General features: G+C 43.1%; 1 protein-coding gene across 2 annotated transcripts; it reads right to left on the minus strand.

Annotated features, from left to right (window-relative positions):
- Positions 1 to 35967: 35967 nt before the first annotated feature.
- Positions 35968 to 115553, minus strand: LOC111148324 (synuclein alpha interacting protein). 2 transcript variants are annotated; one of them, XM_022504827.1, is made up of 12 exons: positions 115444 to 115500; positions 105432 to 105575; positions 102384 to 102456; positions 73879 to 74747; positions 72043 to 72222; positions 66368 to 66481; positions 58741 to 58866; positions 55036 to 55205; positions 49445 to 49531; positions 47966 to 49034; positions 46602 to 46672; positions 35968 to 36225 (listed from the first exon to the last, which is right to left on the minus strand). In XM_022504827.1, the coding sequence occupies exons 1-12, from the start codon at positions 115498 to 115500 to the stop codon at positions 36141 to 36143; spliced, it is 3045 nt and encodes a 1014-aa protein (XP_022360535.1). In that variant the 3' UTR covers positions 35968 to 36140. The 2 variants fall into 2 exon arrangements, with proteins under 2 accessions (XP_022360535.1, XP_022360536.1); XM_022504828.1 differs by lacking the exon at positions 105432 to 105575 and having other exon boundaries at positions 115444 to 115553.
- Between the last annotated feature and the right edge of the window lie 19415 nt (positions 115554 to 134968).

Genomic DNA, 134968 nt, shown 5'->3' on the forward strand with positions numbered 1-134968 from the left:
AGAGACAGAGGCTTCCCATCCATCCACCACTTGTGGGGGGGTGGGGTCAGTGGCTACCCGGAATCATTGTTATCTTTTTGCATGACTTGAGAAAAATCAATCAGAGCCCAATAAACTCAAGAAATAAATACTAATTTAACTTCTCTCATTCAACTTAGTGTGTTCAGAAGATTTTAATTGGTAAAGGACTTTTGTAATACTGTCTCGAGCAGGACGTCTTGCCTAAGACAAAAAATGATTCACCATGGGATAACTTACAAAGGAGGGCCTACAAATATCAACGGAGTTGTGGACACACGAGCACTTTCTCAACTTTGGCTCAAAGCACAACCCCATGGCCATGCCTACAGAAATTTTACTACCCTTCCATCCAAAGTCTTAAGGTATACCTTCCGTTTCTTACGTGACCTCTGAAGGAGGAAGCCACCAGCTTACAAACTGGAAAACTAAACCACCACAGCTGTTTTCTTAATCTGGGGCAGCGATGGCAAATAAACGACTCACTCATGGCACACCACTGTGAATCAGTCATGGAGCTCACTTCTGTTAGGTTTGGGCAGAACTCAGACTCATTTTCAATACAGCTAAGTACAGCTACACTATTTGGTGGCATGTCGGAAAGTAAGTACTTGCCATCCCCAAGGACACAGGGCCAATGCTAGTTGTGACCACAGAAAGACTGTTCTATAGGTATCTTAGCAATGGGGACCTGCAGATTTGTAGGCAATGCTCAGGGAGCTTATCAACAGACCAAGCTCCTGTAGCAAGTGGAAGAAAGGCCGAGTGTATATGGGACGCGTAACCTGAAGTTCTTCAACAGTATTGGGTGGCTTCTCTTTTCACCTCGATATTGCATTCCATGTGCCTAAAGGAGAACATCTGGGAGAGACAAACAGAGCTAAAATCTCAATGTTTTTCTTGATTATACATTGCCCTTCTCTAACCTCTTGGCCCAGTTATGGTTAGACAACCATTACTCTTCCTCGAAACTCCTTGCTGTCTCATGTACTCCCCACTTATATACGCCCCACTCTTGACCGGTGCTACTTTCTCAGCTATGGATCTGCGGAAGTGTTTTCATCATGAAACTTTTCTTTTTTTTAAAAGGTTTATTATTTGTTTATTTGTGAGAGAGAGAGAGTAGGAGGGGGAGGGAGAGAGGAAGAGAGAGAGAATCTCAAGTAGGACTCTGAGATCATGACCTGAGCCAAAATCAAGAGTCAGAAGCTTAACCCACCGAGCCACTCAGGTGCCCCCATCATGAAGTCTTTCATAATAAGCTTTAGACTCCTACTGAATATATCCCCCAAATATGAAGGCTTAAAATCAAGAAGTAACATGTGAATCAAGAAATACTTTTGGAAATAGTTTAAAATGTAGTCAGAGCCCTAGTAGTTTTATAGGAGAGATCATATCAAATATGTATTTGAAAAGCCATTCCAGAGCAAAAGAAAAATGGAGAGCTTCTCACCTCATTCTGTGAGGCAAGACAAAGTTCCTGCTACCAAAATGAAGACAGCAAAACATGCAAGCAAGCAAACAAGCAAAAACAGGAAAACCAAAACCAACCGTAGATGAGCCTGCTTCCTGGTCTACTTGGAGGACTGTGGGGAGGGAAAGGGAACCAGAGCTTGGATGTCATCTCTGACCAACAAGTACAATGAGTTTCTGATTTATTTATTTATTTATTTTAATTTTATTTATTTGAGAGCGAGAGAGAGCGCAAGAGTGAGCACACGCATGGTGGGAGGGGCAGAGGGAGGGGGAAAAACAGACTCTCCACTGAGCAGGGAGCCCAATGTGGGGCTCGATCCCAGGACCCTGAAGATCATGACCTGAGCAAAAGGCAGATGCTTGACTAACTGAGCCACCCAGGCACCCCAATGAGTTACTGTTTTAATGGGGGCATTGTCTCTGTCAGAAAAATAATTCAGTTGCTGATACAGAAGACCCCTTCTCCCCAAGAGGAATGAGCTCAAGACACCAAATAAATATTTTACATAGCAAGACCTGCATTTATTTCCACCAAGACCAAGTTTTACTTCAGGCTAAGGAGAACTTTGTCTTTTTAGCAAGTTGACCACCAGAAGGTCACATTAGATTTGTGGGTGAGCGGTAAGAACGTTAAGCAGGAGACATCAGGGGCCCTGGTTGGAGTCCTAACTACATCCCTTACCAGCTCTCAGAGCTTTGGGGGGTCATCTGATGGCTGGGATTTCATCTGTTTATCTGTTAGCAGGAGGTGACTCTCATGGAATACTGAGGATCAAAGAAGATAATAGGAAAGGACCTGAGAATTTATAATATACTATTAAAGAGGACTGTCTGGGGAGGGGAAACTTCAAAAGACAGAGATAAAATATACTCTGATTCCATTATTTATTAAGGCACTGATTAGCTTACGGCCTTGGCATGTTATTTAACCCATCTGGGACTCAGTATCCTCATCAAGGCTATTGTAAGGATTAAGTTAGTACTTTTTATTTATTTTTTAAAAAGTATTCCTTTTAGGGGCGCCTGGGTGGCTCAGTGGGTTAAGGCCGCTGCCTTCGGCTCAGTTCGTGGTCCCGGGATCCTGGGATTGAGCCCCGTGTCGGGCTCTCTGCTCAGCAGGGAGCCTGCTTCCCTTCCTCTCTCTCTCTGCCTACCTCTCTGCCTACTTGTGATCTCTGTCAAATAAATAAATAAATAAATAATAAAATAAAATAAAATCTTTAAAAAAAAGATCTTTTAAAAAGTATTCCTTTTAAAAAATATATTTTATTTATTTATTTGAGAGAGAGAGAGAGAGAGCGCTAGTGGGGAAAAGAGCACAGGGAAAGGAAGAAGCAGACTCCCTGCTAAGTGCAGAGCCTGAAGTGGAATTTGATCTCATGACCCTGAGATCTTGACCTGAGCTGAAATCAAGAGTCAGACGCTTAACTAACTGAGCCACCGAGGTGCCCCAAGTTGGTGCTTTTTACAGTGCTTAGAAATATAAGTATTTATTAAATATTTGTTAAGTAAAATAAAAATCAGATTTAATGAGGTGTTCCAAAAGTTGTTTCCCATAAAACTGTGGCTTATATGATAAACTAAACAATGAAACAAGATTTTATGCAAATTATAGCTCATCATTTTTGATGATTTTAACCCAGTTTGTGGCAGTCATTTTAATTTTGGCGTAGTCCCTTACCCTTGCATTTGGTGATAAATGGCTTGCAAAAGCCTGTCTTGCAAAGCCATCCACACAGCAATGTGGCCACAGGTCACAAACCACTGGCATAAGGCTTGGATTATAAGATGGACTGCAGAAATTTGGCCTTTATTCTATTCCTGAATATTCATTTGTGCCAAATTTCCAGTGATCTAGGAGTATGCCGTGAGATTTGTGTGTTCTTACGTTGATCAGGTAAGATGACAAAGCTTTAGGATTCCTATGTGCTTGAGCTCTTTTGAAATTCACTGTAGCTTCTGCGGTACACCAGGGAGTAGAGGTACACCAGGGAGAAGAGGTCTGAAACCCTTCAGTGTCAACCAAATATCTCCCTTCACTTTGAACCTGAAGCCATCTCGATGAACCACTGCCAAAGTGGTTGTCTTCAACCACCCCTTGGCCTTCAACTTCTCCCATCTTAAAACTGTTGCTTTCTCATTCAAGACTTTTCCCATCTCCCAGAAGAAAGGCACACATTCTGAAATTGTAATTTTTTGATCATACATTCTGGATACTGCAGAAATGAAGAACACACACAGATACATGGTCATGGGCAACTTGAAACGTGCCTCAAGATGGTACCAGATGTGTTGGTAAGCAGTTGGGAGTTTCACATGGCGAAATTACCATCAGCCAAATCATGTTTATAGGAAATGATTTTGAGCCATATTTAATAATTATAAATACAGGGGTCTTCACTGGAGACAGTCACTGAAACTTTTCCTTCAGTGTTTTAATCCTGTTCCATCGAGGTGGACCAAACCGGAGTGAAGGATGTGGTCGCTCTGAGGTCCTTCAAACAGCAGCCATCTACCAAGAAGAGGCTTAGTGCACTGTAGGCTGTCTTTAAGAACGTGGAGGTGCTGGCTGCTAAATGGGTAGTAGGGGAAGTGATCTCATTCCTTTGGCCAGAGCTTTCTAGATCCAAGGTTAACACCTGACCCAACCTGGGCTAGACTCTGTTGGGGGAAAATGGAACTGGGACTCATGGAACTGGGACTCAGTGACAGTCAGGACACTGAGTTCAGAGGTCATACTGGGTTGTCTGGGCAGCCATTTTTCTACCTATACAGAGGAAGAGACAAAACCAATCCATGGAAAAGAAGCAAACAGATGTGCAGGGAGAAGGAGATAGGTCTTCTGGCAAGACAGTGAAGAGCATGGGGAGACTGAGGTCGCTTTGGTCCCTCACTACTCTTCTGTCCTTATTCCTAGGTCTTGCAGAAGGCTGAGCTGCTTTCTGCCCTTATGATCTGTGAAATATTCTTAAGTTCTTCCAGGATCACGTCTTTCCTCCCCTTTAGCCTATGTTAAGTGAGTTTGTTATTTTTGCCAAATAATCCCTGACTAGGTCAAGCGGGTAGGCAGAACCCCGTGAGGGGAGGAACCAGGGGACCCACTACTGGGTATGCCTGGGTCCTGTTCTCCAAACTTGTTCTCTCAGATGGGCTACCTGGTGGTGTGGCAGAATAGACCTTTCTTTGTAGGTGTGGGTTCTGTACTGAGGAAAGGTAATCGCAGATTTGTCATTAATCAATAACTACCTATCTTTCTCATGCCAACACACTCAAGAGGCACCAGAGAAGTCTAGATTAATAATGTCAAGTTTCCCCTCTTAGTAGCTCGGTGTTAGGGGACTAAATGTCTTCTTCAATCAGGTCTGCTGTGAATCAAGAGAAAATTGTATTTTAACTCCATCAGTAATACTTTCCCCTCCCATGGTGTGGCACATATTCTAAGGAGAAGCCTGAAGAAAGTTTAAAATCCAGAAATTAGACATTGGTTCTTTAAAAAGTGAGACCAGATGGTATCAGTGTAGCTTCTGGATCTGTTCCTTACACGGAATATTCTGGTATTTATGAATCTAACTTCCAGTTTTCAGGCAAACAGTCCTACAGATGAATCCCAATTGAACTCTCCTTTGCCTTGGCCGTGTCCATTTTCTTCCTTCAAAAAAAATTTGTATCTAGTGTTACTCTTGCAGCTCTGTCAAGAACCCCAGGATCTGACTGTGGAAACTCCAGGGCACCAGGGTCTTGATGGCTTGGGCTGCAGGTGCTGATGCTCAGGGCACAGGGTGGAGGTGGTTCCCCCCACCCCACCCCGGAGCCTCCTTGGGTGCCATGCTCCTACAGCTGCTCCCTACTGGTTAGAAACACACCAGGCAAGGGGAGGGTAGACCAGGAGGAGGAAGGGGTGGAGGAAAGGAAAACAACCGCAGTAGAGGAAGAAATGGAACCAAAACACAGAATTTCAGCCCTGGCTGGTCTCTTCCAGCTTCTCTGCACTTGGCCAATTGTGGCTAAAGCAGGCAGGCCTGCTGATGTCACGAGCTCTGTCTCCCTCTTGTGACCACTCTTAACCATCTCCTGCCTGCGACAGCTTCTCTAACCATCCCTGCTTTTTTAGAAGCTGGAGCTTGCATGGATTAAAAAATGTTCACTCTTTCCCTCCTGAGACTCGAATGGGAGCTTGGGTTGGGGTACCGGGTAATGGCGGGGGGGGGGGGGGGGGGGGGCAGCTCTGCCACCTGCTAGGAAGCATGGGGCCCATCCTGGAAGCTCTCTACATCTCTTTCCTCATCTGTCGAGTCAGGGTGTGAGCTGCAGGACCCAGAGACTGCAGGGATAACTGAGCAAGACACCGCCATCAGCACTTGCACAGCACCCGGCAGAGGGAGCACACATTGCTCTGACTCTGGGAACCCTGAAACTGGGATGGATGAAGACACACTTGTCTTTGGGAAGCATGGCTTTTCCAGCAAGACGGAAGCATTTGCAAAGGAAGCATGAGCCATGGTGGTGGGGGCAGGGGTTTTGTGTATTAGGAGTCTGTTTCCTTGTGGGAATTCCCAGTATTTTCAAATCACATTATAGGTGGTAAAAAAAAAACATACGAAAAACGTCTTAAAAACCCCCAGATCCTGGTCACCGGAAGAATTTAGAAATTTCTGTCTCAGAGCCTGACTCGTGGGGGTCAAATCCTGATCCCACCACTTTTTAGCCTGTTTGACTTTGGGCAAGCGATTTGGCTTTTCTGAGCCTTAGCTTCTTCCTCCCTAAAATGGGAGTAAGATTGCGCCCCACCCCCACAGTGTTCTTGGGAGGGTTCACTGAGACCATCCGCAGGAAGCATCTAGGATATGTTTGTGCAGAGGAAGCCCCCAACATATGGTACATATTATCAACTTCAGTGCAAGCTGAGCTTTTCACTCTCCAAGGAAGATTGAACCCAGCCTCAAGGGAGAAAGCTTGCTAACCATACAGTAATTTGGGAAGCAATGGATTTAGCAGGAAGCAAGCCTGCGTTTCTTCCCCCCCCCCCCCCCCCAAAAAAGGTGGTATTCAGAATTAGCTGCATGTTGGAATTGCTTGGAGAGCTTGAAAAAATGTCTGAACACGGGTTCCACCCTCTGAGGTTCTGATGAAACTGGTCTAGGGTGTGGCCTGCCATTGAGATTTATAAACGCTCCCTAGATGATGAAAATATGCACTCAAGGTTGGGAACCCACTGCCTTAAAAGTACCTTTTCATATACCTGCATGATGTTAGGTTTTTTTAAAAAATGTTTTATTAAGAGAACACTTTTTTTTTCACCTTTATGCAAAATCAGCTAACGTGTACAAGCTAAAAAGCAATTTTACTTTAAAGAATTTATTTATTTATTTATTTGTTTGTTGGGGGGCAAGTGGGGAAGGGAGAGGGACAAGCAGACTTTGCACCGAGGGTAGAGCCCAGGTGCTGGGCTCCATCTCAGGACCCTGAGATCATGACCTGAGCTGAAATCAAGGATTGGATGCTCAACCAACAGAGCCACGCAGCTGCCCGTAAAAAGCAATTTTTAAGAACAGAGTATTTTTGAAATGAGGTCGGCTTGACTGGCTGTCAAGGATCAGGTGAAACAATGGGAACAGACACAAAAGTCGCACCAAGTATTTTTGGATATTGTGAGGCTCTTTAGGGCCATAAACATGTCCCGTTCTCTCTGAAGTCCCCCTCACTGACAGAGAGGGCTGAAGTCCACTGCTGTCCCTCAGGGAGCTTAAACCTGGGGGGAGGGGGGGTCACTTGTATGCGCATGCGCACATGTGAACCTCGGTCAACACCCAACACCGAGGAACACTGTAAACGGAAGGGGTGGGATGGGGATCAGTGGGAAGAATGTGCCTTTACGTCTGCAGCACAGGACTGAGAGTTCTACATGCTTCAGGCCCAGAGCCACTCTGGGAAGAGCTTAGGGTCAGGCAGCAGCCACCAGCCAGCCCTCAGGGATGAGCGTCTCAGGGGAGTGGCATTTTAGGGTGGCAGGGAAAGTACAGCTTTCCACCTGAGTGGGTACAACCATGTGGAAAGAAACCCACCCTGGGGGGCAGAGGGACACATAACTAGTGGGTCTGGGGATTGCAATGAGCAGTCAGATGGAGAGAAGCCTTTGAAGCTTCCCAGAGTTTGAATCGCAGTTTTGCCACTGACTCTGTTACCCCAGCATGCTGCTTCACCTCACAAGGCCTCAGTTTTCCCCTCTGTAAAATGGCAACAATTAGAGCACTCACCTCAGAGAGGTGTTGGGTGGGGGGAGTCATCCACGTGATGTGCTTTGAGTGGTATTTAGGACATGCTGAGGGACATACTAAGTGTTAGTATTTTTATGATTTCTATTTCAGCTCTGAAGAAACATTTCTTAAGTCTTCCAAAAGGAAATCTAATGAAAACACAGGTGACTGCCATGGGAGGGGGTGTACAAAAAAAAATAGTGTTTTTAGTTGGTTTGTGGAGAATTTTTATACCCCTGCAACAAGGATCCTTCCTTAGCGTTGGCAAGCAGACATGTCAGGAGGGCAGCACAGCTGGAACCCAGCTAGTAAGAGAAGGCCGGTCAGGCCAGAGGCAGCTGCTGTCCTCTGAAGTGACAGCCAGAGATGGGAAAACACAGGCAGAGCTGCAAACTTTTCACCTCAGGCAGAACTTCATGTTCTGAAGGAGAATGGCCCAGCTACTCTGGGAAGCAGGGAGAGGAATTTGTTTCCACGCTTTGTTGTAGGGGTGACTAAAAATGACTGTCTCTGTTGGAAGTCTTGTAGCCCCTTTCCCACAAAGGTGGGCGTCAGTTACTGACCAGATGGTTGCCAGCTGTTCCCTGAAGCATGAGGCCTGTTAAATCTGGAGGCAGAGAGACTCCTCACACTATACCATCCTTGGGGGCCATTGTGCCCCAGCAAAGTTCCAGAGCAACCGCAGAGGTCTTGGGAACTGTCTGAATGTGAGATGGGATGCAACCCACAAGGAGAATCCCGGGCCCTCATCCTTGGTGGTGACAAACCCACAGACTCTAAGACTTTTCTCAGGTTCCTCTGAAGTGAGCGGGCAGGTTGCCAGAGATCACCAGAGTTCAACAGGCCAGTCAGGTATTTGATCAAAGATGTTGGAGTGACCAATTCCGTACCTACTTAAGCAGTGATTTAAGGGTTAACGAATTCCCCCAAACAGCTGTAGTCCAGAGAAGAGTCTAGAAAAGGTGTAAGTTAGATTCAAAAGGTAGCATGATAAAAGAAAAAAACTCTGTGAGGGTCTCTGTGAATGAGGCCCTCATGTAAAGTTTTCACAGAGAAGGTTTTTCAAGAGGACTCAGAGTTTTTCAAATTAATTAACATTTTACATTCAGCATCCCATGAGTTTCACATCTGCCACTGATTTTCTGACTAATTAGTAAAGCTGTTGGTGGAAGAACTGTTAGATGTTTGCACAGTACAAATTAGGGCATAATTACAAGGCAGGGTGTATGTTAATGAGAAGCAAGGCTGACAGACCAGTGTTTACACCAACGGAAGAGTCTTCCTTCTTGTGGTTCTTTGAGCTCATTTCTGATAGAATCCTGTCTGAGTATAGGTACAAATCCCTTTTGATAATTAGGTGGGAGTTGTTTGAAACCATTTAACTTTCAGAGGAGGACCTGCCCTCAAAATCCCATGGACGATATTGCATTTGTACACTACGTGTTCCCAGATGGTATCTGGTGAGACCTAAGACTTCTTGTATTTCTGCCTAGTAGTTACTTTGGAATATTTCTAGATATGCATCTTAAAGAGTTCTCTTTGTGGAACTCCAGCTTAGCAGGGGCCAAAGAGGTCCCGGTTCTCATGGAGAGCCAAGGAAGGCCAAGCTTCCTTGTTCCATGGCCCCAGCCTTATTTCTGCCATTACTGCTCTGCCACTTTGTCTTCATGTCTTTACTCCTGCACAAAAGACAGACTGCTGATTCAAGTCAGAAAAAATAAGGAGCATGAGCCATTCCACTAATACACAGTAGTTTGACATAGGTGGTAACAGGTGAAACGCAAGGCATTTCACCCGCGCACAAGTAGCTGTCTTACTGAAGAAATAAAACATACGCTGAAAGTTAACAGCAGATAGGATATGAGTGGTTGTCCAAATGAGGCCTCTATGAAGGTTTCTGAGGCCAGAACCTCAGCCTCAGAGGACAGCAGTGACCCTGGTGAGAACCTTCACCCCATGAATCATGGAGAACTCTTAAGGGATCCCTGCTATTCTGTGGTTCCATAGAAGGAAATGTTTTAGAAGGAAACTGCCAAGGCAGAGCCTGTCAAAGGTCGTGACTTGGCCCCAGATGATAACACCATGTTGCTGATACAAGCTATTTTCTCCTCTTGGGGAATCCCTGTCCACTGTGAGCCAGACCCTCCTACAAGCCATCTGTAACTCCTATAGACATGTCCTGATTCGCTCAGCCTGGGCGCCTTCCCTGTAGCTTCACGGCTTTGGCCATACTCACAGCCAGGATCTTTGATCCAGTACCAGTGAGCATGGCCTCAGCAACCACCCTAGCCTACTTACCTACGTCCAGCAGGTCTGCACCAAGGTCACCTACACCTGGCCAAGCCCTGGGGCTGAGCTGCATATTCAAAGTCCACAGAGGCCCGAGAAGTCCCCCACAGGACTGGAGAGACACTGGCCAGCCAGAAGGCATCTGCTCTTTCTATGAAAGTAGCTGTCCCTTGGCTTCAGCCACACAGGAACGTGGACTGAGCGTTACCCAATCCTTCTGATCCCTCAAGAGAACGGAGAACACTGGATTTGTACAAGAAAATTGACCAGTTTTGGAAATGTGAACATATTCAAAACTTTATAAAACTACAAGTCAAACAAAATAACATGCACACACAAAACTCCCACTGTGTTCATTGTACACGTGGCCTCAATAGAATCTGCCTTAGGCTGATGATCTCAGTCTCAGCAAATACCAACAGAAAGTGCCAGCAGAATCCAGAGGTCAGGGATTTAGGCAGAAGCTGCAAGAGTCACGGAAGACCATGAGAAGGACGGTGACAATTCGGTCATTTTGTACTAAAGATACAATCTTTGGCACCCTGTTTATTATTCCTTTCTCCCATTCTAAAGCACTTTTTCCCCTAAATCATGGAATATTTTTAATTTCAAAAATATTCTGTCAATGCAGTGCCAGATTAAGTGTCTGTGTCCCTAGAAAGCTGTTTCCAGCAATTCATGTATCTACTTTATGATGCAATATGTTAGGACATAAATAAATCAATCCTTCAGGCAAAATGCAATTTTTACAACTCAGGAGTTTTAATACACAGCATTTAAAGAATCTAGTCAAGTTACATTCTACTTAAAGAACACCTACTCTCTAAAGACATATTTGTAGCTGAATATTGCCTTCAGGAACTGGAAATGCCTCATTTTCACCAAGAGACCGTGTATGAAGTAAGACTTTGCTGATATTCGAAAGACAGCTGTGAAATATTCCTTTTTATATGCCAGTCAAGTGCTCCTTTTGTGGTAACTGGCATCTTTTTCTGCTGTCACGTTTTTAAGAGAGAGAATTGCTTTTAAATTTTATACTGGTCACCTGTTAAAGGGATTTAAATGGACCGGGGATTCCCTGGTCCATTTCTTACATTCTTTCTCATTAAAAAAATTAATTTAATACATGGCAAAAATCCATTCCCTTTTGTGCACGGTTTTGTGGGTTTTATCAAACACAGAAGTTGTGGTATCTCTGGTCCCTGGTTTTGACCCCGGAAATCCAATATAGAGACACTCTCAAACCCAGATTCATCAGTGGCTTCATTTTACTCTTTTGTGCTCAGGGAACTGTTTTAGCTTCTATTACACACCAGGCACTGGGAGCACAAAGGAGCAAAGACATGGCCCCAGCTCTCAAGGAGCTTTCCATTCTGTAGACCAGCCAGGCATGTGAAAGTGACAACACACCATGATGACTACTTCAAAGGACATGTGCCCAGATACAACCCCCCTTGCAATCAGATGAAGCCGTGAGGACCAGATCCTCTGCCGCTGAGGGTGACAGTAGATGACGGAGCAGGGAACAAACTCACAGGCCAGCCAGGAGCCCTAGACACACAGAGAGGGATGGTTCTGCTGGAGAATGACAAGAGCCCTGGGCCCTGCACAAAGCCCCATCTTGCCCTGGGAGTGGAGGGGAAGGGTGCCGAGCAAGACGTGAGACTCTTCTGGAACTCCCTAGGCAATTCCTCCAACATAGCCCAATTCTAGAAAGGGATGAATAAATCTACACGGAAAGGTACAGAAGTTGCAGAGCGGATTGATTTATGACTGGTTAATGGTGAAGAAAATGCGAGACAGAGCATCTACACTCAACTACAACCCAAGAAAGCTTCTGCTTTTCATGCTCCAAGCAGGCATAGAAAAATGGCGGCCTTGTTGACAGATCCCCTGATCCCTGCATTGGCGGCCCTGCGAATACCATTTATTAGTAGATGGTGGACAGAGAATGGGCTTGGGTATCTGGGACCAGCCGCCTTGCCTGGCTCCCCAACTCCTCCAGCTCCAGGAGCTGATAGTCAGAGTCTGGGCCATGGTAAAGCAGACATTGGCAGGGCTCATTCTCAGACAGCTATGGTGCCTAGGTAAGCTGGCCTAACGAGCTGCCTTGGTTACTCTATCAATCTCAAGGCAAGCAGATCATGTCAGGAGGCAGCCACAGTTGTGGTTCTCCAGACTGGAATGCTTGGTTTTGTCCAGATCCGTTGGCTCATCTTCTGTATCATCCACCATGGCTGGCTGCTGTTCATCAGCCAACAAAGGGGACAGTTCATTTAAATGATGGGCAATTCTTTTCCCTGCTTACTTCCTCTGCCTCCATTACCAATGAGTGGAAATGTCCACCTCAAGGCAGTGTCTTCCCTTCATCCTCTTTGGCTCTCACCCACAGTCTCACAGTCCCATCTGCATTTCTCTGTGTATTCAGATGCCAAGCAAAAAGTCAGCCTTAGAATCAGGGAGATAAGGATTTCTGAGGACTACTGACATTTGGGGCTGGATCCTATGTGACAGGGGCTGTCCTGTGCACGGCAGGATATCTAGCACCATCCCTCTGCCCAGGAAATTCCATGAGCTATGTCAACCACATACATCTCCAGCCATTATCAAACATTCCCTAGGGGGCAAAAGTGCTCCTTGTTGAGAAACGCTGAGAGAGGGCCTGGGCTCTACATGGTTCTGTTGCTTATGGTTACTTAGCTTCTCTGAGTCCCAATATCCTTGTCCATAAAATATTTCCTACGGTCATTATAAGACTTAGAAAAATGTACAGTTGGTTAATTACAGTGTGGTAGGTCTTCAAAGGACAACCATTATTACCATGTCAGGACTCTGTGAATTTTCCTAGATAATTTTTGTTGTTATAGTAATGTCAGATTTGTGGTGACCAAAGAGTTCAAGAAGTAGAACTGACAGAAATGTCCTTGGCTCTGTCTCTGGCCACGTAAGGAAGCTTGGCTTGGATTGCATCACCTAAAAGTATAGAGTGGGGTCTCTCTCCGGGAAAGCTGGTGTTTTCAACATTCCTGTAGAATGGGATCAGCAGCCCCATGAGCTTAGGGATTTTGGCCTTCTTATTGCCCATCTTATAAGGTTTGAACAGACCCTTTCACTTCTCATTATGAATGTGTAGGTCACTGATGGTTTCTGAAGCCAAGGTTTGAATCCCTAGACTTTGGGATTCAGGGCTTAGACCTGATCCAAACTGATTTAGTAGTAGAGTTTTTAAAGAGTTTATAAAGAGGGAACTAGTTCTTGGAAATTTATAATTTTGAGAAAATGGACTTTTTAGGGTTGCTGATCAGAGTTTATGGAATGTTCCCTCTTTTCCTCTACCACCTCCAACACATACATTCTTGGAAATGTGAACATTTTTATATAATTACATAGAAAAGCATTCTTCAAGAAATTAATCATCTTCTCTGGGCTGATTTTAAGAATACAGAAGGGGAAGAGTATATAAAGAGGACATTTATTTTGCAGTTTATCAAAGTGTGAGGTATCATGTCAGTCCTCCAATATCCTCTCCCTCTTCCTCCCTCCTTTCCTTCTTCCTTCCTTGTTTCCATAAAAATCTTTTGTTTTAGGGCCAGCCGTGCATTGATGATATTTACAGACCCAAGACATAGTAACTGAACTGATGAAGAATGGAAAATTCTTTTTTTAGTTATACTGGAATAAGAGACACGTCAAACTCAAGTAGACTCTAGTACACAGATTGTGGTCAATTATTCTTACTATTTTGGATAAATAAGAGTCTTGGGAACTTAGGATCCAAAGAGCAGTAAGACAGTATCTACACCCAATTGGGAGAGATTAGATAATAGAATTGTTGAGAGGATTATATTAGAAAATCAACCAAAAAGAGATGAGACCAGTCTTACAAAATAAGGAGTCAATAAATTTTAGGAGAAGGAGAAGTGGAAGGAAAAGGGGAGGGAGGGAAGGTAGAAAGGAGGGACAAAGAAAGGGAGTCTGCTTCTCCCTCTCCCTCTGTGCTCTCTCTCTCAAGCAAATAAATAAAATATTTTTTAAAAAATTGACTCTACCTTCAGTAGGAAAACCTATTTAAAAAATGATAAAGATAATTCCATGAGGACCCTATCAAATCTTTCATGGTTTGAAAAATCCCAGTTATATCTCTCAACATGTACCTTTCCATTCAAATTGGGTTAGTCCTCATATTCCTTTCAGGGATGGCTCATCCTGTTCTCAAAGGAAGGGAGGGAGGAACTAAGGGAGAGGGAGGGAGGAAGGGAGGGAGGATCTTATAAAAAAGCATATATTAAATGACAAATGAGGGGCACAGATAGTTCTTTAGGAATTTAGAGAAGATTCCAGGCCGTGGGCTAGTCTGAGAAAACTCCTGAATCATGTGGACAGGCACAGGACATGTCAAATACTTGAACAAAACCAGAGGTCTCCGTTTAGCCAACAACAAAATTTCTAAGAGATAAACACTTCTCAGGCAACAATCTACAAAATATGAATTCTTCTGAATTGCTAGACTTTTCTGAGTTCCTTGAAGTATCAAGGTAATTTAAGACCCTAAAAACCATTGCCTCTTGGTGTCTTAAACCATATATCCTTACAACATAAGCCTAAGATCTGCCTGTGTAGTGGGTGCTCTGTGCCTGAAGGAGACACTAAGGCATGCCCAGAAAAGGGGCTCAGCTGACCTCCTCATGGAACGGAAGACAGAGAGACACGCCTTGTTTACCTCCTCTAAGCTGGGGCTTCCATGAGGACCCTATCAAATCTTTCACTTCTCTCCATGCAGGGGTGTAAGTTCTTGAACTAGCGGCTATATAAGTAGCAATTTCTTAGATGAGTCCTAACTTCACCTTTTTTGGATGCTCATGTTCATATCTGAATCCCTCAATATTCCAGGTCCCATATGAGGAAAAACATCTCCAACTCTAAGTCTTCCATTTACCTATTGGCCGGCACTGTTGGTTCTTGTCCAAATACGTTTTCAGGATCAAGTGGGATCAAATATTCATTTCCATTTAGGGCAAGAGAGGGGAAGGCATTCCTAGATCTCATCACATTTGAGAAAATAAGATGATAGTGAAGCTGGACCTGGAAATATGAGGCCCCATGGAAGGTATATCATTTGGTACCCCTTCAGATGAATACAGGCTTTGTGTATCTGTTTAATCTTTATGTAACAGGGGTGAGGAGATACTGGTTTTTTGTTAATAAAAGCCGTACCTCTCTTTCTTAGTGCTCCATTAAGACTCGATTACATGTGAAGTACACAAAATTACTTCTTTTCCTTTTTTACTTATTCCTAACAGTCTAGGAATTTTCCCATTCTGGACTAATTTCTTGGGAAGCATATTAAATTATCTAAGCTTCAGATTAAAAAAATAATAATCACTTATTCTCAGGGAGCAGCACTCTTGGGCAGCGGTCCTGGGCAGGCAAACCTTCAGGAGGAGGGGCTTTGAAAGTTCACTTGAGAAGCGGTCTACTTTGTGGAAAAAAACAGGACCTATTTATATTTTATTAGTATGAACTGCAATCTGGATAGCGACCCATGTTAAGGCGTGCCAAGTTTACTAGTTCATTCTGCCCAGCTGGCTTGCCATGGGACCCCCGCCTCTCTGCCTACTTGTGATCTCTCTCTGTCAAATAAATAAATAAAATCTTAAAAAAAAAAAAAAAAAAACAGTTATCTTTGGTCCAGTAGAGGCAGGACAAATCGTACCTTTGCCCTTGGAAAACCACTTGTTATCCCCCTGTTGCCTTCCAGGCCCTACACCTGCATGTTATCCGTCCTCTTTTTTCTCTGACGTCACCTCCTATCTGCCTCATTCACTCTCTGGCTCTAGGGAGTATCTTGCTGTTTCTTCAATATGCCCAACTCATTCGCACCTCAGAGTTTTTTGGGGCCTGGAATACTGGTCCCAGATTTCCATGGGGTTCATTCTCTTAGTTCACCTATGTGTCTATTCAAGTGTCACCAAAATGGGGAGGTTTTTTCTATCCCCTCCTTCTAAGCACACTGCCAGCCTCTCAATCATGATCCTCTGATTTTTCTTCTTTTATCATCAGTTTCTGATGTGATAGCATGTGTATATTTAGTTTTGTTGACTGTTTTATCCACTAGAATATAAACTCACTTAGGGCAGGATGTTCGTCTGTATGACTGTATGCCTAGGACCTATCTCTAGAGTCCAAAGCAGATGAACTGAGGAACAGTGCAAGGAATTAAGATAAGGAATACAGCACGCAGTTACCTAAAGGACTTATAGCCCCACATTAAGGGCAATTCAGAGCCACCAGTTAGAGGGGGTAAACAAGGGACATGGAGGTATTTGAGGGCAAGTCTCAGGCTCTTTCTGGTTCCCGGCTCCATAGTAGGGGGGATAGCAATCTATATTTTTGCATAAAGAACTAAATGCCTCAAATTAAGAGTTGGGATTACAAAATTTCCAATATCCTCTCTAGTTCTAAAATTGTATGGGTCTATAAAAATCCTACAAGCGTCATCAATTTGGTAGAACAGGATCCCTTGGGGATTCCTAGAAGATCCTAACCTAGGGGGAATTCTGTCAAGAGCCTACCGACAAGACAGAATGTTTAGCAAAGGGGTAGTCTTGTCTCTTTTTTCTTTTCCACTGGAAAGAATCAGAAAAACATAATAAGGAGTCAGAATGTTTCAATAGTGGAAACTAGGAGAAATCACGGAAGGTGTGCTCCGTACTTTCCAAAGCGCCCTTGTTGGCAAGCGTGTAGAGAAGTTGGAGAGTGAAGAGCTGTCACCAGGGCCCCAGGCAAAGCTGCAGAGAAGGTCAAGCCTGCATTCTGCATTCCAACCCACCCCTTCCTTTCTGAGTCTACTTTTCACCCCAGTTATTGGACTCTAGCTATTGAGTTTCCTTGTGTTGCCATTTGCCTTCTGAATCATCCCTCTCCTTGACCGCTCTATTGCTCTGCACAGAGATTTGTCTTGTTGCCTTGTCATCCAGCTAGAGTTCCCATCTCCTGGGTGCTGATGGCAGCCCAAATGATGAAAAACACTTCTAGTACAGTGACCACGAGGCCTACAGAACATCTACAGTTTGAAACAAATGGTCCAGTGTCTTCTTCTTACATGGTCTTCTAGGACCTGAAATGGAGGGATTAAAAACTGTGGTCTCAGACACGTTCTTCTGTGTACACATACGCACCTGCATGCACACTGCCCCCCCCAACTCACACAAACCCTATTTCTCTGTCAGGTTACCCTGGAGGCTAGGAGACAGCAAACAAAACCTCGTTTTGGTAGAAATCCCAAGTGAGCAGCCTCATGCAGGCCTATCTCAATACCCATGGGTTTGTAGGTACAATCTTCGAGACTTTTCTAATCAGACCAGACTAGCAAATAAAGGTTTTCAGATGAAGCAATTTTCTAACTGGGGTCTTACGGCACAGACTGCAGAAAAACGTCCTCTGATTTAACACAACAGTTGAATAGTAAGACTCCCTTAGGGTCACCTTGACATGGAGCCAGAGCAGAGACCTTCATTTTCACTGCGCTATTAAAGGATTTTATCCTTAATCTAGGATCTCAGGGGGAAGTGTGAGTTCCCAATGTCCTGACAAGCAGTTGCTGATGATTCCTGTGCCCATGTAAGCGCCTACCCTGGAGAGTTTTGGGGTTACTGAGGGGTGAGGACCCTATGAAAAAAACTGAGCTGTTAATTTGTCTCAGAGCCCTCATAATTTGCTGTATAAATGATCAGAATGACATCATTTTGTCCCCTAAGATGGTGAAGTTTGAGAGGGGCTGTTATTAAAAAGTGAGGCCAATGTCCAGTAGGGCCAGCCCGGACACAAGGGGGAACTGAGTTTCCGCAGAGCCTGCAGCAGCGACTCAAATCTAGTGCAACTGGGAGCATGAACAGTGAACACAGGACAGCACATTATCATTTGTCTTGGATTTAAAGTAGACCTATGGTCAGACTTTGCAGGGATAGGACCCAGGAACTTGCATTTTTTTTTAATGGATACCCCAGGTGACTGTGAGACCCAGGCAGGCAGACCTGAGATCACTTCCTATATAAAGGCCTACTCGAGGGGAGTAGACAAGGGCTGGAGGATATATGTGCTGATCCCTAGAAAACAGGGAAAATCTCTCCAGGAGGTCTGCAGGTGGGAGACTGCCAGATGCAAGAGGTCTTGACCAGCTGTGGGGCAGGAGTGGGACAGTCTTAAGTGAATTTTTTTTTTTAAGATTTTATGTATTTATTTGAGAGAGAGCACAAGCGGAAGAGTGGGAAAGAGGGAGAAGGAGAGAGAGAATCTCAAGCAGACCCTGGGCTGAAAAGAGAGTCTGATGTGAGGCTTGATCACAGGACCCTGGGATCATGACCTGAGCCACAGGCAGATGCTTAACCGACTGAGCCACCCAGACATCCCTATATTTTGAAATCAATATGTAATTTCTGAAAATCTAAACTCCTTTCAGACATTTCATTGGGATTGTATAGAAACAATAGGCCAATTTGGGACAACAGATATGTTAGCAATATTGAATTTTTTAATCTGTAAACAAAGTTTATTCCTGTGTTTTTAGGTTTTCAATTTCTCTCAGCAATGTTTTGTAGTTTTCAGTGTAAAAGTCTTACATGCATTTTGTTCAATTTTTTCTAAGTAGTCTCTTGTTTTTGATGCTATTATAAAATATTTTTAAAATTTTACTTTGCAATTATTCACTGCTAAGACATAGAAATGCAATTTATTTTTGTGTTTTGACCTTACATACTAAGACCGTGCAAAATTCACTGATTTAAGCTTGAAATCAGGCAACATGATGCCCCAAGCTTTGTTTTTCTTTTTCAACATTTCCTTAGCAATTCAGGGTCTCTTCTGGTTCCATACACATTTTAGGATTGTTTGCTCCAGCACTTTGAAAAATGCCGGGGGAATTTCGATCGGGATGGCACTGAAAGTATAGATTGCTCTAGGCAGTACAGACATTTTAACAATGTTTATTCTTCTGATCCATGAGCATTGAATGCTCTTCCATCTTTTTGTGACTTCTTCAGTTTCTTTCATGAGTGTTCTATAGTTCCTCGAGTACAGATCCTTTACCTCTTTCGTTAGGTTTATTCCCAGGTATCTTATGGTTCTTGGTGCTATAGTAAGTGGAATAAATTCTCCAATTTCCCTTTCTGTATTTTCATTGTTAGTGTATAAGAAAGCAACTGATTTCTGCACATTGAGTTTGTATCCTGACATATTACTGAATTGCTGTATGAGTTCTAGTAGTTTGGGGTGGAATCTTTGGGTTTTCCATATAAAGTATCATGTCATCTGTGAAGAAAGAAAGTTTGACTTCTTCTTTGCCAATCTGAACACCTTTTATTTCTCTTTGTTGTCTGATTGCTGTTGCTAGGACTTCTAATACTATGTTGAATAAGAGTGGTGAGAGTGGGCATCCTTGTCATGTTCCTGATCTCAAAGGGAAGGTGGTCAGCTTTTCCCCATTGAGGATAATATTCACTGTGGGTTTTTCATAGATAGATTTTATGAAGTTAAGGAATGTTCCCTCTACCCCTATACTCTGAAGACTTTTACTCAGGAACGGATGCTGTATTTTGTCAAATGCTTTTTCTGTATCAACTGAGAGACCATGTGGTTCTTCTCTCTTCTCCTGTTGATTTGTTCTATCATGATTGATTTGTGAATGTTGAACCACCCTTGCATCCCAGGGATAAATCCCACCGGTCATGGTGGATAATCTTTTTAATGCACTATTGGATCCTATTAGCTAGGATCTTATTGAGAATCTTGGCATCCATATTCATCAGGGATATTAGTCTGAAATTCTCCTTTTTGATGAGGTCTTTGGGTTTGGGGATAAGGGTAATGCTGGCTTTACTACAAAGCTGTGATCACCAAGACAGCATAGTACTGGCACAAAAACAGACACACAGACCAGTGGAACAGAGAGTCCAGATATGGACCCTCAACTCTATGGTCAAATAATCTTCGACAAAGTAGGAAAAAATATCCAATGGAAAAACAACAGTCTCTTCAATAAACAGTGCTGGGAAAACTGGACAGCTATGTATAGGAGAATGAAACTCAACCATTCTCTTAACCCATACACAAAGATAAACTCGAAATGGAAGACCTCAATGTGAGGCAGGAAACTATCAAAATCCTAGAGAATATAGGCAGTAACCTCTTCGATATCAACCACAGCAACTTCTTTTCAAGACATGTCTCCAACAGCAAAGGAAATAAAAGCAAAAATGAACTACTGGGACTTCATCAAGATAACAGCTTCTGCACAGCAAAGGAAATAGTCCACAAAACAAAGAGGCAACCCACAGAATGCGAGAACATATTTGCAAATGGCACTATAGACAATGGGCTGATATCCAAGATATATGAAGAATTCCTCAAACTCAACACCCAAAAAACAGATAATCACATCAAAAAATGGGCAGAAGATATGAACAGACACTCCTCCAAAGAAGACATACAAATGGCTAATAGACACATGAAAAAATGTTCATCATCATTAGCCATCAGGAAAATTCAAATCAAAACCTCACTGAGATATGACCTTGCACCAGTTAGAATGGCCAAAATTAACAGGACAGGAAACAAGTGTTGGAGAGGATGTGGAGAAAGGGGAACCCTCTTCCACTGTTGGTTGGGAATGCAAATTGGTGCAGCCACTTTGGAAAACAATGTGGAGATTCCTTAAGAAATTAAAAATAGAGCTACCCTATGACCCTGCAATTGCACTACTGGGTATTTACCCCAAAGATACAGATGTAGGGAAAAGAAGGGCCATCTGTACCCCAATGTTCATAGCAGCAATGGCCACAATCACCAAACTGTGGAAAGAGCCAAGATGCCCTTCAACAGACGAATGGATAAAGAAGATATGATATGGTCCATATATACAATGGAGTATTATGCCTCCATTAGAAAGGATGAATAACTGACTTTTGTATCAACATGGATGGGACTGGAGGAGATTATGCTGAGTGAAGTAAGTCAAGCAGAGAAAGTCAATTATCATATGGTTTCACTTACTTGTGGAGCATAACAAGTAGAATAACACGAAGGACATGGGGAGATGGAGCGGAGAAGTGAGTTGGGGGAAATTGGGAGGGGGAGACAAACCATGAAAAACTGTGAACTCTTAGAAACAAACTGAGGGTTTTGGAGGGGAGGGGGTGAGGTGTTGGGTGAACCTGGTGGTGGGTATTATGGAGGGCACGAATTGCATGGATTCTGGGTGTGGTGCATAAACAATGAATCTCAGAACACTGTAAAAATTAAATAAAATTAATTTTTAAAAATTTACTGATTAATTCTAGTAGGTTACTTTGTAGATGCTTTAGGATTTTCTTTGTAAATCATCATGTCATCTCTGAATAATGACAACTTTATTCTTTTCCAAGTTGCAGGCACTTTATTGTTCTTCCTTGCATTAATACACTGGCTAGGAATTCCATTACAATTTAAATTATAGTGATTAGATGGCACATCCTTGCTTTATTCCTCATCTTAATCTCAAGGAAAACAGTAAAAATTTTTGCCATTATGTAGAATGTAGGCTTTTCTAACATGCTTATCCGGTTAAAAATGTTTCTTTTTGCCTCGATGGTTAAAAGTTTTACTCACGAATGGATATTAAGTTTTGGCAAATGCTTTCACTGTATGTTAACATAATCATATGCTTTTCTATTTTATTGTCTTATTGTGGTATATCCTATTGAATGATTTTAAAATTATAAAAATCAACCCTGTGGCCCTGAAATAAACCCCACTTGGTAAGTATGTATTATTCTCTGTAGTGCCAACTTCAGTTTGCTAAATTTTTATTAAAGATTTTTGGCTTCTATTTTCACAAGGAATATTTACCTATAGTTTTTTTTTTAATGTATTTATCTGGTTTTAAAACCAGGGAAGTAAAATAAATTAGGAAATATTCTCTCCACCTTGATTTTCTGAGTTTCTATGAAATCAGCATCATTTCTTAAATGTGTGATAGAGTTAACCAGTGAAGCTATTTTTATCTGAAGTTCACCTAAAGTTTTTAAAAAATCACTAATTCAATTTATATATTAGATATAGAATTCTATGATATAAATATGGTTATTCAGATCTTCTGTTTCTTATTGTGTTGATTTTGGCAATTTATGTCTTCTAAGAAATGTGTTCATTTTTTGTAAAGTTGTCAAATTTATTGTCATAGAATTCTTCACAGTATTCTATTATCATTTTAATTGGCCATAGGATTTATAGCAAAAATGACTATTTCATTGCTGATAAAGATTTTTTTTTAAATTTTTTCTTGATCAGCCTGGCATTTACCAATTTTACAAATCTCTTCCAATATCTAGTTTTTCCCTCCCATATATTTTTCTCTATGGTTTATTTTTTCATTGATTTCTGGTCTTTTTTAAAAATTTCAAATACATTTTTATTGATATAACTATATTTGTATTTTTTATTTTAAAAATATTTATTAGATTTCTGTTCTTATTCATTATTTTACTCATTCAATTTACCTCAGGTTTAAATGCTTCTCTTTTTATAGCTTCTTAATGTGTTAACTTATATAAATGACTTTAAACTTCTTTTCTAATATAAGCATTAAAATCTAAACGTTTGTCACTTGGTATTGTTGTTGCTGCATTCCACAGATGCTGATATACTGTGTTTTCACTGTTTTTCTTTTCTTTTCTTTTTAAAGATTTTATTTATTTGAGAACAAGCCAGCACAAGCAGTTGGTGTGGCAGGCAGAGGGAGAAGCAGGCTCCCCACTGAGCAGGGAGCCCAATGCGGGGCTAGGTCCCAGGACCCTGAGATCATGACCTGAGCTGATGGCAGACACTTAACCAACTGAGCCACCCAGACACCCCTCACTTTAAAAGGAAAAAATAAAGCTTTTTTCTCATTCCCTTTGTAACTTCTTTAAACACACAAACATATAAGAATAAAAAGAAATGGCATTATATTCTATCTGTAACCTGCTTTCAGACTTAACAGTAAATCAAGAACACCTTTCTGATAATTTTCTGCAACATCATTTTTCATGCAATTTAGTACATTACAGATATATTGTACAAAATTTATTTAAACTAGGCCTCTATTGTTGGATAACTTAGTTGTTTTCATTTTTTTCAGTTACATATTGTTGTGATAAATATCCTCATATAGTAGCTTTTGTGTAACTAAGAGATTTTTTCATTGTATAGTTTTCTAAAAGTGGAATTGATATATATGGGGATCCACTTTCAAGGCACTTTCCCATTTTGATACTGACTTCTTGGACCTGAGCCTATATTTTTTGCATGGTTCATTTTTTCCTGCAGAGTTGATGTGGTCTGTGGGCTGCATCAGCCCTCAGGCACGGCAATTTGGCATTCACAAAGGTGAAAAATAGTCAACTGCCAACATCCAAGATTGCAGGGGAAAGGTCTTATATCCAGCATCTGGATTTTCAGGTTCTCCTGGATAAGTGGGAATCTGGCAACACTAAGCCAACATTCCTACATGATAAGAATTAGTGGGAAAGGAGTAATTACTTTAGATAGGGCAGTCTCTTTCCATGTTGTCATAGTTCTTAGTCTGTACCTCTTGATTGACATGGTTTGACTCTTAGAGGATTTGGGTTCACCATTCCTGATCACAAGGATAGAACCTACGAGAAAGCTAACGCCAGTCACATACAGGCAAACCCTGGCTTACCAAACCGTGTGACACCTCCTTGCACTTCATTCTCTAAGAAATTCTAGACCTCCACCTGGTAACCTATCAGATTTGTCCTTCCGAAACAAAAATCTATTCTTTGGAGTTAGAGAACAGAGATCGTCTTCTCTGTGCTTTAATACACGAGTTTTTCTAGGCAAACATTATCTCTAATACTATGCAAATGTAATGTACCCACATCACGGCTCTCAGATTTTCTGGGTCTTGGTTTTAAGGATATACTGAAGATACAGCCCTCCCCTACCAGCAGTTTTTAACTCATGGCAGTTATGTTAGGATTAAATTTTGAATGTGGGATGACTGCTGTCTCTTCCCCTCCCCTAGCCAGCCAAAGAGAATTCTCTAATTACCAGATCAATCTCCTGATTATTTTTCTTCCTACAAAGAGGAATTTTTTTTTTCTGCTACAAGAGAGGTAAGGTTCATATACATGCGGAAGCAATACAGAAAATAGTGAGGACAGACAGAGGAGAATGATGTGTTGAGAGCAGTTTTGGGGAATTGTGAATGGAAGGGCTCTGGACTGGCACCCAATGTGAGGGAGACAGGAAGAAGAAGAAAAGAGATTTGAATACATATTGTTATGATCTTTGAATCTGGATTCCCTTCATGGTTCCCAGGGAACCTAAGGAAAGGGTTTGAGTTATTGAAATTACTTTTGGTTGTGGGAAGCTGTTTTCTTGACTACAGTTCTGTTCTGAGACCAAACGGTCTCTGGCCCGGGTTTATAAGGTTACACAGGCTTGTGGATACATTTTCCTTGCTCATATCCTTCTTACACTGTGCTATGGTTATATTAATTTGCTCTTCGTGAGACACCAAGTACTGGACACCTGTTTAAACAGATTTAAGATTGTTCCTTCTGGCTGGAAGTTTTGTTGTGTACCCTCTTCAAAAAAAAAAAAAAAAAAAAAAAAGGTCCAAAACGGAGACAATTGAGACATAGATTTCTGTTCTCCTTTTCTGTTTAGATTTCTGATTCTACAGTTTTCCTGAGGTAGGGAGTCCACATTAAAGGTCATAATGCTTCTGGCTCTAGGGTTGGATTTCTTAAACACATCCCCAGGTCAGCTGGAGGGCTAGAGTTTATTACTTTTTAAAAACCAAACCCCTGCCAAGTGAAAGGAGAGAAGGGCATGTTTAGATTAAAGTGCTTGATGTTCAAATTCTGTCGTTTGTTGACATTTTATTGCTCAATGCAGTTTTTTCCTATCCTTCAGGGCATTTTGCTTAATGGTTTCCCAGGAACACTGTGATGAGGCTTCAAAGCAAACCCTAGGTTTTAGCAACAATGCTCTTATTCCAGTTTATGTGAGTCACATGCCCAAAGCCTTGTATGCATCTCGAGTTTTTCCCATAAACACTCATGCCCAGAAAATATGGGAAACCATGGTAACAAGCCATACTCAATGTCGCACACTAATATGCAAACAAACCAGGTAATTCCAGTGTAATAGATTTTTGTGTAACTGGGAGGCGGAGGGGTGTACCTACACTAGATGCTAGCTCTCCTAACGTCCTTCAAGAGGATCTGTCACCAGGGGTCTGACAGAGCCGGCTGTTGGGTACAAATCTGTCAGTAGGAATTGGCTAGGTAGCTGTGATGCCTTCAACATTCAATTATCACAAACACACCAACAAAATGATGTACAACCCCAAGAAGTCTGTCCTTCACGATTATTTATTGCCTGGGTCAAGAGGAATATGAGCCATTTATTACCTTTAAAGTGGTTCTCATCTGACTGAACCCCATACATGCTAGCAAAACATGGCTTCCCGAGGGGATATATTTTAGTACTTTTATGGTTGAAAAATGAACTGCTGATGCTTAGACCTGGCACTTAAAGTGGTGTCTAATTTCTCTCTTCCAATTATCTCCTTCCAGAGCTGATTCTTTCTCCCTCTTTCTCTGTTTGCACTATATTGGGTGCCTGTCATGGCCAACCAGGTCAGTCTGAATGGGAGCTTTTCTCAGAAGGCAGCCCCACTCAAATGAGTAGAAAAAAGGAGAAGAGATGACTGCCATTCACTTAACTCTGAAAAGTTCCCTAGAGGTATGGTGGGCTCTCCTTCTCTGTACAGTTAAGAAACATAGTGACCCTTCTCACAAATGCTGGCAAGTGGCTGACCTCTCCTCGGAGTACCATGCTTTTCCTTTCCAGGTGTTTAGTACTAAAAAGCAGAGGAAATGGTGCTCTTACCTTCCAGTAAGAAGATTTAATCACAGGTCATGTTGGCAAAGCCACTTCTGTGGTGATGGTTTCTACGGGCACAATCTTCCAGGAATGAACATTAGCCAGACCTGCAACATTTAAGGAGACTGTGGGGTTTGAATTTGTGTTTTGGAAAACGCTAGTCCATGTCTGAAACTTCATCTGACAGGGCTTTCTGCACTATACATTGTGCAAGAGAGGACATTTGCAGCCCTGGTTTTTAATTTTCTTCTCTTTTGTGGGCAGAGAGACGGACCTCAATGTTATTTTAACTTTGTTTGCTCCGGGCAAGGAGATTTATTTAATTAGGTAGCCAATCCAGAAATTCTGCTGCTGCACATTTTATATCATACAGGCTGTGGTGTGTCTGGAAAACAGAAGGGGCATGGGAGAGGAAGCTCAGCCTTTGAAACTTGTCTAGAAGGAGGCTGAAGGATATTCAAATAAAGTATTTTTAAAGGTTCAGTGGGCTAAGATGAATTCTAGCAAAATGGCGCTAGAAATCAGAGGTGTGATTTTTCCTAGTCGTCATGATGTCAGTGTGGGAAGAAACCATGGTTCAGAATTCCCTTGGAAAGCTGCTTTTGTAGATGCAAGCAGAAAGAAGGGCTTTCCATCCTCTCCTGACCACTCTGAAACTTCAGGATAAATGGCTTCTGCTGGAGACTTATCATGACAATCCAGCAAGGGTTGGGAATGTGACATCACAAGGTTTTTTTCACAGACGTGTGTGCAAATCCAGATAAACCTGGAAGTCTGTAGCCAGGATGCCAGGCATCTATTCAGATAAGGCACAAACAGAATGGAGCTTTTCTCCTTGCAGTCTCTATAGGTTTTGGAAACCGGCTGGGACTATACATCTTGCATGTGGGTTGGGAGAGGCAACCTCCATCAGTAACATAAGTAACAACTTTGCAATTCTACCGAATATTTACTCCCTGTACCTGCAGTTTACTGCCTGTAGCAAGTTTATGAAAATTTTAAATATGTTTATGTTTAAAAATACAAGTCTTTCAATAGAGATGAATGCAAGGGAAATAAATCCTAGAGTGATGAGTAATTTTAGTTATTTGCTTATGTGTTCTTGGTGCTAATTAACCTACATAGGGAGACAGATGATGTGAAGGAGAAACCGGAGGTGAGGGAAGGGAGCGTGAGTTAGTCACCTGTGAAAACAAGATTTTTTTTAAAAAGGGTTTATTTATTTATTTATTTCAGAGAAGGAGAGAGAGAGAGTGTGTGTGTGTGACCATGCGAGTGAGCAGGGGGAGAAGTCGAGACTGAAGGGGAGTGAGAATCTTAAGCAAACTCCATGCCCAGAGCTCAGAGCTTGATCTTAGGACCACATGATCATGACCTGAGCTGAAATCACGAGTCAGACATTGAACCAACTGAGCCACCCAGGTGCCTCTGAAAAGCAAGATTCTTTGAGCAACAAGCAATAGATGTGAAAAGAACAACCAAAAATCACTGGGGAGGGGAGCTTTATGTAAAACAGAAGTTCTCTTCACCTCTCATAAACTCTAATTTTCTTCAAACTCAGATATCACGCTCTACCTGTGTAGTAGGATGAGTTTTCCTCCATCATATACCACCTCTCTCTGCCCCACTGGCCCCACTCTTTCTCCCACCTAGCCAAGACCTTGTCCTTCTGTCTGGAGCTTATGGGGCCTAAAAGAACAGAATATGGCTTTTTGTGATGTAACTCAAGTTATGGAAGGAAATCAGGATGTAAGTTACGGGCAACATCCATAGTAGCACCAAGTTCATCTTTGCTATGAGAAGACCTGTTGCCCTACCTACCTCCACCTGTAAGGTCCTAGGCCCCATCCTCACCTCCCCCTGCCTAGTGGAGCAAAGAGAGGAGGACAGCCCATGCTGAGTGCCACAGCCAAGAGGAAACTGAACTTGGAATGGAGTGCAAGGGGAAGTAAAAGGAGGAAGACATAGGAGGAAGGTCAAGGAGTTTGTCTCTTAAGGTCATCTGAGAAGCAGCCACCAAAATGGGATTAGATGTGCAAGAGGTTCCTTGAGGGACATGACTCTCTGAAAAATAAAGGGGGAGGGGCAGGAGGTGGCAGGGAGAGCCTTCAGACTGGGGTGCAGGGCTGACACAGGGGAAGGAAAGAGGGAAGGGCAGAGGGGAATCATACAGGAAGACTCTCAGACTATACCATATTGTGGAGAAAATGGTACCAAGATAAAGGGGAGTCCCAGGCTACCACCATCCCTTCGAAGAGTCCCCCAGCTAATACCCCTGCTGTGCTCATTGTCCAAGAAAACCTGGGGAGAAGTGTGGCCCTGGGGTGAGCACCACAATGAAGCGGGAGGGGCGTCCCATAGAAGCTTCTCCTGAAGATAGCTCAGCAAGACTAACTTCACAGCCACCACAAGGAAGGACACATGGTGCTGACACAGGCAAGGTCACAGTGAAGGTTCTAAGGGTCTAGGACTATGGCCCCGCATCTGGGCTAGCAAGAAGACAAGTGGGATTATACAGAGGACTCACTTCTCAATCTCTGCTCACTTGCCTATGGGTGAGAAAACCTTGCTCGGTCAAGTTCAGGGCAGACTGAACATTATACGAGATTCTCAGAGTTGGACCAGTCCAACTACTACCAGTTGTAGGCTACCAATTCTGTGGATACATGATGTTGTGTGCAGATCTGGGAGGCTCCTTTTGATAATAGCATTACCTGGGGACTGGGGTAGCCAATCACTGTACCTGAGTTCATTTGACTGCCTTTATTAAATGCAGACCTTACAGGACACCTGCCTGGCCTCAGCCAAAGTCAAAGGGATTCCTCCCTCCTCTCAACAACATTGTCTCCTAAGCCCCCACCCCCCCATATTACTTCTGTCTTGCACTTTACAGATGTGTCTCTATGACTTGTCCCATCCTTGAAAGATAACGCACAATTTGAAGCTAACCATTGTCTTATACTTTGAATCAGTATTCTTTTGCATACATAGTTGTTTTGGGTTTTCACATCAGGTAAATAAAGGGAATGAGCAGCCAGGGGGGTAAGGTGGGGGGAAAAAAACCCAAAGAAACATATGTATTTCAGCCTATTTACTTTTCAGGATTAGCAGTCACTTATAATAGAAGACTCAGATGTATTTCAACCAAGAAAAAGGATCAATATATACAAGGTTGTCAATTTATATGATGCTATCTGTCAAATATATTTAAAAAAACAAAGTATGAGGAAATAAGGACAAAGAAAGGGGGTGAAGTTGGCCTGGGTACAGCTACAAAAAAATGAAGCTAAGGATTGCTACTGAGATTGAATACAAACCTTACTCTTGACCTTTTCCTGGCAGGCAAGACAAAAAGGAAAATACAAGTTATATAAGGTTCTTATTAGCTAGTAAATAGAAGCATGCCAGCTTTTCTGTACAAGCAGATTATTCCCCCGCCCCCCAGCACTAATTTTAAGAATTTCTTTTATGGTCCCTTATAAAGACATTGACTTTTAAAATATATGATGGTTTCAATTTTATAAAAAAAAACTTAAAAAATAATAGAAACTTCTTTTTTCTGTATGGTCACTTCTTACATTGATTTTTGATAAATGTCATATTTCAGAGATGACATTTCTTTGGGGATTTAGGATGGAGTTCAGCCCCCAGCAGGGAAATGAGGTTGAAGGATGATGTCTGGGCCTGTAGCCTGTGGAAGGGACCCTGGGAAAGGTGGGATCCGGTTTGTAATGCCCACGGGCTAAGTAGCAATATGAGATTATTAGCAAACAAACGAAGTTGTATTAAAAGAGAATATAACCTTGGCTGTATTCTTTTTTAATTTGGCCCAACAGCTGGGTCCCAACACATAGATCTCAATTTGACACTGGGCCTTTATCATAATAAATTCCATATACGTACAATGATCTAAAATTGACCCTGCTAAGACCCAAACAAGCGTTCCCAAGGAAAAATCCTCTGGTTTACTCATCCACTGAAGCACCAGACACAATGAAAGGAGCTGCTATTGTATTCTGAGATTCCCGGAGACTAGCCTAGGCTAATGTGCTCTCACAGCTCCTTGGGGAGACAAACCTGACTGGAGATTAGTGTGTAGGAAGGTTACTACAGAGGGCTCCCGGGGTCGGTTCCTCAGGAAGACAAGAGGAGGGGAGCAGAGCAGAAGGGAGGCAGAGGAGGGGCGCAAGACAAAGTGGAGGAGGAAGTGAAGTGAAAGCCAGCGGGGACACTGGACCGGGGGTGCCTTTCTGGAGGTGCCTCTCGTTGGGGGAGGGGCTGGGACCCTACACCCCACCACTCACTGGATCCAAGCTGTCCTTCCGAGGCGATGTCCTCAGGGCGATTCCCTGAGGAAGCTACCACCTCAGGGCTCTGGGCCAGCAGCCGCCAATGAGGGGGGCTAAGTCCCAGACTTTTGAAGGTGGTCCCTCACAACGAATCGGGGATTTTTCTAGGCCCCATGTCTCGAACTAGCAGAACATACTTTACTCCTGAAGCACGGCTAAAATAATCTCCCAGACCTCCCGGTCTTTGTGACATGCGGCTTTATTCCCAGAGCCTGGATGGATGCTCTTTATTCTGTAGGATGAGCACCCCCGTTCGGTTTTCTATTCGGCTGCTCCTACCCGAGGGCGGCTACAAGGGACCTAGTCGGTGAAGAGCTTATCTGACTCACTTCCGGAATTTGGAGGGACGGTCCATAAGCCTGCGCAGCCGCTCATGGAGCCGGGTTCTTTCTCTTCTAGTCCCTTTTTGGCACGTCACTTCCGTGCTCAAGGCTGCAGGAGTCACCGCTGTGTCCCAGAGCGGAAAGCAAGAGCAGCAAACCAGGAAGGCCAGGCACGCTTCCTCTTCCCCAACACTTCCGGAAGCGCGGTAAGAGCGCTACCGGCTTCCCATTGGCCAGAGCCGAGTCACGTGACTGTACCTAGTTTCCGGGGCTCCTGGGAAAGTCGTTTTATCTGAGAACATTTAGCTGGCTGCACTTAATTGGGAATAAAGAGAGAAAGGCTATTGACTGATAAGACAACCAGCACGGCCGAGCACAAGTCATAGAAATGAAATCCTTCCTCCCTTGCTCCTCATGGGCTGAAGGACGGCATGAAACAGATGCCATGGAAAGAAAACAAATAGTTATAAAATATTCATGCGACTAGGGGCGCAGCATCATAGCAGAGAGCTCTGCTTTCCAGATTTCTCCTGTTGAACTCAGACTCTCCACATTTCATCAAGAGCAATATGCATTCATTACCCCAGATTTATGCTTGCCTTTCTGCCCTTTGGGATAGAGCTGTGCACGTGGTAGTCATTCGCGGGGTGTGTGTTCGTGTGTGTCTATGTGTGTGTGTTGTGTAAACAAAGGAGCGTCTTTGGCGTACAATATAGCACTGTACTGTGTCCTCACATCATAAAATCATGAAGTCGTGTGTCCTGGTGGCATATATGGGAAGCCCCGCAGTGGTGGTTGAGGAGTGGTTCTGGGAAGGGTTTCAGTCTTTGCTTGGCTGTGCTTTTGTCTTCCTTATGCCCCTGCCAGATGGGTAGCTTTCTGATGATTTGATTTCATACATCCAGATTTTAGAGAACTTTGAAAACAATGGAAAAGCTACCCCCAGTATGATTTAAAAAGTGCAATGGCCCAATCCTTTCTTGAAAAATTATGATTTCTTCTACCCCTCCCATCCAGAATAGAAGCCTCAGTTTCTGTAATTATATGATTTTGAACTTTCTGCATATGAAATTATAGTATGGAATAGGATTTCCATATATACACAAACTTATGGATACTGCTTAGCGAAACAGAAGAGTGTGACGCTGCCAGTGATATTTCCTGAAAACACTTAATACCCTCTTTATATCCAGACCTACATGTAGGGGCTCATCATACTTCCCCTTTCTTTGAGGAAGGGTCTTTTCTGTCAAACTGTCTTCTCAAATATTGTTCTGATAGACAGTTCACAGCCTCACAAAATTAGAAATAGGGCCCACGGTGAATGTCACATGATTCTGAGTTTCTGATATGCTCCCAGCTGATGCCCATACAGTTCTCTGGTCACACTTTCATGATTGGAATTGTGGGAGAAGTTTTTACAAATACTTCTGTCTGGGTTCTACCCAGAGAGTTAGATTTTTTATAGGGTTGGTGTGGGCATCAGATTTTTTATTTTTTTTAGCGGGGGGGAAAGGCAAAGGAAGAGGGAAAATCCCAATCGGACTCTGCACTGAACACAGAGCCCAATGTGGGGCTTGACCCCATGATCAGGAGATGACGCCTGAGCTGAAATTAAGAGTCAGATGTTTAACTGAGAGAGCCACCCAGATGCCCCTGGACATCAGATTTTTAAAAGCTCCCCCAGATGATTCTAATGTATAGCAATATTTGAGAACCATAAGCTCTGAACCAATTACTTTCCCCCATGTGTCCATGTGTCCCTTACATATCCTTGTGCGCCCCCACCATGGTTAATACCAACTTCTGGGGGGGTTTTATTCCAAGACAGTGCCTAGCATGGGACCCCATTCTTGGTATGGGCTCAATCAGAGTCTGATGACCACATCAGCACATAGAAAGATGCCGTTCTATTCACATGCTGTGGCAAGAAGGGAGAGAGGATTTACTTTTCATTGTAAATATGGATTCAGCACACTTCACACTCACTGCAGTTCCTTTGCCAGGCTTCTTCCAAGGAAAGCCCATAAAAGGGGTTTTCCAGATCTTGGGAACCTAGGCAGACAAAGGGGAAAAATGGGGAGCAGAGATGTCAGCAGAGGAAAGAGAGGAAGGGAAGGAAGGAGAGAGAGAAAAAGAGGAGGAGGAAGAAGGGATGGAAGAAGAATGGGGAAGAAAGAAGAAGAAACTAAGATTGATATAAGGATAGCAGAAGTTGAAAAACACTGACAAAAATTGCTGGTAGATATTTACTAAACACCATCTCTGAGAGACGTCAGAGGTTCTTGTGGAGCTCAAAGAATGTAGGATCTCATTAGGAGACAGGAATCAGGCACTCAACACTGAACTATGCAATGAAGAATAAAGGGAAATAAAACTGGAGATAACACGGGACTTATAGAGAGACCCATCAACAAATGAGAGTTTCAAGGCAATAGATAAGATGAACTCCATTTTCATGTGGGGAAATGGTATTAACTCTGTTGCTATGGATTCCTTATTCTTACTTGGCTTTATTAGCTTAACTCAGATTATGTACATAGGTGGCTCCTGGAGAGATAACATTTAACCCATTTCATTATCAGGGGGTCTTTCAGGGTATTATTTAAATATTTTGTAGTTATTTCCTCAAGCCTATACCATCCAGTATGTTGCCTGCAAATATTCTGAAAAAAAAATTAATTTCAATATTTACTTGAAGATAGATACCTTTGAGAGTCCTCATCCCACTCCTAACCCCACGATGCCCATCTAGAAGTTTCTTCTTAGAGTTGAGGTCATGGTACTAATGTTTTATGAGACTACAGAATGGGCATTCAATCCATTCAAAGTGGTGAAGGTTTGGTATCTTGTTATCTTTTCTAAGAAATGTTCTTAATTTGATGGGTTGAACTTTGGCAAAATGAGTCCCTTTAGTGACATAAAAGCAGCCAGTCTTTAATAAAAGACGCTGACAGATGCTGAGAGAGTTTTTTACAGTGGGGCTGAGTTTCCAGCTCTGCTGCATGTAATTAGGCAGGCAGATAGAGCTTCACTCATTTTACTAGCCCAGTGGGAGGGAGAGGGGGCAGGGGGCCCCAAAGTTCCGCTAACTTCAAGGAAACACACTCTCTCTTTCTTTAACATGTGTGTCTCCATTTCTGTGAAGAAATAAGTCTGTGTTTCATTTTATAAATTCTGCACACAACTGAGCTTGTGGTAAGGAACACATCATTTCTATTTATTTCAGGCAAGCGTAATTTATCCATTTCATAAAGAACTTGGATGGTAAAGATGGTATACATGTGTGATTTAAGGATCAGCATTTTTAGTGTGCTAACAACATCAATAAACACAGAATGCATTGTGTCAGCAGTCTGGCTCATCTGAATCTACTGGATTTTCCTATTTTGCCTTTTTTTTTTTTTAAATCTTTGGTCTTCAGGGTTTAATACTCTGGTGTCTGAAGTGCTTGTGTCCAAAAACAATTGAATTGCCAGTTTTCTTGGTCAAGGTAGCATCTCTTTTTTTCAAACTCTTGGTTTTCTCTGCTACATTTAATTGGGAACTCTGTGTCTGGCTCATAAAAATCTCTACAGAATGCTCCCCCTTCAACTTTTAAGTTTAAAAACCCAATCTGTCTAAGAACAAAGCTGGGGCTTCTGGGGAACAGAAAGAGAACTCTCTGGGTCCCTTTCCCTTGCAAGCCCCATTCTAGAACTAAATCCAAAACTTGGCTCATGTGTACCAAGCAGAAATCACGAGAATCTCCACATGTGCTGGCCATATATTCTATATTAGAATCGCAACCCTAGGACCCCGCAATAAAATGTGAAGAAGCAGAGAGGATCCCTGAGGACAAGGGGCCAAAACCAGAATAGGGACTCTCATTTGAGGAAAAAAACCACATGAGCAACTCAGAGCTATGAAGGGCACCAGGCTGTAACGACAGGAACTCAGAGGACCCAAACAACGACAGAACTATTTGGTTGAATTCCTAGACATGTTGCTCTGTAGGTCGAAAGGAACTTACCTCCTAGATGTGCATGTAGGCCAGTCTTGCCCTTTTCCAGGTTGATTGAGGAGGCAGTGTTTCTTCCCCAAGACCCATCCAGAAGTAGAGCCAACACAACTCAGGATCCCTGTGTACTAGTCCAGTGGGAATAATGAGCAAAGCTGGGCCAGAGCCAAGTCTGCTGTTTACAAGTTGTATTACTTTGGACATAGGACTTAAAGCTTTCTGAAGTTTAATTTGCTAAGCTATAAAATGGTTGTAGTAATATCACTACATAAGTGTGACTGGTACATAAAAGATCCTTCTTCTATACCTCATTGCATCTTGTCAAGCCCAAGTTTGTCAGGCCAGGTTTGTCACCCATATATCTAAGATTACCTCCTAACTTAGTAATTTGGCCTCTTGTGTCAACCAAGATACAGAATGGCCCATATTTGATGGCTGGAACACTGCTCGTAACTGTGAGTAACATATAGGGCTCCCTCCTACTGGGAAGAACACACTCAACTTCCAAACTAAAATTTGACAGGCCTCTTATGGGCCATGCCAACACTTTGAAAATAAAACTCTTGAAGTTGCAGCAGAAATATATTTTTACATGATAGGACGAAACCATCTGGAACTTACTGCTTACATGGACTGAAAGAGCTGTATCAACAATAGGGTTGTTATAAACTCAGGCTCCACACTGTCTCCTAAAGGGATTAGACAGGTCTCATAATGTGTTCTAGACAGAAAAAGTGACCCAAGCAGGGGCTGAATCCTTAGCTGTCATTAGTATTTTCCCATGTCAATGCTGGGATTTGAGAAGACAGAAGGAATTGACTTACTTTATATACTTGTCTGATCCTTTAGTACTTAATGAAAACTAGAATGTTTTTTTTCACCCCTATGGGAAAATAGCTAAAACAGGCAGTTTGTTCCTGAAATAAAATATCAGCAATCAAAATACTCTCGAGGTCCCTTAGAAAGCAGAACATCACAGGCTGATTACAAAGTAGGTGCCCCAAGCTTCTAGGTGCTGTTAACATTGTTTTATTTCCTTTATACAAAAAGTAGAAATGACAGAAAAAAACACCCTTGACAGAAAACAATACCACTGACCTGGTCTCATTGAGGAGCTGAGCCCTCAATGAGAGCAACTGCCCATTACCAAACTGCCCATTTTACTAGGAAAGGAAAGTTCAGTCAACATTAGCAAACACTCATGCAACTGATGAAAGACAAGATGGTGCCAGTGGCTTGGTGGATGTACCAATCCAATCTTAAAAAAACATACATTGGCCCAATCATGCTTTTAAATGGCATCTCTTTAGAAACACGTTATATATACAAATATCACCCCAAAATGTGTATTATATAGTCTACCACTATAAATTTAAGGCATCCTGATATTGTTCTTCTGCTGGTGAGGCATTGTTCTCATGATTCTATTTCCACAGTGGATAGTCCAGAAATTTCCAATGGTGTCCAAAGGGCAGCAATGAGAGATAAGAAAAAAAATGATTTACAAGAAGAGTTCTTTTGACTCTGGCTCAGCATTGTGCTTTATGCTGTAGGATTTCTTCATTTTTCTATTGATGTCATTATGCCTAAGCAGAAGAAAAACCATAAAGGCCAGAATTAGATAAAACTATGGTCAAGTTACAACACCACTAAACAACTTACCAAAAATGGAAATTATCCTCATACAAACCACACTGAAGAACACTTTATTCTACTAGGCAAATTATTCTTTCATATAAACCACTCTTTAAACAATAAAAACTACAGTCATGTAATAACACACACTTAGCAAACACTTTTTAATTTGGTTCTGGAAGTTATTTCTCAATCATGCTGACTGGAATCCAGGCAAGATTCTAGTCAAGTGAATTTTATAAAATTCGTCAAAGTCATGTCAAATCAGATAGTAAGTATAGTAATGCTGGTTGAGTGGAAATGAGATGTTTATATTTTACTGACACAGATTCATTGGTGACCTCTTTAATGTCCAATAAGCTTGAGTCCTAATTATTCAAAGAAGCTGCTTATTTGGTGGTGTGATTATTGCTGGAAGACAATAAGTAGGAAAGTCTAGGGGAAAAAGAAAAAAAAACTGAGAAAAAGTAATGCCGTTCTCCACCCCACCCCACTCCACCCCCCATATTTGATACTTAGTAAGCCTATGGAAAGAAACACAACCTTAAGCCTTGGAACAGTCATGTTTTGTAAGTGAATTTCCTTCTAGGTGGATGCATTTGTTCACATTCTGGGTATACAAATCTTCAGAGAGGAGTCACCTTCTGAAGGTGGGTGAGCCTACATATTAATAAATTCCTTCTTGTTGCTACATTAGACACAAACAAAGTGTTTCCAGTAATGCTACTTGCTAACATGAGGACATATTTGGATGGGGAGCTTCAAGTGGAGTGTAATGGCCTCAAAATCATGCTTGCTTGCAAAGACTGTGTAGACTATTTTCAGTGTTCCAGGAAGTATTTGATCCTCATCAACACCTGAAAGTTCTAATTCTTACTTTATTTATTCCTCTGAAAAGAACTTTATTAATTTTTTTTAAAGATTTTACTTTTAAGTAATCTCTACACCCAACGTGGGGCTCGAGCTTACAACCCTGAGATCAAGAGTTGCAAGCTTTACTGACCAAGCCAGCCAAGTGCCCCTGAGTAGAACTTTAGAGATTGTCTATGGGCAAGAAAGGGAAGAAAGGGAAAGAAAAACCTGATTGGTAAAAAGATGCTCTAAGGACTTCCAATTAAACATGGTGGATTAAATACACACACTCATCACCCCATTCTCACAAAACAACACTAAAAGGAAAGTAAAGAAATAAGAAAGGAATAAACCTAAACAAATAAGGGAAGTGAGAGGGGATGATAATATACAAAATACCAACACTATTTCAGAAACAGGAAGGTCGAAGGGCTTGTGGAGCTGATTCAGCAGAGCAGAAGATACAGAAATCTAAGCCCATGGACAGGGAACCCAGCAAACTGATGTATGCTGCAAGATGCAGAAACCAAAAGCACCATGTACTTCTGGAGGTGACAGTGGGTGCTGAATGGGTGCTAAAAATGGGAAGATTATTGGAAAAAAATTTTTTTAAGATTTTATTTATTTGACACAGAGAGAGATCACAAGTAGGCAGAGTACAGAGAGAGAGGGAGAAGCAGGTTCCCCACTGAGCAGAGAGCCCGACGTTGGGCTCGATCCCAGGACCCTGAGATATGACCTGAGCTGAAGGCAGAGGCTTAACCCACCGAGCCACCCAGGCGCCCCAGATTATTAGAAAAATTTTTGGAAGTAGCAATTCAGATCCCAGATTATCTCTCTGACCCAGTGTAGCTGGGTGACTGTCTCTTTCCCACTGTGAAAAAGATTGGAGGTTACAATTTGCAAGGCGCGAACCAGAGAGAATTCAGCTAAAGGGGGCAGAACCCATGAGATTAAATGAAAGTCTCCCTAAGTGAGAATATGATGCTCAACCCATCTCCTATTAGTCTGACTCATGAATTCTTGGCACTCAGGTTATGGGCACCAGCAGGAGACTGGAGTTTCCTTAACTTGAGAAATGAACTGGCCAAGAGAAAAGACTTAAAAATACTAGTAGGGACTTTCCCAACAGAAGAGCCTAGTCCTCACCAGTTCATGTGAAGCAACACTGGCCAGTCAACAAGCCTCGCCCATTAAGTCAGAACTTCCATTCAGCTTTAGTGAATATACATGAGTCAGAGATCATCAGATATTTGAGGAAAGTGCTACTATGAAAGACAGAACCAAAATAAACAGAAATGGAAGTCAAAGTGACTAGAGATGACATACGGAGCCAATGAGAGCTTTAAACATCTTTAACAAGGAAAGAAAAACTGGGAAAATGTCTGTAATTCATACTATAAAGGGTTAGTCTTCCTAATATGTAATATAGAAAGAGCTGCTATAAGTCAAAAGAAGAAGGCCGGAATCTCAATAAAATGAAGCATTAAAAATAGTACATTCATACAGTGAAATAATACCAATGTAAATACCTTTTACTGCAAAAAGGAGGAAAAGAAAAAAATATATACATTTATATTTGTCTGTAAAATTTACATGTATAATGCTACAATAAGGAAACAAAGAGAAAACCAACAAGGTACTTTTAGAAATTAACACTATTATAGCAAAAATAAAAAATTAGAAGGTTGGAAGGTACAGGTCAGTTCTTTCCTAAAAGAACTAAAAAAGCAAAAGTTCTTTCCTAAAAGAACTACAAAAGACAAAAGTATGGATAAAGATAGAAAACTAGTTAGCAAATCTGAGGACTGATTCAGTGTGCCCAACATTACAATAGTACGATTTCCAGAAAGAGTAAACAGAGAAATTGCAATGGACAAAAATTTCAAAGAAATTGTACGAAAACGTTTCCCAGAACTGAAACATATAGGTTTCCAGACTGAAAAAGCCTGCTGCGTGCCCACATGTCAGGAGTGTTAATGACATCATGACAAAATACTGGGGATGAAGAGAAAATCACAATAGCTTCCAAGGGATTTGCAATTTGAGAGGAATGGAGCTTCGCAACAGGCACATTGGAAGCAAGAGGAAAATGAAAAGTGTTAGAGATTCTGAGGAAAAGTGTTTCCTACCTAGGATTCTATACCCAGCCAAATACATCTAACCCAGTATGAGGGCAAATTGAAGATGTTTTCAGACAGGCAAGGTCTCAACAAATTTAGCACCCATTCACCTCCCAAAGATGGGAAGATGTGTTTACCAAAACATGAGCATAAACCCAAAATGGGAAAAGACAGATTCAGGAAACAGGGCTCTACACAAGAGAGAAGCAGAAGCAATTCCCAGAATAATGTATGGGGGGGAAACACCAGGAAGACAGCTGTGCAGCACTGCTAGATCACAGCAGTCCAGACTGGGGCAGGAGGACAGAGGTTGTCTCCACCAACAGACAAAATGAGAGACACCTAATCTGCCTGAATGTGCTAAAGGGAGGTTTCTGTCTCCTACAAAGTATTTAGAAAGGAACTGTAACCTGAGAAGTCAAAATTATTTTCTGCCCCTAAAATGTAAGGTTATAATTAGAAAGGAAACACATTATGGCATACTCCTTGGACCTACTGTGATTAATATTTATACAGCCATACTAATAAACAACACCAAATACTGACTTAACCCCAAAGAGAGATACAACTGTATTATTAATGGTGGGAAGAGGAAGGATGGGTGTGTGTGTGTGTTTGGGGGTAGGGGACAGTGTTAGGTGCTAAAATAGAGCTAGATAAGTTTGGTTCTTTGTGGAGAATATAGATTCTTTGAATCCTGGCTCCATAATTTGTTATCATCATTACTATACAAGCTTGGGTAAGATCATAATCTCTCTGTGCCTTGGCTTCCAATCTGCAAAATTTGATAATAATAGTACCTAACATACTAGGTTATTATGAAGGTTAAAACAGTTATGATGCATGTGGTGCCTGGAATATTCTTTCATACCTGTAATTGCTTTATAAGTGTGAGCTATCATTTTATACTATAGAAGTATAGTAGAATGAACAGAGAGAATATCTAAAGTTAAATATCTGAATGAGCATGTGACTTAACAAGGCAGAATACTAGAAAATACATGTGAAAGAAAGCCAAGTGATTGATTCAGAGGAGTGGAATTACAGAACAGAGTAGGTTGGGCAGAGGAGAGCAAATTTTTATTAGAATGCTAGCATTACTGTCTCTCTTTCTCTTTCTCTCTCTCTCTCTGTGAATATATATATATATATATATATATATATATATATATATATATATATACATATATATATATGAACCTATAGCAGTTCAACAAAAAAGTAAATGAAAAATCAATAAAAGTTAAAAAGAAGGGTTAGGTTGTAATTTAAGGATGATCTCATCATTTAGACACTAACAGTATTTCTGCTTTAATATAAGGGGTGTTGTGGTCAAGAACATTAAAAAAGAACACTTTCTGCAGGACACAACCCAGCATGATAAGAGTCGAGTGTGTATTTGAGGCATTTATTTGAATAATATCAGGATAATTCGAGGCTCCCCGAATCCTTCAATTTTCTTCCTAGTCCTGAATTACCAGTATTCAAAGGAACAGAATTGTTTGGGTAATTTTGGCATGAATTATTCAGATAATTAGCTGTTCCTTGATTTCATTTTTGGATATGAAATCACATTCTCAGTGACCAAAATTGGAAGAAGAAAAGGCTTAAATTTAAATAACAGTTTTGCAAGTAATCTAACTTGCTGATTCATCTAGGCACGGATTCCACATTTCCACAGCCTATCATGACCAGATAGCAATTTACTTAGAGGATTAGTCTAAAAGAGTCCACCGGCATGCATTACTCTTCCACTGATACCCAAAACAGGGAGACTTTGTTACTTTTGTGATCTCCTTCAGAACCATACGGAGAGCAAATCTCTAAATCCCATCTACTAAAAAACGGGATTCCGGCTCAAAGAATAAACAACTTGCCCTCCAAGTACCCACACGAAAAACTCACTGTAGGCAGGTGGGCCTGTAATCGAAGAGCCTAGATTTTAGATGGAGGACACCATCTTTTCTTGGGATGACAGGCTCAGTCCTTTTTATTTTGTTTCTGCTTTTACCTCTTCTTTCTTTCCTCTCTCCACTCTCTTTCTCACCAAATATTTATGAAGTCTCTAGCATGGGTCAGGCACCAAGCTGGACACTGGGGTTACAAATGGGGGTTGTAGGGAGGCTGTCAAGGGTCCCCACCCTCATGAAGCTCCTATGCATTTCCTGGAGTTTACTGTGTTTTAACTGTATAGTCTTTTAATTCTGCCTGGATTCTGATCTCTTTTAGGAAGGCAGCATATCTCATGCTGGCACAACGAAATGCCCGGCTTTAGAGGGAAAGATGGTGGTGCCATTGAGTGCACTGGCAAACCAGGGATGTGGCATTTGGGAAGGTAATGTATCCGCTCGATTCTCAGTGTGGGAAGGAAAATCCCACATGACTGTGGTTGGAGCAGGGATGCTTGGTGAAGGTACTGGAAGTTGTCTGGGTAAAGTCTCTAGCTGGTACTTTAAACCTCAAATGAATTGCTGCTTCTTGGAAACTCCAGCCTTCCTCTGAGCTTATAGAGAGGAACTTCTCTTTTAATGTTCGGAGACACCCCCGTGGTAGCAGAGATGATGTCTATAGGACACTAACAGGACAATTTCCTCTGTGATATTTCATGGTTCACACCAGGACTGTGGAGGGGAGGGAGGAAAAGAGGATGGAGGTGGGAGAAAGGAGTCATTTGTTTTTCAATTCTGTGATTGCATTCAAACCAGGATTCACATGCTGAAAGAACGTATTTCTGGGGGGATGGTTTTGGTTTGGAAGGAAGGTCTTCTCTCTGGACCCTCCTACTTCTCGTTCCTGGCTATTGCACATGTTCATTTCCTGCCTTCCAAGGGCAGTGCTTGAAGACTGAACCTGGGATCTCAGTTGCAATAGATTTTTCTGTGTCTCAGCTCCTCATATTTGGAGACTAAACTGTAATTGTCTTTCTGTAGCAGAATATGCTTTCTCCTTTTCCCGGTGGATATACGGCGTGTATGAAGAGAAACTCCATTTGTGAATCAGGTTCTGGTCAACCTTGGGAACTCTGGTGGCTGTTATAAAGGGTTTGCGAAGTTGTGCTGAGACATTGGGAGGGTCTGATCATTTTAACTATCCCCCACAACATGAGTATTTCCCTCCAAACACAAGATTCTGCTGTGCAACAGCCAAGGGTAATGCAAAACCATGGCCCATGCAAAGGAGAACCTGCTCTTGGGGAAATGTTCAAGACTAGGTTTTCCTCTCTCCTCTGAGTCACAGGGACAAAGCTCTAGTACAAAATATGGGTTTTTTCCTGTGAAACTAATATGAACCCTAAGGAGGCAGAGGTGAGGGTGGGAGGGATAAGAGTTGTACAGGGAACACACAGAAGCTGGGGACACATGGGGCGAAGGGAGGGGAAGGAGACCAAGTGGGTTCTAGGGGGTTCGGGAGTAGAGGAAGTCACCTCAGGGAACTGGTATCAGTTCCTGCTGATGGGCTGGCTCTAGGCCCCAGAGCTAGTATTTTAAAAATGAATATCCACTTCAGATCAAGGCTTAGAAGTCGAAACTATAATTTTTGAGCAATAATGCCGTTGTCTGTAATCACTAAATTCCCTTTTTGTATTAGCCCTTGAACCAACTTTTCTAAACTGTTACATTGGGAAGACTCTGTCTGCTCCCGGGGAGGTCTCTCTAGAACTAATTCCTCGAGGTATCACACAGCCGTGACCAAGAAATTATAGACACATCCTTTCAAGAATTCTTAAAAAGCATATGAATTAAAAATAGATACTTTAAGCTAAAAAAATTAAAGACAAGATTAGAATGTGGTTATTTTCTTATATCCAGAGAAATGACGGCAAGGATGCCTTTGTTCCGCAAGATCAGGGGCTAGTTTTTTTGGTGCCAACTGGATTTTCCCATCATGAGTCTGGAAATACTCATCAGTGGGGCTGAGTGCACTCACTGTACTTGGGAGACAGCTCTCAGCCAGGGCCTCACCTCTACTTTTCTAATGATTTCCCCGTCTTTGCTCACTTTTTTTGTTTAGTATGGTATCCTGACAGTAAGGACATAATGTGTGTGTGTGTGCAAGCACTTGCATCCGTGTGTGTGTTGGAGGGGGTGGGCACCCTCAACTCTGACCTCCTACTGGGCCTCACAGATGACCACCGCCACACCTCACATCATGTCAGGCCAAATATAGGACTCTTGTTGAGGGGTTATTGAACAACCTTGACATCTACGCAAAATATCGGATACCGGAGCTCTTGGTTCTGGATGGATCATTTCCCAGGTGGCTGATTCCTTGGCAGTAAAACCCACATGCATGGTGTTTATCACTTCCTGTCTTCTGAAGCAGTCTGCGCTGGTGTTGGCAGGAGGACGAGGGTTTCAGGACACAGTGGCACTGTGGTCACAGAGCATGTGGCTAGGAGTCGCCAGGGGGCTGATATCCTCTGCCTCTTGGTAGCTGGATGCAAAACTCATGCCACATGTCCCAGGTCTCACTTAGACTTAAACTCTGGGAAATGAATGTCTTATTGGCGTTTTAAGACAAGTAATTGCAAACATCCCCTTGGGGTTGTGATAACTCAAAACCAACTTGTCCTTGATAGGAAAAAGTAAAGATAAATCTGTTTGTTATAAACAAAGTCATCATCGTCTGTGGAAACACTCTGGGAAAGCTGTCCAGAGTAATGGAGTTGGATATAATTTTAAAGGGCATTGAAAAGAAATTTAGATTCTGGGCTATCAAGCTGTGACCAATTTAGGAAAATAAATAGCAAACAGAACCCCCACCCAGAGGTGACGTTCTTTCAAATGTGTTTATTGCTCATATCTTTCCCTTACCAGGAAAAATAAACATTACTTAGGAACTAAAATGTGACTCCAGCATATGCCTGCAACTAGGTGCTGGGGCCCCACTCTTTCTCCTGTGGTCATAGGGATAGGGCCATTTGATAGCATTAATTTTTGGAACCAACTCCAACCCAACGACTGCCATTGGTTTCCACAGTTATATAAGCCTGGGAATCTCTGTTACCCGAGAGGAGATGTTTAGCCTTCAAGCAAATTCTTGGGCCAGGATTTGAAGGCATCACTGAGGGAGGAACATGTGGGTTCCTTTCTACATTGTATCTTTCTGTGGGACGTTCCTTCAGTGGGTCCCATGGACAATATGAAGCAAGTACTACAGTCAGTTAGGTGTTTTCATCATTAACATGCTAGTGTTAATTCTCAGAGGAATATTCATTTCCACTATAGCTATCCACCCTTATTTTGTCTAAAGAGTGAACTTGGCCCCATTCTCTCTGCCTCTGTGTCATTTATGAGGGAATTCGAGAAACCTCCCTCTCCAGTGTGAGCCAACAAGGGACTTTTCTCTTTCTGTGGAACACATGCTAAACGGGAACCATGATAAAGTAGAGGTTAATTTATAAAGGAGGGAGGGGAAGGGGTCAGGATGCTTATTTAAATATACTGAATATTTTTATTTTCGGGTTTCTGCTTATCGCTGAACTCAAACTCTGTTAATATGAAAATCCAGTGACTCTGAGGCTCAAAACTGAGCCTTTAGAAGGATTGTTCCCTAACCTGAGTAGGAAAGGTTTAACTTAGAGTTAGATAGCTCCGTAGCCCCAAAGCCTCACTTGGTGCTCTGACTTTTGCAATTCTATTACAGAAGGTCGTTCAGCTTTGTTCCATGGCTTATAAAAAGGATGAAATATTTCAGGCAGGACAATCTACTATGATACTATCTATCTTGTTTCTAGGTATTGTAGGAACCTTCGAGAGATGACAGATGTTCTCCTTCTCCCTCCCAAGAGTTTGTCAAGTCTTTGTGCTGCCTTTCCTGAGGGTATTGCTGGTGATTTCTGTTTAAGGACAAGAGCAGAATCTTCCAGGTACCATAAGACACACCTGACCTCACCTGGGACTAAGAAGGGCATGGGGGTGGGGAGGTGGGTTGAGAGGAACAGAAGGTGACTAATACCAATGTCTGGGAAGGGAATGGACATTATTTTTTCTATTTCCTTCCTATCCTAAGCCCTGGGTTCACAAAACTGGTTGAGATTCCCTGCCCCAGGGTGGCTGGAAGCAGCCCAAACTCAGGCACTGTGTGAGCCTGACTCAAACTGAATGTTGGTGACCAGTAAATACCTAAGCTCCAAGATGCTTCCTTCAATGTACTGAATTAATGAGTCCCCAGGGGCACTCCCAGAAATGCCAGAGATTTACTTCTCCTTTGGGCTGACCAGAGACCTGGAGCAGATTAAACTTGATTTAAGGGGTCAAAAACAACAACAACAAAAAGAGTGACATTTCTTGTGCCTTAGTATTCTGAACTAAAATGTATAAATTTATACTTACAATACACACACTCCAATTTGGGTGTGTTTGTCGTTCTATAGAAACAGATGCACATTCATAAAAACGCTGCAGAGGATTTTGGAAGGGTGCTGCAAGGCGTTCCGGGTTTTTCTTTTAACTTAATCATATTAAAGCAAGATTGAATGATTTAAAAGTGACAACCTCCCTTAACATGAATTTGGGGGTTTCTTCTGACAGAAGCCAGTCACCCTGTGTACCAAGTACAGGAAGTTGCCTTCCACGACTCTCCTTTCACTGCTCCTGTTTCCTGCTTTGTCTGGGAGTGGGAGTTGGGCACATTCCCCAGGAGGTTGGGGGGAAGGGAGGAAAGAAAGTCCCGATGCAGAAGGACTTTGCCCAGAGAAGCGCCCAAGCCCCCGGGGACCTTTAAAGATGACTCTTTTCTGTATACAGTCCATGCATTTTGAAGCGTAAATATTTTGTTTGGGAAAGTCCCGTGGTTTGTCTGGTGGGCACACCCAGACGGGCTGACGGCAGGGCACGGGGGTTCTGAGCGTTAAGCGAGAGCAGTTTCAGAATGGCAGGGCCTTGCTTCTCCCAAGCACGATGATGAAAGGAGCTTTCAGTCTAGCATCAGCAATGAAATAAAACCTCAGCCCTCCTTCACAGCTCCGATTCTGATCAGAGATCGACTCCGTCCACCCGTGACAGGAAATTTAATTTCTATACTTACTGGGTACTTGACTCCATTAAAACAAAGACTGAAAGCCAAAGTCAACCAGGAGACTCAGCATGTTTGTAAGGTGAGTAGCTTCCTCTGCCCTCTGCAGCTGGAATGAAACCCCGCCACAATCGGGCCCTTGGTCCCTTTCTAAAGCCCCATTATAAGACTGGCTGCTTCTGTTGGGGGTTTGTGTTGCGGGGGAAGGGGTCATTTTCTTTGTCAGTATCAATTCCTGCTAAGGGTGCTCAGGGACCGTGGTTTCAAAGGTCACGCTGCTGGAAGCCAAGGCATGGCCCCAGTGCGCGAGGGACCCACGAGCTAGCACCACGTACCGTGCGCGGTTACGCTGAGGCTCTTCAGTCAGCGTGTTAGAAGAAAGGGTGATGCAGCTGCCGTACATCTCCTGGAGAGGTGCAATTAAACATCATCTGAAACATGCAACAGAGCTCGGCACATGCACGTGTCTCAAACAACAGGAGGCATGCAGGAGGCAGATTAGTGGACAGAAGCTTTGTTCACACGTTCAGGAGCGCAGGGAGCTGCTGAGGTCATCCGTTCCCTCCCGGTGACAGAACCCATTAAGTGACTTGGGAAAGTCTAATGTGAGCAAGGTAAGGCTGGCCACGTGAAACCCAAAGGGGCTAGGGATTGGGGCACGTGGGGCGGCGGGTGGGGGGGCTTTTCTAGCTGAAATGCATACAACACGGAAGTCCCTTACGACAGACAATTCATGTTGGAATTCAATGTGTAGTTAAAACGGGCGTTCGATTAATGAGAATGATATTGACAGAAACTCGATTTCGGAATTGCAAAAGGAATCTGGACAGGTCTTAAACCTCAGCGTCATGGAGTTTCTCCTTATGGCTCATAATCTATTATGCAAGTTGGGACTCTCTAGATTGGAGGGATATTTGGGGTCCTTCCATTCCTTAGAGGTTCACATCTGGGATGCCATACCATTTTTGGGGGGATGGCACCACATGCACAGAGCACAGAGCAAACATTTATCGCTGATAAAAATGTTTCTAGCTCTTCACTGCTTTTTAAAGCGCAAGCCTTTCTAGGAAATACAATTACAAAATGTAGTTCACGGCACACTCGGCCATGCCTCAGGTACCGAGCGCTTTAGATGGCTCCGGCATTATCCTGATCAACGCTCAGGAGGGTTTATGTCATAAAATGCCAATGCGGAGGGTCCCTGCGGGTGTATTCCTGTCAAAGGTCATCCCAAAGTTGAGCAGTTAAGTCTTTAGAAATAGAATATCTCTTTACGTGCTCTTCCACTGGGTTTGACTAGCGAGTCAGATAAGCAGAGCAAACGCTTCCCGAGGAAGACCAAGTGCCAAGGAAGGGCCTGATTTCACACCACCTGGTGGTCTGATCTTGTAGAAATGCCTCCCAGGTTAGGACTCCTAACACTCAGGGGTCACACTATTTCGGGCAACTGGAGGATCAGCATATCATGTCCTGTGGTGTATCTGATCTTTCTCTCTTAGAGCATTTTCTAAAGGAAGAGCCAAGGGCCTAGACTCTAATATGCCATATCTCATTAGAAAACACATGGATGGGGCTTTCTGTGCATCTCTTGGGAATTTTTCTGGGCATTCCCTCACGGTGGCAAGGGTCACCCATCTTAGCGTGAGGAACAGCATAGTGAATTCAAAGGCAAAAAAGGGGGTCTCCAAATAGCACTCACCGCCTTATTCTTTCCTTTGCCAGCAGAGCTCACGGGATTTCCCTTGGCATCTGTTGTCTTCCTGCCAAGTGAGGTTAAGGGCAGTGTGGACGTCTTCAGCTGATTGGCTGCCTGGTAGTTATTATTATTGTTCTGGTTGCCGCTGAGAGTCTCCATGATAGACCGGAAGGTTCCAAAAGGCCTTTTCAGTTGGTCCCCAGATTCACTACTCATGGAGGCCCTCTGGAGGGTCCTGCCTTTATCTCTCTCCTTCTCTCCATTTAGCTCAAGGCTACTTTGTTCCATCTGTACCACAGGCTCCTCAAAGGTAACTCTGAGTTTCAAGTTCTGGGAGGTCCGGCGCTTGGAAGATGGAGACTTGAGGGCACTCTTGGGGCTCATAGCCACTTTCTGGGCAACGGTGCTGTCAGGGCTGGGCTGAGTGGGGTCTCCAGAGGGCTGGCTTGGGGGAGTGGTCCCTGAGCCGGGACACTGGGATTCCAAGTCAGGTTCGCTGCTCTCTGAGGTGGGGGATGGGCTATGGCCATCCAGAGATTTGGAGGCCTTGATACCAAAAGGAAACCGACGTCCTGACGTCAAGGTGTGTTTCTTTATCATCAGGTGTAAGCTTTCTGCGCTGTCCACACTCTCCATACATCCCACAATGGGCTGCGGCCGGGGCCTGTCGGCCTTCCTTACAGGTGTGCTCTTGGGGTCCTCAGAGGTGTTGGAATCGGTGTCGGACTCACTCAGGGACCGCTGCATCAGCTGCCTCAGCCGAGCTAACTTCAGTTCCCTCTTCTCCACAGGGATCTTCTTGGAGTTTCTAGAGGAAGCCTGGGCATCTTGGAATTCCAAGGACAGCTTTTCCTGGGTGCAGACGCTCTCTGAGATATCCTTCCCCAGTAACTGGCGTAGGATCTTGTCAGAATCTTCGTCTTTTGCTTTGACCCTGGCCCGGCTGGATGCGGACAGGCTTCCGAGAACCTGAATCCCCTCTTGGACTCCAGGTTTGCTTTTGGCTACAGACTCATCATCTGCATCTGGAGATTTCCACTGGGACCTTCTGGAAGCCGGGGAGGATGGTGAACTGAAAGATGATGAAGAACATATGAGGGGATTTCCTCTCACTGATTTCCTTTACTGACACGAATGACTTACAACAAATCAACAGGACTGGAATAAGGATAATCCCTTAATGTCCACACAAACCAATCTCCAGAGTGGCAACTACAACCAGAGTATAGTAGTGCCTCATACCTAATGCCATGACGATAAATTTGTCTACTGCTTTGCTGTTTATACATCCATTTGGCACTAATTTCATCCATTATTCTCATCTTCAACAACCTTATGAACCTACATATCCATGTTCCCATTTTAAAAGATGAAGAAATAGAGTCTGGAAGAGTTTTAAAGATATCTTTTCTAAAAGTCCAAAAGAAGGCTCAGAGATTAAAGATAACTAAGCACTCTAACCACCCATGTTCCTAGTATTACCTGGGCGAAGAAAGGAGTGACTCTGATTTCTGGGCTTCTAGAAGTTGCTGGAGCTGGTTTTGCAATGTGACACGTTCCACTGTCTGTCTAGGAAAGACAAACGGAGCCGTGTGAGCTCTCTGATACATGGCCACTACTATAAATGAGTACTTATAAACTTTTTCATGATTATTTGCAATAAATTGCAACAAATCCCAAAGCCTCACACATGTGCGTATTTTTCATTTTGCAGTGCAGGAATTTTCCTAAGGACACTAGCAAGTACCCAAAAGGAGGCTTTTTATTCACATTAGAAAAAACTGTAAGTAACCTAAATGCTCATCAACAAGACTAAGTGAATAATTTAGTTATTTCCATAAGGGCAACTACTAAAATTGAGAATATATTTCAGTATCTATGACATAGAAAATGTTTCCCTAATATATGTGTATATATAAAGTACACACACACACACACAAAGTATAAAGTATGTATATAAAGTAAAAAAGGAAGTTACAAAATACTGTGTGTAGTGTAATACCATTTTAAAGAAATCTCTCTATATAACATACATAAATATATTACTTATAATATATATGCTTATATATATTATTTACTCTTTCTGAATTGTTTAAATCTTTAAAGTAATTGAATTAATTTAGTGATCAGAAAAGAGCAAAATAAAACAACACAACTATTTCCATATTGGTATTTTCTTACATGAAGGAAAACATGATATGGCAACACTCATTTTATTCTGGAAATAAGAGCATGTGAATGAGAGCGTGTTTTAAATTTAAGAAAATCAGTTAAAAGCCATAGGTTACAGAAACTGCAATCTGTTTGGAAAGCATATTACTTGAGAACTTGAGAAAAATAAACCCAACTGATTCTGACTCCCAAAGAAGAGCACTGTTTACTAAACTCTGGTGTTAGTGTGGTGACCTCCCCGCTCCCTGTGAGATGTCTATTACATTCTAATCCCTAGAAATTGGGACTATGTTACCTTTTGTGGCAAAAGGGAATTAGCGTTGAGACAGAATCAAGATTTATAGGCTGATAGGAAAACAGGGAGATTATCCTGGATTATTATTATTAAGGGTTATCTAATCTAGTCACGAATCTTTAACAGTAAGGAGGAGGTAGAAGATGAGGTCAGAGCCACTCAGAGTGTAAAGACTTGATCTGTGGTTGCTGGCTCTGAAGATGAAGGAAGGTGTCATGAGTCAAGGAATGCAGTGGCCCCTAGGGACTGGCAATGACCCTTTGCTGCCAGCCAGCAAAAAAGGGGACCTCGGTCCTACAACCCCAAGGAACTGATTCTGCAACCAGACCCATCCTAGAGCCTCCAGAAAGGAATGTGACCCCTGGACACCTCAATTTTAATCTGGAGACCCATTCTGGTCTTTGGACCTGTAGAGCTGTAAGATGAATTTGTGTTGTTTTAAGCCGTTAGGTGTATTGTGATTTGTTATGGGAATAGAGAACTAATACAATTGGCATTAAAAATGGTAGGCCCTCTCATGAGCCAGGACATGGAACTAAATGAATGAGTTGCAAGTGTTTTATGTGTGGGTTTTTTGTTTTTGTTTTTGAGAGAGAGAGAGTGCAAGCACGTACACACAAGCATGTGGGAGGGGGGTAGTGGCAGAGGGAGAGAGAATCTTAAGCAGGTTCGGTGCCCAGTGAAAGCCCCAAAATGGGCTTGATGTCACGACCCTGAAATTATCACCCGAGCCTAAATCAAGAGTTGGACACCACTGAGCCACCCAGGTTCCCCGAGTTCTAAGTGTTCTTAAAATGACTGTCTGACCTTAGATCTGAGCTTGAGGAAGCCCATTGTTCTCCCTGCCAAGTGTCACTGCACATATCCAACAGCCATTGGCCACCTAAATCTAATTCCGTGAGATCAGACTGGGATGACACCCTTCCATCTCTCCAAGCACCCTGTTTTTCAGACATGGTTAGTCTTAGTCCTAACATTTCATCCCTAAGACAAGAAACATCTGTAATTTCAATTTGTCTCATTCATTCTGTGACTCACCTACTTTTCCCTAAAGGTCAGATAATAAATATTTTAGGCTTGTGAGTCACACGGTCTGTGTCATAACTACTCAACTCTGCTTTTCTAGCATGAGATCAACTCTGCACAGTAAGTAAATGAATGTGTGTGTGGCTGGGTTCCAATAAAACTTTACTTACAAAAACAGACAATGGGCTGGATTTGGCCCATAGTCTACAGTTGGTTAACCCTTAGTCTAAAGAAAGAAAAAAAACAAAAGTACCTAAGAACGTTCTACTTTTCCCACTTTGCAAGCTGGTATTGCAAGTCAAGTTTTTAAGAACAATAGCGAGGGGCTAAAGTGGATGAAGCAAGATTACGGTCTACTCTTAAAGGGTTTGTTAGGTGTCAAATTGAATTATGGTATAGTTAAGAAAACTATTTGGGGGTGATTGGGTTGACTGAGGGTTGAAATTCCAAGTATGAATGGGGGGGAAAAAAAAAGGACTCTACTCTCTAGATTCTAAAGAAGCCCTCAGCAAGGACTGCCCAGTTTTAAATACATAATCATGTGAAATATTAATATACAAAAGTTTATGAAATGTGAGAACATATATGGACATATGCCATGCTGGGACCATTGTGAACCAAGCCACACCAGCTGGGGGGCTAAAATGGCAGAAATTTATTGTCTCACAGTTCTGAAGGCTGGAAGTCTGAGTCCGAGGGGTTGGCAGTGTTGGTGTCCTCTGAGGGCTGAGATGGAGGCTGCTTCCTGATTCTCTTCTTGTTTCTGATGGTTTGCTGGAGATCTCTGGCTTGTAGATTCATCACTCTGATCATTGACCTCATGCTCACACGGTGTTCTCCCTGTGTGTGTCTGCCTCCATAGCTAAATTCCCCCCCTTTTTTTCAAAGATTGATTGATTGATTGATTTAAGAGAGAGAGAGAGAGAGATCACAGAGTGAGAGGGAGAGGGACAAGCAGACTTGCCGCTGAGCGGAGAGCCTGACACAGGGCTCGATCCTCGAACCCTGAGATCATGACTTGAGTCGAAGGCAGATGCTTCAGTGACTGATCACCCCCATGTGTCCCTAAATTTCCCCCTTGCGTGACAACGCCAGTGATACTGGATTTGGGCACACCCTCATGACCTCATTTTAACTTGACTCCTTCTGTAAAGACCCCATCTCCGAATAAGCGGATATTCTGAGGTACGAGGGGTTAGGACTCTACCCTATTTTTTCGGGGTCAGGGGGATGGCACAATTCAACCTGTAATATCTAGACTTGTACATCAGGATTTCTAACAGAGCTGAAGGTTGTCACTTTTTAAATAGCAATTACGTTTATTCACTGCAAAGAGTTAGTAAAGGTATTCTGGTAGGAAAAGGCACTCAGGACCGTCTCCAACTCAGAATTTTGGACTGGAAAAACTCATGGTTCTCACCCCTCCTCCTGCACTTTTCAGTGCTGGTGGGGGTGGGGGAGCCCTGGAGCCTAAAGGGCACAGGCTATGGTGGCCATACTCAGTGGACTTCGCTGTTAACTTCTAGTTCAGCCCGTCTCACCGAGGCACACAGTAAGTAAAAGACCGGGGTCTGCAGCCTAACCTCTCATATTTTATCTTGTCACTGGCCTAACCGTAACTGTCTACAGCATTCAGCCTCGGAGACAACGGAAGAACTGTTATCTATTAGCGTACATGTGCATTTTATTCTGGGCCCATCAACAGAGAGGACAGCCAAGACCCTGACCTTGAAGAGTTCACCAGTAAAGAGTTATGGCTCATGAACAGCTCACAGACTCCACGATACAGGCCTGAGGAGAGTGTTTTGAGATCTTCCCTCTGAGTATGAATCTTAGGGGAAAAGAAAAAAAACCATTCTATTGGACTGTTTTAAAGTTCCTCTGAATGGATATGTCCATACACTTCCCGGTGGGGGAGGGATGTTTCTACAACATTTCTGGAAGGGTATTAGGCAATATCTATGCACAGTTTAAATACATATGCCCCGTGTTTTAGCAATTCGCATTCTAGGAACTTAACCTTAGAAATACTTACACATGCACGTAAAAATATACACACGAGTGTGATTGCTTTGGAAAGGCAACTTACTGAGTTGTGAGTTTGTATTTTCCCTTCAGTTGCTCTAAGTCCTTGAAGCTCATTTAACGCACCTGCCCCAGGGGAGTTTTGTGTAACTGGGCAGAGGACGCTTGGAGGGAACCCTTTTAATATTTAATTTTTAAACCTTATTTGTATCTAGTAAAATCCTAACCAGCTCATTAAAGTGCGTACTCTAGTAGGGGGAGGTTGGGAGGGGACAGAGACTTGGCCTATGGGGCAAGAGGGCGGAAGTGGACAGAGGAAGGCTTGTCCCAGCTTAGAGAAGAGCTGGAGGGTATAAGGACTTGTCATACTGCCGCATGATCAGTGAAGGCCCCCAGCCATCATAGGTCTCTTTTCAAGAGGAAAAAGAGTATTTTCATTTTTTTTTAATTTTCTAAGATTCCGTTTATTTACTTGAGAGAGAGAGAGAGCGTGAGAGAGATCATGAGCAGGGGGGAGGGGTAGAGGGAGAAGCAGGCTCCTGGGATCATGACCTGAGCCGAAGGCAGATGCTTAACTGACTGAGCCACCCAGGTGCCCAATAAAGAATATATTTTAAAATAATTTAAAACACTATTTTGCCTCTAACGTCTAATTTTTTGGGTGTATTCTCATAATCTGTCTACGTGACTTGGAATACTGAGTGGGATCGTTGGTGAATCCCTCCTCATCATGGCAACTGTACTTTGGCTGGTATGTTTGCCAAGGGCTGACCTTAGAGCTCCCAGAAGGTGTCAACTCCTTGTTCTTTGGACTCCTAGTGACCTACCTGATGGCTTCTCCTCTGTCCCCCGTCATCAGGCGTATCATGACAACCTCCCAGAAATGCTCCCTGACCTCTCTGTACGCAACGGCTACCAGTTTGATAATCTCATCAAGAACAGAACAGACTCCGTCGAGACCAAGACAGAACATCACGCTGACCGAATGCTATTTTACATCCCAAGGACTCATGAATCATAAATTTACTGGTGATAGTTGTTGGATGATTCCCCCAATATACATTTTTCATTAGAAAACCTGGGAAACTAGCCCATGTCTATTTTTTTTTTCCCCACTCTCTCGGGCTTCTTATGATTTCCTAGAATGTAAAGGACAGAAGTTTGGGGAGGATGCATGTGTGTGCTTAAGTCATGGGGCCATGAACTGTGCACGTGGAGAGAGACTGTCTCATCCAACTCAGAGTCCACACACATGCAACAGACCCTGTCCTACCAATTGCAGCCCTCCTGGGAGGAGCTGGCTGTGAGGGGCAGAGCTGTCTCACACCCCACTCACGGAGTGTGCTCTGCACTTTCTTCTTGGGGGACTAGCCTATTCCCACTGCATGGATGCTGCCTGGCAGGACTTGGGATGGAAGAGGAAGACAAGACGGGCAGAAGGGTAGGAATTCTCTAGACAACTGGCATGTGGGCAGCTCACCAGGGCAGCAGGCTCAAACCTCAGCCAGGTGAGGACCAGCCCACTCAGTTCGCAGGGAAAGGATGGGCCACTTACTCCTTCAGCTGTTTGGTTAGCTTCACCACCTGAGACGCCAGCGACATGCAGGTCTCCACCACCACCAGGTATCGGGAGCACAGCGTGTGCCCATGGCGCTCGGCGCTCTGGGACGGCTTTTCCCCTGCGTGGTTCTGCATGGTGACATTTGCTCCATATTCAACCAATGTCTGTGGGAACACGCAGAGGCATGGGATTGTTATGAGACCTCCCCGGCAACCTTTTGTACGGATGGGAAGAGAAAGGTGAGTGAAACATTTCCTGCCAGTCCCATACCAGTTACCAGAGCCCATGGCAGGGTGTGGAAGGGGGCAAATGGTATCACCACATACAGAAGAGAGCCTCTGGGGAGCTTGTAGGAGTTGGTATCAGATACCTGCCTCAGAGCCCACACACATGCAACAGACCCCATCCTACCAATGGCACCCAGCCTGGTGGGAGCTGGCTGTGAGGGGCAGAGCCGGCTGCTGTACTGAGAGGGCTATCTCCCGAGCAGGCAGTGGCTAGGTGGGCTGATTTGTCCCTTTCAGTGGGTGGGCCCATAAAGTTGGGGACAGCTGTGAGGAGACAGTGGGATGGATTTTGTTTCCCTGTTCCTATTTGCTCGGAAAGCCTATGTAGTCTGTCGCTGAGCCTACCCCGTCAGAAATAAAAAAAGAACTGAAGAGAAGTGACCTGTAGGGGCTGTGTGGGGAGCAGCCCGCACTCCCACCATGTGTCTGGCAAGGATATGACCCAGGAATTGAGGAGACATCATAGAAGGGGGCTTGGGGTGAGCTTGCTATCACCCAACTACGGAAGGAGAGGGTTCTCCGGCAGCAAGAGTAGTGGGTGTGACAGGTGGGGGGACTGTGTGGGAGGAGGAGGATGTGAAGCCAGGGTGAGAGTTCCCAAGTCAGGTATCAGAGGGGAGGCTCCAGAGAGCTCCCTAAAGACCTTACCTGTTATCGCACCCAGCAGAGAGTCAGCACAGAAGCCTGCCACAGAGGACATTAGTGGCCCACCACAGTGAGCCAGAGAAGCCATGACCACTTTCACAGACAGTGCCATGACCTTTGCCAGGTAAGCAAAGAGATAGGTAACTTTTCTCCCCACCCTCCTCCTTGTCTCCAACACTGTGCCCAGCAGAGGGAGGGGAAACGGGGTTAAGGTGAGGTGTACAAAGCCAGTCATGGCTCCATCCTCAGGTGTGTCCTTTGAACCCTGAGTCTAATCTGGGTTGGAGAGGAGAACACTTTGATTCCAAAGTAACACCGAGATTTTAAACTGGTTTAGAGTAAATGTTAAGTCACAAGCAAGCAGAAAGCTATGGAATCTGGCCAAGGCATCGTTAAAAGAAGAGAGACTTAATGGACCACGGCTGACATCATTAATTAAAAAAAAATCAAAATTCTTTTCTAGTTATACTGTGGTGACATGAGATGCCACAAAAAGCTGTTACATCAATATTAATCAGCTACCACAATCTAACAAATCCTTTGACACTATCAAGATGAGACCGACCTCTGGGTTTATATTAGTCAAAGGTACTGTTGCTCCCAAAATTAACACTCGAGATTTTTAAATTCCTAGATTTTGCTTAAACTCAGAAGTCACAAGGGGCTTCATCTCCTTCTGGTTTACAGCCACTCACCGTGAAAGTCCAAGTTACTCCTTATGGGAGTGGCACTGCTGATCACCTCAGCCCAGAGCGCCCATGGCCTCCCCAGAATGTCCTTGTCAACACTCACTCCCTTGACTCTGGCCTCTGCCATCTTCCTCCCAGAGTTTCCTAGATTCGGTCTCTGCCTCCCCTCAAAAGGGCCCTTGGTCACCTCCTGTTCTGCCCTTAGTCTCTCTGTGTCTTTCCTTTTTAAAAAAATCTCACACCCAGTGGATAGACCCGCTTCCAAGATCATCCAAGTTTCCACAGGCACTGTATCGACTGCCAAAAATATCATTTGTGTTAAGTGGAGAGATGAATGGCCCGAAAGCACAGACAGCCTCTCTTCGCATATAAAAGAAAAATAACCGAAATCTCAAACAGAATTAGTGCTATCAGCTGGTTTTCTTTGGCTTTCAGTCACTTATTAGCTGATAAAAAAAAAAAAAAAAGTTCAAGACTATTAAATATTAGAGTGTTTTGTTAAATGGAAAAAAATTGAAGTTTTCGGTTATGTTCAATTATTTTTCCTCCACAAAAAGTCAGGCTACTTCTTTCATCTTTTGTAGATCCTGGTAACAATTTAAATTTCTCTTTTTTCTCGGCCCTGAGTTCTCATCACTGCTTTTCCAACATTGTGCCTTAAATGAAAAGATGCACACGTTGCCAGCATTAGTGGGGAAATTTCCAGACACGTGGAATATTTCCTATCAACTTCGTTCTCCAAAGGGCAGACGCTCTAGGGAGCATTCTGCTATTACCTCTGTTTTTTGCTTTTATTAGTTTCTTGCCTTCCATGCCTACAGCTTTTCCAGATCCTCTCCAGTCCCTTCTACCTTTCTAAGCAACTGGTTCTCACTGCCCGATTTTCTTTTTGGATACAATCTACTTTACACATAGCAGGACATCAGTAAGCTCCTGTTAAATCAGCATGCTGCGTTGCAATAAAAGAAATACCATATAATAAGGCAACAAGAGATGCTGTTTTCTTAGAGTTGCTGTATACACATAGCTTATTCTGAACTGCGTGAACTCCATGAGGTAAAAGCACTTCTTTCCTGCCTTCAGCTGTACTTGGTCAGTCAGGAATTTCCTACACCTCGGGCAGATGTGGGAACACATCCACAGATGCAGGTCACTTTCCGTGATAACAATGGTGTGGTTGGTCTGATGCGGGTAATGACGCACTCCTAAATCAAATTCCAGACCAAATCTAAACAAACTTCATTTCTGATGTATATAGCCTTTCCTTCCCTCACACTGTCACACTCCTCTTGCTCCCCCTCCTTCTCGTTGGTCACCTTCCCTCTTTGCTCTGTCACTCAGGGCCTTAACATTTTTTGAAGTCCAGGGATCTACCTGGTTTTTATAGTCACACGTGCCTCAAACTCCTGAGGACCCTGACTGGGCTTTTAGCCACATGCTATTACGAGGGCAGCACTGGGTTTGGCTCGGCTTCATGCACCAAAGCATTTGGCCGAGGGATGAGATTTCGAGTCCTCTTCTTATGGGAACTCCGAGTGCTCTAAGCAGCATGCGGCTGGCAGCCAGGGGCTGAACCTCCCCCACCCTTCTGTGGCTCTGCTCCCCAACCCTACACTCTTGCACACACAGACTATGGTAACACCTGTGAGGCAGGTAGGCATACAAGGGGGGGCCACCTGAGGCTGTTGGGTGGAGAGGCTGGCCACCCTGCTTAGCCTACCCACGGAATGAGGGGAGCAACGGTAATATCTGAGGCCTCCCTGTTTTTAGTTCTGGGGCTTTCTGAAGGCATTCGAGAAGCTCCGCCCTGCCCCACAGAAAGGGGAGAAATCACAGCCCTCCATCTCCGGTCTCTTTTGACATAACGCAACGCTCAACAGGAAACCCATAGGGCTCTTTAGGCTGAAGTTTCTGTGAGTTTCTGGAAAAATGAACCTATCAATGTAATTCCTTATGATCTACTACAACAGAAAAAGCTCACTTAATCCACACATGTCTTCCAGTAAACAATATTTCCGTTTTTTAGTTTCGTGACTTGATAAACTCATTTGTCTCCTCAAAGCAATGGGACTGTGTACCTGGATGCACCCGAGGAAGCCGTGCTGGGAGGCTACGTGGACGGCGCTGTTGCCATCTTGGTCCACTTCATCCAGGGAGATGCCCTGTTCTTGCATAAACTGAAGAAGCCAAAGAAGAATTTTTTCCTGCAAACACAAAGACAGCGGCAATTAATGGACTATCATGCAGCAAGTCTGAAATAAAGTCAGAGGAAAACAAAACTCTGATGTGGGAAGCTTGCATAGAACCAGGTTTATCTTAACAGCAGAAAATACCATTCCTCCTGAACTGAAAATCCATGCATCTCTCTGACTCAAAGTCCATGAAGGAGGAAAGCCCAGAGAATTTTAAGAGTGGGAAGTTCTGTCCGAACTAGTCTTGGTTTACTTAGTTATTCTTTAGATGTACAGTTGGTTTGTAGAACATTTGAGTACTTCTTCCAAGTGACACAGCTAGACAGGTGGAAAGCGGGACCAGAATCTAAGTCTTTCGAGGCCAAGGCAATTTTTGCTCCTTTGTTGTCCTGTCTTTAGGGTCCAGGAATATTATTACAAAACCTCAGGCATAAGAGAACCAGCTTCTCCTTTGAAGTTGATGACCATGCCTTGGTGATCCCAGACCTCCTGCAGTCAACAGGCTGACAGAGCTTAAGTGGCTGACTCTGAGATAACCTCACCGAGAGAAAACCAGGACCCTCCTGACTTCTCTGACCAGATGTCGGTGGGGTTTGAAAGGCAAAGGGTTCCCTTATTCCCTGCCAAATGGAGGGCATCCGATGATCTGAACGCAACCTTTCAAGAGCAAAGACATAGTGTGCTCAGCGTGTTGTCAAAATCCGTTTGCGTTCTACCCACTGAGTATTTTGTGGTATTTTCATGTTATGTTTGGCCTAAGGAGAAAGCAGGGGGATGGGATTTCACTGTTTTAAAATAGATGAATTAAGTATAATGTTAAAAAAACACGAGAGTGGTAAAAACAACAGCATGAAGTTTAGTGAGTGGAATTTGACATTTAAAAAGATGATCGTGTGTTTGAAATAGCCTTGAACCTCTCCTTTGCCTTGTAAAGGTTTTTTTCTTTTTTTCCAGTTACTTGCTCGGACTGGTCATGAACTTTTATACTTTTCTGGATTAGATTTGCCTTCACCTTCTGAACATGCCAACTAATCTGCTTAAGGAATGTTGGATAAAAACAGCCAACTCCTTTCATGGTTCGCCCTTTGCGGGGGGAGCCAGGCACTGTTTACGAAGGCGTTGGCAACATCAGGGACAGAACGAACATTCGCGCGTTGGCAACATCAGGGACAGAACGGACATTCGCGCCACTCTTTCAGGGGGAGCAAGCAGGGAGTAAGACCCCCCCCAAAGAACAAGAAGGGTAACATGCGGTCAATGCCTATTACCTACCAAGAAGGCACCCAGGGAACACAGGGTGAGAGTCAGCTGCAAAAGCAGACCCTGCAGAACATGAAACCCTCCAGGTCCCTGGAGAATGAGGCGGGGCAAAGGCTGGAGGCCAGGGCTGGGAGTGGGACTCTGGATCAGGGTTTGCTGATGCGCTTGTCCTCTTCTTCGGAGGCAAACCTGGGGAAAGTTGGGGCTGCTATTTGGACCAGAGTGGGTGGTGATGTATCCTATGTTCAAGGCAGACAACTTTCTTTTGGTTTCCTAATTGGGAAGGGGGAAATGGTATGACTTTGACTTGGAACCAGATGATTCTACTGTGGGATCTTAACTCCTTAAAAGATCTGGGTGAGTGGATGTTTCTTTGGATGAAAAACACAACCTACTCGTTTGAAGCTGATGGAGAAAATCTGGAAACAGCAAGAAGGCGGGTTGCCGTGACCCAGCGGGTGACAAGGACAGCCCTGCCACCTCAGTGGGTCGTTGTCAAGCCTGTGGTGACTTGGCTTGCTCTCTGATATTAATCATGGAATCTTAAAATTGCAGAGTGGGGGAAACTTGAGGGAATTATCCAATTCAAACACCCTTGTTTTACAAATCAGAAAGCCAAAGAAGACAAGTATGTATTCTCTGATGTCCTAGCTAGAAATGTTCCATATGTAACTGCTTGCAGGCATATTTTCACATTTTTCAGACTCAATTCATATCATAGTGGATAAGACTGTTTCACCTGAAAAGAAAATGACCTTTACTATTATTCACGGTGTGTTGACTTTTAGTAACAGGGTTGTAGAAAATAGAATACTACATTTCATAAGACTAGGAATTTTCTCTTTGTCAACATATGGGGAAGAATCTAGAGACCTGGACTTTACAGGGGCTTGAAAATCTGGGCAAACAGGCCAAGGTCTATATGAGGCCAAGAGCTGCTTTGGCTTGCGGCAGTCCTCCAAGTCAGGTTCAGTCCGGATTGCTCAATAACCTGCCTTATTTTCTTCTGAAGGCATGAAAAGCTCTTCTGGTAATTAAGGATCTTACCCAATTCATTATGCAACATTTATATAAAGGAAGAACCGTTATTCTACTGTTCCGAACAGGCACGTCTTCGCTGAGCCCCTCACATTCAGTTTTGTGTTCCATAGTGGGCAATTTACTTTAATAAGAAGAGAAGTAATCAGCCTGTTCACTGAGAAACCTCACAGAAACCAAAGATCTAGAATTCCTGGGTTCTGGTAAGAGCATACGTAGCATCCACTCTCAGAAAAATGAAGCTTTCTGCTCTGATTCTGGAGAACGTACCAGAAATCGACGGTCCTATAATTCAGACAGCGACTTATTTGAGAACTACCTAGAAAGGAGAACAAACAGAACTATCTTCTCCAACTAGGAAGGGCCTTATGAATGTGTATGTGTATTCAATATATATATATATATATATATTTATATGCAGTGAGGTCTACCTCTCTCCTTAGACATCCAGCGCTCTCTTCCTGGGCCTGTGTGGGCACGCACGCGTGTACATAAGGAAGATGCTCAGTGGAGAATGTAATTCCTGATTTTCATCTTCCCTTAAGTGTTGCTTTCAGAGAATAGCTGACGCAGTCACGTGGAGGGAGAAGCCCTTCTGTGTTAGTTCTGTTTAACAGAATGCCTCTCCAGCTTACCATTCTACCCATAGACCTACTCACTCACTGATATCTTAAATGTTCCTCTCTTGACTAAAAACTTCCCTCATGTCCTGGTTTCCTCTTCTGGGGGATGTTCTGCTCTTTGGGGAACCTGCTTTATTGGTGTTATTTTGTGTGTTCTTAAAGGCACTGAAGTTTGTTTAATGAGACAATTAATACAGGAAAATGAAATTTTCTGGACAAAGTCTAATAAAAACGTAACAGAAAAGAGGGCCTGAGGTTTATTACTGTCATCAATAGTCTCTACAGTTTTCGTTACAACCGTTAAGTCCTAAAGGAAGCAGATTTTTCTGCAATCGTATATCATCAAATCCAATACACCATCAATGGTATGATTCGGTCTGGTTTTTTGAGATGGCAAAGTATAGAAAAGTGGCCAGCCATAATTTCATGATGTTCTTTATTATAAGATAAAGGTAGACTCCAGAGATAGTAAAATGTGAAGGAAAAAAAAAAGTATATCGAAGTATTTCTTAAATTGATTAAGGCTTAAATATTTTTTGCCAAATTTCCCTTATGCTTTACTTATGGTGAAGTAAGTAAATTCAACAATCCTGATATCAATAAAAATGGGAAATTGGGAGACATCCAATAATCCTAAGAACCAATATTTATATCTACTACATGCCAGTAAGGGCAATGTTTCATGTGGTTTTTTTTCCACTTAGTCCCCGGAGCTGCCCAGTGAAGAAGGTTCTTTTATCTCCATGTTAGAGATGAGGAAACTGAGGTGCAGAAAGAGCTTTTCTTCTTTAAAAATAAATAAATAAATAAATAAATAAATAAATGTCTCCAAGGCCACTGAGCTAATAAGTGGTAGGGTTAGGATTTGAACCCAGACACGGAGCTCGTGTTCTCCATGTCTCCGCTTGCTGTCTACTGAATGTGAATGTCCACAACCTGTTGCTCACTGACCTGTGACCCCTGATTCCACGACAGACACACTCACTATGCAGCCATAGGGTCCCAGGAAGCACGGTTAACAGCCCATCAGTCGGTGGATTCGTGGAGCTCAGGGTCACTTAGGCTGTTTCAAAGAGCTGTCCTTGGAGAGCAGATGGATGCCCAGGCTAATTAAAGATTTTTCTATTTTGCTTTCATCTGCAATCACAGCACTGTCTGGGTTCTTTATTTGTTTCTTCCCCATGATGGTGAAATAGTGAAGTTAACAGAATATTATCCTTTTGAATTGTGGAAAAACAGTAACACACACCCTGTGGAAATATCCCTCTTGCTAGCCTGCCTATCACTGTTCATGACTATTTGTAGGAACTGCTGACACTCTTCTTTATTCAGAAAGTGTCCAACCTCTCCCCTCACCTCTCTCTCTCTCTCTCTCTCTTTTTTTTTGGATCTATATTAGAGCAAACATTTAAAATGAGACAATGCACACAGTGTAGGCAAAGGTGTTGTCGGTATATGCCAAATGCTACCACAGAGTTGTTTCTGTAGCAGGATCTCCATATCAAAAGTCACAGGGCAGACTCAGGAGCACAACGATCCCCAGGTTTGACATTGCAAATAATAACAGAGCCCACTGAACCAATGTCCAGCGTGGAACGGGCCGAAGCACCCCCATCCCTGCCTGGAGCAGCTGAGGGAGACAGCCTTGCAGGGAGCGGGGACCAGCCCACTGGAACCTTCATGTTGAAAGCAAACAGACCCAGTCACACAGCTGGTGACGCTGACTCGAGACACTTCTGTTCCCATTGTTTCGCCAGCAACGTCTCTCTCAAGGGACAGCAAAGCGGGCCGACTGGAGGACATCCCTGCTTTTTCCCCCCAGTACCCCCCACAGCTCTCGCATTGGCGCTCCCTGTGGCGAGCTCTGCTTTGGACACTCAGGCCATGAAGTAATTGCACCCTCTGAGACTTGACGTGTCACGATGAGGAAAATCAATTCGTATCACCCGAAGATCCATCGCTCCAGGAGACCACTAAAAACCGCTGGCTGCCCTGTGGTACTGGAGTGTTTAAGGTAATTTTTACAAGAAAAAGGACACAAATTGGGAGTCAACGAGAGCCTGCTCTTTAAGAATCCATATGAGGGGCAGAGGGCAACGAAAGTAAACCGAGAGAGGAATTTTGCTCGGCACTATCCCTTCCAGAGGTATTTATTCAAGAAACAAAACCAGGACACACTTGACTGCCTGCCTGACAGAGGAAAAACTTGCATGTGCTGAATCCATTAGAAAACCGTTCGCTAACAGTCTTCCTTGTGAAAATATTAGGCTTGTCCCGGTTCCAAGTTCAGCATCTCGACAGGTTATCTGTTACATAAGTGCCTGGGGTGGCCACAGGATGGCTGGACGGAAGAGAATTCACGACTTTGAAGGGCTTCTACGCTTTCCACTTGGGTAGGAATGCTCTCCTAAGGGCGCCGCTGGGCTGGGCTGCTCGCTGCTGGCCTCGAGGTCACGCACAATGCTTATAACAACCTGGAGCCTGATAACTCCCATGAGGCAAATGTCTGACATGGCTCTTCTACTAGGTCACCCACTTTCGGCTTTTCCTTGAGTCCCTTCTAGCAAGCCATGCCATCACCCAACCGGTTCCAGAAAGGGCTCTTGCTCTGGTTCTGTCCCAAGAGCTTCACAATTATGAGAAACCCACTGTGAGAGCTGACCAGAGAAACTGGCATGCATCAAGGAGCATTTCCTGAGACAAAGAAGGCCGGGGGCCCAAACTGTTTATACTTAGGGTCTCAGAAGGGCAATGTAATCCTCTCCTGCCTCTCTTTGCCGAGCTCTACCAAAAGAGCAGGTAGCCTTTCCACTGGTATCCAAAATTCCTTGTGAGGCTTTAGATAAACAAAATGAACTCAGGGACATGAAGCAATTATTCAAACAGTCCGGGAATAAAGAACGTTCTGTTATTTAGACTGCAAATGATTTATGAAAATTATCAGTGATGACATTCTTCTGGTCATTCGAAAATTCTAGTCTCCTCTTTGCCAGTATAAGCAAAAAAAGAGGCATCCCTCACAAATGCTTATTAACTTTTATGGTTGTTGGTAGAAAATCATGGCTGGGGCTCACGAGGACAGTACACAGAGAAAAACGGAGTGATTGTTTCAAAATAGTTTGACAAATCTTAAATGTTCTTCATGCCTCTTTCTTCATCTCATAAATTTAGTACCAGATACTCCCTTCTTCGATTGAGCTGTGTGTCACAGTGTGTTGTTAGCTAAGATTGTAAGAAAAAAAAGCCTTCCTCGACTAGATCGATGGCGCTATAAACAGGCTATACAAATTACCGACACAGGTGGGCACAAGACAGACTTCAGCTGAGATGTAGTCTTTGCTTACTAGGCCTTGGAACATGTGCAAGTCACTTCAATTTCTTTCTTACTCTCATCTATAGAATGGGTAAAAACAGTAGGCTCCAACAGGGTTTTTTTTAAGGAAGAAGTCAGATAATGTACACAAAATCCAGTGGCCTGGTGCCTGGCCCATACAGGAAATATTATATATTAATAAATATTATTACACATATAATTACACATATCAATGTACATATATTTATATTACATATTAATGTGTATATTATTATACATATTATATATGTTTACATATGAAGTTACATGGCACAGAATAAGCCATCACCTAACATGGACTCCCACTAAAGAAGAAATATTCTCCAAGGGTATTTTTTGAACTTGAGATTGTCATGCTCGAAAAAGTATAATCTCTTGTTGACAATACCACAATTTACTGCCGCTGGGAAAGGTTATGAAGCCAAAGGGGATACGGTTATATGCATGAGAAGCAATTTTCTTTGCCACAAACAAATATAATTAAATCTATTTTAATCCAGTGCTGACTTTATTTATTTTTTTTAAGACTGAGATTGGCATTTTGTGGTGCCAACTTAAAAAAATATGTATAATTTATACTTATCCTTCTCAAAGGATAAATAAAAGGACTTTTTTTTTTTTTTTTTTTTTTTTTTTGTTACTCCATACCTTGGACTGTGATCTGTGTACCTCTATTACTCACCCTGGGATTTCCTAGTGTAGGAACTGGTTGTAACTGAGACTCATCTAGTTAGTGTGTTTGTTCAATAGAGAGAGACTTCCTTAATCAACATCTTACTGAAGATTTTCCTTTTACTATTGGGTATAGAAACTTTATCATTTTCCCTTCTGACAAAAGTTAAATGCATTTATTGTAGGAAACTTGTAAAATCCTGAAAAATACAACAAAGAAGACAAGAGCCATTTCTAATTCCACCCCGAGTGATAACTACTATAAACATGATGGGACATAGTTTTTTTGGGTTTTTGGTTTTTTTTCAAGTCTTATTACCTATTTCTCTTCTTCTCTCTCTCCAGAATTCAAAGTTGGTACCAAATTATACGAATGGTTTTGTATCAGACAGTTTAGTATCATCTAATCCCCATGTTTTCCCATAAAATTCCATCATAGGTATGTAGCTTTGTTATTTATCCATTACCTTATTGGGAAATATTTAGGTTGTTTAAAACATGTTTTTCATTGAAAAATATTACAAGGAAATGATGGCTTATAAACCTGATCATTAAAAATTCTTCCTACCTGGCCAAAGCAACCTGCATAATGAATAAGGCTTGGGAAATCCTTAGAACAACTCAGCTCTGCGATGGCTTCTGTTTCACTCACCATCCAACGGACGCACTCCAACTGACCATTCTACATTGGAAAAAAGAAGGAAAGAAATTCAAGGTCACTGAAGTTTGAAAAATACCTCATAAATGGTAACTTTGCCAAGGGAAGAAATCACGTGAACTTTGGTTCTCGTATTTGGCTTCATTTATTTGCAGTCTATCAAACTGGTCTGTGCTTTTCTATTTTATCTCTGGTCTGTGCTTTTGGCTCAAAATCCGATGGGGAATTTTTACTGAAATGCATCTTCATAACTATAATCAGCTAGTTTAAAATGACTTTATTGAGGCATAATTTACACACTATAAAATATACTCCACTCTTTTTAAGCATATACTTTGATGAATTTTGACAAATACATATTCTCTTATAACTGCTCCTCCAATCAAGATAGAGAACATTTCCATTCCCCCCTTACCCAAAATCTTTAGGACTCCTCTGGTCTTTGCCCTAGGCAACCGGTGATAGGATTTCCATCACAACAGGAGAGAGTACATAGTCTTCTGTGTCTCACTTTTGTCACTCAACATTCATGCCTCTGAGATTCATCCAAGCTTCTTCTTGTATGAAAGGTTTGTTCTTTTTTTTTTTTTTTTTAATTGCTGGTAAGTATTCCCTTGTATGAATATACCAACATTTGTTCATTCATTTGCTCTTAGAATAGGTTTTTACCTTTCATAATTTGAAATGGTAGGATTCCAAAATCAAAAAAGAGAAAATAACTTTATTATATTGGCTCAAATGCTATGCTATGTTCACCAAAATCTTTGGTGACTCCATCCCCACACTGGCTTTTTCCTCCTGTGCTGAGATCCCACATTGTACAAACCAGGAAGGCAGCTGTGAAATGTATAACCTAGTCATTAGGACAATGGATTTAAATCCTGAATTCACTACTTAGATTTAAGGCCTTGAATAAGTAGCTTCCCCTCCCTGACACTCAGTCTTCTCATCTGTGAAATGGCAGGGATAGTATTAACTGCTTCATAAAGTAACTGTGAGCACCAGATGAGACAAAACCTATGAGATAACTCAGCACACAACACTGTTACCTTTTACTAGTAGCACACTCTCCCAGATCCTCTCTACCACACATGAGACATTCAGCTGCCTTCCTGGTTTGCCCACCGTGGGACCTTAGCCCAGAAGAAAAGAGCTACTGTGCCATGGAGTCAGGGAAGCTTATTCCAGATACAAGATATAGGAGGTAATCTACTCATTTTTTATCTATACCTATTTGGATAGTGGAATTTCAAGTAGTCAACTCTCAACCATTCACAGGCAGACACTATTCTTCCACTGGGGGAATCTAGCAAGATCAAGTGGGTGGTGAATAGCTTCCAGGTGCCACCTCAGATCTGTCTCCTCCCGCCTTTGCACTCCTTGCTGCCAGGGCAGGTTGGTCTGTATGGGCTGGCTCCCTTGCCTGCTTGAATTTTTAAATTTCTTTTCTTCTGCTTGCTTTGAATATAGTTTGTTATTCTTTTTCAAGTTTCTTAAGGTAGAGGGTTAAGCTATTCACTTCCTTTTTCCTTTTTTAAAAAAAGGTTTATCTATTTATTTGTGAGAAAGAGAGTGCACAAGTAGGGGGGAGAAGGAGTAGGAGAGGGGAAAGCAGACTCCTTGCTGAGCAGGGAGTCTGACAGGGCGGGGGTGGGGAGAGGCTCTACCTCAGAATCCTGGGATCATGATCTGAGCTGGAGGCAGATACTTAACCCATTGAGCCACCCAGGCATCCCTGCTTTTCTTTTTTTAAATACTGGCATTTATGACTATAAAATTTCTCTCTCAGCATTGTTTTAGCTGTATCCTTAAGTGATAATATATTCCATTTTCTTTCATCTCCAAATATTTTCCAGTTTCCTTTGTAATTTCTTCTTTGATAAATGATTATTTTGGTGTGTGTTAATTCCAGAGACTTGTGAGTATTCCTAATTTCCTTCTGTTACTGATTCTTAATTGCATTTCATTATGGTTAAAGGATATACTTTGTATGATTTCATTCCTTTCATATTTATTGACACCTGTTCTGTGGCCCAACATATGGTTTATTCTGGAGAATGTTCCATCTGTATTAGGGGAGAATGTGTATTCTGTTTTTGTTGGGTAGAATGTCAGGTATCTGTTAGTTCTAGTTATTCAAAAAGGCAATGTTTAAATAATAAAAGTATCAAATAATAATATGCTACTATAAAGGCAGAAGGAAATAGATTGCTACTATGGTTTTGAACACAACATTGCTTGCCATAAACAGAAAGACCAAGAAAACAACAAAAAAAAATCATTAAATTCAAACAGGAGAGTTTTGCTGCTGAAGTCTTTGAAACTCACGGGAGTTAAAAAGGAAGGTGAACCATGAGAGACTATGGACGCTGACAAACAATCTGAGGGGTCTGAAGGGGCAGGGGGTGGGAGGTTGGGGGAACCAGGTGGTGGGTATTGTAGAGGGCACGTATTGCATGGAGCACTGGGTGTGGTGCAAAAACAATGAATACTGTTACGCTGAAAATAAATTAAAAAAAAAAAAGGGAAGACAGTAGGTTATGTCTTTGAAGCTATTTTCTCACCAGACCATTATGTTATCTTTGAGCTTCATCAGAGGACTGAAGGAGAAGTAAAAAGGAAACTAAGGTTATTTCATTCCAAGTCTGCTTAGCTCCTAAAACAATGAATTGTTTTGGCCCTATTTTAGAAACACACCATATAGAAATCTTTCTTTCCAGTTATTTTGCTTAACTGTTCCCAAAGGGCATTCAGTAATGCCCTGAACTGCCACAGGATCTAGTGTTGGGTTCCCCAGAAAACTCTAAATAAATTCTGCATGTAACTGGTAAGAATTTATTATGTTCCATTTAAGGAGTTTAAGGGGAGGCAAGAGGTGTTCTAAAGCCTTCAAAGCCCCTTTCTCAGGTAATTTTTTAATTTGATACCCTATCTCTGACTCTGCTTTCTGTCAGTCGAGTCACATGATCTCAGCGTCTTCTGCTCATTTGAACCAAGTTTGTTGTATTTAGTGAGAGCAAGGCTCTCAGACCTATGCTTAATGAGGTGAAACACCATCAGTTGGTCACTGGTGTTCAAAACAATTCTTAAAACAGAAGAATGATGACTTCATAGAACTCCCTCAACTTCTCTGATGTCTATCAAATGACACTGAATGGACTGAGGCAGGATTTGTGTCAAGTCAGATTCCCAAAGGGGATAGCACTTACTATGAAACATTTGTATTGACTTCTTTTGTAAATTCTAGATTAAATGAAGAAATAGAAGAAGAGTTCCATTTCTCATATCATCGTCCATGAAATATCCGAGACCCCAAATCCATAAGAGCTTTTGAATCTCATGGGTTTGATATGCGTTCTTCATTAAAACAGAAAAATAAACCACTGCATTTCAAGGTTACATGCTGGTTACATGACAGCAGTATGTTGACTGGAGGAGTTTAAGAATGAATTACCAATATCGGTACTGTAGAAGGAGTTTATAGCCAGGATTGGCCTAATGACCACAAGTTTCTTAGATACTGTCCTACTCTGAGAATTCTTAATCCAAGAAAACAAGCACTAGGGTATATAAATGAAGAAAAAAACTTTCTCATCCCCCTGTATAGCTACGATATACTCCATAATCTAACAACAGTTAGGAAAGCTCATGAGTACTGTATTTTATAAACACTAAAAGAGCAAGGCAAATGTCAACAATTCTTGGCATTGCAAGAATATTTTATTCAACACCGACCCACATCCATTGATGACCAGATCCAACCCCTGTCTTCCCACAGGACTCTGATATAGGTCTAGAACCAAATTTGCCATCATGCACTTGAATTACTAGTAACTTACCTGCCCTATCTATCTGGCTATCAGCTTCTGAGGAAAAGGGACTAAGTCTCATACATATTGTATTGTCACCACCTAACACAGTACCTGGTGGACATGGTACACATTGTTGAACTCATCTATCCTGCACCTTGACTTCCCATCTCATTTCTCTTTCTTCATGATGGCTGCTTGCAGTTCAGCTCCTAATACGACATAGCGACATTCACTAAAGGAAAGCAATATCTACCAGGGTCTTCGATCTCTTATTTTATCAAAGATATACCATTTTCTATACTATCTTGGAAATAATACATTCTCATTGAATACAATTACATAAAGCAGAAAGAAACTTTTCATACATAAAACTTCACTGAATGGTGGGGCACCTGGGTGGCTCAGTTGGTTAAGTGTCTGCCTTAACCTCAGGTCATGATCTCTGGGTCCTGGGATCAAGTCCTGCTTTGGGTTCCCTGCTCATTGGGGAGTTTGCTTCTCCCTCTTCCCTGCCGTTCTTCCACTTATGCTCTCTCTCTTTCTCTCTCTCAAATAAATAAATAAAATCTTTTTAAAAAGTGGAGTGAGGGGCACCTGGGTAGCTCAGTAGGATAAGCCTCTGCCTTTGGCTCAGGTCATGATGCCAGCGTCCTGGGATCGAGCCCCACATCCGGCTCTCTGCTCAGTGCACAGCCTGCTTCCCTTCCTCTCTCTCTGCCTGCCTCTCTGTCTACTTGTGATCTCTGTCTGTCAAATAAATAAATAAAATCTTTAAAAAATAAAAAAATAAAAAAGTGCAGTGAATGGTAAATAAATTAAAGATGCAAAAATTCAGATTTGCATAAAAGATATAGCAAGGGTAGGACAGCACTCACTTGTATTTCAAATGTAACATGTTCTTCAGTGAATACGCATGTGCATTTCTTTAACTAGCGAGTTCTCCTAGTAAATTTCAAAATTTCTAAAAATGATCCTTCAGCTTTTAGAGGACATGGCTATTATGTAAAGCAGAGCACATATGCAGAAGCACCAGATGTACTGTATTTCCCGGAACTTCACTTCTGGCTTCTTCACAAATAGGACTGAATTCTACACTTAGGGGCCAAAGATCTTAAAAGTAAGCGTAGTTTAATAGCCAACCTTCTAGTGATGTGTTATGTTTTACAGAGTCACTCACTGCAGTGAGATATAAAAGACCATGTTTCCCTGACTCACAATTTCTAATTTTTTAACTCTATCCCAGTCGACATGACACTCAGAACTTGGCTCTGATATTCTAAACAACTCTTGGTACCGAAGACGTTTACACTTCAGACGTGATCCATTAGAACCCTGCTTTATTATCTGAAATACTCTTGAGACTTACCATTCCTTAAAATACACCTTTTCCTCATTTGTCTCGCTCATTATACTCACATTAGGAAAAAATGAAACAGTCTCAGACAAATCCAGGTGTGGTTAAAAATTTAAATCGCAGTCGTCATGAATAACAAAAGCTCTGAGAACCACAAGAGATCATTTTCTTTCCTCTCTATTAGCTGATGTGAAGCTTACCCTCGTTGCACCATAAACTGGAATGTAGTTTCCAAAGCTCAAAGCAGTTAGTAATGGAAATGATTATTCTCTTAAATGTAGTATGCTCATTTGCCATTTGTCTGGTACCCAACGCTACTCTCTCCCCATACTCCGCTCTCCAGCTAAGCTCACTAGGAATCTTCAAAAACAAAAATCCACCTTCTAGCTGTGCCGGGCCCAACCCCAACCCATCATCACCTTGATGGCCAGGCCTGCTGGAGTCAGCTTCTCTGCGTTTCGCTCACTGAGGCAGTCTTCTCCCATCAAAGAGGTGAGGTGCTGCAGACACTCGGCGTGTCCCTGCGATGCGGCCACATGTAAGAGGTTGTTGCCATTTTCGTCGTGAATTTTGTCTAGGTTGTCGGCAGCGAGGTGTGGCTGTCGGGACGATAAGATTAGACCACTTGAGTCAAGAATCAGAATGAGATGCTGTGGGGGTTTCGCTGTGGACACTGGGAACAAGAGCTGAGTTTCCAGGAGGTCTGGTGGCCATCCTGGGGATCTGAGAAGTCAAAAATTCCCTACTATTAATGCTAATGACTTTCCATTACAGTTTTTCTATCCTATCCTTTGGAACCTGAGTCCTCAAGGGACTTACCTTCATGGGAGACATGGCGACAGGGCTTGGTCAGCGAGCTCACAGAGGGGCCAAGATGGCTTTCTAAACAACTCCAATGACATTTATGGTAATTAGCACGTTCCCTCTCTGTCTCCTCCACTCGACAGCTAAGTGCTGACAGCCAGACTGTGTTGTATCCTCTGCTGTAGGTTTGTTGAATTGAAGGAACTACTTCTCTCCACCATCTGGTCTGCCTCAAACAACGGAGAACTGGCTTTGATCGCAAGCTATCTGACAGCTGCCACAACTAGAGCTACCACGGGATTTCTTTCCAGTCAATTGCACCCCAACAAACTCCTGGGGCACCTGGAGGCTATACCTGGCCATTAGTGTTCTCGCCTCTAGTGAAGCTTACTTCTCTGTGTATGACATGGTTGAGAGGGACTGTTGGAAGAGTCGAGAGGTGTTGTCATCAGGGAAACATGAAAACGTGGAATGGGCAGAAGAAAAGAATGAACCAGAGAGATAAAGAGAGGAAGAGCCAGGAGAAATGGAAAAAGCTATTTTCAGGAGAAAAAAAAATATTACATTTTTGTGGGGGGAGGAAAGTGTTCAAGCCTATCCGCCTATGACAAGAGTCTGATTTGTGACAAGAGACCAGGCACATGGTACTTATCTCTGCACGGCTTTACCCTAAATGGAATCACACTGCCAAGATGTGTTGATTTTCTCGAGTGAGATTTTAATTAACATCATAGTATCAGCCCAGGCTTGCTACTGTTTGATCCAAGTCTGGAAGCCAGAAAAGAACAATGCAGGCAGATGGGGTGTGATTTCAGTTGAGCTTTCTCTGAGCCGAAGCAGAACAGACTTTTCTTACATCACATTAACTCTGTGACTTGAGTCTTTGGAAAAGCTTCTTCAGGCTCCCTGGACTCGCAGCACTGGAACTGAGTAAAAACTCCATGGAGGTCAGAGAGCAACTAAGCTCTAGGGGAAGCTTCTATCTGCAAATGCTTTCAAACTTCCTGGTCCAAGTCTTCTGAATAATAATCAGGATAAAACAGAAGACGCTCTGTTCATGTTATGTGGCAGGCCCACCATCAGCAAGGAACCGACGTCCCCACAAGTAACTGAGTGAGAGCACGGGGACCCATTTGAACACGGAAAAGAAGGACATTAAGATTCACGTGAAAGCAAGGGCTGGACTTTGTTTTGTTTTTGTTTAGATTATGGGTCCTATTCCTGTCAGATTCATGCACAGTTAAAGTGGAATAACACTCCTTCTCCAGCCGTTGGTTTTCTCCCTGTATTAACCTCCTACCTTTGCATTTTAAAATTCAAAAGGCACATCCCCTAACTCAAGCTATGAGTAAAGATGAAGCCAGAAGGGAACAAACGCTCATCATTCCGTTACTCATGAATGGAGCCAATGAAACCGAAGTCTCCAGAAGATGGACTTAGATCACACTTACCAAGAGAGAGATCTGTCCTTCCTTAACAATGTTCAAGATGCTTTTCACTTTTTTCAGATGCTCACTCCTTTCTTCCGGGCCCTGGGAGCTGGTCCAGTTCCCACTCCCGATGGGCTCTTCTAGTTTCGGTTCCGTGGCTGCGGACTGCAGATGGAAGGCCCTGAGCTGACAGTCTGGCACTGCCTTCTCACGTTTTCGACCTGGAGCATCATTAAAGGTCTTGTTGAGGAAGTCCTTATTCTGGTTCTCGGGCTCATAGGCGGAGCCACACTTCACCAGTGCCGGTGAGTTCTCAGACTCTTCAGCAGAGAGCTTTTGCTGGTCGCGGACGACGGACAACGCTTTTCTCAGCTGAGGGCTTTTCACGGGTGAAAGAACACAGAACGGGGTTGTGTTGGCTGGAGAGCTCTCAGCACTGCCGGAAGAGCAGGCTTTGCCAGAAAGGCCATTGATGGTGGTGCACAAACCCAAAATTCTCTTCTCTGGAGTCACCTTGGTGTAAGAGGCAAGCTGTTGACTGGATTTAATGTAAGGCACATCCAGAATCTCATCCATGTCAAGGTCATAGTGCTCCAGTTCTCCCAGCAAGGTGCTGGGCTCGGTGCTCTTACTTTGGGGACCGCTGTCTCCATCTCCAGGGCTGAGCTCTTCGGGTTGGGGACCTGGGTCGGAATCACCCCCTTTCTGGTACTCCACCTTCTGGTTCTTCTGGTCATCGCTTTCGTTGCTCTCCAGAGTCTCTGGCTGGTGCTTTAGCGGGGAAACTCGCTTCACGGGACGGAACTTACTGTACACGTCCGCGATTCCCGTGGGCTTCTGCGTGTTTGTAATGAGGGCCGACACGTTGCAATTCCAGCCGGAGCTCGAAACTGTTTAGAAATACATACAAGAGGAGAGTATTACATTGAAATGCCGAAGGTATCTTGGCCACGCAGGCAGGCGTAGTCCACTCACGTTACGTTCAAAGAAAGCCCCTGCCTGGGGGGACGACCTCGAGAGAACGTGTACGATAAACCAAACAGTTCATGCTGACCGCTGGAAAACAGTGAGTGATAAAAGTTATGGCCCTACTGCCTCAAAATTAATGAAAATACTAATCACGGAAAAAGCAGGCTGCTGAAACAAACAAGCAAACAAACAAACCAAGACTTTTAGGCTCATTCCCTGGATGGGTATACCTCTTTGGAATGATTAGGATACTTGTCACGACCTTGGAAAACAGAAATGAGAGGCTGGATCCTCTGTGTTAAATGAACTTCCAAAGTAGTTTGGGGAGAGAAGGGACGTGCGCACACACACACACACACACACACACAAACACACACTCATGCATACATACATATATGTATATCCCTAAAGTTTAAGAAGTCCCACATAGAAAAGGGGTAAATTACTTAATATTGGGCAAACTGAAACCGTGATCCATTGGGTGACTGTCCCCCACAGATGGTTATCCCAGAGAACCACCATTCAGGGGCATTTCCCGGTGCTCTCTGGAAAATGACACAGCAACGTCATGTATTAACACTTCACAACAGAACATGCTGTGAGATTCAAGGGTGTCCTCCAATGTTGGCAAAGCTGGAAACAACCAGGAGGAGAAGGAGCTGCAAAGGGAGAGAAGGGAGGCCGAGATGTGCACGTTGGTGGGCATTTTTCTTTCTTCTCATTTATCTGCAAAGCTTAGATTAAGATGGTCTGGTTTGCCTTTGAGAGAGCGTCTGGTAGACACAGAGTGTGCGTGAAACAATGCATCTGGAAGTTAAAGAGAACACCATCTCTCCGGGTTAGCCTCATGGAAGATAACCCTGTGTCTTCTGGCACAGGAACAACAATCTCCTCCCTCATGATGATCCTGCTTCCTCTCTGGGACACACCCCTGACTAGACCACTGACCTGGCTCCCTTGAAAACTTGGGAGACCTCTGATTTATGGCCTCCTCCCCTTACACTTACATTTACACCATCCCCCTTTCACAGTGGAGGGGAGGTTTTAGCACATGCCCTCCATCTAGGAGCCTCCCATCTCGCTCTCCTCTTCTGGAACAACAACAGGTAGGAACTATTTAATCCCAAAGCATGGTCTTGTGTCCATTCTTTGCTATTGGACACAACCAAAGAAAGAAAGAGAGAGGTGGGGTGAATTCAGGCCTGTCACTTCTAGAACAGTCCCTGGCTACCACAATTCTAGGGGTGAAAGCGGCGTAAAAGTTATTAAAAGTTCCCCAAATTTAAATCACCAGTCAGTCTTGTTCCTATTGGGAAGTGTTCTAAAAGGATTCAGAGAAAGTTCTGGAAGCAAGCTAAGGAGGTGAGAGGAACTATTCTGAGCCAGAATACTATGTAACTGTGTGTGGATGGGGTCTTACCTCCAAACAGACCATAATTTGGCATGGGGTTTTCCAGAGGGTCTGCACTAAATGGTCTGGTTCCAAGACTGTTAAAATCTATGAAGAGAATCCTATAAGCTGTGGAGGGAGGCCTGGATTCTGTCCAGTAAGGAACAGTTATTAACAAGGAATGCTCCAGAAGGGAAGAAAGGTATCTAGATGCTGCTGAGCTGCCACTTCTCTTCCCTTTCGTTGGCTCTGGTTCTAAGCTGTACACAGTACTTGGCACAAATTAACAAATGCTAGTATTTGAATTTGAATCTCACTTTGTGCAACGCATTAAATCTCCTTGTAAATGCCCTAAGAGCATCCTTCTGAGGGATTTACAGCTTAATATCACAGGGGACAAAAGTCCCGTTAATAAACTCAGAGGAGTGATAATCACCAATGAGAGCTGGGTTTTCTAAAGTTATTTATGAAATGTAAATATGCAAAGGCAAAGACTAATTCCAGTTGGTCCATTATAAATTTAAAAGATTTCCTATCCTTTATAGGTCTATTTTTCCCCCAAAATGTGAAGCTATGAAAAATTGTCTGCCAGAAATTTCTGCCAAGCTTTTCTCTCTTCCTTTTAAGAACACATGGTTACTTATTTCAAACAGCAGAGAGATAGCGGATGTAAAGTTTGTAATGTGTAAATATGCCTTTAATTTTATCCATCAATTTTTCTGAAATGCTTAAAATACAGTGGCCAACATATGTGTGTGTGTTTATGTGTGTGTGTGTGTATTTATACACATACATACTCCTTGACATTTCATAGATATGTACTTATTATTAGGGATGGTATTTGCTAATATCTTGCCAATTACCTTGATTCCTTTGGAACTTTTTGAAAACGTGCATCTCAGGAGGTAATAAACAATTTTTAAAGTCACATAATTTAGTGGACCAATACAACGAGTGGATTGTACCAATCTATTTAGGTATTGTATAAGGTCGTGGGTTCAAAGGGCTACTCTTTTATGTTGGCTTTATTTACATGTGAAATTTTTTCCAAGTGATACAGGGAAATGGATACCATATGTTTCCCAGCTGTTTTGTACTGACAGGAGCCATTAAGAATGCTCTATGGAAATGAATTCTGTCTGAGTCTTATGAAAACACTTCTTTCCAGAGATGGGTCTAGAGACTGAAGAAGGAGCATCAACGTTAGGCTTGTTGTCCTTCCTCTTCTTCAAACCTCTGATTCTTTTGTAGGCTCAGAGTGAAATCTATGCTTTCTAACCTGTGTCCTGTTGATCAGGAACAAAAAATCCCAGTTACATGAAATTGATTGTTCAAGAGGGTCTGATGAGAATGTTCCAATTCGTTACTACATATACACATCTGAGAAGGAAGGGCAAGTTTATGCTATACGTAAGACATAACTTGAGATTATTTCTCCTGAGCTGGGAAAATGAGCATTTTAAGTACAACACAGGAAAAGGGGCTACTAATGATTGACAAGGTTTTAATTTCCAATTTTATGAGGCTACCCCGAATTTCATTTATATTGTTGTTCTACACCATCACCATCATCAATTTCTAAAAACACTTGAAGACAAAGTTCAGATTATGCTTACTAGGGAGGTTTTGAGGCTAAATTTGTTTTCTGGAAATCATGAATAAAGGCCTCGTATCCCTGAAAATTTTATCCATTCTCTTATTAGATCTTTACAAGCTCTATGAGAAGAGGGTCTGTGTCTAATTTATCCCTCTATCCCTAAAAGCACTCATAAATTGCTTTATAGAAAGAGGTTCTTAATGAGTTTTTGGTTGGATGGATTCATTTCTAACATCTTACGAAAGTAAATGTGTCTAGTATACCTTGAACTTGTCTACCTGCTTATGATACAAATTTTCTGAAATGGTCATTAAGTAAATTCAAGTGTTTCTGAGGCTGATTGATAGGCCACCGGGGTCCCTTCCAAACTCTCTGGTGTTGGGACTGTCTCTGAGCTCCAGCAGGGTGGTTTCCAGTGGCCTGCTTGCCGACCTTCCCCACTCTGCTGTATCCTCAGCGAAAATTTGATGTGAGCCTAGGATGGGTGCATATTTGTCACAGGCAGCACGTTCCAAAGCAGGGAATCTTAGCACTCTCATCCCTTATTTGCTCCCTCCCTCCCCGCCACTCATCAAGTACATATATTCTACTACTATCTCTTCTTTGTAACCGTGGCCTGGGTCACGTGACCACACATGCAGTCTCCCAAACAATCCCGCTGGGGAGCATCACCAGCCCTTCTCTTTCCTTGACCTGCATTGCTCATCCCTCCAGGCACCAACTCTTGCTGTGGCCCGATCACAGATTTTTCTCAAATCTGTTCCCTCTTTTTCGTCCTATTATACTGACTGGACCATACGGAAATCCTTGTACATCCTCTACAAAGTTCTAGCTACTTCTCTGGTCTCCTTTTCTAGTCCTGAGTTAATCACTCTCCAAGTAGGTCTGATTTTGTCACTTCTTAGCTCTGAATCCTCAGGTAGCCCAGTACGGCCTATAACATGTCCCCCTATGTGGCATGCATATCCCTGCAGTATCGAACATGGTACACAGGAACCATGCTGAACACTCTTGATTTAGAGTGTAAGGGAGCCATGTGTTGTTCAACTCTCTTTCTTCCCCCTTACTCATTCGAGGAGTCTCAGTTTACTGCTACAGTGAATTTAACTCCTCTCCCAAACCTACCATCTCCCTTTAAAATAATGAAACTATAAGCCTCAGGCTCAGAGACTTTGAGAACCAAAGAGTTAACAGGAATGTCTTATTTTAATCACATTCATTTTAATGGTGACCTTGAATTGACTGCAAGTGATCTTGGTTTTCTTTTTTTTTTTAAGATTTTATTTATTTCAGAGAGAGAGCACGCACACAAGTGGAGTAAGGGGAAGAGGGAGAAGCAGACTCCCCATTGTGCAGGGAGTCCAACCTGGGGCCCAATCCCAGGACTCCAGGATCATGACCTGAGCTGAAGGCAGATGCTTAACCGACTGAGTCACCCAGGCACCCGTGACATTGATTTTCTATTTACAATACTGGTGTGAAGTTTCTTTTGAAAACAGGTTATGTTTTGAGGTAAGACATTTGAGGAAAATGTTAAACAAATAACAGTACAAGTAGTTTACAAGGAGAGCAAAAATAACATAAGGCAGCTTTGGATATAACACATATTATGGAAATAATACTTAAATTACTAAGGTTTGGGAAACTGTCACTCAGGATAGTAACTAAATTCCTCAGCATAAGATGCAGATTTTTCGGAGGAGTCAAGATGGCGGAGAAGTAGCAGGCTGAGACGATATCAGGTAGCAGGAGATCAGCTAGATAGCTCATCTAACCATTGCGAACACCTACAAATCCAATGGGAAATCGAAGAGAAGAAGAACAACAATTCTAGAAACAGAAAACCGATCACTTTCTGAAAGGTAGGACCTGCAGAGAAATGAATCCAAAGCATCAGAAAGATAGACCGCGGAGGGAGGGGCCGGCTCCCGGCAAACGGCGGAGCAACGGAGCACAAAATCGGGACTTTTAAAAGTCTGCTCCATGGAGGGACATCGCTCCAGAGGCTAAACCGGGGGGGAAGCCCATGTGGGGTCAGCGTAACCCAAGGTCCCATGGGGTCACAGAAGGACCAGGGGTGTCTGAGTGTCGCAGAGCTCGCAGGTATTAGAGCTGTAGAGCTGGGAAGCCGGCTATAGAGACAGAGCCGAGGAGTGCGCTCTCAGCTCGAGGTTACCTTGAGCCAGTCGCAGGCTGGGTGAGCACGGAGCGCAGCCGGAGGCCACGGAGATGGAAGCGACCGGGCACTTTTCTCCAAGTGCGAGCGATTGAGCACTTTCCTCCAAGTATGACCAGAGGCCAGGGAGACGGGGGTGGTTGGGCGCTTTTCTCTGAGGGCGCATTGAGGAGCGGGACCCCGAGCTCTCCGCTCCTCCGGGCTGGAGACTGGGAGGCCACCATCTTCATTCCCGTCCTCTGGAACTCTACGGAAAGTGCTCAGGGAACAAAAGCTCCCGAAAGCAAACCAGAGCGGATTACTTAGCCCGGCCCCTGGTAAGGGCGGTGCAATTCTGCCTGGGGCAAAGACACTTGAGAATCACTACAACAAGCCCCTCCCCCAGAAGATCAACAAGAAACCCAGCCAAGACCACCTTCACTCACCAAGGAGAACAGCGGAATTCCAGAGGAGGAGAAAGCAAGTCTTATCTGGACAAAATGACAAGGCAGAAAAACTCACCACAAAAAAAAGAACAAGAGGCAGTACTGAAGGCTGGGGACCTAATCAATACAGACATTGGTAATATGACAGATCTAGAGTTCAGAATAACGATTCTCAAGGTTCTAGCCAGGCTTGAAAAAAGCATAGAAGATATTAGAGAAACCCTCTCTGGAGAGATAAAAGCCCTTTCTGGAGAAATAAAAGAACTAAAATCTAACCAAGTTGAAATTTAAAAAGTTATTAATGAGGTGCAATAAAAAATGGAAGCTCTTACTGCTAGGATAAATGAGGCAGAAGAAAGAATTAGTGACATAGAAGACCAAATGACAGAGAATAAAGAAGCTGAGTAAAAGAGAGACAAACAAATACTGTACCACAAGGAGAGAATTCGAGAGATAAGTGACACCATAAGACGAAACAACGTTAGAATAATTGGGATTCCAGAAGAAGAAGAAGAAAGAGAGAGGGGAGCAGAAGATATATTGTAGAGAATTATTGTAGAGAATTTCCCTAATATGGCAAAGGGAACAAGCATCAAAATCCAGGAGGTTCAGAGAACCCCTCTCAAAATCAATAAAAATAGGTCCACACCTCGTCACCTGATTGTAAAATTTACAAGTCTTAGTGACAAAGAGAAAATTCTGAAAGCAGCCCAGGAAAAGAAGTCTTTAACATACAAGGGTAAAAACATTAGATTGGCAGCAGACCTATCCACAGAGACCTCGCAGGCCAGAAAGAACTGGCATGATATATTCAGAGCACTAAACAAGAAAAACATGCAGCCAAGAATACTATATTCAGCTAGGCTATCATTGAAAATAGAAGGAGAGATAAAAAGCTTCCAGGACAAACAAAAATGAAAGAATTTGCAAACACCAAACCAGCTCTACAGGAAATATTGAAAGGGGTACTCTAAGCAAAGAGAGACCCTAAAAGTAGTAGATCAGAAAGAAACAGAGACAATATACAATACCATTCACCTTACAGGCAATACAATGGCACTAAATTCCTATCTCTCAATAGTTACCCTGAATGTTAATGGGCTAAATGCCCCAATCAAAAGACACAGGGTATCATCAATATGCTGCCTACAAGAAACTCATTTTAGACCCGAAGACACCTCCAGATTTAAAGTGAGGGGGTGGAAAACAATGTACCATGCTAATGGACATCAGAAGAAAGCTGGGGTGGCAATCCTTATATCAGATCAATTAGATTTTAAGCCAAAGACTATAATAAGATATGAGGAAGGACACTATATCATACTCAAAGGGTCTGTCCAACAAGAAGACCTAACAATTTTAAATATCTATGCCCCTAACATGGGAGCAGCCAACTATATAAACCAATTAATAACAAAATCAAAGAAATATATTGACAATAATACAATAATAGTAGGGGACTTTAACACTCCCCTCACTGAAATGGACAGATCATTTAAGCAAAAGATCAACAAGGAAATAAAGGCCTTAAATGACACACTGGACCAGATGGACATCGCAGATATATTCAGAACATTCCATCCCAAAGCACAGAATATACATTCTTCTCTAGTGCACATGGCACATTCTCCAGAATAGACCACATCCTGGGTCATAAATCAGGTCTCAACTGGTATCAAAAGATTTGGGATCATTCCCTGCATATTTTCAGACCACAATGCTCTGAAGCTAGAACTCAATCACAAGAGGAAATTTGGAAAGAACCCAAATACATGGAGACTAAACAGCATCCTTCTAAAAAATGAATGGGTCAACCAAGAAATTAAAGAAGAATTGAAAAAATTCATGGAAACAAATGATAATGAAAACACAACGGTTCAAAATCTGTGAGACACAACAAAGGCAGTCCTGAGAGGAAAATATATAGTGGTACAAGCCTTTCTCAAGAAACAAGAAAGGTCTCAAATACACAACCTAACCCTACACCTAAAGGAGCTGGAGAAAGAACAAGAAAGAAAGCCTAAACCCAGCAGGAGAAGAGAAATCATAAAGATCAGAGCAGAAATCAATGAAATAGAAACTAAAAAAACAAAAAAACAAAAAAACCCAGAACAAATCAACAAAACTAGGAGCTGGTTCTTTGAAAGAATTAATAAGATTGACAAACCCCTGGCCAGACTTATCAAAAAGAAAAGAGAAAGGACCCAAATAAATAAAATCATGAATGAAAGAGGAGAGATCACAACCAACACCAAAGAAATACAAACAATTATAAGAACATACTATGAGCAACTCTACGCCAACAAATTTGACAATCTGGAAGAAATGGATACATTTCTAGAGACATACAAACTACCACAACTGAACCAGGAAGAAATAGAAAACCTGAACAGACCCATAACCAGTAAGGAGATTGAAACAGTCATCAAAATCTCCAAACAAACAAAAGTCCAGGGCCAGATGGCTTCCCAGGGGAATTCTACCAAACATTTAAAGAAGAACTAATTCTTATTCTCCTGAAACTGTTCCAAAAAACAGAAATGGAAGGAAAACTTCCAAACTCATTTTATGAGGCCAGAATCACCTTGATCCCAAAACCAGACTAGGATCCCATCAAAAAAGAGAATTACAGACCAATATCCTTGATGAACACAGATGCGAAAATTCTCACCAAAATACTGGCCAATAGGATCCAACAGTACATTAAAAGGATTATTCACTACGACCAAGTGGGATTTATTCCAGGGCTGCAAGGTTGGTTCAACATCCGCAAATCAATCAATGTGATACAATACATTAATAAAAGAAAGAAGAACCATATGATACTCTCAATAGATGCTGAAAAAGCATTTGACAAAGTGCAGCATCCCTTCCTGATTAAAACTCTTCAAAGTGTAGGGACAGAGGGCACATACCTCAATATTATCAAAGCCATCTATGAAAAACCCACTGCAAATATCATTCTCAATGGAGAAAAACTGAGAGCTTTTCCGCTAAGGTCAGGAACACGGCAGGGATGTCCATTATCACCACTGCTATTCAACACAGTACTAGAAGTCCTAGACTCAGCAATCAGACAACAAAAAGAAATTAAAGGCATCCAAATCGGCAAAGAAGAAGTCAACCTATCACTCTTTGCAGATGATATGATACTATATGTGGAAAACCCAAAAGACTCCACTCCAAAACTGCTAGAACTTGTACAGGAATTCAGTAAAGTGTCAGGATATAAAGTCAATGCACAGAAATCAGTTACATTTCTTTACACTAACAACAAGACAGAAAAAAGAGAAATTAAGGAGTCAGTCCCATTTACAATTGCACCCAAAACCATAAGAGACCTAGGAATAAACCTAACCAAAGAGGCTAAGAATCTATACACAGAAAACTATAAAGTACTCATGAAAGAAATTGAGGAAGACACAAAGAAATGGAAAAATGTTCCATGCTCATGGATTGGAAGAACAAATACTGTGAAAATGTCTATTCTACCCAAAGCAATCTACACATTTAATGCAATCCCTATCAAAATCCCATCCATTTTTTTTCAAAGAAATAGAACAAATAATCCTAAAATTTATATGGAACCAGAAAAGACCTTGAATAGCCAAAGGAATATTGAAAAAGAAAGCCAAAGTCGGTGGCATCACAATTCCAGACCTCAAGCTCTATTACAAAGCTTCATCAAGACAGTATGGTACTGGCACAAAAACAGACACATAGATCAATGGAACAGAATAGAGAGCCCAGAAATAGACCCTCAACTCTGTGGTCAACTGATCTTTGACAAAGCAGGAAGGAATGTCCAATAGAAAAAAAGACAGCCTCTTCAACAAATGGTGCTGGGAAAATTGGATAGCCACATGCAGAAAAATGAAATTAGACTATTTCCTTACACCACACATGAAAATAGACTCAAAATGGATGAAGGATCTCAATGTGAGAAAGGAATCCATCAAAATCCTTGAGGAGAACACAGGCAGCAACCTCTTTGACCTCAACCTCAGCAACTTCTTCCTAGGAACGTCGCCAAAGACAACAGAATCAAGGGCAAAAATGAACTATTGGGATTTCATCAAGATCAAAAGCTTTTGCACAGCAAAGCAAACAGTTAACAAAATCAAAAGACAACTGACAGAATGGGAGAAGATATTTGCAACTGACATATCAGATAAAGGGCTAGTATCCAAAATCTATAAAGAGCTTAGCAAACTCAACACCCAGAGAACAAATAATCCAATCAAGAAATGGGCAGAGGACATGAGCAGACATTTCTGCAAAGAAGACATCCAGATGGCCAACAGACACATGGAAAAATGCTCCACATCACTGGGCATCAGGGAAATACAAATCAAAACCACAATGAGATACCACCTCACACCAGTCAGAATGGCTAAAATTAACAAGTCAAGAAATGACAGATGCTGGCGAGGATGCGGAGAAAGAGGAACCCTCCTACACTGTTGGTGGGAATGCAAGCTGGTGCAACCACTCTGGAAAGCAGTGTGGAGGTTCCTCGAAAAACTGAAGATAGAGCTACCCTATGACCCAGCGATTGCATTACTGGGTATTACCCTAAAGATACAAACGTGGTGCTCCGAAGGGGCATGTGCACCTGAATGTTTATAGCAGCAATGTCCATAACAGCCAAACTATGTAAAGAACCTAGATGTCCATCAACAGATGAATGGATAAAGAAGAGGTGGTATATATACACAATGGAATACTATGCAGCCATCAAAAGAAATGAAATCTTGCCATTTGCGACGACGTGGATGGAACTAGAGGGTATTAGTCTTAGCGAAATAAGTCAATCGGAGAAAGACAACTATCATATGATCTCCCTGATATGAGGAAGTGGAGATGCAATGTGGGGGGTTGGGGGGTACGAAAAGAAAAAATGAAAGAAGGTGGGATTGGGAGGGAGACAAACCATAAAAGACTCAATCTCAAAAAACAGACTGAGTGTTGCTGGGGGGAGGTGGGACAGGAGAGGGTGGTGGGCATATGGACATTGGGGAGGGTATGTGCTATGATGAGTGCTGTGCAATGTGTAAACCTGGCGATTCACAGACCTGTACCCCTGGGGATAAAAATACATTATATGTTTATTAAAAAAAATAAATTAATTAATAAAAAAAGATGCAGATTTTTCTTTTTACAGGCATACCTCAGAGATCTTGCAGGTTCAATTCCAAACCGCTATGATAAGGGGAAAATCTCAATAAAGCAAGTCAAATGAATCTTCTGACATCCCCGGGTGTATAAAAGTTATGTCCATGTTATTAAGTGTGTAATTGCATTAGATCCAAAAAAACAACATACATACCTTAGCGAAAAATACTGTATTACTGAAAAATGCTAACCATCATCTGACCTTTCAGCAAGTCATCTTTTGGCCAATGGAGCGTCTTGCCTTGATGCAGATGGTTGCTGACCCATCACGGTGGTGGGTGCTGGGGTGGCCTTGGCAATTTCTTAAAGTAATACAATGATGACATTTGCTACATCAATAGATTCACTAACAATTCCTCAGTAGCATGTGATGTTGTTTGATAGCATTTACCCAACAGTTGAATTTCTTTCAAGTTTGGACACAGTCCTCTCAAACCCTGCCACTGTTGCAGCAACCAAGTTTATGTCCTGTTCTAAATCCTTTGTTGTCCTTTCAGCAACCTTCACAGCACCTTCCTCAGGAGTAGATTCATCTTTGCACATCCATAAGAAGCCACTTATCATCCTTTCAAGTTTTATCATGAGATGCAGCAATTCAATCGCATCTTCAGGCTCTACTTCCAAGTCTAGTTCTCTTCTATTTCCATCACATCTGCAATGACTTCCTCCACTGAAGTCTTGATCCCTTCAAGCTCATCCATGAGAAGTGGAATCAACCTCTTCCAAACTTCTGTGAATGTTGGTATTTGTACCTCTTCTCATGAATTACAGATATGCTTTATTTATCTAGAATGGTGACTCCTTTCCACAAGGTTTTCAACTTACTTTGCCGAGAACCATCAGAGCAATCACTATCCATGGCAGCTCTAGCCTTCCAAAATGTGTTTCTTTAATAACAAGACTTGAAAGTCAATATGACTCCTTGATCCATGGGCTACCGAATGAATGTTGTGTTAGTAGGCATGAAAACAACATTGTCATCGTCCATCTCCATCAAAGCTCTTGGGTGACCAGGTATATGGTCAATGAGCAGTGATATTTTGAAAGAAAAAAAAATTTTTTTTCCTGACTGGTAGATCTTAACTTAAAATATTCAGTAAACCATGTTGTAAACAGATGTGCTATCCTGTGGGTTTTGTTGTTCCATTCTCAGGGCACAGGCAGAGAACATTTAGCATAATTCTTAAGGGCCCTAGGATCTTCAGAATGGCAAATGAGCACTGGCTTCAACTTAAAGCTTCGAGCTACATGAGCTCTTAACAGGAGAGTCAACTGTCCCTTGAAGCCAGAACCTGATTTCTTCTCCCTAGCTATAAAAGTCCTAGACAGCACCTTCTTCTGACAGAGGGCTGTTTCATCTACACTGAAAATCTGTTGTCTGGTGGAGCCACCTTCATGAATGATCTTAGCTAGATCTTCTGGAGAACTTGCTGTAGCTTCTACATAAGCTGCTTCCCCCTTCCCCACTTTCTGTTACAAAAACAGCTTCTTTCCTTAAGTGTCAAAAACCAATATCTACTAGCTTCCAACTTTTCTTCTGCAACTTCCTCACCTCTCTCGGCCTCCACAGAATTGAAGAAAGTTAAGAGCCTGCTCTCCATGAGGCTTTGGCTCAAGGCAACGTTGTGGCTGCTTTGATCTAATGGGACTACTATACTAAGACTCTCTCCATATCAGTAATAAGGCTGTTTTGCTTTCTTATCATTTGTGTGTTCACTGGAGCAGCACTTTTAATTTCCTTTAAGAATTTTTCTTTTGCCTTCACAACCTGACTGTTGGGTGCAAGAGGCCTAGCTTTCAGCCTGTCCTAGCTTTGAATCATGCCTTTCTCGCTAAATGTAATCCTTTCTAGCTTTTGATCTGAAGTAGAGACATGCAACTCTTCTTTCACTTGAAGCCTGCAAGGTCCTTGTAGGATCACTGACTGGCCTAATTTCAATACTGGGCAGTCTCAGGGAATAGAGAGGCCCGAGAAGAGGGAGATGGGAAAACGGCTGGTTGGTGGAGTAGTCAGTACACACACAGCCTTTATCAATTAAATTTGCCATCTGATATGGGTGTGGTTCATGAGCTCCAAAACAATTACAAGAGTAACAGCAAAGATCATGGGTCATCGATCATCCTCATGCACATAGTAAGAAAGAAAAAAAAATTTAAAAATTGTGAGAATGACCAAAATGTGACAGAGACATGAAGTGAGCAAATGCTGTTGGGAAAATCGTGCAGAGAGACTTGTTTGACCGCCACAAACCTTCAATTTGTAAAAAAGAAAATAAATCAATAAAAATGCAATATTTGAAAGGCACGAGGAAAATGAAGTGCAATAAGAAGGAGGTACGCCTGTGTTTATTTTCTAATTTATCTTCTCATTGAAACACCCATCATCCCACATTACTAATTTCTCCCTGCACCCTCCATTGCTAAACTCCCCATTTCCCGACACACCACGTTCTTTCTTCAATGCTCCTGCCTTTGGGCAAGATCCCCCTCTTCCGATAATGCCCTGACTGCTTTCTCTGCCCGAGATGAGGCTCATCTGAGGAGATTCCCCTCGGGGTGACTGACTCTCCCAGGAAGCCCTTATTCCCTGCTTCTCAGTGTCCTGAGATATACTTGCCCGCACCAAGAGTTAGATATTTATGAAGCTCTTTTGCAACTCTTCACACCTGCATCTGTCTCACCATCTATCTTGAGAGTACCTCTAAGGCAAAGACTGCTCATGAACCTCCTTATGTTTCCAATCAGCCATCTGTCTGGCCTAGCTAGCATCTCACAGATACAGGGGCCCAGTGACTTATCTTTTAATGAATGAATGAAGGGAGGAGGGTGGAAGGAAAGGAAGAAAAGAATATGCTAAAGATGCAAAGTACAGTCCACAGATTCGAGCTGTCTTGTAACAATGAGTCACCCTTGCCACATTAGGGGCACATCGTGTTGAACATTTCAAAGGCAGAGTTAGCAATGTATTGAAGACAGTCAGACATTTCGAAGATGTGCTGCATATGGAAATATTTTCATATGTTTCCTACAATAGGTTCCAGGCCTTGATTTCTTCATGTGTAAAATAAAAGGGTTAGACTATATGATTGCTAAGACCTGATCCATCTCTAAATTTCTATGACTATATGGAATGTCTACAAATAACAGGGCTCTTTCTTCTAAGTGACTCACTATGAAACACTATAATTCTTCTGGATCCATGTCTTTCAACAGATCCTTACAAATTTATAATTATGAGGCTAAGCTGATTGCTGACACAGAACAACTCATTGGCTCTTGGGACTGATAAATTAGTATTTTCTTAGGAAGATAATGTACAGTTTGCTATTCCATCGGTGGATCCAATTTTCGAGAATGAACGTCAATGCTGGCTCCCCAGATGCCTATTTATTTTACTTCTAAATATGGAGTTATGTGTCCCTATTAGAAAATTAGCTTTAGACATCAAGAAGAGAAAGAAAAGGGGTATGTCTTTAGGATAAAATAGTGTTTCCCTACATTTTACTGTCAAAGTTAAATGAATTCTATTTTCCAAGAGAAACAAAATGGTCAGTTTTACTTGTAATTGCCTCAAAATGTACATTAACCACACACGCCACATCTATAGTTGCCAAAGTCCAGGCACCTTCAAGGACATACCTGTTAAGTTCTCCAACATTCTATTTGCTTCTATTTTTACACCGACGAGAAGGACATTATGAAAGACTGGGAGTGTCAGCATTAGTCATGAGTTTCCTTAAACCACTGTAAACTTAAATCTGCAGTGGGCTCACTTCTTGCAAACACCTCAGGCTCTGGAAGGAATGGTGACAGGTGACTCATACCACCTCATGACTATAGGAAGAAGAGTGTGGATGACCTGCTGGGCGCTCTTCTGGTCCGTCCTGGGAGACTAGACTGTAACCTGATCCCAAACAAAGGGTTGCGTTAACTCTGGATTTGGAGAATTGTGTAGGACCATGATGTTTCTTCTGTGTGAAGAAAGCCTGTTTCTGGAACTTTCCCACGTTACTGCTGGTTCCTCTCTTTCATTGATGCCATGAACACTTTATTGGGGGTATTATAAGTCTTAAGGGGGAAAACAGAGCTCTTTCTTTCTCATTATAAAAATAGCAACCAATGATCTATTCACATTAAGACATTAAATTCTATTGGGAAGGAAATGCTGGTTTGGTTCTCAAGTTCTGACTTTAAGTGGCTGTTGGTATCAAGCCGCTGCTGAAAGTGTCAGATTCATGTTTCATTACTTCCAGCTCTGCCCAGAAGTGTCCAGACTTGCTCTTGTAACTTTGTGCCCTATCTGTACCCATTTCTTTGTTCTGTGAAAACTCCAAATCATCCTCAAGCCCTTACACTACACTAGACAGAAAAGATACTTCACCAAAGAGGCACATTCTCTCACGAAATCAGACTCAATATTTTGACAACTTTAAACCTCCGAGCTCCGAAAGCACAGTTTACGTAGAAGAGCATTTGATGGGTCTGAAGAAAGTCCATGGTTTCAGTCATTATGTCATCTAAAAAGTATGCTGACCTTCACTTTGCCATTAACCAAACCCCTTGAGTGCATTAAGCCTTGTATTCACTCCAGGCCCCTGTTCCAGGCTCCTTCTTTTCTTTCTCTCCCTGCTGTGCTGAACTGTAGGGAGAGACACATATGATGAGGGACAGAGAAGAGGCTCATCAAACTAAGCACTGAAACAGGGGACAGCTTGCTCTGGGCGCTATCTGCAAAGTGTTAGAGGAAGCTCAGTGTGCCTTCTGGAAAGCGCAGACACACACTTACCAGTTTTAACTGAAGGTGGCGATGTTTTACAGGGTTGATCTATGGCCAAGGACAAAGAACACCAAGTTACCGGTCTTCCGGAAGGGAGAGAAGGGGAGGCAGATGGAGGACGTGTGGGGGTGGGAAAATCCCTCCTCTCTACCCTCTACTCCCCATCTCTCTATTCTCCATCTCCAACCGCTGACTCCCCCAGTGCCTGAGGATTTGATTTCTAAATACAGAGCTAGGTATTTCCATTAGAAATAGAGCCTCAGACCCAAGAAAAAGAAGGAGAAGAGGCGTATGTCTTCAGGGTAAAAGCAGAGTATTCTCTCCTGTTTTCTGGCTAAAAGTGAAATGAATTCTGTTTTCCATGAGAAGCAAAGTGGTAAGTCTGTGAAACATGGTCTCCTTTTTGAGAGGAAAGCAGTGTAAGGTCTGGAGGGGAGGAGAAAGAGGAGTAAGGCCTAGAGTTGGCTGTAGCTTTCTCTTCTCTTGACAGCCCTCCTGGGGTCTGTACACAAGAGCTCCCACCTGGACCCCAGGTTTTAGTTAGGAGGCCTCTGAGAGAAAGAGCAGGTACAGCCAAACAAATGCAGAGTACAGACAGAGGCTTTTCCCAGGATAAATGAGTGGCAGAGTTCCTTTCTTCTGTCTCCTGGGGCAGCTCGATATACACTTCACAAGCACTACTATAAACAATGGAAAAAAAAAACCCCTTCAGTGTATTTTACGAATTTCTCAAAAATGATATTCTTTAATTGGAATGTTCCTAAAATTTCCTCCATCTAGCATTTTTTTTATTATGTTATGTTAGCCACCATACAGTACATCATTAGTTTTTGATGCAGTGCTCCGTGATTCATTGCTTGTGTGTAATATTTTTAAATTGCTAATACCATGTATTTGTGTAAGGTTTTCTAAGTTTCTTAGTACAAGGCCAAGGGTTCGGTTCCATTAGAGGTTTGGGCAACAACTCTGCAGGACGGATGAGCAGTTCTTCCTTATTCTCACTTGAAATAAATGAGAACTCTGGGAATTTTAAGTATGATGTCACAAATCGCAGAGCGTGCCTGCCGACTCTTCCACCAACACCAAGGTTCCCTGACTCCAGCTTTCTTTCCAAAACAGGGCATAATGACCTTATCAAAACTATAACTATTCCTTAAACATGCAGTTCATATTTTCTTTTTAAGATTTTTATTCATTTGAGAGAGAGAGAAAGTGTGCAAACACAAGTGGGGGGAGGGGAGAGGGAGAGTCAGACTCCCCGCTGAGCAGGGAGCCCGATGTGGGGCTTGATCTTAGGGCCCTGGGATCATGACCTGAGGTGAACGCAGATGCTTTCCAACTGAGTCACCTATATTTTCTCTATTTGGGTCACATATAGGTAATGGAATCTAAGAAACCAATGGTAAAACCCGATTGAGCCCATTTCAGATTCCTAAGCTCCCTAAGGCCCTAAATCCCAAAGCCTGCTCCCTGCCTTGGTTTTGGTAAGCACTTAACTGAGAAGCTTCTAGATGGGAGCAAAGTTAGGAAAATGGTATTCCTTAACAACTTTTCTTAGAAACAGTTGAGTGGAAGAATTTCCCTACATTGTTTATCATTAATGGCATTAGCCTAAATGTAGGGTCCTCTTATCACTGAGAATTTGTTCTTTCAGCTGCCAATTCTTTCAACTGGTGAAATGTGGCAATCTCGCATGTAAGCAAGATAAGAATATAACAAAGCTCGTTGAGAAGCGCTGAATTAACAGAATGCTAAAATACTCTTATACAGTCCATTTATTCAACACCTATTAGCATACGGTTCTAGGGGTGCAGAGGGGAATGAAATAGACATAATCCCTGTCCTCATGAGGGAACCAGACAGTAAAGCAAGCATACAGATGAATGAGGAATCACAAAATGCAGAGCACTTTGCAGGGTCCTAGAAGAGAGCAGCTGAGAAGTCTCATTGCGGAGGTGACATTTAAGCTGAGACCAGGGAACGAGAAGCCAACTACGTGAAGATCTGAGGGAAAACACAAGAGATGAGATCATTTTGTGGAGATCTGGGTAGAAGGAAGCACATTTTTGAATGCCTAAAGCAGAAAAAAGTCTGGCAGGTTCTACAGTTCTTACCTCTAGAGCACAGTGAGCCAGAGAGAAAGCTGTCAAAGATGTGGTTAGGGAAAGTTGTCACAGGCCAACTCATTTGGGGGTTTCCTGGCCACAAGGAAGAATTTTAACAGAAATGGGGTGTCTGGGGGAATTTCACGGAGAAGTGAAAGGATCCACTTAGCATTTTAAAATACACCCTTCTGGTTACTCTGTGGGAAACAGGGTGTGCAAGGGTTGGTGGTGAAGAAATGGGTGGGACTGGTTCATGCCATTAACCCCAATGAAACATATAGGTGGCCTGTCCTAGCCAGTGGCTGAGAAGATGGAGAAAAGAGGACAGATGGGCACATATTTTGAGCACAGATCACTCAGGAGCTGGTGACAGGCTGAAGGGGAGTGTGAGGGAGAGGGACTGAAGTCACTGAGTGCGTGTATCAGTAAACTGAATGCCCAGGACTGAGGGAGCGTCTAAGGAGGAACAAGTCAGGGAACGGGATTCAAGGATCCTCTTTAGAATTCCATGAGACATCCAACATAAACACACAGCTGGCACGTAAGGAGGTGACTAGAAGCCCAGAAAAGCAGCAGTAGCAGCGTGTAAGTGACGTGTGAGGCCATGACAGTGGAGGAGCGCCCAGCCCACAGAGACTTGGAGACCAAGAAGAGAGAGGGTCCTATTGAATCCAGAAGCCCCACTTGGGTATTTAAAGTCCAAGTAAAGGAGGAGGAGGACTTGCAAAGGAGATAAGGAGATGTCAGAGCGTTGGGAGAAAAATGAGGAGATAGGTGGTATCACAAAGCCAAGAGAGGAGAATGCTTCCAAAAAGGAGTGGCCAAGAGTCTCAAATGATGCAAAGGGGCCAAGAGAGAGGAGAGTCTCTGTGTCGGCAGATGTGGCACTGTGGAATTCGTGGCCTTCCCTAGGGAGGTGGAGGTCATTTGGAGATACTTCAAGTGAAGGAGGGGGGAGGGCAGTGATGGGGTTCCCTTAACTCTTTGTAGCAGGTTGGCTGTATTGGAAGTGGGGAAAGGAAGGAACAGGGAACGAGGATGGGAGTCACCAGAGGAGGTACAGTTTGATTGCTTTTTTTTTTTTTTTAAAGAGAGAGAATGAGCACACATGGAGGGGTGGAAGGTTGGACGGGGAGGGGCAGAGGGAGAGGGAAGGAAAGAATCTTAAACAGGCTCCACACTCAGTGCAGAGCCCTATGTGGGGTTTGAACTCATGACCCTGAGATCACGACCAGAGCTGAAATCAAGAGTCTGATGCTTCACTGAGCCACCCCGGCGCTCCCTGTTTGTTTGCTCTTTAAGACAAGAGATGATCAGAGAGTGCTTGTTTGATGAGGGTAATGACCCCATAGAGAGAAAGATACCAATGGTACAGATAAAAGAAGAAACCTGAAGGATCAAGGTATCACGTCAAATGAAAAGAAGCAAACAATCGGCTGGCTCTTATCTCAATTATGATACAAAAGCCAAAGGAGGGAGGCATTCTTTTGCCTTTTCACACCTTCATTTGCTCATCCATCCCTCAGATCTATACAAGACTCCATTGTCAGGGGCTGGGGATTCCATAATAAACAAGAGATTACAATTAGTCTACTAGAGAAAACTGGTATCAAGCTAACATCATATTGTTAATAATTCTTTGAAACACAGATATTAATAGTTAATAATTCTTTAAAACGCAGAGCTAGGATATCATAGAGTAAGTTGGGAGAACAGTGCTAAATTAATCTAGGCTCAAACTGTCCACAGTGGGAGCCACTAGACACCTGTGGCTATTAAGCAGTTAAAATGTGGCTGGCTGGTGGTCCACGTTCAAATAACAGTTTTGATGTGTTGCGTTAAATTAAAGATATTAAATTAATCTCATTCGTTTATAGTTTTAAAATGTGGTTCTTAGGGGAAAAAAAAGTCAATTAGGTCAGTGGCACGCATTATATTTCCGTTAGAACATGGTGGTCTAGGGAGTGTGGTAAAGGGGCCTAAGGAGGTGAAGTGGGAGGTGGAAGAAGGGAATGTCATGGGAAAAACACAGTGCACTGGAAGACCTGAAGAAGGTTCCCTGATGCAGTAGGCAGACAGTGGGAGGAGATGGGCATGTGAAGAAGCTTGCTGAACCAGGAGGAGATCACATACAGCCCCGAAGACCACAGGAGAGAGTTTCCCATTGTATGTCTTGAGAACCACACTGGGGAACTACTGCTTGGTTTTGAGCGCATCATGTCCACTCATCATGGACACCAGATGAGCACCAGGGTGTCCCAAGTCAGTGCTCCTCAATCTTGAATATGCACCGTTCACTTGGAGAGCTTATTACAAAATGCAGATTCTGTTCCGGGAGGTCCGAGAGTCTGTCTTCCCGACAAGCTGCCAGGTGATGCTGATGGTGCTGGCTCTGGCCCCGAGACACACTTTGAGGTGCCCCCCGAAGGGTCTGGACTTTTGTAGTTGACTCTTGACACTTTCCAAGGATCTTTGAACTATGAAATTCTAGAATTGTTTTTCTTTTCTTCCTTTTTTATTCTTTTTTTTTTTTTAAGATTTTATTTATTTATTTGATAGAGAGAGCCCAAGTAGGCAGAGCAGCAGGCAGATGGAGAGGGAGAAGCAGGCTCTCCACTGAGCAGGGGAGCCCGATGCAGGACTTGATCTCTGGACTCTGGGATCATGACCTGAGCTGAAGGATCATGACCTGAGGATCATGACCTGAGCTGAAGGCAGAGGCTTAACCAATGGAACCACCCAGACACCCCTAGAATTTTTCTATAACTTCAGTTTCTTTTAGGACTTTTATTTTTTTTATGGGAAGAGTTAGGGCAAAGGAGGTATGTGGACAAAGAGGGCTCATTTCTTTTTAAGATTTTATTTGTCAGAGAGAGAAAGTGTGCACAAGCAGGGGGAGCAGAAGACTCCCCACTGAACAGTGCAGGGCTCGATCCCAGGACTGTAATCATGACCAGAGCCGAAGGCAGACGCTTAACCAACTGAGCCATCCAGGCATCCCAAAGAGGGCTCATTTTTAATGGGAAGATGGGGTGCATTTAATTTTGGGAGACGGAGGAAAAAGGATATATTTCCAGCAAGAAGTGGGATGCTCTCAGAGATGCTATGGAGCTCCGAAACGAGTATCACCGCCCCCACACCCTTAACACACACACACACTCTTGCCTTGGATTGGGAAGATGAGACTGGGAAACCACTCTCCCTTATGACAGGAATGAACTCTGGAGGCCACTCAAGGTACAAGGCACTTTGGTTCTGTATCACTTCTTCCCTGTTTCTTAGCTTCAAGTCTTTGCCTTCCTGCCTTAATGGTTATCTTATATCTCCCTGCTTCAGAATTTTTATCCTTCTTTTCTGCAGAGACTCTTGAAGTCACTTCTACCAAGATTTCTGTATCAATTTTGAGGGTGCAAAACAGGTTTCTCAGAGCCCAACAAAAATAAACTAAATAGGGGGAGAGGAGACTGGGTCCCCTTCCCCTAAGTTTCCTCTCCCTTTCATATTGTCTCATTTCTTTCTTAATTCCACAATGCTAGTAAGGTTTTAGAACACCAGGGAGTGTTGACGCTCATGGGTCTGGCTAAGGAAAGATAAGAAATGTGCAGATGAAGAGAGAGGAAGGGCCAAGTGTGGGATGTACTGAAGCCCTGGTCCTTCGAGCACCTTTCATTGCTAAACATGACCGAAGTTTCACTTTTAACTTTTCTATCGTCCCCTGCTCTTGTCTTACCCCACACTGACTTACACCCTTTCTCTCAGGAACATAAGCTAAATGTTAATGGATTAAAGCAGAGGTGGTCTCTCCCTCTGGACTGACGGGGCACGTGTACTTTCCCAGGTATGTTCTGGGCTTCATGCGACAGGATGTCCACGCGCCTTGGGTAGCAGCTGAAAAAAAGCAGCAGATAACCCTTTCCCGGCATGAGGACTGCAACCGTAACAATGCTAGAAAGAAACAAAGTCACATTTAGTTGTGGTGGCAGCATTAGCTGGAGTTTTCGATTTTCATTTTTTATAATGGATTGTTATCACCTTGATAAGTAAGATTTTGCTAAAGAGAGAGAAAAGTAACTGTTTCACTTGGTAACATTCTCATCTAGAGGTTTTGCTGTATGTGCGTTGTTGCTGTGGTAGAAACTGAGATTTTCGTCATGGGTGTTCAATTCTTCGCAGTCCCGGGTTAACGCGTTCGTTTTTTGTTGTTGTTGTTTGTTTTTTTTTTAATTGAGATCTTAGAAAAATGTGTTTCCCTATTCTTTGGAGTCCATTTGACAATATATCACGTGAGCTGGAGTCACAAGCAGGCTTCTCGTTTAAACTGCCCCACCGATGTCCACTTGCAAGCTTTTAGCATTAAACCTTAATAAAATCGAAAATAGGGGGTTTACATATTTAGCATCATCAGCTATGTTACAGAAGGGCCAAGGGGATAAATTTCACGTCAATTTACTATTTTTGGTGCTGGCTGAAATCCTTGAACATCTTGGAGAAACCACATATTTTCAAGGGTTCAGAGTTTGTCACAAAATCTGCACTCCGAGGGGCTAAAAATAGAGCCAATCTGCAACGCTTTTACATCGACAACCAAAATGCATTTTACCAGATAGATACCAGATACTAAGTTTAAAGAAGAATGGCTCTCCTTTTCTCCCTGTCACGCAAATTATGGTCCATATTATGTGGGTATTAAAATTCTTCTCCAACCCATCCCAGGGCCATTTATTGCTGTTCTATAACTGAGTTTTCTCTCCTCAGTGTGTCTTGTTCTTGGAGGCAGCGCTGCATTAATATTTATCTGCTTTCTTTCATGAGAAAATTATCCAATGGGCTTAGCAGATACGTATTTCGAAAGAATCACAAGACCCTTAAAGCACTGTGAATTGAAACGAATGTGTATTTGAATGTCCAATTAATTAAAGAAAACTCAAAGTCGATGAAACTGAATATGTCTGATTTGAAGACCATATGTTGGCCTATTTTAGCCCTTATTTGTCAAAGACCGTAGAGCAGAGTTAACACTCCCTGCCTTGCTCTGGCCCCTTCTCCTACTCAAGCAGCAGGGATTAAGCAGAGAATACGTGCAAATGTTCCACAAATCACTTCCTTGGAGAGGTGCAAGTTTTTCACACAGAACTTCCTTGCTGCTAATCCTTGATTCACACTAGTAGCCACACGTGGCTCCTCAGGCGACAGTTACTCAGTGGTTCAACTCCATAGGGCTCTGGAATCAACACAGCTGGTTTAGAAGACTTGCCAGCTCCAGAACTGTGGACAAATTATTGATCTTCTAGGAGTCTTGGTTTCCTCATTAATAAATTGGGGATATTCATGGTCCTCCCTCAGAGAATCATTCTGAGGACAAAGAAGGTGTATACAGAGAACCAGAAGAACACCTAAGAGATAACCAGGAAGTCTCAAGACAGGCCAAGTTTATTCTCAAGGGTCCAGTTTCTAACTCTTCGCCTCCCTCTTGCCTTGTTGTTGTCTCTGCAATACCTTCACTGTCTTTTCAATACTTCTCTCACAAAAATGTGAAGTTCGGTCATAGTGTCATGGGTAGAGGACAGTTTAAACTATTGCTTCTGTCAGAGGAAAGTGCAGATTTCACTAGGGGTCAAAGCCTTCAGGCAGAGGAAGGACACCTCTAGGGCACACTCATGTGCATGGGACAGTTAATGGAGGAGAACAGAATGCTGCCCCAGGCTTCTGACAACACTGCCATTTGCCTTTCTCAGACCCCACCATGGCATGGCCCAAGGTCTAGGGATGAAGGGGGGTGAGCTCTGGGCTGGATGTTTTACAGAGGGGCTTCCAAGGCCACCAACAGGCTCCTCTGACATGCCTGCTCCTCTCAGGACACTTGAGAAACAGGCAGGAAGGCCAGGCATGAGCACTGTCTCTGGGGCACTTGGGAAGGCAAGGTGTATAGGTGGGGAGTCCTGGAGGCTGAAGAGCAGGGTTGGCAGGTTTTCCTCAGACCACATGGGGAGCAACCACTGGGTTCAGTTCTGAGGGCTCCACTCTAAGGAGGGTGCTGGTGATTTGCAGTCATCTACCAGAAAGCAAGGAAGAAAGAACAGGATAGACTTAAAACCACGGAGGGAAATTTTAACCTGGAGAAGAAAGACCACGGGTGACCGCCATCTTTAAACACTTAGTGGCACCTTGTCGAGGAGGGGTTGCTGTTCTCCATGGATCCAAGAAGAACCAGGGACGAGGGATGTTAATTTGAGGGACACTGATTTTGACTGAATGAAAATACTAGCATTTATGGACGAGTTGCCTCATGAGACCGTGAACTCTCTGTCACCGGAGCTGTGACGTATAAGCAGGATAATAAGGATCCTCGTTGAAGATCCAAAAGATTATGGACTAAGTGATTTTTTTTTTTTTTGCCTTTAAAAAAACTTTTTATTTGGAAATAATTTTTTCATTTGTAAATGAATTTATGAAAATGTTAAAATATATAACTGGCACAAAGAACACCTGTATATATTTTAACCTTATTCATCAGTTTTCAGCATTTTATCCATTTGCTTTATTATTTGTACTTTCACATGCTCTCTCTCTCTCTCTCTTGCTCTCTCCAATTAGATGATTTTGGGGTCCCTTCTTCTGTTGAGAATTATGATTCTACATACTGAGGCTTTTTTCCAAGTAATATTTTAGAAAATCTGACATCCTGCTGGTGGTGCTTCTCATGGAACTTAGCATAAAACCCACGTCTACATACATGATCATTGAGGCCATACAGAGTCCGACCCTGACCATCTCCCAGCTCTCATCTTCATGTTGAGCACCCTGTCGCAAACTGGTTTTCTTTTTCTTCCTCATACATGTTAAGCTCATTCCTGGCTCAGGGTCTTTGCACTTCCTAGTTCCTCTGCCTTCAATGATCTTCGCTTGTTATCTACTGGCTGGGTCCTGCTAACGCTCCCAAGACCCCCACAAGTGCCCCCCTCCAACTCCTACAAGTTACTCTATCATGTCGCTTCGAGTCACCTCTTCATTTCACTAGGTGAAATGATCTGGTTTATGTATTCGTTTGCTTGTCTTTTGTTCGTCACTCCCTAGAATGTAAATGTCACAAGAGCGGGGACCTTGTCGGTGTCTTATTTGTTACTACGTCCTGAGTGCCTTTGACAGCAAAATATTCAGTTATTGGCTGAATGAATGAATAAAAGAACAAACGGGCCCGAGAACATCTGATCAAAGGCTTGTTAATGCAAGGATGGACTTGGTAGCATTTGACAACCTACACAAAATAGAAATTGCTTAACAAACTTGAGAACGATAAAGAGCCTTCATCTGGGGACATATATTCTAAGTGACAGGAGTTTGGGGAATGTTTCCCCAGCAGATGCCCTTGTCCCAAGAGAAGGTGTGGACTCTTCTCAGAGGCCAGCGGGCCTTCTGCTACCACCTGTTTGAAAAGATTACTATGAAGATGGAAATTGGCAAGCCCTCCCAGAGCAAGCTCCTCCTGGTGATGGACACAGGAAGACTAGAGGGATGCAAAGGGTTTTTCTAGAGCTCGATGCTCTTGGAATGAATCAAGAATGGCTCAGTTCTTTCAGAAACTAGCTGTGAAAAATCTTTACTATGTTGAGATTTCTTTTAAGGGAGCTCACAGATAATCTACAGTGCTACTATGGAGAGATGGATTTTTCTATGTGTTCTTTTTCTAGGATCACTCTGGCTCTGTTAGAAAGTGGTTTGACAGCCTCCAAATTAGGTGTACATGTGATTCCATTGAAGGTATATATGTGATTCCATTAAGAGGCCTGAGTCTTGCCCATAGACATTCATTTCCTGTCAGGTCTAATTATTGCCAATGACCTTGAGCACTGGGTCTTTGCTCTGGGTGAAGCTTAAAGGCTTCTCAACTTCAAACTGGCGTCCTTCTCAACCAGAGAAGAAATGTCCGATTTCATATTGTGCAAGCAGTGAGAAATCACATGACCTGGAGAAAATAGGATGGACCCATCCCAGGAAAAATTATTTTTGAAAACTTGGGTTAATTCACTTACCTTGGTAAGCTAGAATAGCTACTGAACAGAGAAGGGAAATTCACCGCTTAATCAATAAGGGAAAATGCTGATTTTTAAAGTTTTAAAAGGATAATCTCCTAAAATTAAATGAATATCACTAAGTCAAGCTATCTCGGGGTACTTATGTGTAAGGATAGAGAACCCACTCCAGGACAGACTTGCTACAGTGTGAATCCCAGCTCGGCAATTTAACTGCTGTGTGACTCTAGGCAAGATATTTGACTTCTCTGTTCTGTGCCTCCGTTTGCCCACCTATAACGTAAACATCTTAAGTACTCAACTCTTGAGCATTTTTTGGATTAACTGAGTTAACGTACTTGAAGGGCTTACAACAGAACCTCCCACACTGAGCACGATGCAAGTGGTTGCTATTATTTCTTCTCTCTTACTCCCACCTTTTAAAGAAGAAAATCCTGCGTCTACAAAGTAACTTCAGATGCATCACCTAATCTCATCTTAATGGTGCCTGGTAACATTGGCAGAATGCTTCTTCTTTATTTTGTAGACGATCACTCTCAAGCTCTAGGTTGTATAGCTGATAACTGACTGAACCCTAACTTGAACCCACGTCACTGCCCCCAGTCAAGGATCCAACTTGGAACCTGGGGATGCCTTGTCAGGAGGCACGCCCCTGGAGCCTCGCGGCCAAAGCCTCTGTTACACCTGACAGAAACTTGAGTGTGTTTGCAATTTAAAAAACAAAAACCGAACCCCCTCCCCAAAACTGAAGATGAATGAAAACTTTTATGAGAACTTAGAACTATCCTCTGTGTTTTTGACGCAAACACTGAAGCATTACTCTCACTCACAAAAACAGAGATAAACAAACCTTGAAAGACTGATTATTTGCCCCATCTCATCTAAGCAAAATGTCAAAAGTGAATGAGCAGCTGAAGAGACAAGTAAATGAGCTTTGTGCAAGTCCTTTCAGTGAGAATGGCCTAGAACTCTAGTAGCTGTCCAGACAAGGGCCATCTATTTACTTTGAAACACAATACACATGATCGGACGATTATCTTGAGGCTTCCACAGCCCATGGTTCTCAGGATTCGAGCTACCATCAGAGGAGATCCAGCTTCGGCACGATTAAATGGCAATGCCTTACAGTAATTACTCCGAAAAACAATAAACATCCTTTCATCATTTAATGCCATGGTATCGTGCCCATCGACATCCTTTTTAATTTTCATTTTTGCCCAACACAAAGAGAAAAGGAGAGAGGCTTAATTTGATTTACAGAGGGGGGGAAAAACAACCCTGAATATCCTTTATTAATTTATTTCTTTTTGCCGGGGTGGGGGCGTCTGCAAGGAGAAAAGGTCAACCAGCTGGTTTTCATCTATATGCCATAATTCTCTGTTTAGTTTACACTATTAAACTCCCAAGCTTTGCTTTAATCTTAACTGTTCCAGTATGCCTTCCTGCAGATCCTATCATGTCGCATCCCTGATAGGGTTTCAGACCCTGGCGAAGCCCCATCCCCCAAGCTGGTCCCGGCCATATGGGTAGTGAATGCGTCCAACATTTTTTTCGTTGGCGCCTGCATCATTATATTTTGTCACCAATGGTTTCTCGGGTTTTCAGTAAATTGCTGCGTATACTGCGGTTTGGAGCTGCCGAGATGACGGCCCCTGTTGAGCCATATACAGCCATGTCCTCATTAGGGCCTCCCTGTCCCATTAGCCTTGGAGAATGACCTGACATCTGTTTGCAGAGGGCGTGTGTGTAGGGAGGGAGGAAGCGAGAGGCTGTAAAAGACAGACAGAAGGCAGGAGCAATGAGTGTGAGGGGGAAACAGCTCCCCGGAGTCCTCCACTCTCTAAGAGTCGGGGGCAGGAGAGGGCTGGGGAGCGAGCCGTACCTGATCTGTCTTCGCTCTGCGAGTCACATCTTCGGCACAGTTCCGGGATGGTCTTCAGCGACGTGACTGAGTACTGAATGGGAAGCCAGAGGACAAAGGGAAGAAAACAGCATTTTAAAACGAGAACGTGACATTCACTCAAATTGGCCAGAAAAGGCAAAACACAAGAAGTGATACTTGAGTCCAACACGTATATATGCAGAAAGTCTGTCTAATTTTATCTGAAATGGGCTGCTTGGGGACCTGGCGGCAGCCCTGGCTCCACCTAGAAGCATCTAAGCAGATGCACATTAAAAGGAGCTCCGAGGCACGCCCCCTTCCACACCCAGGGTGTGGCCAAGCAGACATTCTCCCTCCTGTTACTTCTGCTACTGGTGGAGGGTGGAAGGAATTTCTGGCCCCGAGAAGCTCCAGGTGTCCAGAATATGTGAATGTTGAGTCCGGATGTGAAGGGCCTAGGGGAGAAGTCCCCAGCTTCCGGCAGCCCCCCAGGGCTGCCAGGAGCTTTACCCGTGCCCACACTGGCTGGACTACACAAACCTCATGTTGTCACCTGCCAGAGATGTCACTGGGTGGCATCTGTGAGCTCCATGGGAAATCCCGGGGGAAATGTTATGAGAAGCAAGAGGACCGTGGTTCTATGTCTGCAAGCTAATCTGTTTCATGTACAGGTTAATCCAAACTGAAAAAAAAACCCACCTCCCAGCATCAACCCAGTACCAACTCAGGGACCAGCTCTCAGGATAACAAATTACAACACGAGGGGGTATAAAATCAGATGAGCCAAAACAAATGTAAAATCAATAGCTATGATTTATGGGCACTACGTCTGATGCCACTCCATCTTTCTTCAGAGAGGGAGGTTTTAAAACAAAATAGATAGGATGAGCTATTTCTTTAACCAAACGACTGTCTTCAATCACACATTAATTCCTAAACGACGGCTCCCTAAAAATATCTTGCTCTGTACCTTTGGGGACAATGTTCTTATGGCAGTGAGAATGCACTATAAATTACTTAGACTGCTTCAAAATTTGGGGGGATTGAAAACAAATCTTTAAAAGAAAAATGATCACGGAAAACTCATTAAGATTATTCTAGCATTACAAGTGAGGAATGTATAACTAGGGCACATCTGTCAATAAGAAGGTACTTTAGTTAGCTTGATGTAGACAGATGAATCCAAGTGTTTACATCGAGGACCACCCCCACCCCCAATGCTTTCTCCACGACGACGTCAGGACAGCAAGACAGGGTCGGGGTGGGGGTGAGCAATGGTAGCTACTGCCAGTTTGCCAATCGCCTGTCACAAACAAATTAAATTTCCAGTTCTTCCAAGTGAAAAATGAAATCTCAAATGACTAATTAGAGGAATTACTCTTACCTGTCTGATGCAATGATATCCTGTTTATGGTGCCCGTTCCTGTGAGACTACAGGGACTTCAGTCAATCTACCACATACTCAGGAGGAGAGAGGGCTGTCTCTCTCTATTTTATTTATTTATTTGATAGAGAGAGATCACAAGTAGGCAGAGAGGCAGGCAGAGAGAGGGGGAAGAAGCAGGCTCCCTGCTGAGCAGAGAGCCCCATGCGGGGCTCGATCCCAGGACCCTGAGATCATGACCTGAGCTGAAGCAGAGGCTTTAACCCACTGAGCCACCCAGGCGCCCCGAGAGGGCTGTCTCTTAAACCAAAAATGAACTTCAAGCATTTCCCCCCTTCTGCAGTTTGCTCTTTGGGGGCTGAGGTTAACATAGGTACACAAGGCATTTTTCTTGTTACTAATAAGGTACCTTATGTTCCTGGCCAAGTACGAGCTCTCTAAGGAATCTGGTAGCTTCTTGAGACCAGCTGGTACAGGTTAAATAATTACACAGTTTATAATTCAATTAAAATGAGGCCTTGTGTTTCAGCTGCCATGTGCCCCAGGGAAGCCCCCCTTGGCAAAGTCTCGCCCCTTCTCCTTCTGGTTTGCTCTGTTTTTCTTCCAAGGTAAAATGTTTGAAAGGGGGAATTTAAGATGGATCGTGTTGAAATATAGTTAATGATAAATGCAGTAAGGTCGCTCCCTGAGCTTAATGATATGTATTTGGTTAAATCGGGTTTGTTGCTTTCTACATTTTCAGCCACGTGCATCCTAACTGCTACCTCTCACCTCAAAGTCAGGCATGTCAGAATCTCTGAGTTATTAGCGCTACCTTCAGCTCTTCCTGTGTGACCTCAAAGGCCTGTAGCCTGTAGTAACTCTTAATGTAATGAGGTTTAAATTAGAGTAGTGCAGGCGGCCTGGCTGGTGTGAGGACAGAGCTACAGGCAGAGGAAGAGTCTCGCTGACCCCACCTACTGCCTCAACCCCCATCCCACGTGACAGTTTTGCCTCTCCACCCCTGGCATGCAGAAAGTCACATCTGTGAAGGCAGACATCTTAATTCATTCAAGGGAATTTTTAATTTATTCAATTTTTTGAATTGAATTAAATTAATATTTAATTTAATTTTTTGAATTAAATTAAATTAATATTTAATTTATTCAAGGGAATAATGACCTTGAAGAAAAAGTCATTTGCTGCTCCTGGTAATGAAAATTACGAGGATAGCAATTTGAGAAAAGGACGATGTATTGGCCAGGAAATCAAAGTTCTGGATAACTGTCAGGGTATTTGGAATGTCAAATTCAGCAAAGACTCCAACCTACACTGTGAACAAATCCACCACCCTTTAAAAAAGGCACAAGGAAAACATCCGTTTGTGTATTTGTTTCAGTAAGCACACACACTGCACTTTGGATAGAAGATAAAGCCTGACAGAATGCTGTATGATTAGGTCATGATGGGGAGAGTAGCAGAGGAAACACACAATTCACAAAACCAACATGCAAAAACATTTTCATATGTGCACATTCGGGAATAAGCAAATGACCCAGGAAGTCTCCCTTACACAAGCACATAGTATTACCATCTGGGAGCTGAAAGGGAGGGCTTCCCAGGCCCTCATCCCAGTGCAAAGGACAGATGGCCTTTTATTAGTAGCTGCCTGATCGCCAAACCACCTCATTCCCCGGAAAACAGCCAACAACTCCCTGGGCAACAACTTCTGTCATTTTGGCCCTACCAGAACCAAAGCCCAATGTGTCTTCCCTGTTCCTTGCCCCCAACCCATGCCTTTGTATTCTGTTCCCTTGGTAGCTATTATCCTTGGGTGATAAGGGGGGGGGGGGGCTTGCAGATGGTTGAGAAGCAACACGTTTCCTGACTTTATGTTGCTCTGATTTAAAAAAAAAAAAAAAATCTTCCAGAGGTTAGTCCCATAGAAATAGCCTTTCTGAACCACAGTTCATTTGCACTCCTCTATCATGTCTCCAGAAAATCCTCTGCTTCTTCAATGACCCTGTGCCTTCAACGTTTAGTTCCATCTTCTGTACCTTTACTCCAGGGTCCTCTTTGCCTGTAAAGGCTTCTGGTGGCCAGGCAAGAGCCATCGCTCTGTAAGGAGAGCAGGTGTTCTTTCTGCATGAACCCCTACCTAAGTGCTTCAGCACTGAAAGCCTCCACTCCTCTCTGCCTTTGGTAAAATACTGCCTCGCCTTGTGCTCTGTTGTTTCCTGGGTGTTAATGTTGGCTCCCCCAAGTGCCCGAGGGAAAAGATGGGGTCTTTGACTTGCAGGTATGCAAGGAACAGTGTCTTATAAACTATTTGAAATATCAAGACAAGCACATGTCTGATGAATCCCTGGGCACAATATTATAGATGTTCAAAGAAGCTCTTTCGTATTTAGGTGCTAAATGGGAATTTCCTCCAGGCTTCCATACTTGCACTAGAATTAATTAGCTTTCTAAAATGCAGATTTGACTAAGCTGCTTCTCTGTTTCAGATGGGTTACAGGGCAAAGCCTTAGCAGGGCACATAAAGGCCTGCATGAGCTCAGGATTATCTCTTCCCATTATCCACTTCTCTTTGGATGATGGCCAAGTGAAATTTCTTATGGATCCCCTATCCACTGTTCTATCTGTTTATACCTTTATGCATACTATTCTGTCCACCCAGAATGCCACTGCAGCCATTCCACTTAGACTCTTTTCAATTCTTCAAGCTCTGCTTAAGAATCAGATCTACAAAATCTTCTCCCACCCTTCCTAGAAGTACTTCCTGGAAGTACTTCTAGCTTTCAAAGTGTGATGTCTGGACCAGTGGCATCAACGCCATCTAGGAACTTATTAGGAATTCACATTCTTGGGCCCCATCCTTGAAACTCTGAGGACAGAACCTAGCAACTGATATTTTTACAAGCCAACCAGGTGATTCTGTTGAATGCTAACGTCCAAGAACAACAGCTCTCTGTACAGATTTTAGGCACATGTCCATTACAGATTCTATCACAGGGCATTTTGCCTACATGTTCCCATCATTGCTCTCTCTGCTTTCTGAGGGTGTGGACAATATTTTATTTGCTAAAGATACTGGACACTTATTTAACTGAATAAAGAGAATTCCCCTATGTAACCATTACTTTAATGGCAAAAATAAAAATAATATTTACAGCAATTAATATTTATATGGCACTGGTCTTCCTAGAAAGGCGCATTATTACAAGTCTAGAGATGCAATCGTGGTATAGCTAAAAGAAAAGAATGCACTTCTAATAGATTAATAGCATTGTTACTAGATGATGCCTTAGTCTTTTGTATGAAGAACAATGGATTTGGAGCCAGAAGATCTACTAGATTCAAGCCCCTGTTCTGATATTTATTAACTGGAGTTCTGGACAAATCATTTCGTATCTCTGGGACTCACTTTTTTTTTTTTTTTAAGATTTTATTTATTTATTTGACAGAGAGAGAGAGAGAGAGTGAGAGAGGGAACACAAGTTGGGGGAGAGGAGGAGGGCGAAGCAGACACTCTGCTGAGTAGGGAGCCCGATGGAAGGCTCAATCCCAGAACCCCAAGATCATGACTTGAGCTGAAGGCAGAAGCTTAACGACTGAACCACCCAGGCGCCCCTCTGGGGCTCTTTTTTTTTTTTTTTTTTAAACAGATAGAACACAGGTGATCATATAAGATAATGCAAGTGAAGTCAGTTTGCAAGCGGTAGAATGATGCTGAATGTTTTTGTCTCTTCCCCTGACCTGTTCTCCATGTGTGGACACAGTTCTTCTTCCCTCCCACCTTCATTCCCCTCCTGATTTTAAGCTCAGAAGATCAAGATGTGGGAACTAAAGAGATCGGAAGAGAGGGCCGAGCTGGGACTGGAAAAGAGGAGAGCCCAGCCTTTCCCTGCATGTTCTTTGGCTTCTCTATGGTCTTTCCTCCTCCTAGAGAGTCCACGGCCAAGGGCTGACACTGAAACTTAGCTTCACAAACTACAGAGTCGATGTGACGCAAGACAATCCTACACGTCCCAGCCTGCGCCAGTCACTTCTGTCACTCTGCCATGCAAAACAGTTTGAACGTGCATGGGATTTGTAAAAACAGTGCGTGGTTTCTACACCAAACCGTGAGGATCTCTGACCACCCTAGATATTGCTCACGACTGAAAAGCTTTGGCCCTGACTCCGGAAAGCTGGAGCCAGTTGGGTGAACAAGCAGACATTACTCAAACAGTAATGAGCCACAGAGAATAAAAGAACGAAAATCCCCAGCACCTTTTGAAGTTAGAGACTTTTAAACAACTAGGGTCTCATTAAGTTTCCAAAAGAAACAATTAAGCCAGTCGCCCAAACAACTATCCTGAAATTCATGCTTTCTCACAAAGCTTTCCAGAAGGGAGGCAGGCATCTCGACAGGCATAAAAGGAAATGGCCGCCACGTGTACATACAAGGCTGGCGGCAGAAGCAGGCACACCCTGGAGTGAGATTTTCAGACACACGGTATTTTTCTGCAGTTTGGGCCTCCTCTCCAGTAGTCTGCCCTTCCTGACGTCACATCCTCCCCACAGATGGTGCTGAGGATGTGGCAGTAAGAGTCCTCCCCTTCACCACTAGCCCTCCACTTGTGTTTGGGTCTCTTCCTCTCCCATCCCTTCAGAACTCTGGCTCTGCCATCATCCCTCTTCTCTCCTTCTCTTCAGCCACCCTCTTCACCTTGGCTCTCGCCTCTGATCCTAAAAAACAAACAAGCGCTCTCACCCCCTCAAGATATGCTGCCTCGACCATGGGCTTCCTAGCTCTTGTGTTCACCGCCATCTTTTCTGAGAGAATTGCTATGATTCTTTTCTCTCCTTCCTCATCTCTTGCATTTACTCCTCTAGCCACCACAACATGGATCCACTCCACCATCCCAAAGCCCCCACTCTTATTATAGCCACCGATAGGTCTTCACCGGAAAATCCAACCATTCTCTTTATAATATATGGCCTATTTCCCACTATTGGTCACTTGCTTCTTTAAATTCTTCAGATCCCTCTCTCCCTTTTAGGTCCCCTTAGTATTCCTCCTATATTTATGAAACTGTTTTCCAGTCTCCTTTGTAGAAGGCTCTTCTTCTCCATACGATGTGGGACATACTTCTGCACAGTTCTGTCCTTGGGACTATTCTTCTTTCCACATTCCATATTTCACAGGTGACTCTACAGATGCCCACAGTTCCAGCCACTGCGTCTATAGGGTGGGGATACAGGTGATCTACATTTTCATGTATTTATCCCAGGCTGCTTTAAATACATTTCTTTCTACCATTTAGTTTCCGTTAGAGAAAAATATAACTAATCTTATTTTCAAATGCATTTTTGTTCTGGTTCCTAGTTTTTATTCCATCAAGAGGATTTTTAAAAAATTAATAATAATCCAATTCTTTTACACTAAGACATCTTTTGCAGCTTGGAAAAACTCAGTAGCTGTTTTGACCATTTGAAGAGTATACCACACATAGGATTATAATGCTAACATGTGGTCAGGCAAAAGATGAAGGTCTACATTGGCAAAGGTGGGGAGACATCACAGCACTCAAAGATCCCCTTCTGCTAGGAGGGGTGGTCATGGATGAGAAGAGACCTGGATGGACCCCGCCAACCAGAGGTGACCAATGTGCCCTGGAGAAGTCATTTCAATAGAAGTTACCTACATGGTATCTAGAGCTAGACTGCCCACATGGTGGTGGCTGGCTATAATCCCTGTTCAGCTTCAATGATGGTCTAGTTTTAATTGCAAGCCAATAACCAATCATCCCAGAAATATAAAGACGGTCAAGATTGGAGCTTGAAATTGTAATTCAATCTGACCTTCTATGAAGTTAGCCTGACATTTCATAAGAGGCTCAATTGTTCTGATGGGGTTCCATAAGCCCTGAGAACATAGATCAAGCCCATGTAGTTCACCCGAGCCCAGAACTGCTCTTGGCACACTGGTAATGTCTAATAGGTGTTGTTGAATAGATCAGCACAGAATCTAGTTGTACATAAGAGGTACATCGTGTAAATAATCTGCACTGAGTCTAACACATGCTATAACTAGCAGGCAAGATAAGATCTTTTAGGGCTATTTGCAGAGTAAGGGAAGAGCAAAAAAAAAATCTGGCAGTCGCTCATTCTTGGAAATCATCCTCTACAGCCTCTCTCCACCTTCTCAGGAAGAGGTATTGAGTCCAGGATGTGGAGGCTGGGGGCCCAGGTTCTGGTCTTGGCCTCTTAAAGTACCCATGGGATAGGAAAATATAATTCATCTTGTCTGGATTAGATTATTCCTAATTCCTTTCATGGAAGGCGTTCAGAAAAACAAGAGAACAGGGATGACATATGATAGCTGAACAAGACATGAGGCTTTCGATAACGGGGACCACAGAAGGGAGGAGTGAAGGGTAATGAAGACTCGAACACAGGACATTTGCAAAAGAATGTGAGAACACTCAGCAAAACTAGATCATATTGAGAAGCACTAAGAAAAGTTTTAATGGGGATGAGAACAGTTGAGTGCTGGGAAGGGCAGGGCTGATGGACGGGACAGTGAAGCAAGGGGCAAAGGCAGCCCGAGGCCACGTGAGAGTGTCTTGGTCACTTTCTAGGAAGCACACAGGGAACTATGATAGGCTCATGCTCAAGCAGACCTCTTGCTAGACAGGAGGGGCAAGCCAGGTTCTTTCTACCTTGATTAACTGCACATTCTTTTTCACTCCTAAAATCAGGGCAAAAGCTGTACTCTTGACCTACTCAACTCTCTGCCTGAGTCCACTTGATAAGCTCCGTGTGCCTTTCCTTGGGGCCTACTGCTGCTACAAAATGGCTTCGCAGAAATGTGATGAAATCTTGGAGGTGTCAGTGGACTGCGTTGAGTAAAAAGTGGTGCTTGCAAGCCAGAGGGTGGCAGGCAAGGATGGAAAAATGTGAAAACCCATTGAAAGGAGATTTGTTTGCCGTAAGAAGTTATTTTCCTACCAGTCACTTTAGGAATATGCATCCACATAATTCCCTGCTGTTACTCTGGGTTGGTTTAAAGGGGATAGTGAAGTGCCAAGGACATTTGCTTGTCTTGATCTCATGTGACCTACACAAAAAATAGGTTGTCAAAACACGTCATCTTTCACCGAAGTTGTAGTCACGGTGGTACAGAAAGGTGGCAAAAATTCCCGAGTAGAGGAACAGAATATATCCTCCCTTCTGTCTGTATGTATGCATGCATGTGCATGTGTCTGTGTGTTTATACGTGTATTTGTGCATATGCACATGTAGGTATGCATATCGGTATGTGTGTACACATGTGTATTATATAAGTATGTGGGTATGGATATATATATATACATATATAAAATTCTGTATTTTATCCATAAAACCCAGGGCAATAGGTAGCTGATTATTACCATTTTAGAGATGGGAAAGCCCAAGGGCAAAAAATTTAAGAGATCTGCCTATGTTTGCTTCAGCTCGTTTTATATTTTATTTAGAATACATACCAACTCCATTACTTCCAAAGAGCGATTTGCAATCACATCAGTACCAAATGTGGAAAGCGAAGGCATCTTACGACTGGTCCAGGGTCTCTACTCCAAGTCACTCAGAAGGGGAAGAGTAACATGTCACAGAGTTCTGTTTTAATTCCTGACCCTGTCACTTATGTACCTATACCCTTGTGAAAGCCAGACGATCTTCCCAAGGCTCAATTTTTTTCATCTGCCGAATGGGATTCCAATAGGAGCCGATGGGAGGCTTCAACCAAGATACTGGACCCACAGCATGGGGCGCCATGTGTGGTAGAACCCATGTCTGAGCTAGCAGTGAGGTCCCTCCAGAGATGCACAGTTCAGCCTTTGTTTTGTTCAGTCCTGTGTCTATTACTATTTTTGGGGAAAGCAAAATGGCCCTTCTTACTCAAATACACCTAAGCCTACTAGGAACTAATATTCTGGGATATTTTTCTTTTTTTAAGAGAGAGGTCTGCCTTCCACAGGAGAAAAGAAAGAACTCTGGAAACCCATTTGCGGAGACAGAAGAGCCCTGCTTTGAACTGTGGTGTTTCTGCATGTCGTCATCTCCCTCCCCAACCTGCAGGGATGGGGCAATGTTCGCTCCTTGGAGATGGCAGGGTTACAAGAACGAGCAGTTCAATTCATCCCTGCAGTTTGCAAAGGATGAATGTTATTTTGGGGTCTGGGAAACTTCAAAATAATGTGATTGCCTTCTGGGTTTTGTCTCATTAGGTAAACGCAAAAAAGTTCTAGTTGCTGTTTTGAACCAATACACAGCCTGGGTCTTAATTAAAACAAGAACCAGGCTCATGACCGGCGCGGGGGGGTGGTGCGGGGGGGATCATGAGATAGAAAGCATGGATGGACTACGTCATAGGGCCACAGCTAGAGAATAAGAAGGGCAGTTGCGAACTTGGGCATCTTTTGGGTGAACATCTTTTCCAAATATACTGGGCATTTTCCTCCCTACTCTTCCACTCAACCAGGGAAGAGACATTAAGGGCTGTGAGAGATGGAGTTTATGGCATCCTAAAAGTGAAGGCATGCTTATGGGGGACTGACTAGGTTCTTTTTACGCCAGTGAATTAACAAGTTGAACACATCTTCATTTTTAAATGTCAGCCTCTGAATAGCTTCCGTTTGACTCTTAAAGCAGTTGTAACATTTACTGCTGTTGGTTTACCTAAAGAGGCTGAGGATAATCATTTCAACATTAAAGAGGTCACCACTGCTTTCCCTAAGAAGTTGTTATCTAAGAACAACATGATTCTGGCACATTTAAGGAACTGACTCGGATCCAATGAAACTATTATAAAATAATCTGCCATGTTCTAGAGGTTGCCATATTAGAGCTTCTTTCATTTTATGGGGTCTAAAACAAAACAAAACAAAACAAAAACCCACAAAAAACAGATGCCTTGCGCTCAGTACTACTGACATGTTAGGTCAGGGAATTCTTTGTTGTAGGGGAATTTCTTGTGCATTTTAGGTCGTTCAGAAGCATCCTTGGTGTCTACCCACTAGATGCCAGTGGGACCCCGCCCCAACCAGGACAACCAAAAATGGCTCCAGGCATTGCCAAATGATCCCCTGGGGTATAGGTAAAAGGACCATTGGACCATTGGACCACTAGACCAAAGGACCAATGCACCCGACAAGGACCATTGCAGTAGACTATATTCACCAAGAGAGTCAGTCAAGTATCGTGCCCAGAGCAGGTATTCTAGAGACAGAGTGCCCTCAACGAGCTGGGTGGCCCTGGACAAGATGGGTAACACCTCCACACTTTGGTTTTCTCTTCCGTAAAACAAAGGTCATGATGAATTCCTGCCTCACAGGATTGTTGTGAGGATTAAACAAGATAATGCTTCTGCCCATGTGAACACTCGGGAAATGTGAGCCATTACTGTTTAAACCATTCTACGCGAGCCATTACTGTTTCAACCATTCTAAGCGCTGCCATTTTTTTTTCCCTTCTGGTTTCAGTGTAAAGGCAGGTTAAAGAGCCAAACAATAGAAACCTATTTAAAGGGGTAGGAGAAGGCCTGAGTGCAGCAACACAGTTGCAGATGGACAATCTTTATTTATGTTTCCGAGTGGTCAAGTTGTAGAAGCTCAACTCTTACACAATTCTGTATCCCTGATTTGCTCAACAGTGCCAACTATTGCCTAACGTGCTTTATTATCTTTCAAGTGGAGATCCCTAATTCATCAAAATTATAGGCTGCTACCAGATGATCTTCTGTAAATACAAACGTTCTATTGTATTAAAAAACAAAAACAAAAACAAAAAAACCCAAAACAGTCCTGACCTGATGCCTGGTTTTTCCCCCTTGAGTTCTTTCTTAACCATTGGTCATATAAATATTATTGTTACTAATCACTGAAATAATCACACCAGCTACTTTAAGAGCAACTTACTGTGTGCCAAGCTAAGTGCTCCATTATCAGGTCACCCAGTGCCCAAAACAGCCTTAAAAGTTAGGTGGGTATCTTGGAGAGGCGAAGTTACTATGCTCCCCATCAGTGAAGAGCAGCAAGACTGGGCCCTAATGCCCTCTTCCAAAGCCTATGCTCTTACATTGCAGCTTCATCGTCAACGCTGAGAGTGACCCTCAGTTCTTCATCATAACGCATGTTTCTCCTGCTAAGATGGTTTCCACACTCCCTCCACCTCCCCACATGATTCTTTCCTTGCTTCTCTCCATTCAGCTCAAATACCCTGAGGTGAGTGTTGTGAAAGAACCATGCTCTGAACACTTTTAAGCGTAGTAACTTACTGAGAGAGAGAGAGCAAGAGACAGGAGGGCGCCTGGGTGGCTCAGTGGGTTAAGTCTCTGCCTTCAGCTCAGGTCATTAAGCCTCTGCCTTCAGCTCAGGTCATGATCTCAGGGTTCTGGGATCGAGCCCCGCATCGGGCTCTCTGCTCAGCAGGGAGCCTGCTCCCCCACCCCCCCACCGCCTGCCTCTCTGCCTACTTGCAATCTCTCTCTGTTAAATAAGTAAATAAAATATTTTTAAAAAAAGAGAGAGAGACAGGAACAAACTGTGGAAAGGAAGAAACTCACTTCACGTCGGTCTTGACGAGGATTAACAAAGATTGTCTGGAAGCTAGGATCGGGAGAGACTGAATTCACATGCCCCTGGTACACAAGGACTCATCCAAGCTTACACAGAGCAGGTCATTCATCAACTCGCCCTAGTAATCCAGTTCTTGCATATGGTATGCAAATTTTACTTCAAAGTGAATGGCGAAGTAGAGAAATGACCCCTTGCCAGAGGTGTGTGAAAACAGCTTATCTTTTTGAGACCATTTTCTAGCAGGGACCCAAAGCTCCAGGCCCTGAGAGAGTGATGAAAAGTGGGGTCAGCAACTGTGACCATGGAGGCGCTGGGAAGAAAGGTTAGGTGGCTCAGAAGGTTAGGTCAGCTCAGAAACAGCAGCCTTCGGTTCATACACTCGGAGAGCCCAGTTCGGCTCAGGGCTGAGAAGCCAACATGGCTGCCGGTTGGCTCTGTGACAGAACTGACTGTGTGGCCAAGGGTAAGCCACAATCAGCTCTATGCAGGCTATGTGCGAATGACCCCTGAGAACCACCATGAGGGAAGCTGGAGGCAGCAGGAAGTTGGCGGCTTTTGCAAGAACAAGGAAGCTCATCGGCCCACACAGCTTGACAGGCTGAAGTGGTGCCCTCAGAGGGCAGCCTGTCCAGTCCTTATCAAGGCATGACGCTTTCTCAGTATTCCCCACAAAGCGTCCAATCTGTGCTTTTGCTCATCAGTTAATAACTTGGCCATCCTTGTGTCCTGTGAATGCAAGAGAATGCCGGCCGCGGCAAAGCCAGTCGTATAAAGGGAATTATCCCTGAAGGGTTATAGTCGTGCACTATACGCAGGCACTTTATACATTACTCAGTGAATATTTTGACAAGGAAACAGATTAGGAAGGGAAGAGGAGGATCAGTGAGGTCAAACTCCTCCCCCACCACACATCCCATCAAGTGAGATTCACTTCTTGGTCTAGGAGACCCCGAAACCACACTTTGTCACACGGGATTTCTGCTGTCAACTGCTAAATGCTATTGGGAGAGTTTTGGACCTACAGATAAGGCAGCCCATGGAGGTGAAGGCAGAATCCCATCAAGCGTCCCTTGCAAGAAGGGCTACTTACGGATATATCGTCACTGAAGTCAATCTCATCCAAGTCAAGGTATTCGGGCGCTTCCATTATTCCTCTATGCACATTTTGAGTCAAGTCAAATACTTATAAAAGCCCTGGGGAAGACAGAGACAAAAAAGAAAAGTAAAAGGGTTAGCTGTTTTATAACCCGAAGTCCCATTTATACAGAAACAAACAAGAATGAGAAGAGTCACTGGGTGCTAGGGCTGCCTTGGAGCACAGGTCTGCTCTTTGGATGGCCCAGCCTGGCTTTTCAGGAACAGGAGCTCAGCTCCTCAGGCTCCCCAGGGAGCACCCAAGGGCCTTTGCTTCACTTCACTTCATCTTTGTTTGCTTATTTTTGCCAGGACAGTAACTCAGGTCAGCCGCTTCCCCAGACACCAATATTAGGACTGACCTAGCCCGCACCTAGCACTTACCACACCCTGGGTAAAAGCAGGGCTTTGGGGATGGGGAGCAAACCTCAAAATTGTAGGATAGTCACCATATTCCAATGTCTACTGCAGGCATATCCTTGGAAGCCATGCATGAAGCAGTAAATCCTGGCCCCCCACAGAAATAACCCAAGTACAAGACAGAGACCAACTAACCAACAGTAATGGCTACTTCAGACGTTGTAGGATGATGTCCAGTTCACCCCCTGCCCCCGCCACAAACAGGATCCAGGCATAGATGTAAACCCCAGGGTTTCCCCCTGGCTCTGGGCTTCTCCCAGCATTGCCTGACTGTGCCACAGTGACCTGACACAGGCAGGCGTCAGAATGTCCTCCATCAGCGCTTGCCTCTGGGCTGCCTGTGGCAATCCTTTAAATCTGTCAAGGAAGATACACCACCTCCCAGTTCGCTTTCCCATCACTTATCATCATCACCACTGGCGGTGGCGGTGTCACCTAGAGATGGCAAGAACAGAAATATAGATCTCCGGGCAGTGCCTGAGTGCACAGCGTCTCCTGCAGCACCCACTCTGAGACTGAACGAGATCCCCTTTCCTGTAATTTGTCTTTCTTATTACGGAAACCAAGTCTTCTGTATTCAGACTTGAGCCTCTGAAATAATGTATTCTCTCCTCTTTCCGTTCTCTAATCAAGGGGGTATCTTGATGAGACCGAGAAATAAGATGACTAAGGAATACGTTATTGGAAAGTGAAAATAAATCTAGGCTGATGAAAATGGGTTTAATTAATGATGAAAATGGGTTTAAGGAATATAAGATCAAGAGTGTAAAAACGACTCCTTTTGGAGGCATTGCATTGCTTTCTCATTTTGAGATCTTTTCTTTTTTTAAGCTATACAAATCGCTTAATTACAGTAAATGGGGAGAAAAAATCACTTGCTATCCATACCTCAAAACCATCAGGTGACTTAATTTCCAGTGTTTCCTTCTCTGCCCACATGTATATACCATTTTTACATTTTTTAAATTTTTAAAAAAATATTCTATTTATTTATTTGACAGAGATCACAAGCAGGCAGAGAGAGAGGAGAAAACAGGCTCCCTGCTGAGCAGAGAGTCCAATGTGGGGCTTGATCCCAGGACCCTGGGATCACGACCCAAGCTGAAGGCAGAGGCTTTAACCCACTGAGCCACCCAGGTGCCCCGTTTACATATTTTTAATTATAGTGCATACAGAGTTGATCCAAGAAAGGATTAGGAGACTACTACCATGTTCAAATGAGATTATCCATTTAGAATAAATACTAAAAGTTCTTCTGGGGGCACCTGAGTGGCTCAGTCGGCTGAGTGTCCGACTCTTGATTTCAGCTCAGGTCATGATACCAGGATTGTGAGATCAAGCCCTTCATAGACTTCCACACTGGGCTTGGAGACTGCTTAAGATTCTCTTTCTGCCCTTCCCTTCTCCCACCTCCCCTTCTTTAAAAAAAAAAAAAAAAAAGTGATTTCTTCTGAAATCACATTAAGATTTAAAATGAAAACAAAATCAATTTGTATTTGTTATATATATAATATTATATATCAAGTTTACGCATATACATTAAGTTGTTATTAGCATATGAATAATTATACAATAATTATATTAGTCATACTAATCGTTAATGTTAAATAATAAATACCGATACGTGTTATGTATTTATATATCTATTATTGTATTTATTCTGTATTTATAAGAAGACATTCTTTTTTTTTTAAAGATTTTATTTATTTATTTGACAGAGAGAGAGAGAGAGATCACAAGTAGGCAGAGAGGCAGGCAGAGGGAGAGGGGGCTCCCTGCTGAGCAGAGAGCCCAATGCGGGGCTCGATCCCAGGACCCTGGGATCATGACCTGAGCCAAAGGCAGAGGCTTTAACCTACTGAGCCACCCAGGCACCCCTAAGAAGAGGTTCTTAAGCAAATTGCTTGGAACAAAAATATATCACTTTTCCTCTAATCCTCACAAAGGTTTTCAGAGAAAAATAATGCACACTCATACTTGCAAATTATACAATATGCCTTTCTCTTCCATTCCAGACTATTTGGATTCTAGCTTGTCAGCGGACAGACTTCCTTCGAATCTAGTTTTCTTTTCACTACATCTGTACTCCAGGTTGAATGGTTCACCTACAAACTCTATTCCCATGGTCTTGGTGAACACAAGATGACTGTGGGCATCAGGATGGGGTGCAGACAAAAGGACTATCAGCAGAAACATGGATTCATGGGAGATGAAGCAGGAAATCATGTTTCAAGACTGGGGGTCGAGCGCATCTTTAAATATAAGGACATACAGACTAAATATAAAATGCATACGAACACGTCTTGACGAAGCAAATTCACAAGAAATCATCAAGCCTCTGTTTGAGGTGTTCTGGCAATACATTCAGCTGTATCCACTCTAGAGAAGCCATTCTAATGGGACATAGCCAGTGGATAATATAGAGCATGACATTAAAGTAGATGATCTTCATGGTTAGATTTGGAGATGGTAGTGAGATTCCTTATTCCGTAAGCCAGAACCCAAGAGTTACAAGAGTTCCAGCTCATGACAGGAAGAGCTGGGCCACTGCCCATATTTATCTCAGTGGGTTGGGTGGTCCAGTCTCAGACAAAGGGGGCCAAGGCATCCAGAACCCTCCTCTCCTCCTAACAGACTTCCACACGCGTCCATCTCCTTAAGATGCCTTATTCTCTCTACCACCCAATTCTTCTTGTCTGGTTTCAGAGCTTCTCTCTTTCAAGAGAGAAGCACTTTGAAAGTGCTACATCCTTGGTTATAAAGTGCAGAAATCTCCATGTTTCACCAACCCAGCAACATTCCTGATATTCATTGCTCCTTTTCAGTAGAGAGTGAGACCAGAGGTGTCCCAGTGGGCATTACATTACCTCCACATCTGCCCTTCTGTGGGGCACGTGGCATGCATGGGGACTCCTGAGGAATGAGGGATGAGATGGGAAGGGATGAAATCAGCTTAGAGCAGTGGCTGAAAATCATCCAACATGATAAAGGAACTGGACCGGGCGGCCGGTGGTTTTCTCATCCTGCTCTAGTGACACCATCTTGTGCACCCCCGCACGCCAGCCCATGGTGGAAACCAGCATGTCCCCTTTCCCAACCACATGTTCTAAGGGAATACACAGCTACAGAGGGCACACACCGGAGGCCCGTGAGTGGAGTCTGGCCCACAGATGTGATGTGTCTGGCCCTAACAGCGTTTTTTAAAAAACGGGATGAGTTGCCAATTTGTAGACCTTGGGTGATTTCACATAAAATTCTGGATTTCTGGCTTTGCTTTAAAAATATCTGAGGCTCTGGCCAACACTGATCCGCATTCCCCATGACAACAGTTGGCTGGAGTTAAGCTGCCTCATAGACAGGCATGTGCTCCCCAGTTCACCAGCTTCCCTTCTTCGGCTCCCCTCACTGAGGACCCGTGCCTGGCCTTGAGGGCATGTGAATGTTTGATCCGTCAGAGGAATTCAGCATTAAACAATAATTCCCATCACCCACCCCCTTCTGGTATGGGTACCTCCTGCCAAATACTGTTTACTTCATTTGTATTCCAAGATCATATTCGTATTCTAAGATTGTTTTAAATTCTCATGCCACAACAGCAACAAGAAAACGTCTTACACACAAATTACCAGCTTGTTATAATTTGTGCTTTCACAAAGCCTCCATTTTCTCGCCTAGGACTAGAAAAAGAAAACCTTCACACACGTCATCAAATGTCGCAAGGTGGGGATTCAGTTTCCTTCACTGTACAGCTGGAGGAAGGAAGGGTTCTTGCTTTGTTGTGATTGCTGCTGTAGACTGACGTGGTGCTACTTCGCTGTTGCAACCAGAGGGAAGGGCACAAGCTGTGTCAAGTGCAAGCCCAAAAGAAAACCAAGGCCATCCACCATCTGGCCACACTAGCAGCTTTGACGCAAGAGAGCTAACTTTACACAGGGCCAACAAGAGCGGGTTTACACGTAGGTAAAAAATACTTTATGTGAGATTTTTATTGCTGTGCATCGTAGTTGGCCTTGGGCCCCTTTGAGATCTCAAAACCCAGTCATTTATAAATTTGCACTGTACCCTGCCTCCATTGGCCCTGACCCTACAAGTTATAGTCACTTGCCCCAGGTTCTCTAAGGTCCCAAAGGCTTTCTTTTGTATTACTTCCCCTCTTCACCCCAATATACCTCTTACAGGATCTGTCTACCTTAGCTACTGTTGACTGACTGAAATCATTCCATTTCAAGCTCAGCTGGGCCTTTCCTTTCTCATCATGGAGGTCAGCCATTTTTAATTTGTTATTCACTCAGGTAGGTAGGTTCTGTGTTGAATATTTTTTTAAGGGTGGGAAGAGATGAAGATGAAAGCTAGTGGGAGAGTAGAAAAAGGTAAAGAAAATATTTTCCAATGGTTCAGTGCTACCAATTTCAGTAGGAAAATCTATAGGAAAGAAAATATTAGAGTGTGGGGACATAGGGCTAGGTGGCTGGGACCTGTATGCTGTCCAGAAGTTGTCGGTGACACATTACCCCTTCCTTTTGGTGTGCCCAAGGTACTGGGAGAAACTCCACCCGAGCTCCAAGCGAATGCCCAGTCAGAGGAGATAAAGGACAACTTAATGAGCACCAACTCTCCACAAAGTCCATAGGATTTTTTCTACTCTCATGGAATTTTGATAAACTGCCAAAAACAGAAGTCTCTCCAGTGGCTATTAAAGTGTACAGAAGGGGCTCATGGCCCTAATGGGTCTATCAACACCATGTCACCTTCTCATAAGAGACCTCAGTGATGGCCTCACTGCTTCCTCTGAGGGAAGATTCAGTCTGGGGAAAGAGCTCAAAGTAATGAGAAATCCAAATGGATTAAAAAAAAAAAAAAGGAAGCAAGCAATTAAAAAAAATAGCCTTCCCCTGTTCTAGTATTATGCTGATCTTCAGGTGATATTTTTGATTTTTTTGTTGTGACTTGAAAATGCACTCTAAAAGTCATTCCAAATGAAGACTTCCAAAAATCTGTTGGCTAATGGCATCATAAAGTGGAAAAAGCTTGAAAGGGCCCACAAAATTTCTGTGAGAAGCTACCCTCACTTAAGGTACACATTCTGGTGTGCTTGGCTCGTAAAAGGCTCATGGATTTGTGACTACAGTCACACATTACCTCAGTTGCTCTACTGAAGTTCTTCTTAAAATGAATTGCCTCACTCCCTTTTATAGGGAGTCAGCACGAACTCACTCTGAAGGCTCATGTTACACAGATCTCTCCTTTGCTGCCAAAGTCACTATTGCTCCGTTTACCGGTCGACTACGAAGGCCTGGTGATTAAACCAAAGTTGGGCTTGTCAAAATAAATGAGCCGAGGACTCGAAGTGATGAGGTAATCTCTATCGATGTGCGTTACAGCTTCTTTCTTTGCTCTTTAATTCACCAGTACTTGGGAAAACACAGCAGCCTACAGCCCTGCGTGCATGCACACACGCACACATGTACACACACACACACACACACACAAAACACAAAGAGCCAAATCCGTACTGGGATACATGTTCAGTTTGCAAGCTTACACACAGATACTGGACTTGCTTCCTTTAGTATAACAAGAGCTTCCCCCCTCCCCCCAAAAAATCACCAACTAAGTACTGGAAAGCACGGGTGGAAAAAAGTGAAATATATGAAATGTCGTCCCCATTTGGCTCAGTAGCTTGGTTGGCAAGGAAGCAACTCATTCCAAATGTTGGATTCGGTTTCTTTTACTCTTTGATTCAGCAGTGGCCAGAAACATGGCAGTCACTAAATGCCTGGTCCTGAAGCAGAAAAATGATAGAGGCAAGACATTTCTACTGGCAAGAGGCAACTGAAGGGGAGCCAAGAAGTACACACACGGGGTAAGGCGGAAAGCATGAGCTCTGGGGATTTCATCTCCATCTTCATGTAAGGACTCTCTCTGCGTGCACATTCTCCACACTGGCATGGGGCGTACAGTACAAAGGGACAGAGATAAGAACACAAGCCATTACAGTAAAATGTGGTTCTCACTACGAGAAATGAACCCACAGAAGCCTGAGACACCCAACCCAGACCTTGGAGGTGAGGCAGTCTGTCTGGGACATGTCAGGTCTAAGCTGAATGCTGAGGGACAAGGGTGTGAGTGGTGAGGGGAGCTGGAGGGCTGGAGGAGGTGTCCCAGGCAGTGGTGGCAGCATGGGCAAAGGCTGAAAATGCTCAAACAGAACTTTCAGAAAGACGGATCACATTGATTTCGTACCTTTGCTCCAAAGGAGGTGTCTTGGAAGGTGAAGGCCAGAGTGGTAAGCTGGGGTGGTCAGGGGATTATTTCCAAAGCCAGAGTGTAAACACAGCACATTTTCTTAGAATATCACATTTTCCAGCTTGGTTGGAGAAAACACAAGTAAATGTTTGCTATCAAACAAGAGACAACATATTGACGCTGCTCCAGCTCCCAGGGAAGGAGTGGTGCTCTTCCTTTGTGACTGCCCACAGGAATGGTGGTAAGGCAAAGCTCTATACTGGGGTCTGGGTCTGGTGCCCGATCTGGAACAAACTTTATACCCAGGGTCTAAGTGTTTCTACATACCCTCTCCCATTTATGTTTCACAAAGGCTCTGAAAGCCTTTATAATTTCTTCAGAATTTCTTTGGTGGAGATAAAGAAATTGAGGCTCAGAGAGGTTCTCTAATTGCCTCACAGACACACAGCCAGGGTTTTTGATGTTAAGTTTGCTTTTCTCCCTTATTCCACCTTGCCCCAAACTGCAGGGGTCAGAGTAATATTTTGCCTGTATCAGACATTTGACTTTTTTCAAGTCACCTTTAATTTTTTTTTATCGGACTTTATTACAACTCTGTGAAGAGGTAGAGTGTGTGTATCATGAATTGTAGTCATTTCCTTTCTATTTCACAGATGGGAAACACAGGAATGTTTTGGCCCAAATTAAGTACCACTAAGTAGGAGAAAAGCAGCTCAGACAAGCCACTTCCCACTAATTCTGGGACTCTACTGGTTTGCCCTCCAGATCGTTCTGAAACATGGGTATGCCTTTGAACCATCTGGGTCAGAATTCCATAGACATCCCTAATCCTTCATTGTATCGCTTTGGGGGCTTACAAACTGTAATGCCAAGAAAACGACTTTTTCCCCTACCCAGCAGAATCTCAACAGAAAAAGAGTATATGGATCTTTGTGCACCTAACATTCCTTACCCAAAGAGGTCCCTGAACTGGTCCATAAAACATTATGTTCCACAGCGTTTTGGTTTAATATTTTGGCTTCAACCTCAAAGAAAACAATGATGAACGTCTTTTCTGATGTCTTATTAAAAAGGCAAGTAACACAGCCCTCTGTTGGAAAACCTCATTCTGGAGATCAGCACTGCTCTGACAAATCCCTACAAAGGTTGGTCTTTTGATAGTTTAGAGCTCTTGCTTATAGTGTAAAATTCTTGCAAATGATTTGCAGGTCACTTCATTATTTCTAAAATCTAAATGCTGACCATGAACCAACTTCCAAAGGTTTTAGAGCTTGAAAAGACTTCAGTGGTTAAGCCTAGAGGAAGAGGTACTTTTAAATTGTGGTGTGTGTGTGTGTGTGTGTGTGAGAGAGAGAGAGAGAGAGAGAGAGAGATTTAAAATAAATTTATTATTTGAAAATCTTATTGGAAAGAGGAAGAAAAAGAACCATACTTAGTGGAGCTTCACAAGACAAGAGAATGTGTAACAGAAAAGAGTAGAGATACACCCCTAAACACGAAAATATTATACTGTGTTTGGTTCTGGATGTCCCTTCTTATGAAGATCAGAGGCAAACTGTTATGTACCAAGACAGAATAAGGAAGTCAGGACAGCTGGGGTTTGGAAAGCTGTCTCATGTGGCACAGCCAAGGAAGCATCTAAGGTGGAGAAGAGAATCTCCTCTCCCTCTATGACATACACCAAGAGCCACCATGTAAAGGCAAGATTTAATCCCAAGGGTTGATCTTAGAGGAAGTTTTGGGGACACCAATCTCAGCAGACTTCCTCCTAATGGTAACTGGAATGGGCTTAATGGAACAGGCTGCTTTATGAGATCACAACCACGCCAGCAAGAAATTGTTCATCTAGAAGTTTGGAGGGATCCTTCGAGGGTAAAAGATGGGACTCCCATATTTGTAAGGAGGAAGAGACAGCCTCCTAACACAAAGATTCTGTGTGGTGTGAGATGGTAGTGGGAACACCCCTAAAACCGGGGCAGGACCTCAGGACAGTCTTGACCCATCTGGACCTCTCACCTCAGTGCTGCCATGACAATCTCTGTCAAACTTCCCTCAACCTGTCTCATCTACCACCCGGATCCCACAAGGAATGTGAAGGAAATACGGAGATTGAGAGACAGCAAGAGAATTAAAGAGAATTAATTTTTAAAAGAGAACTGTGATGTTGTTCATTCAGTGAGAATATGATTTACTCTCTGTTGTAGATAAAAACTTATCAATTCTACAAGGACAAAACTATGACCTAATGAGGCCCAAACAAAAAGAAATTATCTGGGAAGAAAAAGGAAACATTTCTAGCACTGGGAAGTTGAACCTGGACATTAGCCAATTGTGTCTTCCACCGGCTTCTGGAAAGGAACTATGGAATAATTTTGGAACTGGATCCCTTACTCTGTTACGTATAGGAAACTATCCAAATCCAAGTTCCAAATTTTTGGCGCACCTGAAGCGGTCATGCTTTACTTCTGATTTTGCAAAGATTGTTTGATTTCTGCAGTGGATTTGCTTGGCAATTATTATTGAGGGTGGATGGAACACAGATGACAATCTCGACTCCTTTTTAGACGGAAGTAGACATAACAGCAACATGCACGGAGAGTGTTCAAGACTCTATCAGGAGTCGGCCATCTTGGCTGAGTTCTCCTCCCTCCCAGCATTTGTAAAGATTGAACTCCTGAGCAGCCTTAAACCAGTGTTCTCCAAGTTTAGTCCACAGAAGAATCCCCCAGGAAATTTATTAAAGCAGATTGCTGGGTCCAACCCCAAGGGTTTCTGATTCAATATGCTTGGGTGGGGGCCTGGGAATTTTCATTTCTCACAAGTTCCCAGGTGATGCTGATTGTGCTGGTCCCAGAACTGCACTTGAGAGCTGCTACCTAAGATCGATAGCTCATCCCAGCCCCAGCTACATCTGCACTTAATTAAAAGATGGTGACCTCTTCCCCACATCCTCCATGTCCACAGATGTTAACTTCATTATACAGGATCCATGCCTAGTGCCCTTCTAATTAAACTGCCTCCGTGGACTCCACTGAGCGTTTCCCATGAAGACCACCCAGAAAACTAGAAGACCTTAAGTCTCTGTGTGTGTGTGTGTCTGTTTTAATTCCCAGTGCTATACAAGGGACAGATGCCCGCCTACAAAACCCTACAAAATTTAGGCCTTGGTTACTTTAAAATTTCTTTTCTCCATAGCACTTCATGGCAACAAAGATGTTCTCAGTTTCTCCTGTTAATGAGATCCAGGTTTATAATTTGAGATGCAGCCTTTACAGAGCAAGAATCTCAATACAGGGATATCCAGTCACAAGAACTACAGTATAATAAACCCCATGTCTACTAATAAAGAAGGAAAATGAAAGAAAAAAATATAAGCATCTAATGAGAATTAGCATAAATTCCAATGCTTATACAACATGTACACATCATAAGATATCTAAAATACTCCCTGAATCTGAAGAAGTCCAAATGGCTATACTGGCTCCCTGTGAAAAATAAAATCCTGGCCATGTTTGTTTGTTTGTTTGTTTTTTAAAGATTTTATTTATTTACTTATTTGAGAGAGAGAAAGAGAAGCTAAGCAGGGAGGAAGGGTAGAGGGAGAGGGAGAAGCAGCCCCCCTGCCCCTGCACTGAGCAGGGAGCCTGAAGCGGGGCTCAACTCCAGGACCCTGGGTTCATGACCTGAGCCGAAGGCAGATGCTCAACCAACTGAACCACCCAGGCATCCCACTGGCCATGTATTTTTAATTAATTGTGGTTATAAAGTGCTTATTTTTATTGAATCCAAATCCAGAAATCAGATTACTATGGAGATTTCATCAATTCCTCCAATTAAAACGTACTGACTTAATAACCAAAAGAAGAAATAAACTCTCTATAAAGTGAGTGACTCTTTTTTTCTGAAGAAGAGGATAGTCTGATTTGTAGGTAATTAAGCAAGCCTAGCTCAGTAACCAAATATTTGCACATCGATGCATACACTCAGAGGATGATTAAGCAAGCACTAATTCTTTGATCCAATGCTTTCATCTACCCCTAATTTACTGAAGACTCTTAAAGGAAAATGAATGCAATCTGCTTCCCACTTAGATGAGGTACTATGACTAATAGTGCAAAAACTGAACACTGCATACTTCACGAATGATTTTCAACACGTGGCAAAGCATGTTAAGAAAAACATATGATGGAAACGCAAGATTAGTGTCAAGTACCGATGGCAATTCATCGAGGAAGTATTAGCCTTAGCTTCAACGATACCCTGTTTTCGAAAGCAATACCTGGCCGAGGGTAAATACTTATTATTTGTTAAGTAGAGTTTATTTCCAGACTGTGACTCTTGCTTGCTCAATTTGGAATTTCTACATTCAAAATCTCGGTCTTGTCCCCAATGACAAATGTCCTGATGACTGTTCTTTAGCTTTTAAAAACTTCGTGTTCACGTTACTTTCTTGCCATTTCCCCCGGAGCTCTGCTTTCAGAGAGGAGGGGATCTTCGAGCCCCTTTGCAAAAACTGTCTAGTGATGACGGCTAGGGAAGCCTCAGCTGCACCTTCCCAGGCCAGGGCCCATTTCCCAGGGATGAAAAGCAAGTTCTTGAAAATGACGGTTACCAGAGCAGAGCGAGTGGGAGGTGATGGTTGAAACAGATGATGGGGATTAAGGAGCACACTTGTTGTGATGAGCGCAGGGCGATGTATGGACCTGCTGGACCAAGCTATCATACACCTGAAACTAATAGAACACTGTATGTTACCTATACTGGAATTAACAAAAAAAAGTAATTAAAAAAAAAAAAAGAAAGAAACTGAGTTCTTTGCCACTAAGCATAGGGAGAAAGAATAACCTCTCCAGGTGGAGGTGTGGGTCTTTCCTCTCTGGGACCACAGAAGGATACGAACTTCATTCTGTAGTGCACCAACATGAGCAGGAAAGGACTCAGAGCTGAGAAGCCTGAAGAGAGAGCTGTGAGAACAGCTGGGGAAAAGACACAGGCTGCCAAGTCTTTTAAGAAACAGACTAAGATAAAGTGAGAAATCTGAAGTGGAGTGATCAGCCACATTAATAAAATACTGAACTTCGCCCCTCTAAGGATTTCAACTTCTGAATCATCATCTCCCATCCAGATGTCGCCATATGTCATTTTCTTTCTTTCCAAAAGGAGAACAGACATCCAGAAACAGACAAAGACTAAGGTGGCTAAAGGAAGGATATCAATCAAGAGCTAAAAATATTTTCCCATAGTAAAACTCTACCTGCCGGTTTCCATAGTCAATTAGACAATCCACGTAAATCCTATTAGGAGACAAGGGGTCTGTATCATTTCCTGCACTGTGGTGCTCTGATTTTCTAGCGTACAGTAAAACCGGGAGGTACACCGCCAACCCAGACCCCCCAAGGGCACACAGCACCTTCCAAGAACGTTTCGGATGATCGGGGTTGGGTGCCTCACTCAAGGGGTGGACAGCGTGGTAAAGCTTCCGGTGGTAGAACAAGGCAAAGTGCAACACAAACCAGATGGCCAGCGAGATTGCCAGGGAAGCTGTGAAGTGCACTACTTTGCAGCCTGCAGAATCCAACATGAAACCGGAAGAATAAATAATTTTCAGGACATTCACCACCAAGTTTTTCAGGAGGTGGACAAATACAAGGCTGAAAATCAGGAGGAAGGACATCTGTAAACGCCCGGCGGTACACTTCCTTGTGGAATAAAACAAACACACGTTTCCAACCACGCTCACAAGGATGAGGAGGGTGCAAGCAACGATCTCAAGCACGTCGGCAGATCGCTTCATGGTCAGTGACCAACTGGTTAACATGGATGTCTTCTCTTAAATCATTAGGTGTTTGGAAAACGTCTTAGCGAGGAGACCTGGGCTTTTTAGTCCACTGGGCTGGCAAAGCTGGTTGGTGGCAGAACATCAACTCTGATCATCCTAACAGTTATGAGGTGTCTGTGATAGCGTCGCACTGGCTCCAGCGATGATGGGCGGCGGAAAACAGAACAGCTTTCCAAGGGGAGTCTGTTTTATCATCTCCGGGGACTTAAGTGCGATGAGAAAGTTCCAGGTGTCCTCACTTAATTAAAGATTCTTGGAAATCTATTTATAGCCACCATAATGCAATTTCCTACATAGCACGTGGTACAGTTTTTGACAACCATAGGGGAGAAAGTGACATTAAACGTGGGACTGCAAAGGAAAGGTGGTCAGTGGTTGAAATGACTGTCTCTGCTCATGGGAAAAAAAAAAAATCAAAGGAATGAGGTATCTGAATAATAGGATTTCCGAATAACAAAATGACCAATGACCAGTGATGGTAACAAGGAAGCTTCATGAGGTATGGCAGTTTTCTAGTACCTCTACCCTTTTTACAAAGCAGGAATACTATTATCTATCCTGAAGATCTCATGGCATTGTTGACATAATGAAGGAGATGTTAGGAAATATTCTCAATTACAGTAGGGAAGGTAATAAAGAAGGGAAGGAAGGAAGGAAGGGAGGAGAAAAAGGAGGGCAGAAGAGAGGACACGAGGAGGACACTTTCATAAACATGGGCATTATGTCCATGACCAAATTTCCCAACGATTGCTGACCGTTGGGAAGCGATTAAGTGGACCTGTCCACTTCCCCATCCCCCAGTGCACAGAAGTCTGGAAAAGACTTCTGTCCTAGGAATGTCTGGAGAGTTAAAGATCAAGGACAGAAGAATAATGCTGGAACACGTCACTCAAGAAATCAGCCATTAATTCATTCCTGGATGAATTCTGTTGGCTAAGCATGTAGTAATGCTCTGTGCTGGGGACAAACTACTTTCCCTCCACTTCTACATTCTGCTGCCAAGCATCCCATTCCCTATGGTCCCAGCTCATGCTTCAGTCTGCCTCAGTGGTTTACGGGGCCCAGCCTGCCCTCACTTGAGCAACCACGCACAACCAGCTTCATGCTGGGAGCTTGACATTGGGTATGCTGCGAGTATTGACACCACACAAATGATCAAATGCTACAAATCAGGGCTTTCGATGAGGGGACAGGACTATACTAGAACAACACTGGCCTGAGCAAAAAATCCAGATCCGGGAGATAAGAGATGGGCAGATTATCCATCTAAGGATTAGATCGGTATTTGGTACTCACCAAATGCCTTCAGTAAGGATATGTGTAAAAGGTTTATGGCAGCATGCAGGTGAGAAAGCTTCTAGGGGATGGGTGGGAGAAGAGTGGTGTTTGGGGAGCTGACCCTTCCTATTAACCCCCTTATCCCTAATTGGTTCTGAAGACAGATAGAGCCACCTCAGAATCCTCACACCACATTTTTCCTCCCTGAAGCATATCCATTAACTCAGCATTATTTACACTCTGTCAAACAGCGCCCTTGAGTTTCTTATGATGCTAGTAATAATAACGCTGGTAAAAATAACAGTAATGACACAATCACAAGGCTCACATCCACTAACATTTCTCTGACACCAATTTGAGCCAGACACCATGTTGATGTGTTCCTTTATAAACTGAATCTTATTTAAAACCTAAAATTCTTGTTTTACTGAGTAAATAGAGGACCAGTCTAGAAATAAATTGCTCAAAGCTACTGAGTAATGGAGACAGGAATCAACGCCACGTATGAAAGATTCCCAAAGCACTGGCTCTCAGTCACTATCTTCACACGTGCTGTCAGACTATGGATTCTCCGTGGACTATTCTCTATCTTCCCCAAAGGCTTTACCGTAGACACTCCCACCATGGAGCGCCTCTAAGCAAATCCTTTAGAGAAGAGTTTCCTCAGGTTTATAATATAAGTCATGCAGATTTTTAGAGGCAATGGTTTTCCCTCCTCCAAGGCTACACATTTCAGGCACTCAGACTTCCAGATCCATAAAGATCTTGAAATATTCTGCACACTGGTCCCTGCTGCCTGACTGGAACAGAGAAAGGCTCTCTCCAGCACTAGTGAGCCCCCCGTACTCCTTTATTTGTGTTTAAAGAGGTACAATGACCACCTGGAATGAATTTGGAGCAAGGAAGAACCGCCCTAAACAGCAGACAAAATATAGTCATGAGACTATAATCATAATTTGAGAGTTGATCTGGGGATAATACACTAAGAAACTGTCTATATGACGCCATTTCTCAAGTATGCCCAAATAGTAACAATTGATGGCCAATAACACTGACTTTTCAGAGCTGAGGGCTCAGGGTAAAAAAATGTTTTATAAACCTCCACAGCCCCCCAAAATAAAGGCTTACATAAACATTTTTTGGTTTTCAAAGGATTAGCAAACATGCAATACATTCCTTTGCGTTAGAGCGAAAGTGTAAAACGTGTCATTTTTTTCTCCCCTTCAGGGTTATTTCCATACTAGAAAACAGCATACATTAAAATATAAGGGGAGTAGGGGTGCCTGGGTGGCTCAGTGGGTTAAAGCCTCTGCCTTCAGCTCAGGTCATGATCTAGCGTCCTGGGATGGAGCCCCGCATCGGGCTCTCTGCTCAGCAGGGAGCCTGCTTCCTCCTGTCTCTCTGCCTGCCTCTCTGCCTACTTGTGATCTGTCTGTCAAAAAAAAAAAGGGGGGAGGGAGAGTAAACAATTTTGGTGAATATCGTCTAGATGGATAGATAGTACTCTTCTTTACCAATGGCACAGAAGGGCTGAAGAGATGCCTTCCTAAGACAGAAAAATCACATGGCTGAGAATGTCCACTGCCACTGTCCCTGCCTTTGAGAGGCAAAAAATGGTCTAGTCATGTGTAATATGTAATATATATATATATATATATGTAATATAACAGAATATATATGAATATGTAATATATGTAATACAACAGAATATATATACTGTATTACATATACATACACACATTAAATATGTTAGGTCATTTGTCCTAAGACGTATTTTATAGGTAATTATTAATCATGCATAAATAACACACCATACAAGATAAACTGGTCACAAGGACAAGAATAAGACATTCAGGGAAAGGGACTCTCGTGGGCATGGCTATTTTTTTTTTTTCATTCTCCAGTTCATAAAAAAGGAAAGGGGAGCTGGGACAAGCGAAGCGCTTGCTGAAACTGGCAGCAACAGGTGGATATGTTCTAGACCTCTTGCTTCCCACAGCTCTTTCCAAAAGGGAAGCCAGGGGAAAAAACTGCCTGAATTGTGAGGCAGTGGTGCTAAGAAGCCCGGGGGCCAAGTCCAGGGAGCCCCAATGGCTGCAGCAAGGAGCTCCTGACTGTGCAAAGCCCATTTCGCAAGGCAGCACGGGGCCAGAGCAGCGCAGAGCTGGGGAGGGCCGGCTGCAAACCTGCTTCTTCCACCTGGGGAGGTAATGGTCACGTGTGCATTTCAAGGAGGGAAGGGAAAAAAGTCTTCCTTTGGAAATGCATCACTGCTTCCGCTAATTCAGCCTCACTGAGGTCACTGGAGAACTGAGGAGTTCAAAGGTTCTCCACGGCTTCCATTTACTTTGGCGTTAGATTTAACAGAAAAAGAAAGAAGGGGAGAAATTTATATGGCCCAGGCTGTTTTCCAAATCACAAACTGCTCGAGTTATTTAGATTTTCCTTAAGCTCCCAATCACATGTGGAGCGGTTCAGATGTCAATGCTTTCCGTGTGGCTTAGGGCAATCTAGGTTTCCTCAAACACACATATGCAGTTCTAATATTAAAGACTGGGATTCAAAAGTCTCAAAGTACCTCGGGTTCCCCTTGATTAGAGACTGCTGTTACTTTAGGCGATGTTGGTTCGGAGGAGGACAAAAAAAAACCCCAAAAAACAGAAAACACACGGCCTTCAATTGGACGTTAGATTCTCACAGTAGCGCTAAGATAAACAAACTTTGCAGGCTGAGGGAAGGGCATTTATTCCTTTAAATTGAGTATGTAATATAAATAAATGTCTTCTAAGACGAGATGCCTGAAACTTGATTCTAAGTCTGAATCTATACAAGAGCACTAATTCATTTCAATGAAGATCCGTAGAGCGCATATGGGGAAAGGCACGCCTTTTGGAAAGCCGGGGCTGGTCTAACCAAACAGCATAATTCACTAAGTCACAGAAAGCTGCTGCTTGAAATTGTCCGATTTGTCCACTGGCCAGGAGCAAACTGATATTTGCATTTTTATATAGAGCAAAATGGAGAGGATTACCAAATCTTTTGCCTTGTAATTGATGGCTGCCTGAAGTTCTGTTCAATTCTCTATAAGGCAGTGATTTCCTGACCAGCCCGGTAGGACTAAAACCCCCTAGGTCCAAATTAGAAGTGAGTGGAATGGAACTTCAGGCTGGCGGGGGTCAGAGCAATTAAATGGTAATTGCCTTTTAGATACATTAATGTTGCTAATTATATTAGTGCGTTAAGTGCTGGGAAATGTGGGTAAGAGCTCCAGGCCACTGGGGCGGGGAAAGGCAGAGAAGATTGATTAAGGCTGGCACTGAGCTGGGTCCTTCACACACAAGTTTTCTCCTGAAATCCTCCCCATAACCTACAAGGTATTATTAGCTTCAATAATCCCTAGTAACCTTCCAGCTGGTTCCTGCTGAGACATCCCCAAATCAGGAATCCCCCAACAACAGTGTGGTTCCACAGAGCACTGGGTGGGCAGGGCCTTGAGTCAGAACGGGGAGAAATACTGGATTTAAAGGCTCGAAGAAATTTGGGAGCAGGGAAAGAGGAGAGAATCTGAGAACTAGGCCTTGATAAAAAGTCCACAAGTGTAAGGCCCCCGGTGGCACCGTTCCTTGCTGTATGTGGACAGGAAGAGCCCAGAGTTGAAAGGCTCTGTGGGCCGAATCTGGGGAAGGCATGACATGAGAACACAGAAGCCTGGTTGTCAGTGGACAAGCTACCAACGTAAGAAGAGGACCAGCTTTCTGGTCCTCTTCTTACAAGCAACAGGGGAGTTGCTCAGCCCCTCAACACCAGAGGTACCAGAGGAGAGACCCCCGGCTGTCTGGGATGGAAAGGCCTAGTCAACCGGAGAGTAGTGTGGAGTGGGGCTGTATCTATCTGACACTCTTCAGGCCAGGCTATGAGAATGACAAAGGCTGTCCCTAGAACTTGGAGGCCAGAAGCCTGGTTTCAGTCATGAATGGATCGTGAGAGCTCTGTGGAGGCGTAGCTGCTCTGAGTCTCAGGCTCCCAATGAGGAGTTTCCAAGACACAATGAAATATATCTAGCCGTGTGTGTGTGTGTGTGTGTGTGTGTCTAAGTGTACAAGTGCATACAAATGCATACAGCTAGGTTTGTATGCATGCGTACATTTTTGTTGACACACACAACTATGGGGCGATCACAGGGTCAATGAGATTGTGAACCCAGTCCGAAGGTGCTCTACAACCACGGGTGTTCTGAATATTTATGTCCTAAAATCATACAGTCGTGAAGGTGCCTTCTGCTTGTAAGTGGAAGGGGCTACATGGGTTCACGGCTGAAGGCTGGACTTCTGGATGCACAGTTTTCGCAGCATAGGGCTAAGTTCCTTGGCAAGCAGCTGCAAAAAATTCCTCTGACCTTCTCCAGGCCCAACTCCAGCCCTGAGACCCTGGGTCTCTGTCTCTACTAAGTTCTTTGAAGATAAAGCCCATCTCTGACTGTATGGCACCTGACCACACACATCCTCAAGTCCCACCAACACTACACATAAGACCCATCCTGGCTCGGATTCCACCCCAACTTTTCCCTCCTCTTGTCCAAACTTCTCAAAAGAGGCATCTACTTTCACACTTGCCACTTTCCCGTGTTCTTTGACTTAACTCCCCATGTTTGAGTTTCTACTGCTTTTTTTTTTCCACTGCTTTTTCCTCTAAAAATGCCTTAGAACAAGATCAGCTCCTAAATACTAAATCCAATATCCCATGGACCTGTCTGATATTCTTTCTCTTTTTCCTTCACAGCTCCAATATTTTGCTCCCTGTGCGTCCAAAGTCTTGGTCCACATCCCACTCAACGACTGACCCTACACATATAGCCAGCCACTTGCTCTCTGATATCCCTCCTTGGCTTTCCCACAGGTCTCCGACTCAAACAACCTGACTTGGGATACCATCCTCCTTTGCTCAGCTAAGGTTAGAGACTTGGGTATTACCCCTGGTCCCTTTCTCTCCCGCACCTGACATTCACTCATCCTTTCAATTAAGTTTTTATCCTTTCCATCCTTCTGACGCCTTCTTATTACAGCTTTGTCTCGTTTCTTACTTGAATGCATAGAGAAGGACAAAAATATAAGCCAAAATATTAGTACACTTTTATTCTTCAAAATCATTCTCTGTGTCTACCCAACCATCCGGTGATTTAAAACACAAAGATTGCCTACTGAAAATGCTTGAGTGTCTTCCCACTGCTTAGGAGACAGATGGCCCATTCCTCCATAGTCATAAGGGGCCAACCCCGCTGGGGGCCTCCGACCAACCACTGGCTCACACTGGAAATTTTAAGAACACCAAATGAGAGTCTGTGCATATCCTGTGCTCTTCCATGTCCTGGGGTTTGGGCTGATGCTACTATCTCTGTGTACATCCCCCCCTTTTTGGGACTACCTCAAAATGTCCAAACCCCCACCTCTGGCTTTTCATTTGCCAATGAAGAGTGCACTCATTTGCCTATTTATTCTCAGATCCACTCTCTCGGAAACAACTGTATTTCTTAAGCTCTTTGCCAGCTGCCTGGCTTCCTGGTAGGTCTGGGCAAGGGCGGGCTTGGGCAGAAGATTAGAGGTAGAGAGGAGGACTTGGTAAATGTCTATCTATATATATCTATATCACACACACACACACACACACACACACACACACACACACACACACACACACACTT

Source organism: Enhydra lutris, unplaced genomic scaffold (assembly GCF_002288905.1).
Source record: "Enhydra lutris kenyoni isolate GAN:26980312 unplaced genomic scaffold, ASM228890v2 scaffoldscaffold19, whole genome shotgun sequence".
Lineage (NCBI taxonomy): Eukaryota > Metazoa > Chordata > Mammalia > Carnivora > Mustelidae > Enhydra > Enhydra lutris.

Bases quoted from the DNA above. Each gene is read 5' to 3' on its own strand.
- LOC111148324 (XM_022504827.1), bottom strand. From the start codon at position 115,500: ATGGAAGCGCCCGAATACCTTGACTTGGATGAGATTGACTTCAGTGAC. The intron at 102,457-105,431 runs GTGGTTTGGCGA...CTTCCCATTCAG, and splicing joins GCTGTTTTCCGGGGAATGAG to TACTCAGTCACGTCGCTGAA. The intron at 46,673-47,965 runs GTGAGTGCTATT...GCACCTCTCCAG, and splicing joins GCAAAGGAAAGAATAAGGCG to GAGATGTACGGCAGCTGCAT.